The sequence below is a fragment of the Capra hircus genome, chromosome 10, assembly GCF_001704415.2.
Source record: "Capra hircus breed San Clemente chromosome 10, ASM170441v1, whole genome shotgun sequence".
Classification (NCBI taxonomy): domain Eukaryota; kingdom Metazoa; phylum Chordata; class Mammalia; order Artiodactyla; family Bovidae; genus Capra; species Capra hircus.
This window is the reverse complement of record NC_030817.1, coordinates 76,771,966-76,912,088: the sequence shown is the minus strand read 5'-3', so window position 1 is coordinate 76,912,088 and position 140,123 is coordinate 76,771,966. Positions and strand designations below refer to the sequence as shown.

Sequence of the window (140,123 nt, the reverse complement as noted above, 5' to 3'; positions counted from 1 at the left end):
AAGTTGGGGGAAACCACGTCATCTCAGCTGTCAAGTGGAAATAACAGTGAGTGGTGATAATTTCCACAAGGGTCAAGCGAGAAAGTGAGTAAGAGATCTTTGTAAAACACAAGTCGAAGGGGAGGCTGGGCTGTTAGGAAGAGAGACCTGTGCTAGGGTTCCAGGGCTATGTCTGGAGGTGAAGTAGATAAAACTAGTGTGAACTAGAGGCATGAGGGCCAGAAGAAATTTCACATTTACAGAGCCTAGTGACGGGGGCAGTAGTTCGCCTGGAAAGACAACTCAGGTTTGTGTGAGTGTGTAGCTCTGGTTGCCTATTATGGGGCTCTAGGAACTCTCATGTTGGTTCTGGGATGTTTGACCAAAAAGGGATGGTAATTCCTTCCTCTGAAGAAAGGCTGGAAGCTGGGGCAAGACAGCCTGAGGACAAGAAGTCTGAGAATGTTCCCAATAACCTGTGCCAACAATAAACACTTCTGCAGTCCTCTGCTGAAATCATTTGATCATCCTAATGCCCTCGTGAGGCAGGCCTTACTGTCACCCCCATTCTGTAGATGAGGACACGGGAATTCAGAGATGTTTCAAGGCTTGTCCAACATCTCTTAGCAGAGCACAACTCAAACTGAGCACCTTAGACTCCAATCCTGTGTTCTAACAATTTTTAAACAGGAGGAAAACAGCTAATAAGCAAGCAAGCAAACAGTAGAAGAAGTAGGGGATTAGGTTTTATGTGAAGCAGAGTGCCTGGAAGAGGGCTCCACCAGATACCCTGGTGGTTCAGACGGTAAAGCGTCTGCCTGCAATGCAGGAGACCTGGATTTGATCCCTGTGTCTGGAAGATCCCCCTGGAGAAAGAAATGGCAACCCACTCCAGTACTCTTGCCTGGAAAATTCCATGGATGGAGAAGCCTGGTAGGTTACAATCCATGGGATCGCCAAGAGTTGGACACGACGAGAAACTTCACTGGTTCACAGACCTGGATGCTGGAATGTGTGTGTGCGCTTAGTCACTCAAGAATACTGGGGTGGGTTGTCATACCCTCCTCCAGGAGATCTTTCCAACCCAGGGATCGAACCCAGGTCTCAAACCCAAGTCTCCTGCATTGCAGACAGATTCTTCACTGTCTGAGCCACCAGGGAAACCCAGATGCTGCAATGGAGGAAGCTAAATATGGAGAAATTTCAGAAAGACGGCCCTGCCCCTACCCTCCTTTGTCATTGACCCTGAGATGACCCTTCCCCTGAGGCCACATACAGTCCATGAGGTGATCACTCAGCACACACAGGAGTTATGAAGCAGCAATCAGATTTCAAAGCTCCCTTTACCCTACAAGGTAGGGTGGAGAGCAAATCTCTATGGAGCTCTTAACCCCAGGAGAAAAGAATTAAGGTTCAAAGAAGCAAGCCTTATCCCCGAATCTTTCTCATAAAGAGACTTCAGTTTCCAAGGCATTTAGCAGCTTCCATCATCCTCTCCTTCTAAGGTGGAGGGAGGTGGGACCTTTCCAGCCTCAGGTTTGGGGATGATATTGCCTAAGGGGTGGACAGAGCTGGTGTCAATGGACATTTGTTATTTCTGAGCTAAGGAGGTAGGCTCTCAGAATCAATAGATTCTTCCTACAGTCCCCGAGGGCGCCCGAGCATCTCACAATTTCTAAGGATCCTTGATCAAATATCAGCAAAGGGAAGGGGAGATCTGGCTTCTCTTCCTGGCTGGTGCTGAAATGCCACCTCCCTCTTGCTGAATCTCACACTGACCATGATCAACTTCCAAGGAGATGAGGAGGGAGGGAGGGTAATTCAAGCCAGATTAGGAGAACACCATCAACTGTAAGTATCAGTGGGAAAAAAAGTTGCTGGAGGCCAGGCCCTCAGGTGGAAAGAGGCATGGGGGAGGGGGTGCTGGCTCACCTGTTGCAGTCGGTGCAAGCGTTGCCGCTGCTCCTGCTGCTGCACGTGCAGATTGGAGAGGCGCACGAGCTGGTGAATGGCTTCATCTACCTCTTGATATAGTGCAGCTGGACCTGGGCCTTCCAGCCTGGGGAGGAAGAGGGGCAGAATTAACCACTGCCCTTGTCAAGCTCCCCTCCAACCCCATCGTATCCTTGCATTCCAATGTGAGGGGTGACACAGCATCCTAGGTCAGCAGAGGGGCCTGTATCTGAATCCTGACTCTTCCATTTGCTGACTGACCTTGGCCAAGACATTAAACATTTCTGATCCTTCAAATGTCCATTTATAACCACGACTAGCACCTGGGGATGTTATGAGGGTTGTAAATGGAGAAGCATGATATCCTGTCCAGATAACATGCTTAGTAAGAATCTTCTGGCAGCTAAGGTGAACTGGCAGTTCTCTGCTGTGTCTCCATCGTGCGCGTCCACCTGCCCCCGTGCACCCATTCCTCGTACTTGCTGCTGTGGGTGGTGCGCAGCTTCATCAGGATGGCTCCTCCGTCCCTCTGCAGCTCCGTCAGCCGGGGATCTGCCAGTACCTTCTGCAGGGGCTCAGGCATTCCTACTACCTCCTGGCGGGCAGGGAGAAATTGACAGGGTTCCACCAGAAGGCCCTCAGCTCAGCTCAGCCCCATCCCCACCTCCACCTCATGCCCTTTTGTCCCATCTCATTTCATACCTCTTCCTCTGGCTCTGCTGCTCTCTCTAGTTCCTCAATGGCTTGCCGTATAGAGCCCAGCACACCTCGGCACAGGCGACACAGCCTTGCCACTTGCTGAAACAAATACACGCGGATGGAGTCCAGGGACAGTCTAGGATAAGGGGCCTAAGCCTGAGGGTGGAGGTGGGGCAACCCTAGAGACTTTTACGAGGCAATGCTGGATTCAGTTAGTAAGTAGGTTGTTGCTTACTAACTATATGATTTTAGGCAGGTCCAGAAAATTCCCTGAACCTCAGTGTTCTCAACTGTAAAGACGTACCAGATTTAAAGGTTTAAAGAGATGAGCCTACATAAGCAGTTAGCGTAGGGCTGACACATTTTACAGCTTAGTAAACATGAATCTCCTTCCCCTCATCTGCACTACCTCTTCACACTATAAAACCCACCTCTCTGCCTATTCAGATGCACTACCACTTTGATCCGCTGCTTAGAGACCATGTTACAGACCCCCTTTAATACTCAGCTCAGACCATGTTCAGACCTCTTTTCTTGAAGACAGCATTCAGATTCATAAAATCAGAGATGTCCCAACTGGTGTAGTTTGTGGGCAAAAATCTTGAGGCTGGAATGTTGGTGCAGGGAGCAGGTACAGGAAGGCACCATCTCCAGAAGTAAGTGACTTGTTACAGGTCACATGGAACCAGAATCAGCCCCTCTGAGTCAGCTCTTTCTAGAACCCCAGTGACATTCTGCATGCTTCTCCCGTTGTTTCTACTTTATCTTCCACCAAAAATGATGTTATTTAAAGTCATGTTAAGAATCACAAAAAGAGAAGATTACAGGCCAATATCATTAATGAACACAGATGCAAAAACACTCAACAAAACATTAGTAAACCAAATCCAACAATACATTAAAAGGACCATGCATCATGATTAAGTGGGATTTATTCAAGATATGCAAGGATGGTTCAATATCTGCAAATTAATCAACATGAAACACCACATTAACAAAATGAAGGCTAGATATCACATGATCATCTTGATAGATGTGGAAAAACTTTTTCAGAGAATTCAATATCTACTTATGATAAAAAAACCACAACTCTCAATAAAGTGGGTAAAGAGGGAAACACCTCAACATCATAAAGGCCATTTATGACAAACCCACAACTAACGTCATACTCAATGATGAAAAGCTGAAAGCATTTCTTCTAAGATGAGGAACAAGATAGGGACATCCATTCACACCGGTTTTATTCAGCATAGTTTTGGAAGTCCTAGCCACAGCAATCAGAGAAGAAAAAGAAATAAAAAGGCATCCAAAATGAAAAGGAAGAAGTAAAATGGTCACTGTTTGCAGATGATATGATACTATGCATAGAAAATTCTAGAGAAGCCACCAAAACCTACTGTAACTCACCAATGAATTCAATAAAATTGCTGGATACTGAATTAACATATAGAAATTGGTTGCATTTTTATACACTAACAATGAACTATCAGAAAGAGAAATGAAGAAAACAACTCCATTTATAATAATATCAAAACAAATAAAATGCCTAGGAAGAAACCTAACTAAGGAGGTAAAAGATTTGTACTTGATATAACACACTGATGAAAGAAGCTGAAGATGACACAAACAGATTGAAAGATATGCCATGCTCATGGATTGGTGGAATTAATATTATTAACATATCCACACTTCCCAAGATAATCTACAGATGAAGGCAATCCCTATCAAAATATCAATGGCATTTTTCACAGAACCAGAACAAATAATCCTAAAATTTATATGAAAATACAAAAGACTCTGGATAGCCAAAACAATCTTGAGAAAGAAGAACAAAGTTGCAGGTAGCATGCTCCCTGATTTCAAACTGTAGCTACAAAGTTACAGTAATCAAAATAGTATGATACTGGCACAGAAATAGACACACAGATCAATGGAACAGAATGGAGAACCCAGAAATGAATCTACACACATATGGCCAATTAATCTATGACAAAGGAGGCAAGAATGTACAATGGAAAAAGACTGTCTCTGCAATAAATGGTGCGTTGGGAGTACTGGACAGCTACCTGCAAAAGCATCAAACTGGACTACTCTTTCACACCATGCACAAGATAAATTCTAAATCAATTAAACACTTGAATGTAAATCCTGAAATAACAAAACTTCTAGAAGAAAATATAAGCAATATGCTTCCTGACATCTTAGTATTATTTTTTTTGGATACATTTCTTTAGGGAAGGGAAACAAAGACAAAAATAAAAAAGCAAGCAACCCAATTAAAAAACAGGCAGAGGATCTGAATAAACATTTTTCCAAAGAAGACATACAGACATTGTTTCATGGCCAACAGGCATATCAAACAATGCTCAACATTATTAATAAACAGCAATGTGCAAATCAAAACCATCATGAGATATCACCTCACACCTGTCAGAATAAGTATAGGTGAGGATGTGCAGAAAAGGGAACCCTCACGCACTATTGGTGGGAATATAAACTGGTGTAGGCACTATGGACAACAGTATGGATGTTCCTCCAAATATTAAAAATAGAACTACCATACGATCCAGCAATTCCACTCCTGAGTATTTAATACAAAGAAAGTGAAAACAGTAATTAGAAAATATATATGCACCTCTATGGTAACTGCAGCATTATTACAATAGCCAAGATATGGAACCAATTTAAGTTCCCATCAGTAGATGAATGGTAACTTCATCTACTGATGGTAACTTCATCTACTGATGGGAAGATGTGGTACATACACACTCACACACACACACACTGGAATATTACTCAGCCATAAAAAGGATGAAATCTTGCCATTTGTGACAACAAGGATGGGCCTAGAGGGTATTATGCTAAGTGAAATAAGTCAGACAGAAAAATACAAGTACTTATATGTGGGATCTAAAAAACAAAACAAATGAACAAACATAACCAAAGAGAAGCAAAGTTATAGATACAGAGAACAAACAGGTGGTTGCCAAAGGGGAGGGGGTGGGGAGAGGAAAGAAATAGGTGGGGGAGATTAAGAAGTACAAACTTTCAGTTGCAAAGTAAATCAGCCACAGGTATGAAGTGTACAGTACGGGGAATATAGTCAATAATTATGTAATATCATTGTATGGTGACAGATGTTAATTAGACATCATGGTGATCATTTTGAAATGTATAGAAATATTGAGTTTACTCTTGTATACCAGGAACTAAAATAGTGTTGTTGGTCAATTATACTTCAAAAACAAATAAACTCATAGAAAAGAGATCAGATTTTTGTTTTTTTTTAAAGGGTGTAGATGAGGGGGAGGGGGAATTGGACAAAGACGATCAGGGCTACCCTGGTAGCTCAGCTGGTAAAGAATCTGCCTGCAAGGCTACCCTGGTAGCTCAGCTGGTAAAGAATCTGCCTGCAAGGCAAGAGAAGTGAAGTGAAGTGAAGTCGCTCACTCGTGTCCGACTCTTTGTGACCCCATGGACTGTAGCCTACCAGGCTCCTCTGTCCCTGGGATTCTCCAGGCAGGAATACTGGAGCGGGTTGCCATTTCCTTCTCCAGGAGATCTTCCCAACTCAGGGATCAAACCTGAGTCTCCCGTATTGCAGGCAGATGCTTTACCATCTGAGCCACCAGGGAAGTCGCAAGGCAAGAGACCCTGGTTCAATTCCTGGGTCAGAAAGATCCCCTGGAGAAGGGATAGACTACCCACTCCAGTATTCTCGGGCTTCCCTGGTGGCTCAGATGGTAAAGAATCCTCCTGCAACGTGGTAGACCTGGGTTGGGAAGATCTCCTGGAGAAGGGAAAGGCTACCCACTCCAGTATTCTGGCCTGGAGAACTCCATGGATTGTATAGTCCATGGGGTTGCAAAGAGTTGGACAGCTGAGCGATTTTCACTCACTCACTCAATCAAAAGGTAAAACTTCCAGTTACAAGATGTGAAGGGTACTAGGGAAGTGATGTACAACACAATATAATAATACTGCTGTATGTTAAATATGGAACTTGTTAAGAGTAAATCCTAAGAGTTTTCATCACAAGGAAAACAATTTTCCTATTTCTTTAATTTTGTATCTATATGAGACGATGAATATTCACTAGTGTGGTAATCACTTCATGACTGTATGTAAATCACTGTGTTGTACACCTCAAACTTGTTCACTGCTGAATGTCAACTATGTCTCAAAACTAGAAGGAACAAAAGAATTTATTTAACATATTCCTCCCATCTTCTCAGCAGCCCAGGGCACATGCATAATCTTTTGCTCATAAATACTTATTGAATTTGCTAATAAACACGTGTTGAATTGTGAACCATAACGACTTATTGAACTAAATGGACTCTTTCCCAGCCCCTTGGTCAAGACTCAGATTTGCCATTTTTTCCTAGAAATGTCCTCTGCTGGGTCACTCCTGGTTCCCAGTGTCCTGGGTGAGGGAGAGGAAGCTTACCTGGTGTGTCTCTACCCAGTGACTAGGAGAGGGCTCCCTGTGACCTCCCAAGTCCCACTGCAGCTCCTCAGGCTTGGCCACTCTTTTCAGATCGCCCTCTGATAGCAACTCAGCACCCTGTAGACACATGAAGACAGGGGGTTTTGGGCCTGGGCACCTAGGGATTCAGGGATTGATCAGGGGCTCCAACTAGCCTCTTCTCTCTCCATCACTGATGGGAACTAGGTGGGAATGAGGAGCTCAAACCTGAAGTCCATGGAGTTCAGCTGGAGGCTCATCAAGAGTGAGAAGCAAGAGCCGCTGAATGAGGGGCGGGTCTCCCGAGTCCTGAAGGCAGCGAAGAATAACCCTAAATTACAGGCGACTAGGTGGCCTGGAGTGACCACTAGGGAAGAGTTAGGGCCCAGAATAAGTAATCATCCCAAGGGATTGGTTACCTGAAGGTGACTCAGGACAGGAATGAGAGCTGGAGGCAGTGGGGGTGCCTTGCGAAGATCCAGCAGGACAGATAGCCCCGATATCTGTAGATCAGGTCTGTGGGGGCAGAAGAGCCAAGGAAAGAGAGAGAGAGAGTGTTTGTGTGTGTGTGTGTGTGTGTGTGTGTGTGTGTCACTCATCCTCAGGAGAAGTTAGATTCTAGCAATGGGAAATGGATCAAACAAAGCCTGGGATGTGTGTCCAAGCGATAGTGATGACTAGCAATTAGGAGCCTATACTCATACAACTACTGGGTCATGGGATCAGAGTTTAAAAAGTTAGGAATTCTGTGCTCCAGAAGGATATGAATTCAATGCCAGCACCCAGCCTAATAGGTTCTGGGACTCAAGAAATAGTTGTTGGATGAATGAATCAACATTTTTATAATCTAGGTAGCATCTTAGGAGACTAAAAGTCAGCAGGGTTGATTTTGAGGATTGATGAAGACATTCTGCAAGTCAGGGGTCAGGAAGGTCAGACATCAATGACTTGAACAATCTGAGGGCTGTAGGTATCCTAGCGGTCAGTGTCCTGTGGACAGAAGAGGACAGGGTCCTTATGACCCAGGAGGTTACTGTGCAGGGTGTGAGCCTGGGCCTCAGTTACCTGAGAAGTGAGTGAAGGTAATGAAGAGCAGTGCTCAGCACGTCTTGTGAGGGTGGGGGCTCCTCGGGAGGGCACGGTGGGGTAATGGTCAGCAGAGCTCGCCCACTCTGGTCCACCCCTCCTGAGGACACAAAATGGCCAGGCTGTCCTGGCTGGGGGCAGGCCTTGGCTACCTCCCGGCTACCCCGCTTCCCTCTGCAGCCCACCCTGGAGGCTTTTCCTGGAGGCTTTTTCAACCCCTTCCCTTCAGCCACTGCTGCCCACTGACCAGTCAGGACGAGGAATCCAGATGCCATTAAATCCCAAGCTACACCAGGGTCATCAGAGATGGAGACTGGGGGGCCTTCTTCCGGAATGCTCTCCCCTTTCGCTTCTTGCACAGTCTCTGGGGGTGGTTTTAGGGGGTCGGAGAGGAGCCCTTCTGGATCGTTGGGTGCTGCAGACACAAGGCAGAGCTATGGGCCTGAAGTGAGGACGGGTCTGGCTGTTCCGCTCCCAGCCTCACCTCTGCTTTTCCCCCAGCCCCCTTCCCTAGGCCCCACCTGGCCCGGCCCTTGCCGACTGGCCTCAATATTGTCTCACCTGCTATGCACACCAGGCTTAGCCCCTCCTGTTCTCTTTCTCTGGTCCTTTCTTCTACAGGCCCGCAGACTTCTTGGGACCGTGGCTCTTTTTCGTCTGCTGGTTTGAGCTCCTCTCTTGGCTCAGGTTCTGGCTTCCCTGAGCCTTCATGTTCCTCCTTAACTGGGCTGCATCCTGGAAGCTCGTGTTCGTTTGGTGGGGGCAGGCTGACAAGGGCTTCCTGATGGCTGGTCTCTTCCTTGTCCCCAGGGCTCAGTGGGGCACTGTCCCCTCCTCGGTTAAGAGCCCCTCTGCCTGCAGCTCGCTTCTTTCTCCTGTTTCCTTTGCCTGTTCTCCGAGGGGTACCAGGCAGCCCTTCAGCTCCCTGGCCTGGTCCTGCTCCAACCTCGCCTGGCCTCAGAGGGCAAGACTCGGAGGCTTCTCCCAGTGCCTCTGCCAGGGGCTCAGATACCTCCAGGGCCGCTGCCTCTGGGAGAGCCTCAACCTCAGCTCCTGGGGGAGACCCAGGGGAGGCTCCAGTGCTGCTCCCCTCACCAGGTGGCCGGGCACCATCCTGGTCCCGAGGCCCCAGACCCTTCTGGTTCATCCACGCCCGGTGTCTCCGATGCCGGCCCTTCCCTCCAGCACCCTTGCGTGTGGGTACTGTCCGGGTCCGAGAGAGGCCGGAGGAGCCTTCAGCATCCATGGGGCTCCCCCTCACAGGCAGTGTCACCTCCAGCAGCTCCACATACTCGCCCTCAGGTCCTTCAGCGGGGGCATTGTGCCCATCCCCGGGACTCCGGGTGCCCAAGGCTTCCTCGGGGAGTGGAGGGCTGGGGAGCCCCGGGGGGCCCGAGGGCAGTTCTGGGGGTAGTGTGCTTGGCCGATGTCCAACCATGAGGCCTCCTTTGTGCACAAATCGAGGGCAGATGAGCTCCGCCCAGGGCAGTCGCTGAATCCCAGAGGGCGCAGACAGAAGGCAGGTGCTGAGGCGACCTGTTGGCCTGTCCTTATTGATGCCTTGTAGCCACTCAGGTGTGAACAGGTATGCACAAGCCTCATTAGGCACCAGCAGCTCCTGCACTCGCCCACCCCCTGGGGCCAGGCACTTGAGCGCCAGGCGGGGTGCTTGGGCTGCTGAGGGTACCACTTGCAGGTAGAAGTCTCCTGGGCGCAGCAGCTGCCAGGGGAGGGCGGCCAGCTGCACCACTACCTGCTCATGCAGGCAGAGGGGCCAGCCCTCGTGGAAGAAGAGGAAACCGCTGTACTGGGCCTGGGGAGATAGGGGGCAGGCTGTGCTCAGGCCTCTGCTGATGAAGCCACCTGCTGCTGCTGCTGCTGCTAAGTTGCTTCAGTCGTGTCCAACTCTGTGCGACCCCATAGATGGCAGCCCACCAGGCTCCCCCATCCCTGGGATTCTCCAGGCAAGAATACTGGAGTGGGTTGCCATTTCCTTCTCCAGTGCATGAAAGTGAAAAGGGAAAGTGAAGTTGCTCAGTCGTGTCTGACTCTTAGCGACCCCATGGACTGCAGCCTACCAGGCTCCTCCACCCATGGGATTTTCCAGGCAAGAGTACTGGAGTGGGGTGCCATTGCCTTCTCCGGATGAAGCCAGCAGGAGGGGCTAGTTAGAATGGGACTAGCCTAGGCAGGAGTGGCTTTATGCCTGTTGGGTTAAGACTCAAAGGGTGCACGAGGAGATATCTTGCTGTGTGCATGTGAGAGAGGAAAGATTGGGACTGATCGGTTTTCTGGTGGTAGGAAGCTTCTCGAGGAAGCTGGTTCCACGAGTAGGAGGAGAAGAACTGAGTCATTATAAAGATGTGGTCAGCAGATGCTATTGTTTTGGAGGAGTTGGAGACTCTTAGGAGGTCTTTAGAGCTGTAGAAGTGACTTTGTTGAGTCATTCTTGGGGGAGTCAGTATCTTGCAAAAATTGATATGAGGAGGGAAATGTCTGGAACTTGGTCTGGAGGGTCAGCGTCTTTGGGAGTTGATGTTTCTCAGGGGTCAATATTTGGGAAGATGAGTGTCTATGTGTTAGTATCTGAGTGGTGAGTGTCTCTGGGGGCATCAGTATTGGGGAAGCAGTGTCTCCGGGTGGGGGGAGATTAATTTGACTGGTGTCTGGGGTGAGGCAGCAGATCTTAGGGGAGACAGAACAGGAACGTGTTCACTTACACAGGCTTCCTGCTGGATCTTGGCAAGCAGGTGCTTGGCAGGCACCAGGAAGTCCAGTGTGTATCTCAGCGCATCCTCCCGGTAAGTCCTCTCCACCACCTGGAACACTTGGCCCAACAGTGTGGGGGCTGTTGCCTCGAAAGGTGGGTAAAGGGCCGCTAGAGTACTCTGTACACAGTCCTCTACTGGCTCAGGCTCCTGGGAGAGACAAGATCAGACAGTGGATCCCTAGCACCCAAGCATGGTTCCTTAAAGGTTGGCGTTGTCCCCCAGGGGCCCCATCATGTACAAAGAGTATGTACAGAGACGGCATTCAGGAAATGGTGGCTGAATGAGATGGGAGTGGGGCTGGGCCAATCAGAGTGCACTCCGAGACCTTGGTTTTGGAGATCTGGGGAGACTTTTCTGTGAATGTCTTTTATCAGGGCTGAAGCTGGTTCTTGTACATTGGGATAATTGCATAGTCCCTCTTCCTCAAGAAGAGATGGGTCCCTGGGCCATCAGGGAAGTCACAGGTGGCTGAGAGTTCTGCAGGGTGGAGCCTTTTGACACAGCCATTCTACTAGTCCCTTCCCACAGGGCCTATCAACCAGGGTCGTGTTGTGAAGTTGCTCAGTCATGTCCGACTCTTTGTGACCCCATGGACTATAGCCCACCAGGCTCCTCCATCCATGGAATTTTCTAGGCAAGAGTACTGGAGTGGGTTGCCATTTCCTTCTCCAGGGGATCTTCCCGACCCAGGGATTGAGCCTAGGTCTCTTGCATTGCAGGCAGAGGCTTTACCATCTGAGCCACCAGGGAATCACTACCAACCAGAGTCCGACCAGAGACCTCCTTCTTAAGTAGAGGTGCCATCACCCATGAGCAATCATATGCTAATGGTCATTGGGTGGGAAGAAGAAGGACTGAAGGGCTATCTGTCTTGAGTCTTTCTAGCACCCCTCATCCTCTCCAGTGGCTCTCAAGGAATCACTCATTCCCAGAGTATGCTGGGTTAGGTTACAAAGACTTGGGTGGGGACACCTGGAAGAGGGAAAAGTCACAAAAGGAACATGTAGGAAAGGGAGGAGGAGGCCTTGCTGGTATGTATTAGAGCTGAAATATTTTCTGATTTCTGTAAGGCCTGTCTCACAACCTCCATCCTGGGCCACTCTCAAAAGTTCTCAGCCCTGTTTCCTCTAGACTCACCTCCCTAAGTGAATCAGTTGGTTATCTTTCTCCATCTCAGAACCTAAACAGCCACCCCCCAGGCTATTCCTTTACAAACGTACTTCTCCTTCAAGGTGGCTTTGAAATTCCTTTTATCAGATTTCTTTGCTGTAACTGGGCAAGGGTGATGCTCGAATTGAAGTGTTTACTTAGTTCTCTGCTCCGCATTGCCTTCCCCACCCCCTACTCCGCCGGCTCTGCCCTGAGGATAAAACTGCATACTTTACATTGAGTCTTTCCAGCCTGTTACAAGCCTGTCCCGACAATCAGAGAAGCGAGGCAGCCACTCCAGAGACCGACAGTCAGTGCGTCAGCACCGAGACCCGGCCCCAAGGAGTGTGGGCGAGCAGACAGACCCCCCAGTGTTCCGGGGACCCTGCCAGCTCCGGGAGCGTGGGTGGGGGAGGGTGGGGATGGGCGGGGTGAGGCAGAGTGGGCTGTCCCCTCGGAGGCCTGGAAGGGGGAGCTAGAGCTGGAGCGGCGAGGCAGCTGCAACCCATTAGGGGCGGTGAGCTCATGGCTGAGTGAGAGTCTCAGCCACAGGAAACAGCAGCGGCAGGAGGGGAGGAGGGGTCTGGGGTGGGAAAGGGCGGGCAGGAGCTCAGGGACCCGGCCTCCAGCCGGCCCGGACCAAAGAGGAGAGCAGACTGAGTCAGCTCTCCCTGGCCCAGTTCCTCTTTCTTCTTGTTCCAGTCTCCCTGCCAGGGGCTGCCCTTCCTTCTGTAGAGGAACAACCCCGGTGGTGCTCCTACCCCTCCTCCACTCCCTGCTGTGAGCGCCCCATGGCAGGGCCTCTCCCCCTCCTCCACATCGTGCTGTGAGCGCCCCTATGGCCGTGCACCCCCTCATCCCTCCGCAGTGGGCGCTCTCCCTGGCAGTGCCCACACCTGCAATGACTCTTTAGAGAGTACTTTTGGAGTGAAAGTTCATAGGACCATGTCCACTCCTATAGGCACGGCCGTCCCCTAGCAGCGCCCTCCTGCTTCCTGTGTCCTCGAGTTGCTGCTGCCAGGGTCCCCAGCCCGCTGCAGCGGGAATGCTCCGAGACAGTGCTTCGCTTCCCAGCAGCGGGAGCTCCAGGGCACTCCCCCCCCCCCCCCCCGCATCGCATCTCCGGTCGGCTCTGGCATCGTTACGCCCCCTGGCACTGTGGGCCCCCTCCCCACTCTGTCCACTACTCTGAGGCAGCATCTCTTTCTCCACGGGAATTTCCCTTTTTGACGAGGTCCCGGGCCCCAATCCAGCCGCAGCTGTGGCCGGTCCCCCAGGGCCGGATGGGTGGGCCCGGGGTGGGGCCCGGGATGGAAAATGGTGGTTCCAGGCAGGTCATTTCTCATGACCCGAGGCCAGGCCCCCCTCCAGGGCCGCTGCAGCACGAACCCGCAGGGGTCTCCCGCGGGTAAGGAGTTGGGACCGGGAGGGGGTGGGAAGATCCTGCAAAGGAAAGCACAAGTCAGGACAGAGGAGGGCGAGGGGAGGTATGTGGATTAGGGGGAGAGACCTAAGGGAGGTTGGGGGAGGGCGCGAAGAAGAGGGGAAGAAAGGAGTGAGGGCAATACCCAGTGGGGTCAGAGTCAGTGGGGCAGACAGGCAGATCAAAGAAAAGAAGGGGGGGATGGGAGGAAGGAGAGTCCCAGGAGCGCTCAAGAGTTCCAAGCTGGAGCAGGAGATACCCAGCTGGGGGCTGGCGATCCGCAGAGGACGGCGCGAAAGCGGAGGGGACACCGGGTGGCGACGCGGGACTCACCATGGCTCGGCTCGCGGCCGCGTCCGACGCTCGGGCCGGCGGGCGGGGCCGGGCGCGCCGCCGCCTCCCTCCCGCCGCTCGCGTCTCGCCGGGTCTGGCTAGGGGACAGCTCCGGCCGCGGTGGCGGCTCGGCCCGCTCGGGCTCCCAGGCCGCGGGGCCCCACCAGGGAGGGTCGAGACGGCCGCCCCTCCTCGCCCCGCCCTGCAGTGCCCGCCTCTGCCTCCGCGTCCGACCCCCTGCTGGGACGCCCGCTCCCGCGCCGGGCCTCTGGCCGCTCCCCTCCACGCCCCCAGCCGATCTGCCCGGCTCTCCCGCAACCCTGTTCCTCCTCCGCCCCACCCTCCAGCCGGTCTCCCCGACCCTGACCCTCGGAGGCCCGTCCCGCCGAAGATGCCCTTTTCCCGCCTCCGCCTAGCTCCCTAGGCGATCAGTTTAGTCTCCGCAAGGGACAGTCCAGACACTGGGGCGTGCGTGAATTCCCTGGGGTCCCCAGCCTAGGACTGGGTCATTTGGTGGCCGGAAGCCTCCTGAGTCTAACTCGCCTGGGAACCTCTTCTCCCCTCGGTTGCCAGACTTTGGCAGCACTGGCAGCACCTGGAGCTCAGAAGAGAACCCCCCACCCCCACCCCGCCCAACACACACACACACACACACACACACGCACACACAGCCCCCCCGCCCCGCCCCGCCCAGCCCCTGCTAGCTTCCCTCGGAGCTGGGGGCAGGAAAATCAGGGGATTCCTCCCACTCTCCAGGGGCTTGCCTGCCCTCCTCCTTCCCCTCCCATCCCCTCCGGCCTCGAGCCTTCGGGCTCCGACAATGGACTCCTCTGTGAGGTCTGGGGAGGGCGGGGGCGGGGGGGGAATTAGCGAGCGGAGAAGGCTTGGGGAGGAGGATTGGACGTCGAGGCTGAATGCGCTCAGAGTCCCGGGATCAGGATCCTCCTGCCGAGACGGACGTTTTCTGAGTTCTTTCCTCGCTGCCCCTTGCCCTCTGAATCCCTCATCCTCTCCCTTAGCTAGCCGAGGCAAGGCACCAGACCCCGTTCAGCAGCCCCACCTCCGGATTCCAGACCCTTCCTTCTTTGGGGGTGGCGAAACGGAGTCTCCTGGGGCCGCTAGAGCTCTTGGTGGCGGGGATGGCAATCTGACGCAGTAGACAAAGGGGGTAGGCTAGTTAAGAAAGTTCTAGTCTCACCCATCCTCCACCTCGTCTGGATGGCAAATGAAGCCCTGGCGAGGGTCCCCCAGGAGGCTCAGAAGAGGCTTAGGCATAGCAAGGAGATGCTTTGCCCCTCCTTTGAGCAGGCACCTGGAAGCCGTGTAGGGGTGGGCAGGGGCACTTCTAAAGAGTGGGCATTTGAGAAGCTAGGAGAGCCAAATAGACCCCAGAGACGGACGTGAATGCAGGTACCACTGCGACTGGGGAGGGGGTGACGTTTGGGAAACGTCCTGCCTGGGATGCGGCTCCGACGAAGCAAGGAGACTGGAGCCTGAGGGCAGTCTTTGGAACTGAGGCAGGCGGAAGGGTGGGGATGCAGGGGGCGTCGCCTAGGTGATGGGCTCTTCTCTCACCTCCTCTGAACGCTAATCTCCGCCCTTTTCTCCTCTCTGCCGGGTCTGGAAAAGAGAGAAAATACTCATTCTTTTGGAGGCAAGAAAATCCCTCTGCTCCATAGCTTAAAAAAAAAAAAAAAAAATCTAGGGCAGCAAACCTCAGTGCCCATCTTCCCAGCACAGTCAGAGGCAGGGAGCTGGAGCTCTTGTCCGTCAATGGGTTATGAGCCCTCTAGACATCCAGCCTCCCCGGGCCTCCTTATAATTAGTGCCGAGAACTGGGAGAGTGAGATTTTGCTACCCCCTGGTGTCCACTCTGTAAATGCGACCCAGTGGCTGGTTACAGAGGCCAGAATTTAGGAGATTTTCTTAGGGGGTTTATTATGAACCTTATTCATTTGTTTCAAACCCAGCTCACCCATTCCCAGTGTTGACAGAGTCTGAACTTTTCCTCATTAGATCTTAACATTCTTTATACTCAAACAAATTGGGGAACAGTTGGTAGAATCCGAGTTTCTCACAAAGCTGGCTCTGGTAGTCTGTGAGCTCCTGGGGGAAAAAAAAACGAGTGGATATTTTTCCCCCATGGGAAAAAGGGAGTTATTGAAAGTTTTTGAGCCTATGGGTGAGGGGTTTTGGATGAAGGCTCTGAAATCAAGTTATTCCCTTCCAGGAGTTTTAATCTGTGCTAAATTAGAAAGGTTTATTTAAGTAAATAAGGAGACAGATATGCATATAGTGGTTAAATGCCACTTTCTCCAAGGATGCAGGCTCTTACCTAATACCTGTGCATCTGTGTGAAAGTGTGTGTGTTGATGTGAACGTTTTGGGGAGACTGTGAAGTAGTAAGATTAAAATGGAGGAAATAGAGACTGGCAATAGACCAGACCTAGAAACTCTCTCCAGCATTCACTAAAAGTTCTCACTATATTTCACCAATTTCAGATTCTTTGGAGTGTAACAAACTCACATTTTACAGATGAAATTCTGGCTTATTTGAAATTTAAAAACAAGCTGTAAACTATACAGTGAGCGGAGAAGCCAGAATTTGAACCCCAGCAGCCTGACAACAGAGCCTTCATTCTCAACCACTGTCATAGGGTTTCATCCAAGCTGTCAAGCAAGAGTCCATATAGGAAGTGCTTTGAACACTACACCTTTTCCACCACCTAACCATCATGTTAGGTTGACATGTTAGATTAGGACAGGGAAGCGTGGCGTGCTGCAAAGTCCATGGGGTTGCAGAGTCAGACACGACTGAGCAACTGAACTGAACTGAACCATCATGTTAAAAAGGGTTAACTTTGGGACTTCCCTGGTGGTCCAGTGGTTAAGATTCCACACTTCCAATGAAGAGGGCCTGGGTTTGGTCCCTGATCAGGAAACTAGATTCCATGTGCTGCAACTAAGACCTGGTACACACAGACACATTTTTTTAAAAAGGATATTAAAAAGTGTTAACTTTATTTTTGTAGCAACCAGTGCTGGGAAGAGTTTCTAAAAGTGATAAATATATCACTGTGGCCAGGCATTGAAACCATTTCCCCCACTAGTCTTGTTCTAGAATAAATAATAGTTAAAATAATTGCCAGGAAATTTCCAGTATGGTTCTTTTGGGAAGTACTGTTATGCAAACATGAGAGATGGTGAAAGAAACATTTGTGTCTGTAATGTTTATTACCTGGCTTGTGTGTACCAAGAGATGTAATGGCCATTCTACATAGGGTTGGGACTTTAGGCTGTTCAAAATTTGTCCACTTAGAGACTAGAAGGGACTAGGGCTCTGCTTGAGCTGTATACCTCAAGGTAAGGGGGAACTAGTGAAGGACCACAAAGAGGAATTTGGGGGACAGGGAGGGACAGACTTGAGAGAACATATTCTTGTTACTCGTGCTTTCCAAGGAAACTGGGAGCCGAACCTTAGGTATTTCAGGATAAGAAATCTGTGTAGTATATATGTGCTGATTCTATTTTTTGTTTAATTTCCCCTTAGGTTTGGTTTTATTTTTTTTACTAATATTCCTTTAAACATTTATAGCTTGTCTGCTTTGAACGAGGTGACACCAAAGCCCACACCACCACCATCTTGCCTATACTAATGCATTAAGTTCCATCCTGGTCTTCCTGCTCCACTCTCGCCACCTAAGAAGCTGTTCTCTGCACCCTCACCAGCGTGATCTTCTAAAAACCCTGATCATTATCCATTCATCTGCCATTGGACATCTAGGTTGCTTCCATGTCCTGGCTATGGTAAATAATGCTGCAATGAACATTGGGCACATGTGTCTTTTTAAATTGTGGTTTTCTCAGGGTATACAGGAGATAAAGGAGCTTCCCTGGTGGCTCAGTTGGTAAAGAATCCACTTGCAATGCAGGAGACTGCCTGCAATGCAGGAGACCTGGGTTTGATCCCTGGGTCAGGAAGATCCCCTGGAGAAGGAAATGACAACCCACTCCAGTATTCTTGCCTGGGAAATACTATGGACAGGCGATTGGAAGGCTACAGTCCATAGGGTCATGAGAACTGGACATGACTTAGCGACTAAACTGCCACCACCATGGATCAAAGAAGTTGTGGTTCACATATATAATGGAATATTACTAAGTCATAACAAATTTGAGCCTATTGTAGTGAGGTGGATGAACCTAGAACCTATTATACAGAGTGAAGTAAGTCAGAAAGAGAAAAACACATATTGTATATTAAAGTGTATGTATGGAATCTAGAAAAGTATTACTGATGAACCTGTCTGTGCGGATGAAATGGGGATGCACATGTAGATGATGGACCTGTGGACACAGCTGGGGAAGGACGAATTGAGAAAGTAGCCCTGACATATAAACACTATCATGTGTAAAACGGATAGTTGGTGGGAAGCTGATGTATAACACAAGAGCCTAGCCTGGTGCTCTGTAGTGACCTAGAGAGGTGGGATGGGAGGATGGAGGGAGAGAGGCTCAAGAAAGAGGGGATATACATATATAATTACGGCTGATCTTCATTGATGTACAGAAATCAACACAACATTGTAAAGCAATTATCCTTCAGTTAAAAAAAAATACTCCAATCAGATCCCATCAACCTCTTCTAATGGCCTCCTCTTTGTATCACGACTGCTTTTCTCCTCTGTCCAGCCTCATCTCTTACCACTCCACTGATGTGGGAAGCCACTGTGAGCCTCCAGTCATGGCAGCCTTTCTGTTCTTCACACAGGCCTTGCTTATTCCTAATTTGGAATATTCCTTCTCCCTGGAGGCTTCTTTTCACAGTTCTAGGTTCTGGCTCTCATCCTTCGATCCTAACTAAAATGTTGTATTCTCAAATGTCTCCCTGGTCTCTCATCTGTTGTCCCTCCAAATAATGTATGTTTTCCTCCCAGCATTTGTCTCTGTCTGATTAGTTCTTTGATTATTTCCTGTTTCTCAATAGACCCACCTCTACCACCACATATCATTCAAAATTAAGCTTCATGAAAAGTCAAGGATCTTATCTCTTTTCTCACTGCTGTATCCTAGCTAGTATCCAAAAGATGTCACCAAACTAGGTGAAGACTGTAAAGTGAGAGTCACTCGGTCGTGTCCGACTCTTTGCAACCCCATGGATTATACAGTCTGTGGAATTCTCCAGGCCAGAATACTGGAGTGGGTAGCTGTTCCCTTCTCCAGGGGATCTTCCCAACCCAGGGATTGAACCCAGGTCTCCTGCATTGCAGGCAGATTCTTTACCAGCTGAGCCACCAGAGAAACCCAAGAACACTGGAGTGGGTAGCCTAGCCCTTCTCCAACAGACCTTCCCAACCCAGGAACTGAACCAGGGTCTCCTGAATTGCAGGCAGATTCTTTACCAGCTGATCTACCAGGGAAGCTCCGAAGACTGTAAAGAGAGCAGAAATCCCCACATAATAGGAATGGCAGTGGGAACAGGTGAGAGATAGAAACCAGGAACAAGTGAGTAGGCCAAGGCAGGGAGTCCACTGCTTAGCTTTCGTTTCTTCCTGAAGAAAAGATATGTGAATGTCTGTGCTCGTCGCTGTATTACTTACAATAGCCAAGACACAGAAACTGCTCGACTACCTGTTGATAGATGGACAAAGGAAATATGGTATATGTGTGTGTGTGTGTGTATGTGTGTGTGTGTGTGTGTGTGTGTGTGTACTTAGGTGCTCAGTTGTGTCCATCTCTTTGCAACCCCATGGACTGTAGTCTGCCAGGCTTCTTTGTCTATGGGGATTCTCCAGGCAAGAATACTGGAGTGGGTTGCTGTGGGTTGCTTCCCAACCCAGGGATTGAACCAGGTTTCCCACATTGCAGGTGGATTCTTTACCATCTGAGCCACCAGGGAAGGGCATTGTGCTCAGTAAAATAAGTACGAGAAAGACGTCATGTGATTTCTCTTTAAAAAAAATCTTGTAGATACAGAGTATAGACTGCTGGTTGCCTTGCAAGAGGTGGGTTGGTACCTGGGTGAAATGGATGAAGGGGATCAAAAGATACAAACTTACAAAATAAGTCATGAGTATGCAATGTACATTATTGGTGACATCATCTCACACACTAGTAAAGTAATGCTCAAAAGTCTCCAAGCCAGGCTTCAGCAATACGTGAACCATGAACTTCCAGATGTTCAAGCCAGTTTTAGAAAAGGCAGAGGAACCAGAGATCAAATTGTCAACATGCTCTGGATCATCAAAAGAGCAAGAGAGTTCCAGAAAAACATCTATTTCTGCTTTATTGACTATGCCAAAGCCTTTGACTGTGTGGATCACAATAAACTGTGGAAAATTCTCAAAGAGATGGGAATACCAGACCACCTGACCTGCCTGTTGAGAAACCTATATGCAGGTCAGGAACCAACAGTTAGAACTGGACATGGAACAACAGACTGGTTCCAAATAGGAAAAGGAGTACATCAAGGTTGCATATTGTCACCCTGTTTATTTAACTTACATGCAGAGTACGTCATGAGAAACGCTGGGCTGGAGGAAGCACAAGCTGGAATCAAGATTGCTGGGAGAAATATCAATAACCTCAGATATGCAGATGACACCATCCTTATGGCAGAAAGTGAAGGAGAACTAAAGAGCCTCTTGATGAAAGTGAAAGATGAGAGTAGAAAAGCTGCCTTAAAGCTCAACATTCAGAAAATTAAGATCGTGGTGTCCGGTTCCATCACTTCATGGCAAATAGATGGGGAAACTGGCTGACTTTATTTTTTTTGGGCTCTAAAAATCACTGCAGATGGTGATTGCAGCCATGAAATTAAAAGACGCTTACTCCTTGGAAGGAAAGCTATGACCAACCTAGACAGCATATTACAAAGCAGAGACATTACTTTGCCAACAAGGGTCCTCTAGTCAAGGCTGTAGTTTTTCCAATAGTCATGTATGGATGTGAGAATTGGACTATAAAGAAAGCTGAGCACTGAAGAATTGATGCTTTTGAACTGTGGTGTTGGAGAAGACTCTTGAGAGTCCCTTGGATTATAAGGAGATCCAACCAGTCCATCCTAAAGGAGATCAGTCATGGGTGTTCATTGAAGGACTGATGTTGAAGCTGAAACTCCAATACTTTGGCCACCTGATGCAAAGAGCTGACTCATTTGAAAAGACCCTGATGCTGGGAAAGATTGAGGGCAGGAGAAGGGGATGACAGAGGATGAGATGGTTGGATGGCATCACCAACTCAATGGACATGAGTTTGGGTAGACTCTGGGAGTTGGTGATGGACAGCGAGGCCTGGTGTGCTGCGGTTCATGGGGTCATGCGGTTCATGGGGACATGACTGAATAACTGAACTGAACTGAAGTAATACTGTAATTACTGATGACAATAATTTATAACACTGTGTTACATATTTGCAAGTTGACTAGAGAGTAGTTCTTAAAAGTTCTCATCACAAGAAAAAGATTTTGTGTAACTATGTATAGTGACAGATGTTGAATTATTCTGGTAATCATTTTGCAGCACATACAAATGTTGAACTATTGTGTCCTATACCTGAAGCTGGTATGATGTTATATCCAATTATACTTTAATTAGAAAAAACGACACACGTGGAATGTCTCCTGAGTCAGGCGTAGTTCACTGGGCCAGATGAATTTGAAGGAGGCGCTGGTTTGGAGACAGAGTTCTGGAAAGGCTCCAAATTCACTTAGGGACTTTATTGGTATACAAAAACAGGTACTCTTTTACTTAGTTGTAGTCCATTTGAAAATACAGTTTTGTTTTTTTTTTTTCCCCTTTGGTTGAGGGCGTGGTACATGGCATGCAGGATCTTAGTTCCCTGACAAAGGATCAAACCCATGCCCCCTGCATTGGAAGGCAGATTCTTAACCACTGAACCAGCAGGGAAGTCCCAATGTTCTCTTTTCTTCATTTATCGTTCCCCACACAAATTTCTATGCATCAAAATAATTTTTGTATATTTGTCTCCAGCTAAAGTGATGACTTGATGCTTCAATTAATACATTATAAATAGCTGCCCCATCATTTGTTTAGTCATTCTCAATTTGGGGCAATTTGTATTATTTCTACAATTTCTTTTTTTTTTGCCACACAAAGACAAATATAAACAGGTTGCACAAATTTACTCCTTCTCACTTTGAGCAATTTCCATTTAGCATATTTTACCAACTGAAAATTATTGGGTCAAACTTTAGAAGCCATTTTACAGCTCGTGTTATTGTCTGTTGAGGCAATTTTGGAGGGTAGGGGGCACAAAACACTGAAAATATTTACGAAGTTGAGCGTGATAAGGAATTGGATTTACTCTGAATGGCTCAAAGTGATAGGGCATCAGCAAATTGCTGCAGTGACAGAGACATAGATTAGGTTCTCTATAGGAGAATTTTTAATATTTAGAGCTGCCAGAAAATGGGACAGGCTGTCTCGACAGGTAGTAAATTCCCCCTCTCTGGAAATTTTGAAGCATAATGAGAAAGTTTTAAAATAACTTGTTTTATAAGCTTTCCAGAGTTGTGATTTGTATATTTCCCTAGCCCCATTCCTTTGCTCTGAGTGTTCAATGAACATTTAGTAAGACTTCAGTGTGCCAGGTATATCCAGTGGCAGCTGGAGTGCTCATTGGCAGACTCCCAGCTGAGCCTCCAGGGGCAGGCAACCTGGGAATTATAGCACCATGAAATCATATCTCCCAACCCCTTAGTCTTTAGAACTGCTAAGCCGGTGGGCACAAATTTGTCTCCAGTTCCTTGACATCTTGTGTTCTATGCTCATCTTCTCCTTCCACGTCTTTGCCTCTATTCCACCTATTCTTAAGATCTTTGTTACAAACCTTTCAATACACTATGCCGTGCATCCAACAGCTCCCAAGCCGTGGGTCTAACACACACACACACTGCTATACATATCAATAAAATACATAACCAACAAGGACCTACTTAACAGCACAGCAAACTCTACTCAATACTGTGTAATAATTTATATGGGAAAAGAAGCTGGAAAAGAATGAATATATGTACATGTATTACTGAATCACTCTGCTGAACACCTGGAACTAACACAATGTTGTAAATCAACTATACTCCAATAAAATTAAAAAAAAAAAAAGCCCAAGCCAAATGCACCCAGTACCCAAGTGACTGATTCCAAGTAATTGTTACATTATATTGTTGTTTTTAGTTAGTTGGTTAATTAATTAATTAATTTGGCTGCATCAGTTCTTAGTCGCAGCACACGGGCTCTCCAGGCGTGATGCATGGGCTCAGTAGTTGCAGCTTGCAGCAGGCTTAGTTACTACTTGGCATGTGGGATCTTAGTTCCCAGACTAGGGATAGAACCTGTGTACCTTGCATTGCAAGGTGAATTCTTAACCACTAGACCACTAGGGAAGTCCCAACATTTCTTGTTTTTTATTTCTACTAAAAAATATTTGTACTTCACCCCAGGCATTCTGGTCCCCAGAGAATCTGTAACTGGTGGAATACAGCACTCCTAATCCCACTAACATAACTTCTCCTCCTCACCATGAACACATGTGTTTACACACACACACACACATTTCCAGGCAAGCAGCCTGATTTATTGAAGGAAACATTTGCTTAACAATCTGTTGTTTTTAAAAAGCCATCTTACTTGGAAATATGTAGTCTCAAAATTCCAAATTTGGCCAGGGCGGAAAAATCCCTATTGAGGATGGAGACTCAGCTATATAGTCTCTGAGTTTTACTTTTACGTATTCAGCTGAATTTGTCTGCCACCGCTGCAGTGGCCTCAGGGAAGCCCTGCTCCCCTTTCTCAGTTCCTCTAGAATGCAGAGTGACCCATCTGGAGGCGGAACAATGGAGAGAAAGGAGGGCGCTGAGGAGACAGTTTTGGAGTCAGTCTCTGCCAGCTCTGTGCCTTGAGCCCGGCCTCTGCTATTCCATCAGCAGAGCCATTCTCCCTTCTAAAGGCTTTAGTAAAACGAGAAAACACGGGAAGAGCAGGATATATAATCACCCAATCTGCTCTGTACTGGGTAGATGAAAGCAGTCCAGAAAATGGACCAGTCTTGCTGTGTCGGTGTGAATTTTTTAAATGTCCTTTTTGTGCCAGAAAAAAACATGTAGAGGGCTACTTTGGCTTTTTGAAATTTTGTCCCCTGTGTTAAAGATGCAAATCAGAAGCTCAGTTCTTCCTTAAGTTTTTATGTTCAACTTGCAAACAAGTATATTTTAATAATCACTTTAAATGATTGTACTTAATGAACTGTTTGGTACCATTTATAAATGTAGTTAATGACTCCTTTAAACACTTAAAAGTATACTTTATAAGTTTAACATATTCCATGTCCTTACAAAGTGATTTGGTTACCTGAGCTAACCAACCACACATTCCTAAATACCTAAAAAAATTCTTAGAAATCTGACAATTTATGAATATAGCGATTAAATTCCTAAGTTTTTTAAATGTCCCCAAACTAGTTTTAAAGGGAAATTCTATACATAAAAAGGATGTGTACATATATATATATAACTGAGTTACTTTGCTGTACAGTGGAGATCAGCACAACACTGTAAATCAACTACACTTTAGTAAAAAAAAAAAACTGGGGACTTCTCTGGTGGACCAGTGGTTAAGAATTCACTTTCCAATGCAGAAGCCTGTGTGCCACAACTACTGAGCCTGCGCTCTCTGGAGCTCGCACACCTAGAGGAGCCTTCACACTGGAACAAAGATCCGGCACGCCACAACCAAAGACCCAATGCAACCAAATAAATAAATAAACATAAAATTGTTTTTTTAACTTGAAGAAAAAAATAAAGGAAAATTCTATTTCAAACCACAGATCTAAATTAATTACATGTTTAAAATAGCAAGACCAATTTGTTACTGTAACAAGCTAGATTCTCTTAAACACTGTAAATACTTAAAATACGAAATACACAGGAAGTCTTTAATACAGACACACTAACGCCATGTACTTGATTTGCGTAAATATTTCTATTCTTACAATTTTATGGATAGTAAAGCAAACTTACCGACCAGGAAATAATTATGTCATCCTAAATATCTGGGGAGTGCCTTTCCGAGTTGACTTTTTGGAAATCTGGTCTCAGAGAATGTAACCAGCAGAGATTTGGTCCCAAGGCTTTTGAGTGGCCCTTCTCAGGCCCCCAACTGCCCCAGTGGGCCCTGTATTCTGTCATTAGTCTCTGAATGGGCCAGGTTCATGATCCATGGCCCCTGGATTCAAGTTACACTGCATCTAATTCTTCAACCTACACACGGAAGTCAGAAACTCCTACCCAAGCTGCTACATTACTTGTTTGGATATAATTAGTCTATTTAAAGATCCATTCTATTCTGAATTTGTTCAACACTCTTGCCAGCTTCTGGAGCCACAGCTCTTACATATATACAGTGGTTTGATTTCTCCTGGTGTTGCCTGACTCTAATTACAGACCTAATGTTATGTCAGAGACATGTGTCAGGAATATTAGCATTTAACAGAGAACAGAGAATCTAACCTATAGGTTAGGAGGAATGAAACCCTGGGGGAGGTGGGAGAGAAATGTTACAGAATCCACTTGATTCATTATACTCTTCTATTGCTGCTTTTTTTTTTCTTAACCTTTTGGCCTCACCCCTCGGCATGTAGGGTTCCACCACCAGGGATTGAACCTGCATCTCCTGCATTGGGAGGTGGAGTCTTAACCAGTGGACCACCGGGGAAGTTCCTACTCTGTTACTGTTCGATAGAGTCCTAAAGGTATTATTTTTTCTTCCCTCTGTAGCTAGACAGCAAATCCTTGATTGCAACCACTTAAGTGTATTTGCTTAGCTTCAAATCACAACCGCCTCCAAAATCATTATGTCTGTTGGACCAATTTTAGGAACTTAGTGATATTTGGAAAAAAGAAAATCCAAGAACTTGTGCGCCCTCTTAAGGTAATACCTGGGATTACCTGGGTGGTCTCAGGTGGCGCTAGTGGTAAGAACCCAAATGCCAAGCAGATTTAAGAGAGAGATGTGGGTTTGATCCCTAAGTGGGGAAGATATTCTGGAGAAGGAAATGGCAACGCACTCCAGTATTCTTGCCTGGGAAATCCCCTGGACAGTGGAACCTGGGAAACTGGAGGGCTATAGTCCATTGGGGTCGCAAAGAGTCTGACATGACTGAGACAAGTTAGCAGGCAAGCATGGGATAGATGAGGAGTTACTGGCGACCCCAGCAAACAGAAAACGAATGTGTAGACACCGGTGTCTCTTAGATTAAGACTTTGACTGACTGGCTCTGATGTTTCCCCTCACCAAGGCTGAGAGATGCCAGGAGGAGGGGCAAGTTTGGCAGCCAGGCAGATCTGAGCCCAGCTCTGAGTGTTTTTTATAATGATGTCTGCAAGGTGCTGAGATGAGATGTGCCTGGAACTTGGGAGACAGGGCCGGAGAGATGCTTTTGGGAGCAGATAAGTGGCAGTTGAAGCTATGGGACTGTATCAAGTCATTCAAGAGGGTTCAGTGTGAGAGGAAAAGAGAGCTAAGAATAGGAGCCTGAGAAACACCATCATTTAAGGTGCAGACAGAGGAAGCGAAGCCTGCCCACAACACCCGGGCAAAGACAGAGGAGTAGAAGGATGTTGTTTTCCTCTCATTTCGGTATATCTTCCTTGGTCAGAAGCACAGGGTGGGTGCAATAGTGGTGGCAATGGGCAGAGTGTGATGTGGGAAGGCTGTCTGGGTGCTGTGGGGAAAGCTATATTTGGGTAAGATAGTGTGGGTGTGGTAGGTAGCAAGGAGCTCTGCTTTAGATCTCTTTCTAGGTAGCAGGGATGGGGGCTGGGAGTCAGAATTTTTGGATTTTCTGCTTTTCTTACCACTTCATGTTTCGGCAATCATGCTTTCCTTATTATGAGCTCTAGTTGGTGTAGAAAAGTCTCTTTCCAAGTGTGGAAAGGAAGCGGTATGCACGAGGCAGAATCAGCAGAGGAAAGGACGGTGTCGCCTTACTGTTGAGTGTGTGTGTTGTGTGCACACGTGCACATGTGTGAGTACGTGCCCATGTATATGTATATATGTATGGGCATGTATGTCTTATGCTGGTGTTTAATTTATATGTGTATATGTATATAGTATTTTCCTCTGTGTATCTATCATAAGTATAGAAATTGAAAGGCAGCATTGAGAAACTTTTATCTCAATCTGATGCACCACTTTTATGTTCACTGAATTTGATTATAAAAAATTCGACCTTGTGTTTTCTATATCTGTATATTCTATTTCATTTTTCCAGTAATTCATTTTATTGTATTTTATGAAAGTGCTGATCTGTGGCTGATTTTGCGTACAAAACTGATCCTTCACCGCGGTTAATTAGAGAAGCACTAATTAGAACCAGATCAAGATTTTTAGAAGGTCCTGGTTCTGAAATTTCCAAGGGAGGGAAGTTCACTTCAAAGATCTGAGATTCCTGCTCTGGGTCATAACAGTGAGGCATGAGGTCAGGTCTTGAACATAAACAAGGGGTCCCACCTTAGGTCTGACTGCTGTCCTGGGGCTCAGCCTGCCCTTCCCTGCCATCCTCCCCTTCATGTGACGTGGGACCACCAGGCAGTTTTTAAGGGGGCGGAAGGCAGAGCCCCCCAGACTGACTGCTCCTTCCAGCCTGAGCCTGCTCAGGGTGCTGCCGTCTCTTCTGCCTGCAGGGTACATGATGCTGAAGCTTCACGGAGATAAAGAGGGGTTTCCAAACCTCCATGCTTCCCCTGGACAGTAATGCACACACTCAATCAGGAAAAGAAGGGTTTTTCATTGTAACAAAGTCAGACACATTCCTTTGCCCAGTACAGTGAACAGGGCACAGACTCTCCTGGCCTCCTTCCTTGAATGATCTCCCCTGGGGTTCCCTCTGAATGGTCCAACCACAGCTCTACCAAGGTCCTGACTTGACTTTGCATTTGTAATTTTGTGTTCGTCTTCTTTAAGATGGTCTCTAAAATCGCATGTGCCATAAGCCCCACAAAACCTGGGTCCACCCATGCCAACAGCCTTAGTGCCTGAAGAGCCACAGGGCATCCACACTCAGAAAACAACGTAAGGCCACCAACTGAAGCAGCAGTGAAGGGTTAAGGAGAATCACCTCTCTTCCCTCATCATTTGGAGCATCCACAAAACCCCGTAAGGAATTAAGAGTATGTGAAGTTGGCTGCGTGGGAGAGAAGTGGTATTTGCAAAAAGGGTGAGGATTAGTGAAGAACTCAAGGGAGAAAAGGCAGCAGCAGTGTCAGGAGTTTGCAGAGCTTGGGGTGAGGGGAACACTTGGCCTTAGACAACATTATCCAAAAGCACAGGACCAGCTGGTACCTCAGGTCATCCTTCTGTTGTGGCAGGTCCCAGGCTACGATGAAGAATGCCTCCAGTTGCTTCTCCTTGTTCCTGCAGTCTGGACACCTTCCTGAGAGGAGCTCACACGTAGTCAGGGATATAGGCTTTTGGTTCTGGTGGCAGTTTTTATGACCATTCTTGCAGGCTATGTTGGGGGTCTGACAGGTGATGACCATGCAGTAGATGGATTCATGCAGAAAGGTGCTGAAGTCTTTGCAGTGCTTAGCGAACTTGTTGATTTTGTGTATTGCAGTGTTGCATCCTTGAGGTCTGGGTTGCACATGCTGAGTTTCAAACCACTGAGCTGGGGTCATGTTCCCAGGCTTGGCGCTGACTGGTCCTTGGCCACCCACAGCCCCAGCAGCAGGAGCAGCAGCAGAGGGCAGAATCCTGCTCTGGCTGGCGCCATTGCTCCCAGGGGGCACAGGGACACAGAAGAGATGGGAGGTGGGTGACTAGGTCACCATGGGGGTGCCCTGCTAGCCCTTCTAAAAATTTCATACTGTAAATCAATTATTGCAGGGTTCCTACAGCCTCTGATATTTAAAAACACTACTGGCATTTAATTGTTCAGTCCCAGCAGATACATTTTATTTAATGATACATTTTATGCCCCCCAATAAATACATATACAGTTTTTCCTTCATAAGAGTTTTATGAGGTATGAACTCTTTCTTTCTTTTTAAAAAAAATTTTTTTTAATAAGCAAGCAAACTGAAGCTCAGAAAAGTTAAGGAAATTGCCCATCATCACACAGCTAGGGAGTGTTCCAGGCTTTGAATCGATGCTTCTCAGCTTCCAAAGCTCCTATTCTTTCCACATTCCCATGTTCCTGGTTTGAAACTCTGAGAAATCAGACCACAAAAGGAAACCAGTCTTAGAAGAAAGTAGGTCAAGGGTCCATACCTTGCTCTTCCAGGCTGGCTCAGACATTCCTGAAAATCAATATTAAGGTTGTGGTGTCAGACTAATTCCTCTCTGCTCTGTGGTCCAGTTTCTCACTGAAGCTAGAAAAATAGTCACTCTCAGTGTTCCAGCCAGCCAAGCAGGATTCTGTGAACTGGGTTCTTTCTGGGACTGACATATCGCCCTAAGTGGAGAAAGTTTTGGAGTGACAGAATTCAGAGCAGAAGAGTTTCCTCAAGATCATCTCAATCAACTCTGCTTTACAGAAGAAAGAACTGGAGGGCCTGAAAGAGCAAGTGCCCTTCCCAAGGCCACCAACTGAGTGTCAGAGCTGGGATAACTTTCAGCCCATCCCTTTGGTCTAGTACCAGGCTGAAAAGGGAAGGAGAACGTGTTTCCCATAGAGACAGGGCCGAGGGAGTGTGTCTGTTTGTGGTTTAAGTGAAACATGACCATTGCCTTTGATAATTCTCTTCTAATCCTCCTGATGACATTTAAGAGAAAGTATCCTATTAGGACAAGAAGGTAAAGCCTTTGTTTCTACCCACTTTTCAGTACAGACAACAGATCTCAGGCTGAGCCTTCAACTGAAAACAGTATCTGGATAGAACTTAAACATTTTTTTTTTTGGCTGCACTGGGTTTGTTTCAGCATGCAGGCTTCTTTTGTGGAGCAGTGGGCTTAGTTGCCCCATGGCATGTGGGATCTTAATTCCCTGACCAGGGATCGAACCCACATTCTCTGCTTGGAAGGCAGATTCTCAACCACTGGACCACCAGGGAAGATCACCAGAATTTTAAACGATTTGATGACATTCTTTATTTTTACTTCTATTTATCCAGTGACACTCTAGTATTCTTTGAAATATGATGTTACACAGTTTCATATTCAAAGAACTCTTTGAACTAAATGCATATAAATATAAATTTAGTAAATGATAATACTGGCAGTATTACAGCAATTATCAAGGGAGGGAGCAAATGATTGAAGTGGGGGATCTTGCTTTGGCTGTAGCCTCTCGGGTCTGTGCTGGCGTGTTGAGCCCTACCATGACTTCTGTGTGATTTCACTGCCTTTGAGATAAAAAGCTCTGCAAAGTGGCAAAAAACACTTAGACTCCTATGATCTGCATTGCCAGATGAGAAACACTGGAGATGTTTTCCTTTCTGTCTTCAAGGTGGAGCCTGGTTCATCAACCGAGCTCACCCTTCTCCTGCACTTCTCCCCACAAAGCTAACAAAACACTGCTTTTTGATCCCAGTAGAGCATTATCCAGCAAACAGTTGATTTGGGCCTCAGAGAGAAAATACATTGAGTTGTTCAAAAAGTTCATTTCGTTTGTTTTTTCCGTAAGATGTTACAGAAAATCTCTAACTAATTTTTTGGCTAACTCGATATAGATATTTCCCTTTTGCAGGCTGTCAGTTGAGCCTTTCCCACTGGGATGGTTGGATTGCCATGTGATTGTTCATTACCTGTTGCAGACCCAAGCCTCTGGGCTTTTTGTGTGAGAGGGTAGGGATGGTAGCAGGAGCCAAGGGTTGGCAGGAACGTTTCATGCCAACCAAGTGACTGACCATGGACTTCACAAGCTCTGAATCTAGTTAAGTTGCAAACATGCTTTCCTCAAGTAGGTACTGACCGTGCAACTGGCTAGTCCCACTCAGGGAGGTCTGAGGAAAGGGTTCCTTTAATTGTGTATTTCATCCTAGTTATTCATCAAAAGTCTTCCCAGTGGTCACAGTCTCAGGGCTGTTTTATCCATTAAGCACTAAAAGCCCAGCGCCTAGGGTCTGGGAGGTTTTCAAGGGCCTACAATATTTGAGACTAGGAAAAAAATATATTGGCTCCAATATAGGAAAAGTCAACTATAAAATCAAATTTAAAATATTTACTTACCTGCTACCACAGTAACATAAAGTTGATTTCACTTATTTTGGAATCTGGCACCCATAAGAAGTCTATTACTTTGGAAAACAGTTTCAGGTTAGATTTTTTTTTTTCCCGTCCTTTTACTGGAATTCTCAACACCACGATTGGAGAAGAAGTGCCAATCCCAAGTTACTTGGAGTCAAGTAATTTCAGAAGTAAAACTTTAAAAATCATTTCAGATACATTTCTGCAAGAATGATATTGAATGAGGAGCATACATTTTATATATTCAATGTGGCATGACGAAATGTTAAAATGCCTAGTGTGGTATGGGGGTATTAAACAGAGCCCTTGATGTTCTAGAGCTAGTTGCCTTGAGTGTATCATTTACTGCTTTCCTAAAGGCAGCCTGGATGATACACACTACATTGCTTTATTTATTTATTTTAAGTGTACGCTAACCACCATTCCGTGAAGATATAGCATGTGCTTGGCACAGTGCTAGGTATTCTGTTAAGGACTACAGCTATCATTTAAAAGTGCTTGTGGATTTCCCTGGTGGTCCAGTGGTTAACTCTGCACTTCCACTGCAGGTGGTTTGATCCCTGGTTGGGGAACTAAGATTCTGCATGCTGCAGTGTATGGCCAAATTTTTTTTTTAAAAAATGCTCACTGTGTGCCAAGGTCTTGTGCTTTATGTACAATTCAATTTGCAAAATAGTATGATGGGAAAACAGTGGAAACAGAGTCAGACTATTTTTTTGGGCTCCAAAATCACTGCAGATGGTGATTGCAGCCATGAAATTAAAAGATGCTTACTCCTTGGAAGGAAAGTTATGACCAACCTAGACAGCATATTCAAAAGCAGAGATATTACTTTGCCAACAAAGGTCCGTCTAGTCAAGGCTATGGTTTTTTCAGTAGTCATATATGGATGTGAGAGTTGGACTGTGAAGAAAGCTGAGTGCCGAAGAATTGATGCTTTTGAACTGCGGTGTTGGAGAAGACTCTTGAGAGTCCCTTGGGCTGCAAGGAGATCCAACCAGTCCATTCTAAAGGAGATCAGTCCTGGGATTTCTTTGGAAGGAATGATGCTAAAGCTGAAATTTCAATACTTTGGCTACCTCATGCAAAGAGTTGACTCATTGGAAAGGACTCTGATGCTGGGAGGGATTGAGGGCAGGAGGAGAAGGGGATGACAGAGGATGAGATGGCTGGATGGCATCACCAACTTGATGGACATGAGTTTGGGTGTCGGGAGTTGGTGATGTCCATCGCCAGGGAGGCCTGGCATGGTGCAATTCATGGGGTTGCAAAGAGTCAGACACGACTAAGTGACTGAACTGAACTGACTATGTGTTGCATGTTATTTTTTCCATTTTAGACAAAAGGAAACTGAGGCTTGGAGAGGCTAAGTTCACAGATGTGTTAAGTGGCAGGCCTAGGACAGAAAAGGAGGGAGGACTGGCTCCAGTGTTGTGTTGTTCCCTCCTCACCACGCTGCTCTTTTACTTTTATAAATGTGCTTTTTGAATCTATTATTTCCTGCATTTCCTGGTACCACTCATTTGGATGCTCAATCAGGTACTACCTTGTTCTATTATTTGACTCTTACAAGTGTATTCAGTCTTCCCAACTAGATGATGAACTTGTGGGAGAGAAATCAGGTCCTTTCAGGCTTCTCAGTCTCCACAGAGCTGGGCATGTAGCTAGCTCGGAGGGATACTTATTTCCTCTTATTTCCTTATTTTATTTTCTGTTGCATTGAGTCTTCTCTGCTGCGCGTGGGCTTCTCATCGCAGTGGCTTCTTTCGTTGCAGAGCACAGGCTCTCGGCCCACGGGCTTCAGTAGCTGCAATGCTTGTGGCACGTGGACTTAGTTTCTCTGTGGCATGTGGGATCTTCCTGGACCAGGTGTGGAACCCCTGTCCCCTGCATTGGCAGGCAGGTTCCTGTCCCAGTGCGGGAAGTCCCCACACTGCTTTCTGATAGTTACCTTATGGGCTGACAGTTACTGTGTGATTGATAGATTGTGACTTTATTTCTGCTTTTTTTTTTTTCCTCTTCCCTAAAGGTTCTCCCTCAACTATTATCCATCCTTCAGCGCTCAGCTTGGTCCCCCGAGCTTGTGCTTGAACCTTCCTGTACAGCTCTACTTGGGGTGACTCTTTGCTGAACACACCTCCTTCAGCATTAACTCCTGGTACCACTCACTTAGATGCTCAATCAGGTACGACCTTGTTCTGTTATTTGACTCTAATGTGTGTATCCAGGCTTCCCAACTAGACGGTGAACTCGTGGGCAGAAATCAGCTCCTTTCATGCTTCTCAATCTCCGTAAAGCCGGGATAGCTCAGAGGGATACTCAGTAACTGTGTGCTGAACTGAATTGCCATTCTTGTCCTCTTAGTCTCCTCATCATTTGTAGCCTAAAGAGTTTCAGTTGAGTAATTTCTAAAAAGCATAATAATTTCTAAATATTTTCTAAAAAGAATAATTTCTAAAAGACTCTGTGAAACAAGAGGAAGCATCAGAGGGCTAGTGGCCAGACTAGAATGTGAAAAGAGATCCTGCAGGAAGACCCCAAAGGTAGCTCCAAGAGGGCGAGTGGAGAGTAAGCACTGATCCTGTAGAGACCAGTTTTTTCAGCATAGCCTAGGAGGTGTGAAGAGCTGACTCATTTGAAAAGACCCTGATGGTGGGAATGAATGAAGGCGGGAGGAGAAGGGGAAGACGGAGGATAAGATGGTTGGATGGCATCACCAACTCAATGGACATGAGTTTGAGTAAGCTCCGGGAGGTGGGAGTTGGTGATGGACAAGGAGGCTTGGCATACTGCAGTCCATGTGGTCACAAAGAGTCGGACATAACTGAGCGACTGAACTAAACTGAACTGAGGAGGTGTGAGTGAGGGGGCCAGAAAAGTCTATCTGGGTTGCTGGCCTGAGATAGGCTTTGAGCTACAAATGCTACCTTCAGTTGGGTTGTCAGGCTTTACCCTGGAGGCAAGGGGCAGCCTGTTCAGGAAGAAGGGGGTTCTGGAAGAGCAGGACTGGTGTAGGAGTGGCCGGGACCACTGCAAATGGCTGTAAGTGGCTAAGTGGAGAGTGGGCTGTATGTACGTTTTCTGGTCCTCTGCTTGGATCTTGTGTGAGATTGCCCAGAACCGATTCCTGGCACCTCAGTAGAGGGCCTTGGTGGGATCTGTTCATAGAGGTCTCTGAGGACATGCTCAGCTTGAGTAACCAGCGGGAAGCTTCATTTGCTTGGCTAAGTTACTCCTGACTATGCGTGAGAGGAGCTGTTGCTGACTGTTTTCCATAGGTGCCAAGGATGAGGCAGGCTGGGGTGCAGATGCCCTGAGGTAAAATTCACCAAGAGGCAAGCTGAATGAAGGTATAACATTAACTTCAGGAGGCAGGTGGTTGCTGATAGTGTTCAGGTTCTCTGGGCACAGTATGGAAGATTCTCAGCTAACTTTCTGCCAAACGGCTCACACATCCATGCTTACCACGTGGGGCCAGGACAGGTGACTGGAAGCTGCACTTACTCCTGATGGTGGAAGTCCTGACCATGGATGCCCTGCAGATGGATGCCCTGACACCCCACAGCTCTGCTGTGAAACACTATTGCGCTTCTAATTCAGAAAGGAGACTGAGATTGTGAATATTCAGCTCCTCAATTATTTTGTAAATATATATATATAAAGATATCCTCAGGAGAGAGGGACGAGGGAGGAAAGAGAAAAATGCAAATAGAATGAAAGTCCAGGAAGCTGGGTAGATGCAAGCTCAGGCTGGAAAAACCCAGAGGGAAGCTAGAAGGATGAGAAGCCCGACCGTAGGGCTACCCAGCCCCCGACTCTCTGAATGTCTTCCTTGCTCTGCTTGCTGGGACTCATGGTCTTGGTACTGAGTCTACAGCCAGGCTAGATATAGGAGCTGGGTTGGTCTCAGGCTGAGGCAGGAACTTGCCAGAAACTTTGACAAGGGATCTCTCCAAGAAGGATTCTCCTCCAAGAGAATTGGAGGAGAAGACCCATGGCTATAAGATGTCCTGGATTCTGGTTTCTAAACTTTGAGCCTCAGAGTGCTATCACAGGAAATCTCTGTCCCCAGTGGCTCACCCACTTTCTTACCAGCTTCATTTTTCTTTACTGTGAAGCTCTTTGGGGCCTTTTCAGGGTGTCCAGTCCGCCATGGTCATGCTTCTTTGGGTGGGCTGTCTCCCTTTGTTCCTTTCTGTAGGATCTGTCCTCAAGCAGGAGAGGATGCGGTCTTCAGTCCAACAAGCCTGGGGGTCTGTGTTTCCCCTTGCATGTGTTTTGTGGCTTTTGACGTACTTCAAGCCTGTGTTCAGTATTCAGACCTCCCATGGGTGATGATGACAATGATAAAAACAGTCTGAGTGAACACTTACTGAGGGGGTCTAGGTCCCAGTTTCAAGTGCTGTTTGTTTATTTTCTCATTTTTAGGTTGGACACGACTCGGTGACTTCACTTTCACTTTTCAGTTTCATGCATTGGAGAAGCAAATGGCAACCCACTCCAGTGTTCTTGCCTGGAGGATCCCAGGGACGGCGGAGCCTGGTGGGCCACTGTCTATGAGGTCGCACACAGTCGGGTACGACTGAAGTGACTTAGCAGCAGCAGCAGCAACCTTCCTACTGCTCTGGCTCTGTGGTTATCATATCTTCCAGTTCTTATTTTTTCCCGATAAGACTTTTGTTTTTCATTCTCATTGTGATTCACACATAAAGAAATTTCTAAAAATTGTAAGCCTTGAGGGGAAGAATGAAAAACAAATCAGAACCAAATATGAGTCCCTTTTAAAGTATGAATAAACATTGGTAAATGGTATTTGGGCTATATTTAAAAATTTTTAAGTGACATTTTTAGAAAATGAGTGAAAGGGGGGCATTTACTCCCTATTACTCAAAAAAGTTCTGAATTTTGGCTTGTAGTTTTAAAATAGCAGCACAAATTTTTTTTTTCAATTCTATTTTCAAAATTAAGGAAAAAAAGGCATAAGTTAGTAATACTCTAAATAATACAGAACTGCAGCATGCAGTTAAAGAACAAGCCAAAATGAAACAGTTCTTTAAGAGAAATATCAGTCAGAGGCACAGTCCACAGAGAGCGAATTAAAGAAAACCTCATTAAGGCGAGTGTATCCTAGTCTAGGTTGAATGCAGATATGCACAAAGTGCACACAAAGCCATGAGATAAATGTCTTCTTTCCCAACTTTACCAAAACTATTTTGGAGGGGAAAGGAAGTAATTTGAAGCATTGTTTTTTACACAAAATAAAACAATGATAGGGTTTATTGAAACATTGAAATCAATTATTTAAAAAATAATTTTCAAATGTTTCTGCTTTGACATAATTTCAAATTTATATATGTTTTAGGAATAGTATACTGAGCTCCCCTATATACTTCACCCCAATTTCCTAAATTTGATGAACGTTTCTGAACTATTTGGGACTAAGTTACAGACCAAATGCTCCATTGCCCCTTCATACCAAAATGAACATTTCCTAATTACAAGTATGCCTGCCTACATAACCACAGCATAGGCATCAAAACCAGGAAATTAACATTGATTCATTATTATCACAAATTAAATTCTAAGATATAAAACATCTGTGCATGTGGCTATTTTATAAATATTAATTCAGTGAAAGAAAAAGGCTTTAGAGAAAGCTCATGCCTGCTAGACATGTCTTAGTGTTTAATTAATTCTCCTCTGCCATTACTAGCACTTCAGGGAAAAGCCTGAGAAACATTGCTCTGGGGGCTCTAGTTGACCATGAAAACCCAGCCCTGGATGTGCCAACCTTGAGGGTAGAAAATGATAACCCTTACCAAAGATAAAATATTTTAGATGTTTCAGGCCCATCTGTAGATCCACCCAATGGGATCTCTGTAATGCTTTCACCTTGGCCCCAAATAGCAAGTGAAGAGTAAAGACCTTTGTTCTTGCTGTGTGCCCTTATTTATGTCTCCAACAGGCATGGCCCAGGGATATGCTTGACGAGTTTACCATCAAGTTCTTGGGTGCTGTTTTGTTTTTTCCATCTCATTGATACAATGTAAGCATTCAGGTGAAGGGGATGTAGTCCACAGGTGAACAGCAGAAAGGCAAACACCTCAGGATCATGGACACTGAACAGTCTGTTTTGGATGAACATGCTTTGTCTCAATCTGGGAACCTGTCCATTTGCTGATTTGCCAGTCATGTATTGGGAGTTTGACCTTGGAAGATGTCTGAGATCCATTTGGGAGCCTTAACTGGAATAACACTGGAAATGTCATTGGACTGGTTCAGGAAACATGAGTTCTTACTTAAATCACAGGGTCTTAGGTTCCCTGGGTCTCATTTTTCTCATTTGCAAAATAGGGAGGGCGGTACTAGATGATCTCTGAGGTCACTGCATACAACATCTTATGACATCGTTTTATGAATATCAACTGAAAGAGCCTAAAGCTATGCAGATGTGAACGCCATGGCCCAAGCAGGAATTTGTACTGATTCACACCAGGTCAGTTTGTTTACTAGTTTATTTATTCATAATGAAAATATGGTTGGTTTACAATGTTGTATTAGCTTCAGGTGTACAGTTTTTGTTTTAAATGTGTAACTTCAACTAAATTTCCAGGTGAAGATCATAGAAAGTAACAATGGTGATATTTTCCCATGTAAACAATCCATCGGAAAGCAGTGGACCACCCTTGGTGGTAGTTTTGTGTAATGGAAGACAGACTAGCAAATGAAACTGAATCAGAGGGTAGGAAAAATACAAGACGTCTTCCATGATGGAATGAAGGGACAGTGAGCTTACCTAAGGACTAGTTTACATGACTCAGGAAGGGAAGCAGAAATGTAACTAGGAACTTCTCTCCATCATCTGCTGTGATAATTGAACCTTTGGAGAGGAGCTGGTAAGGAGGACACTCTCAATTTCTCCAAAGAAGACATACGGATGGCTAACAAACACATGAAAAGATGCTCAACATCACTCATTATTAGAGAAATGCAAATCAAAACCACAATGAGATACCACTTCACACCAGTCAGAATGTCTGCGATCCAAAAATCTGCAAGCAATAAATGCTGGAGAGGGTGTGGAGAAAAGGGAACCCTCCTACACTGTTGGTGGGAATGCAAACTAGTACAGCCACTATGGAGAACAGTGTGGAGATTCCTTAAAAAATTGCAAATAGAACTATCTTATGACCCAGCAATCCCACTGCTGGGCATACACACCGAGGAAACCAGAATTGAAAGAGACACATGTACCCCAATGTTCATCGCAGCACTGTTTATAATAGCCAGGACATGGAAACAACCTAGATGTCCATCAGCAGATGAATGGATAAGAAAGCTGTGGTACATATACACAATGGAGTATTACTCAGCCATTAAAAAGAATTCATTTGAATCAGTTCTGATGAGATGGATGAAACTGGAGCCGATTATACAGAGTGAAGTAAGCCAGAAAGAAAAACACCAATACAGTATACTAACACATATATATGGAATTTAGGAAGATAGCAAGGACGACCCTGTATGCAAGACAGGAAAAAGACACAGATGTGTATAATGGACTTTTGGACTCAGAGGGAGAGGGAGAGGGTGGGATGATTTGGGAGAATGGCATTCTAACATGTATACTATCATGTAAGAATTGAATCGCCAGTCTATGTCTGACGCAGGATACAGCAGGCTTGGGGCTGGTGCATGGGGATGACCCAGAGAGATGTTATGGGGAGGGAGGTGGGAGGGGGGTTCATGTTTGGGAACGCATGTAAGAATTAAAGATTTTAAAATTTAAAAAAATAAAAAACTAATTAAAAAAAAGAAAAGTTAGTGACCTTAATTCCTCTGCCTTGTTTCCACATCTTTGGATTCATGGATGGTAGAGATGAGAAAAACCCATTGCATAGTCTTAACAGAAATGCTCAATAGCTTTCTGTCCCCTCTAATTGAAAACATTGCTCCCACTTCACTCCAGAGAGAGCAGAGAAATTAATGCATATTGTCCTTTTTGTCTAATCTTGAACCTTACCTTATCTCCTCTTTGCTAGGAATTGTTTTGGACAAGAGGAGGCTGAGGAGGAGCTCGGCCTTCTTTGTTCAAGTCCTTTGTTCTTCTGTTACGGAAATCGGGCCTGCTCCATCAGAGATCTGGCCACTCAACATTTGACATCACAGTAATAAATATAAATGATTACATCTTTCAAACTTTTCCTGCACACCAGCCACTGTACTAAGTGCTTTGTGTATGTTATCACATTTAATCTGCATAATACTCTGAAGTAGATGACCTTTACACAGATGAGGAAATTCCAGTTTCTCTAAGTCAAGAGGACTTTCCATCATGGGCATATTTCCGTTATGGGTAGACATCTTTCCTTGCCTCTCCTCTTGTGAACTTCCTCTGAAGCCTCACTAGCAATGTTTTCTCATGTCCACATGGCTTCATGGATGTTCCCATGCTTACTGGCTTTGAAGTCCGCACAGGAAAACATCCTGGTAAGAGCTGTGACTGCTGTTTCTCTCTCTCCAGGTGGAATAGGGGGTAGAAGGAGGACTTTAGAACGAGGATCTGAAGTTGTCAAAGCTCTCTTGGAGGCCCAGTTGTGCAGTAGCACATGAGAAATGTGGTGAAATCGGGCAAGGTTCTTGCCAAGAAGGCTCTTCCCTGAGCATTGTTATCGGTTTGTTTTCTGCTGCTGTAGCTCTAAGGTCACCCCTTAGGGCCGTAGACACTATGAAGAGGGCCATCCGAATGGAGGTGAGGAAAAGTTTCCAGTCTCAAGGGCATTTCCTCTTCCTACACCATGCCCTTGAGATCAGGACCCTTCTCTCTGCTTTGACTCAGCTGGCCCTCTTCATAGTGTCTATGGGTCATTTTCTTAAGAGCGTGGTGCCTTTGGAGCAACTAGAATCATGTCAAAAATTCTCCTACATAGTCTACCTCAGATAGTCTCACTCCTAGAAAGTTAGCTCACACTAGCTCAAGTTCTTGGGTTATGTTCTTTATGGGATGCCATTTTTGCTCCTTAGACAGATCCAGGGTGAAACAATTTCCTTTAAAGCCATCTACCCAAGGCTGGGCAATACCTCCCTGGACACCCTCCTCCCCTCTCCATGCTGCCACCCCCCGGAACAGAAATCTCACAACAAATCAGTCTTCATTTCCCATTTTTCAGCCTTCAAGTAAGAATGTGTCAAGATGCAGCCTTGGTAATTGGTGCAAACCTGTTATTCGTTTTGGACCTTAGCTTTGGCCTTTGAAAGTCTGAATAGCCCAGTGCTTATTTCAGCATAATTCCTGGCATCCCTGAACTTGGCTGTGATCAAGATCATGTGAAGAAATGGGTGACTGTCAAATCTAATCAGTTAATGCATTAGTGTGAAAACAAGTCAGGTCATTTGGGTTCATTGTTAATATTAGAATAATCTCTTTCAAATGTTGGTGAGCACCCTGAATGTAACTGGAAGTGAAATTTTCCTTATGAACTTTAAAATTTGAAATTCTACCAGTCAGTGGAAATACAAATACATGATTATTATTTTAAGAAAAATGTAATGGTTGATTGTAAAAGCTTATACTTGGCTTCCCCTATAGCTCAGAGGTAAAGAATGCCTGCAGTGCAGGAGATGCAGGAGACGATGGTTTGATCCCTGGGTAGGGATGACCCCCTGGAGAAGGCAGGCAACCCACTCCAATATTCTTGCCTGAAGAATCCTATGCACAGAGGAGCCTGGCGGGCTACAGTCCAAAGGATCACAAAGAGTTGAACACAACTGAGCAACTGAGCATGAGCACAAGCACAAAAGCTTATACTACATATAAAATTCATTAAGAATTTTCAGTTAAAAATAGTTTATTTATATTTTATTTTAAAATTTTCATTTGTTGACAGTTATATAAATAGTAGAAGAGAATGGATTACCTGGATAACTTTAGAAAAAAAGCTTATATACCTTTTGAGCCAAAAATATTTACAACATTTCAATAAAGAGTACAATTCAGTTCAGTCGCTCAGTCATATCCAACTCTTTGCGATCTCATGGACTGCAGCATGCCAGGCTTCCCTGTCCATTACCAACCCCCAGAGCTTGCTCAAACTCATGTCCATTGAGTCATTGATGCCATCCAACCATCTCATCCTCTGTCATCCACTTCTACCGCCTTCAATCTTTCCCAGCATCAAGGTCTTTTCAAATGAGTCAGTTCTTCTCATCAGGTGGCCAAAGTATTGGAGTTTCAGCTTCAGCATCAGTCCTTCCAATGAACATTCAGGACTGATTTCCTTTAGGATGGCCTGGTTTGATCTCCTTGCAGGCCAAGGACTCTCAAGAGTCTTCTCCAACACCACAGTTCAAAAGCATCAATTCTTCGGCGCTCAGCTTTCTTTATAGTCCAACTCTCACATCCATACATGACTACTGGAAAAACCATAGCTTTGACTAGATGGACCTTTGTTGGCAAAGTAATGTCTCTGCTTTTTAATGTGCTGTCTAGGTTGGTCATAGCTTTTCTTCCAAGGAGCATCTTTTAATTTCATAGATGCAGTCACCATCTGCAGTGATTTTGGAGTCCCTCAAAATAAAGTCTGTCACTATTCCCATTATTTCCCCATCTATTTGCCATGAAGTGATGGGACTGAATGCCATGATCTTAGTTTTCAGGATGGTGAGTTTTAAGCCTACTTTTTCTACTCTCTCCTTTCACTTTCATCAAGAGGCTCTTTAGTTCTTTATTTTATGCCGTAAGGGTGGTGTCATCTGCATATCTGAGGTTATTGATATTTCTCCTGGCAATCTTGATTCCGGTTTGTGCTTTATTCAGCCCAGCATTTCGCATGATGTACTTTGCATATAAGTTTAATAAGCAGGGTGACAATATACAACCTTGACATACTCCTTTCCCAATTTGGAATCAGTCTGTTGTTCCATGTCCAATTCTAATTGTTGCTTCTTGACCTGCATACAGATTTGTCAGAGGCAGGTCAGGTGGTCTGGTATTTCTATCTCTTTAAGAATTTTCCACAGTTTATTGGGATCCACACAGTCAAAGGCTTTGGCGTAATCAATAAAGCAGAAGTAAATGTTTTTCTGGAACTCTTTTCCTTTTTTGATGACCCAACAGGTGTTGGCAATTTGATCCCTGGTTCCTCTGGCTCTTCTAAATCCAGCTTGAACAATGGAAGTTCACAGTTCACGTATTGTTGAAGCCTGCTTGGATAATTTTAAGCATTACTTTGCTAGCATGTGAGATGAATGCAATTGTGTGGTAGTTTGAACATTCTTTGGCATTGCCTTTCTTTGGCATTGGAATGAAAACTGACCTTTTCCAGTCCTGTGGCCACTGCTGAGTTTTCCAAATTTTCTGGCATACTGAGTGCAGCACTTTAATAGCATTATCTTTTAGGATTTGAAAGAGTTCAATTGGAATTCCATCACCTCCACTTGCTTTGTAGTGATGTTTCCTAAGGCCCACTTGACTTCACATTCCAGGATGTCTGACTCTAGGTGAGTAATCACACCATTGTGGTTATCTGGGTAGTGAAGATCTTTTTTGTACAGTTCTTTTGTGTATTCTTGCCATCTCTTCTTAATATCTTCTGCTTCTGTTAGGTGCATACCATTTCTGTCCTTTATTGAGCCCATCTTTGCATGAAATGTTCCTTTGGTATCTCTAATTTTCTTGAAGCAATCTCTAGTCTTTCCCATTCTGCTTTTTTCTATTTCTTTGCATTGATCTTTGAGGAAGGCTTTCTTATCTCTCCTTGCTATTCTTTGGAACTCTACATTCAAGTGGCTATATCTTTCCTTTTCTCCTTTGCCTTTTGCTTCTCTTCTATTCTCAGCTACTTGTAATGCTTCCACAGACAACCATTTTGCCTCTTTGCATTTCTTTTTCTTGGGGATGGTCTTGATCACTGCCTCCTGTACAATGTCACGAACCTCTGTCCGTAGTTCTTCAGGCACTCTATCAGATTTAATCCCTTGAATCTATTTGTCACTTCCACTGTATAATTGTAAGGGATTTGATTTAGGTCATACCTGAATGGTCTACTGGTTATCCCTACTTTCTCCAATTTAAGTCTGAATTTGGCAATAAGGAGTTCATGATCTGAGCCACAGTCAGCTCCCAGTCTTGTTTTTGCTGACTGTATAGAGCTTCTAGCCATCTTTGGCTGCAAAGAAAATAATCAATCTGATTTTGGTATTGACTATCTGGTGATGTCCATGTGTAGAGTCTTCTCTTGTGTTGCTGGAACAGGGTTTTTACTATGACCAGTGCATTCTCTTGGCAAAACTCTGTCAGCCTTTGCCCTGCTTCATTCCGTACTCCAAGGCCAAACTTGCCTGTTACTCTTGACTTCCTACTTTTGCATTCCAGTCCCCTTTAATGAAAATGTTGTTAGTTATAGAAGGTCTTGTAGGTCTTCATAGAACCATTTAACTTCAGCTTCTTCAGTGTTACTGGTTGGGGCATAGACTTGGATTACTGTGATATTGAATGGTTTGCCTTGGAAATGAACAGAGATCATTCTGTTGTTTTTGAGATTGCACCCAAGTACTGCAGTTTGGACTCTTTTGTTGACTATGAGGGCTACTCCATTTCTTCTAAGGGATTCTTGCCCACAGTAGTAGATATAATGGTCATCTGAGTTAAATTTGCCCATTCCTGTCCATTTTAGTTCACTGATTCCTAAAATGTCAATGTTCACTCTTGCCATCCTGTTTGACCACTTCCATTTGCCTTGATTCATGGACCTAACATTCCAGGTTCCTATGCAATATTGCTCTACAGCATTGGACTTTACTTCCATCACCAGTCACATCCACAGCTGGGTGTTGTTTTTGCTTTGGCTCCATCTCTTCATTCTTTCTGGAGTGATTTCTCCACTCTTCTCCAGCAGCATGCTGGGCACCCACTGACCTGGGGATAATGGCGACCTCCTTCAAAAGGTCCTGTGTCTGCACTGCTGCGCTCAGTGCCCCCGACTCTGCAGCAGCCACGGCCGACCCACGCTGCCGCCGGAGACTCCTGGACACTCACAGGCAAGTCTGCATCAGTCTCTTGTGGGGTCATTCCTCCTTTCTCCTGGGTCCTGGTGCACACAGGGTTTTGTTTGTGCCCTCCAAGAGTCTGTTTCCCCAGTCCTGTGTAAGTTCTGGTGGCTCATGGGGTTAATGATGACCTCCTCCAAGAGAGCTTATGCCACACTCTGGTGTGGGTAAATAGTACAACTACTATTTAATTTAACAAATAGTACAAAGTGGGATGATAGAAATGGATTAGATCATGATTCTGTGATTTTATTATAGTATTTGTGAATTGATATATTAGCATATCTCATGTTAAATAAGCTAATCTTTAAAAACTATATTTTTGGGGCAGATTTTAAAATTGAGGTATAATTTCCATGCGGTAAAGTACACAGATCATAAATGTGCAACTCAGTAAATTTTCACAGAGTAAGCATATCCAGAGCAGGAATCAAACATTTCCAGCTTGCTTCCTATACCTTCCCAGTTAGTACTCCCTAAGACTACCACTATTCTGACCACTATCATCATAGATTGCTTTAGAATTATGTTCAATTTTTAGCTACTGTTGAGATTATGAGTCCTTCAAGAAAAAAATTATATTTGTAAATTCTTTTTATTTTGAGAGAATACATTAATTTTTAGCCACTTAAAAAGTTTATGAGGAAGATGTCTTCCAAAACCATAATATCCATAGGAAAAATCATCAATAAAGAGTATAAAAAGAGTTGTTAAAAAAGAAAAAAGTGAAAAGAAAAAAATCAGCTACCCGTCAGTCTTGGTTATCCATATACCTCAGATGAAAATCATCAAAAGTGATAAATGTATAGCACAGTGACCATAGATATATAGACTTTACATCCAGTCATTTGGCTATAAAGTATACTTATTGCCCCTCTACTTTTAAGGCTCATCCATGTATTGGCCCCACACTTGGCTTGAAGTGTTCAATGTTTTGCTCCCCATTCTTTTTGTCATCCCTTCCCTCACCATCTCAAACCATCCAGTCTATCTAGCCAAAGGTGGATATGATAGGGTTACTGCTACTTACCTGCTACTAGCTATTATTATTGACTCCCTACCAGTGCCTGGGGTTGACTGAGACTTCAAGAATGTCATTTCTAAGTCTTCTTGAAATCCTATTGGGTAGGTGGTATTACTCCAATATATATGGAAAAGTGAAAGTGAAAGTGAAGTCGCTCAGTTGTGTCCGACTCTTTGTGACCCTGTGGGCTGTAGCCCACCAAGCTCCTCTGTCCATGGGATTCTCCAGGCAAGAGTACTGGAGTGGGTTGCCATTTCCTTCTCCAGGGGATCTTCCCAACCCAGGGATTGAATCCAGGTTTCCCGCATTGTGTGGCAGATGCTTTAACCTCTGAGCCACCAGGGAAGCTCTGAAATATATATGGAAACACAGTTGCAAAGAGGTGTGGTGTTTTTGAGGACATGTAGTCACAAAGGACTGAGCCAAGATTTATACCCAACTGTATCTGGCTCCAAAGCTTACCTGACTCTGGTAAGGCATAAAGGAACACTGGAGTGTTGGGGAGGGACAGGTAGGCAGTAGACTCCGCAGCTGGGAAGGGAAGGTCTAACAAGGTAGTCTTCAGGTGCTCAGCTAGGGTGGGCATGGGCATAGTGAAGTTTGGGACTGAGATTAAGGGAGAGAGAAGGGGCTGGTGATGGTCAGGGCTGCAGGCAATGCCGTGTGGGGGCTATGAGTGGGAGGCTATGAGGACTGAGCCGACAGAAACCCACAGTTTCTCCAGTTCTGCTCACCAGGAAGGGAGAACTGGTGTCTGCAGCCCTTGGGGGACAGGGAGGTGGCATTTCCACATCTCAACCCCTCTGGCCTGGGCGGACAGCCAGAGCGGAGAGCCAGGGAAGCACCAAGGCAAGAGAGATCATTATCGGGAGGAAGGAAGCTCTGGCAGCTCCCACTGGCTTGTTTGTGACAAGCGGGCACTGGGCCACGGAAGGCCCTTGAGGTCAAGGGAAATGTGATCCTGGAACAACGGGATGAAGCTGGGACACTCCCCTGACACTGTGCCTTCAGGGCTAAGCGATCAGGCCAGCAGAGCTGGGCGCAGGGCCCAGGACGGAAGAGTGGTGGGCTGGAGAAGGGGGAGGGCAGAGCGGCGGGGTGGGGGTGGGGTGGAGAGAAGAGAGAGGATTGCGATCCTTGGAACACCCCATCAGCAGTCCCTTGGCTAGAGAGGTAATGACCTTTACTGCAGCCGACGTGGTGTAACTGGCTCTTCAGAGCTCTCCAACATTGCCTCATGGGTGAACTCTCACCCAGTGCCCCTCTGGTCCCTGCAGAGGTCTCCATTTCTGGCCAGTGATAGAATAGAAAGTGCACTGCCTAAAGAGTCGGGAGACCCAGTTTCAAGTCCAAATTCTGCTACTAACCACCCTGACAAGCTCTTTAATTAATAAAGCCATCTGAAACCTCAATTTCCTCATCCCGAAAGAAGTAAGTAATCCCTGTCGAGTCTGTCTCACAAGGGATGCACGTGGGCACACCGTGAAGAGCCTGAAATGCCGTGTCATTGTGATGAGCTGTGGCCTCCTTCTCTTCCCTCCTGGCTGCCTCCCTGCACACAGGCCACCTCACTACCACATCAGGGCTGGGGAAGAGGCCCAGTTTAGGAACAGGAGTAACTCTTTCCTAAATCCCATACATTCTCTTTCCAGTCCTTTCTTCCTCGTGCCATGCTGCCATAAGAAGATGGGGCACGGGAGAGAGGTATGAGGCACAGACCAAGGAACCCACACCCCTAAACTTTTTGCAGATAAACTTCTGAAAAAACAGCAATAAAAAGTAGAGAGATCACCACCTCTTCTAGAGCTTAGCCTGCTAAGGTATCACCTCAACTCTCCAGGCCCCTATCTTTTCAGAGGAGCTTGATCCAGGAAGGGTCTCAAGAGATGTCAGAAGAGAAACTTCTGGGTGGAGGAGTGGTCCAGAGGCCTGGAGAGGGAATTAGCTCAAGCACAAGGAAGGCTGGAAAACTAAAGGACTTTGTCCAAGTGGACTGGAACCAGCTTGAATTTCCCAGAGTCCCCTTTCTTGGGAGGGTTACAGGCCACGATGTAAGAAGTGACCCGTTTCTTCTCCTTGTACTTGCAGTCTGGGTACCTCCTTGAGGTGAGCTTACACTCAGTCAGGGATACAGGCTTTTGGCTTCGGTGGCAGTTATTCTCACGATTCTTGCAGGCTGTGTTGGGAGTCTGACAAGCGGTGGCCACATTGGAGAAGGACTCATGCAGGAAGGTGTTGAGGTCTTTGCATCGTTTGGAGAACTTGTTGATTTTGCGCATCGCAGCGTTGCAGCCTTGAGGACTGGGCTGCACGTGCTGAGTTTTAAACCACTGAGCTGGGGTCATGTTCCCGGGCCTGGCACTGACTGGGTCCTCAGCCACCCACAGCCCCAGCAGCAGGAGCAGCAGCAGAGGGCAGAATCCTCCTCTGGCTGGGGCCATCTCTCTTAGGGGGCACAGTTAGAAGGGAGGAGTGGGGTCTCTGGGGATGGAGAGCAGGAGGTGGAAATTAGCCCTCCTGAACCTGCTCCTTCCAGCTGATCGCCGTCTCCCTCCCCCTCTGTCTCCTTCCCCCCTCTGCCCGTGTCTTTCTCCTCCTCTCCTCTCTATGATCCCTTCCCATAATCCTAGGGCTCTGTCCCCCTTGTCGTGTGTCCCTATCTTTCATTCATTCATTGTCCCACAAGTCTCCTACTCCTTGCTCCATCTCCTCTCCCTCACATCCATCCTTCTGTGTCCCTGTTTGTATCCTTCTCTCTGTGTTTTGTACCCTCCATGACTCCATCCCCATCCTCCATAGCCTCATTTTGTGCCCCCAGCCCCTAGCATCTCTCTCCTCTCTCCCCTTTGTGTCCTCATCCATCCACATTGAGTCCCTCCTTTGTCCATCTTGTCACTCACCTGAGGGTACTCTTATCTGGCCAGAGCCCATCCCTTCCCTGTCCTCTCTCCTCACCCACGTTCTACTGTGGCCTCACCTCGTCACTGAGTCTTCCTGTTGCAACGCTGGCTCAGTGGACACAGCTTCCTTCTGCTGGTCTTCAGATCTCTGAGGGCCTCCTCTCCCACCGTGAACTCCTTAAGAGCTGGCCTGGCCTGTGGTGCTTTTATTTGGGTGTGGGCTGGGAAGCAGCCCTGGATCAGGAAATGAATCAGGTTCATGCCTTTCCACTTACATATTCCAAGTGAGTAAGTGGAGCTAGTACACCTGCCTAAACATCTTTAGCAATGAGGAAGTCTGAATCGGCATACTCAAAGAGTAGATCTGGCCTCTAGCCACAAGATTGTAATGACTCTGATAAAACACTTGACCCAGGTGTCTACCCCAAATGAGAGCTGTCATTTATCCTCTCCTATATACACCCCTGGTTCTGATTCTGGGAAGAGCCCATGGCTGTGGTGGTAAGGGTTGCTTTTTTTCTGATCTGAGATACAGATGGAATAGTCTAGAAGGTTCCTTTGCATGACGTCCTGTCATCAGGACTTTTTGCTAATCTTTTGGTGGAGACAGGGAAGTGGACCAATCAACACAGCCACTATTCCCAGCACCATTCCAACTCAACCATCCTACAGTGATTCATCCTTCTGGGTCCCTCCTGTTCCAGGGTCAAGCAAGGTCACCTGGCTTTACCTGGAGATGATGCCCAACACCTCTCATCCCTCACTCTTTCCCTCACTGCTTTATTAAAAATTTCAGCCCTTAGTGTCCAAATTTGAGAATGCTGCTGGTGGGGATGCTGCTCCACAGCTAACTAGACCTTCCTCTGCCTGCGCTCCCTGTTACTTGCGGCAGTTACAGCTGTGCGGAAAGCTGGAGTCCATGCCGCTCCTGTGGCTCCAGTGAGCTTGGTACGTGAGACTCAGAAGAACCGAGATACCAAGAAAGAGAAGCATCACCACAGGTGGATGGGAAGGCCTAGAAAACGGACATGAACAGTGTTCTTCTTCCCAGGATTTACTTGTAAGCAGTAAGTGATCTCAGAATAGTGGATTCAGGTTTGTTCACGTAGTCAGTATTTACTGAGCATCTACTATGGGCCAAGGAGCTTGGGATATACCAGTGAATAAAAGTCAAAATCCCTACCTTTGGAATGCTTACATTTCATTGAGGGAAGAGAATATTTACATAACATTGGAGGAAGGACAGTAAAAAAAATACATATTTTGTGCAAAGTGATCATTGCTAAAGAAAAAAGAAAAAATGGAGATTGGTAGGCAGTGATTTTTAAACTGGGTCTTTGAAGTAGGTGACTGGAAAAACACTTTAAGGTGAGGAAGTGAACTTATGCTTGTCTGGGGAAGAAGGCTCCAAAAGAGAGGGATTCAGTTCAGTTCAGTCACTCAGTCACGTCCACCTCTTTGTGATTCCATGGACTGCAGCATGCCAGGCTTCCTGGTCCATTGCTGAAACTCATGTCCATTGAGTTGGTGATGCCATCCAACCATCTCATCTTCTGTAGACCCCTTCTCCCGCCTTCAATTTTTCCCAGCATCAGGGTCTTTTCCAGTGAGTCAGTCACATCAGGTGGCCAAAGTATTGGAGTTTCAGCTTCAGCTTCATCAGTCCTTCCATTGAATATTCAGGAGTGATTTCCTTTAGGATTAACTGGTTGGATCTCCTTGCAGTCCCAGGGACTCTCAAGAGTCTTCTCCAACATCACAGTTCAAAAGCATCAATTCTTCGGTGCTCAGCTTTTTTTGTAGTCCAACTCTCACATCTATACATGACTACTGGAAAAATCATAGCTTTGACTAGATGGACCTTTGTTGGCAAATTGATGTCTCTGCTTTTTAATATGCTGTCTAGGTTGGTCACGGATTTTCTTCCAAGGAGCAAGCGTCTTTTAATTTCATGGCTGCAGTCACCAGCTGCAGCAATTTTGGAGCCCAAGAAAATAAAGTCTGTCACTGTTTCCATTGTTTCTCCATCTATTTGCCATGAAGTGATAGGACTGGAAGCCATGATCTCAGTTTTTTGCTTATTGAACTTTTTCACTCTCCTCTTTCACTTTCATTAAGAGGCTCTTTAGTTCCTCTTCACTTTCTGCCATAAGGATGGTGTCATCTGCATATCTGAGGTTATTGATATTTCTCCCGGCAATCTTGATTCCAGCTTGTGTTTCTTCCAGTCCAGCGTTTCTCATGATGTACTCTGCATAGAAGTTAAATAAGCAGGGTGCAATATACAGTCTTGATGTACTCCTTTCTGTATTTGGAGCTAGTCTGTTGTTCCATATCCAGTTCTAACTGTTGCTTCTTGACCTGAATACAGATTTGTCAGGAGGCAGGTCAAGTGGTCTGGTATTCCTATCTCTTTAAGAATTTTCCAGTTTGTTGTGATCCACACAGTCAAAGGCTTTGGCATAATCAATAAAGCTGGAAATCTCTAGCTTTTTCAAAGATCCAGCGGATGTTGGTAATTTGATCTCTGGTTCCTCTGCCTTTTCTAAAACCAGCTTGAACATCTGGAAGTTCACGGTTCACGTATTGCTGAAGCCTGGCTTGGAGAATTCTGAGCATTACTTTGTTAGCGTGTAAGATGAGTACAATGGTGTGGTCATTTGCACATTCTTTGGCATTGCCTTTCTTTGGCATTGGAATGAAAACTGACCTTTTTCAGTCCTGTGGCCACTGCTGAGTTTTCCAAATTTGCTGACATATTGAGTGCATCCCGTTAACAGCATTATCTTTTAGGATTTGAAATAGCTCAACTGGAATTCCATCACCTCCACTAGCCTTGTTCATTGTGATGCTGTCCCCTCTCCAGTATGAAAAAGCAGAGGGGACAGCACTGCAAAGGCCCTATAGCAGATGGATGCCTGGGGGGTTGGAGGAACAGTAAAGAGCCCAGTGTGGCTGGAGTGGGTGAGTGATAGGGTCAGAAGGGTCCAGAGGCCAGATCATGGAAGCCTCAGAGACCATTAGAAGGACTGTGGTGGAGGGCTGAAAAAGAGGAAAAAAAAGAAAGGACTGTGGTGGCTCAGTGGTAAAGAGTCGCCTGCCAATGCAGGAAACACAGGAAGCACAGTTTTGATTCCTGGGCTGGGAAGATCCCCTAGAATAGGAAATGGCAACCTGCTCCAGTGTTCTTGCTTGGAAGTTTGCATGAACAGAAGAGCCTGGCAGATTACAGTCCATGGGGTTGCAAAGAGTTGAACATGCCTGAGCAACTGAGCATGCACACACAGGTTTTGCTGTGTACACAGCGGGGAGCCTAGGAGGGTTCTAAGCAGAGGAATAAAGAGTTTCCAGGTGGCCTAGTGGCTAGGAGTCCAGACTTTCATTGCCATGGCCTGAGTTCAATCCCTGGTCAGGAAGCAGATCCTGCAAGCTGCATAGTAAAAAACAAAACAACAACAAAAAAAACACCGAAAAACGCAGAGGAGTAGATCTATCTGTTTAAAGATTCCCTGGCTGTTGTGTGTATGTGACTGCAGAGAAGCCACATGAACCATCCAGGTCGTGCAAACCTGAGTCATACAGTTTGTGTTCTGGTCCAGAAGTTAGGATTTTGAGTCAGGGAGGTGGGGTGTATGTTTTGAGGTTGGGGACGTCATTTTAGTAGCTGGAGAGCACAGCTATGGGTCAGGATGGAGAATCTCTGGAAGAAAAAATGATGCTGGAGTGAGAAACACCACTAGGTGGCGGCAGAGAACCAGGAGCAGGTTAGCACAGGCCTCTGACTCCCCTGGTTGCCCCTTGGTGAGGTCTTGGCGGTCGGTGCTAACAGCATTCACTGCTTTGTTCAGGTGCCTGATTCTTTGTAGTTTGAACTTATGGGTAGAGAATTGTGCCTATGCTGCTGTAGGAATGCAAGGGTTAAGGCAGAATGTGGACAGAAGGCACATCAGCCCAGGCCAGTCCTGCCCTGGTCTGGAGGCTGGGATTAGAGAGGGGGTGGAAAGGCCAAGAGCTCATTTGGATTCCTCGCCTGCCGGACTCCTCCTCACTTCTTATTATTCTAGAGTGAGATGATTCCAAACCACAGCTTGCACTGCCCTCTGCTCTTGTGTTTTCCTGTTAACATAATTATCCAGTGTGCTCTTCAACTTCATCGTGTGGGGTTCTAAAAAAAGTCTACCTTAGTGTTCTGTGAAAGTAAATACGGCCACGCTGTCTCAGGTCAAAGGGAAGAGGGAGTCAACGTTTAGATTTGCCCGTGAAAACTGAACAGTTAAGCTGACTGTTTACACAGTTCAGGCTGAAACCCTTACTTTGCCTCCACTGTTTGGATAAGGCAGGTGATTTCGTTTATTTATTCACTGAAACTGTACAGTTTCCAAGATCTGCTTCACTTTGCACTCGGTAGGATAATTTTGCCATGTTTCCTTCACTGCATTCACAGGGCGAGAAAGGATGGAGGAAGGGGAATAAGGTTAGGGAGAACAAAAGGAGTCAGGCATCAGGCCAAGGACTGGTTGGGAAGGCTGGCAGAAGGGAGAAAAGACAAATTAAAGAGGGGAGAGAAGACAAAATGGTGGGAGAGGAGGTGAGGGGGAAGCAAGCCTCTACGCAGGGCTGCGAGGTAGCCTCCTTCTCCTTCTAGTGTCATCGTCTCTGCTCTTGGCCTAACCTTTCCCTGGGCCACTGCTGTGTGTGTGTGGTGTATGGTGCATGCGTGTGTGTTTAAAGTTGCTGGGGCTGGTGTTGTAAAAATCCCAACAGTGCCAGGTGGACCTCTGCCTGTCTTCCCCTCAGGACAACAGCTGCTACTTCCTCTAGCCCTTGTTGGAAGGGGTAGAGGGGGGCTGGGAGAGAGGAGGCCGAACCTGGATTGGTGCCCACCCTTCAGAGCCCAGGCGCTCTCTCTTCTGGAGTTCTACACAGCCTCTGGAGACCCATGGAAAGCCCATGAGCCTTTCCTTTCAAGCAGGGGCAGATCCAAGTTCTGTTATTCTGTGTTGCTCCTAGGATAAATAAAGGTAATGGACTCATTTTTGCAGACGAGGAAAGTGAAACAAATAGCAAGTTGGGGTCAGATGTGGGATTCGCTTTGGGTCTTTGAATTCCCATGACCTCTCCTGGAACAGCTGGGATCTGTAGGAGGCAGCAGTGACAGAAGGTTGGAATCCTTGGCTCCTTTAGACCAGCCAGGATGTAGGGGTGGGGAACCTGGTCTGGGCTTGAGAGGCCTCACCAGGTCACTCTGTCCCGTAAGCCATTGACAGTTCCTCATTTGTCTATGGAATACGTTAAAAATTCCTTAGCTTGATGCCCAAGGTCTGCCACAATCTGGCAAACCTGCCTTTCTGACTTCGTCTCCGACTTTTCTCCCACTGAGTGCCTCAGTCTCAGCCAGGCTGGGTTTTTTTCTTTCCTCAAACATGCCTTTCATAATTCTCCCCACCCCCTCTTTTTTTTTTTTTTTTCATGCTTTGAGGCTGCAACTATCTCACTTTTTTCCTCCTTCAGTATATTTTATTGAAGTACAGTTGACTTACAATGTTTCAGGTGCACAGTAAGGTAATTCCGTTATACACATACATTATTTTCAGATTATTTTCCACTATAGGTTATTACAAGATACTGACTATAGCTCCCCGTGCTATACAGTAAAACTTTGTTGCTTGATGTGTATCTATTTCTTTTAATTAGAAATCTAGTATTCTATTCATACTAAGTCAAACAAGTGGAATCAAAATGTCATAAATTTTGGGGAAAAAATTCATACATTTTCTAAAATATATATTATACATGCTATTTATATTTTAAAAAATTTTATTTTGTATTGGAATATAACCGATTAACAACATTGTGATACTTTCAGGCGAACAGCAAAGGGACTCAGACATACATATACTTATATCCATTCTCTCCCAAACTCCCGTTGCATCCAGGTTTCTACATAACATTGAGCAGGGTTCCATGTGCTATACAGTAGGCTCATAATTCTCTTTATCTCCACTTAATTGTTCCTCGAGACCCATTCAAAGGTTTCAATTTCCCTCCAAAAAGCTTTCTTTGGCCTTCCTAATTCAGAGGGATCTCTCTCGTCTTTAAATTCCTACATTTACTGTCGTCAAAATGCATAATTTTCTGCCTTAAATCACTGGTTATTTCTTCATATATATTTGTTTGCCTCCAGTTTTGACTGTCAATTCCCAGAAGACAAGTACCATCTGTTATACTATTCCCACAGGATACAGCACAGTTAGTGACCCTAAAGAATTTAAATTCTAGGTTAGAAGGCATTTGTCCTGCCCTTGAGTGATCCCATTCCCAGGTGGTATCACCTGAATGATCCCAGTCCCAGTTGAGGAACTGACAGTGCAGCTGCTGAACTCTAACCCTGGGGTGAAGGTCAAACTATGACAAGGAGGTTGAAGTGGCTGAAACAATCCTCTGAGTTCAAGGACAACCCAGGACAGTTTGCTATTTAAACCATTTGATTTGGAAAGGGCGAAGGTAAAGCCACCGAGATTGTAGTGAGCTTGCTTAGGGCTCCCCCTCAATCATAGGGAATCATCTTTGCCCTTGTCAGTCTCGCCAGTGGTTCTAGAATCCTACCCCTGGGGAGGGGAGGAGGGAGAGAATGTGTACATGGCTGTATGCAGAGAGTCAGTTTCAGGGGAAAAATAACAAAAGTTATTTCAGTTATTTCAGTGATGAACTGTCAGTAGTCCTCTGGCTGGCAGAAGAACCAGCACCATCACAAGCAAAGTCAAACAACAAAAAATCTCTAAGTTTTAGATATTTAATCTTTCTCAATATGTAAGGTATAAGTAAGTTTGCTCTTGTTAGGAAATCTGATTCTGTCATTAGACCAGAAGTTTTCAACCTCAGCACAAGCTCCATTTTCATCTGGGTGCGCCTTTGTTGTGGAAGCTGTCTTGTGCAATGAAAGACGTTGAGCAGCATCTCTGGCCTCTACCCACTAGATGCCAGTAGCGCCTCCCAGTTGTGACAACCAAAAAAGGCTCCAGATGTGATTAACTGCTCCCCCTTGAGAGCCACTGAATTAGACAGGTGGCCTCAAGCAAGCTGCTGTCCATCTCTAAAAGTTAGTTTCTTCATCTCTAGGATGATTATTGTATAAGTAAAGTCCAGTATAACAGGGCAACAATTTCACAAATCTCAGGCGTCAGGAGCAGATGAAACCATGACAAGGATGTCAGAATGGATGAAGCAATACTACGGATCAGGATGGGATTTTAAAGACCAAACCACAAGGATTGAAGATTGAAACTTAAAGGCCAATCATACACTCAGCACTTTTTCTGGTCCCATGATCATGACTTTGTAACATGTGTTCATCTGTGTGTTGTTCCTACTGAATTGTAAATTTAATCTGGACTGGAACTGTCTCATTTACTTTTCTATTTCCCCCAATATTTGTTGTAGTGCTTTTCAGGTAGTATTTAACAATTTTAAAATACTTTCAAGCAATTAGCATGGGGCATGACTAATAGAAGGCTTGGTGAAGACCAATTTAAGTCAGGCATTACAGAGGGCTCTAGATTGGCAGTGGGGATGTGGGGAGGTCACTTGGCTCATTCGGGGAATATAAGACTTGCCAATGTTGAGTGAGCTGGGAATAAAAAGTAAGTTGGTATAGGAGCATAACTAGTTATCTATTTATATATTGTTCAATGACTAAAAGGCATTTCCATACTGACTGTCTCATTTTATTCTCACAGCCTCATGAGGAAAGGAAGGCATCAACCCCATTGTCTAGAAGAGGAAACAGAAGCTCAGTAGGTTAACCTGAGATCATGTCCTAGATTTTTATGGTGTGTTGTTCCATTTCGGTAATTGTGCAAGTGGAGGTCAGTGATGAAGGGGGAGTAGCAAATGAAGGAAGTGGAAGACCAAGAAGCATGAAAAGCCCCTTTCTCTTCCAAGGGAAGCTGCAGACTTGAGCAAATAAGGAAGAGGTAGCATGGTCTGAGGCTGGGGCCACACAATGCTAGCTTCCTCAAAACAAAGACTTGAGTCAGCCAGGCTCTGGCACCACCCTTCATGGGCTCCCACAGAGTGTTGGCTGATAGACCAGCCTGAAGGATACAGATGAACCACCTGCCTGTGCGGGCTTTCCCCTCACCTGCCTAGCTGTGCACATTTCCCTAAGGAGATGCTCCAAACAGAGGCTTCTTAAACATGACCTCTGGGTTGACCTCCACATGAACTGGCTCAGAAGAACTGAGGGTGGGGGTGAGAGTGGGAGGAGAGAGCAGCATTCTGGGTAGAGGAGATAACATGAACAAGACGCGGTGGAAGCAGGCAGGGATGGAGACGCAGCTGGAGACAGGGTGGGGCCACGTCAGGGAGGTCTTCTGTCTCATGAGATGGAGAGTCCTCTTGTGGTTGGAGAGTGTGTTGTGTCCAAGAGAAGGGAGATCCTGAGCAGGAGAAGGAATAGGAATGGAAGAGACAAGTTCGAGGAAAATCTTAGTCAAGAGATTGTCAGGGCTACGTGACTGATGGACTCGAGCTCATACCAGTGCCAGGCCCTGGGCTAAGAGCTCCTGATATACATCTTCATGAATCCTAATACTGCTTCAAGGTATGGAATATTATCCTCACTGACAGATGAAGAAACTGAAACTTATACTGGTTTAGTGAACTAAGCCTGGAAGCATCAGAGCCAGGATTCAATTCCTGGTCTGTTTGGCTCAACACAAACCAGGCTCTTAACCATCTTGTAGTACTGCCTCCAAATGGACGGAATTAGGGAGAGGGTAAGGTGGAGGATCACTGTCAGATTTCTTGCAGAGGTAACTGAGGAAACAGACAAGGCAGGAGGGAAAGCAAGTTGGAGGAGGATGGGTTTGGTTTTGGAGTCTGCCTTGTGTTGTCGGAAAGAGCAAGCCTGGACTTTGCCGGTGGTGCGGTGAGTAAGCATCCTCCTGCCAATGCAGGACCGACCGGTTCGGTCCCTGGTGCAGGAAGATTCCACATGGCTTGGGGCAACTAAGTCCTTGTGCTACAACTACTGAGCCTGTGCTCTAGAGCCTGTGCTCTAGAGCCCGTGAGCCGCAACTTCTAAAGCCTGTATGCCCACGCTCTGCAACAAGAGAAGCCACTGTGAAGAGAAGCCTGTGCGTCCTGACCAGAGAGTAGCCCCTGCTTTTTGCAAGTAGGGAAAGCCTGTGCACAACAATGAAGACCCACACAGCCATAAATGAATAAAGAAAAGAAAATTTCTTTAAAGTAGAAAGAGCAAGGTTAAGGGGCTGTGAATGAGGAACACCCATGCATCTCCCCGTGCCCCCTACCCCTTGTGAATCACACACCGGCCTTGGAACACTCAGGGTTCTGTTCTGACTCCCTTTTCCTGCTCTCCAGGGAGAGAATGGTAAGCTGTCCCAAGACACAACCTGGACAACAGGTGCTGGAGGCAAGGCCCAGAGGCCTGTGGAAGTCCAGGACTGTGAAGGGGCAGGGGTTGATGAAAAAGATTTAGTAGCCTGGCCTTTGTTTTTTTTTAAACAGCAAGAATCTGATCTATTGGGCACTGGCCCACACCGCCTCAAGCCCAGGCTACGCTGTCTACTCCCACCTGACAAGTTTGAGCCTTCGGGGTCAGCCCTCTTAGGTTTCCAGGAGTGCCCTGACGCTAAAGGGCCTGAGGCTACAAGGTCAGCATGATCACCACTGGAGTGCAGCTGGTGACGGAGACGGTGAGGGGTCCACAGAATGGTCTTTGGTTCTCAGCCCTGCACCCAGGAGGCAGGGAGGCTCCCTTGTATATGTGGCCCCAGGGCCCCCAGGAGTGGGACAAGAGAGTAGGAGACCCCCTGTTCTCTGAGGGTCAGGAGTAAGCAGCACCTTGCTTCTCAGAAACATGCCAGAGCTTTCTTTATCACCTTTCCACGGGAGCAGGGCCTGTGAACCAGAAAAGACATCAAAGGAAGCCTAAGAACCAGGGGATTTCTGGCACAGAGGCTGGAACTTAGTGTTCTGATGACACCAGGGAGGAGGAGAGCAGAAGGTAAATGGCTCTTTCCTCCTCCTCATCCAGCCCCCGCAGCCGAGGGGCTCCTCAAACCCAGGGGACATGCCCTCCTCCCACACCAGTCTTTATCCACCAACCTTTCTAGCCTCTTCTCTCACCTGTTGGCTGTCCTTGGCCTCAGGCAGGAGGACTCCGCCTCTGTCCTGCTGCCTTCCAGCTCCCGTCCCTCCTCAGCTGCGGTCAGGGAAGTGCTGCGGAGCCTGTCACTTCTGGACCCTCCGCATTTTTACCAGAAGGACTAACCGGGCCAGTGTCATCAGGAAGAGCCTCTTACCCAAGGACCAGTTGGACCTCTTATTTTGTAAGTGTCACAGCTGCCAGATGGATGGGGTGAAGCTGAGATTCTAAGGTAGACCCAGGGTCAGGGGGAATGGTTAGAGTTGGCCGACCAGCGGGGTGAGCTTGGGCAAATGTCTCCTCTGTCTGATGCATGAGGACTTGGGCTGGATGATCTCTGAGGGACAGTTGGGCCTTGAAGGCATAGGGGAGGGCACACTGGGGAGGCTGGGGGCACAATGGAGGCTCTGGGCAGGGACAGCCAGCCACCCAGGCCCACCTCTGTCTCCAACCACCTTAACTCTGTCAGCAGGAAGAATGGCACCACTTGTGGCCCAGCTCCTCTTCCTCCAGGTTGTTCTAGGGACAGCTTTGGTTGAAAACATCAAGACTCAGCTTGCCATCAAGAACTTCCGTACCTTACACGTTGACTATCCCAAGGTTACCTACGCCAAAGGTTTCCAAGGTTACTGCAATGGTCTGATGTCCTATGTTCGGGGCAGGCAAGAAAGCTGGTATTGCCCAAAGACCCATTATGTCTTACATGCCCCTTGGACAACCATCTGGAAGTTCTGCAAGTACAGTGAGAGCTTCTGTGAGAATTACAATGAATACTGCACGCTCACCCAGGACTCCGTCCCGCTCACAATTTGCTCCCTGTACTACAGACAGCCGCCCACCAGCTGCCGCTACAACAGCACCCTGACCAACCAAAGGCTCTATCTGCTCTGCTCTGAAAAGTATGATGGTGAGCCCATAGATATCATTGGCCTCTACTAGGAAGGGAGGCCTTTGGTCTGAAACCACCCCTGCAACTCCCCGCCCACGGCCGCTGCTGCACACTAGCCTGTCCCCACTCCCAAAGCTCAGATTCCTGGTACAAGGCTTCCTCTCCGGCTTCACAGGCAGGCAGAGTCCCGTCCCAAGAGACCAGGGGGGCAGGAAGTATGTCCAGACTTTTGGTCACCATGCAAAGTTGTGCTGTCTTCTCGGCCTTTTCTGTGTTGCTTCCCTCCCCCCACCACCCCACCTCCATTCTCGCTCTCCCACAGACCGTTTTACCCACCCAAGAAGCTGACTGTGTCCAGTTGGCAGCGACTGTCCATCTACTGGGCCAGATCCTGAATCCTGGCCGGAGTCCCAGAGCCTCAGCTCACACCATGGCACCGGTTCTGAGTCTCAAATCCTCTCCCTGCCACCTTTCCCTTCTCGGTCTTCCCCATCTCCCTCCACTCGTTCACCTGTACAGTGGCCATCTCTAGCTGTAGGACCCTCCCTGAGAGTCTTGGACTCATATTAGCTTCATTTCTCCAAGACATCCCCCTCAGCTCTCAGTCTCTCCCCCACACTTCCAACCTCTTTAGTCCGCCTGTATTCTTTCTCTGACCTCTTTTCCTTCCATCCTTCTTGCCTTGGACCACTGGAGTTTTAAATTATCTTCTCTGACCTGTTCTCCCAGAGATTCCTGCGTACTTTTCCTTCCCGAAGCTCCTTCTGATATCCCCCCAAATCCAGGATCTGCCTCTGACAAGGCAGGGATGAAGTGGGCTCAGCTGTGGTCACAGAAGGTTTTAAAACCATATTTGAATTATGTAAGATACAACCATTGGATAAAACTGGGAGAAGGGTACATGGGATCTCTGTACTTTTTTTTACATCTGCCTGTGAGTCTAATCATTGCCAAATAAAAAGATAAAAAGCACATCTGAATTAGTTCTGATTTCATTACTTTTTCTGCAATGCATCAGAACTCCTACTCTCAGAGTCCTGGAGGTCACCCACCTCTGGCCATCTTCCTGGGCCACCCTTTGGCGGTAGGGTCAGTAGGATCTTCTGTTCCATGTCTACCATGATGGAGGTGGGTGGGGTAAAACTCAGCTCTGGACTGGGTTGAAAATGAAGTCTCCTTACCCTTGTTGTGTTGTGTGCTCAGTCATATCTGACTCTTGCAACCCCATGGACTGTAGCCCACCAGGCTCCTCTGTCTATGGAATTTTCCAGGCAAGTATATTGGAGTGGGTTGTCATTTCCTACTCCAGGGGATCTTCCTGACCCAGGGATAGAACTCACGTCTCCTGCACATCTGCATTGCAGGCACATTCTCGAGCCACCGGGGAAACCCTTAGCTCTAGAATAAGCTCATAACAGGAGCTAGGCTGAGTAGATCCTTGATCCTTGGCCACCAGATCCCTGGTGTCTATTTCTTCCCCAACAAAACATGGACTGCAACAGACGAGGAAGGTGGAGGGACAGGGAACGGTCTCATTGCTAGTATTCGGGCCTTACTATGTCAAATCGGGAATTGCTACTCCCCTTTGGGATGCTGGGGGGGATGGATACTGGTAATGTGTGAGCACAGCTAGCAAATACTTTTGCCTCCACAGTTAGTTTCTCTCTTATCTCCAAATATATTCCTCAGCCATGGTCTTAGAAGCAGCTGTTGAAGGGGATGCTACCCAGTGATGAGGAGGCCAAGTAGAATGAAGGACGTGCTTCTGGGAAGTCCTACCCTTGGGTTCCTCGGCTCTTCTGTTTCTGCACCAAGGGTCCCTCATCCTTCCGCGGGTGGAAGACAGAGCTCGTGAACTGCTTGCTGCACACACAGATGTTTATTGTCCCCCCACCCCAAGCTCCCTGGTGTTCAACATGCAGGGTCAAGGGCCAACAGGCGAAGATGAGGCTGCTCCCTAGTTGCTGCCCTTCTTATCATACGTGCCAGCACCCTTGTAGCCACTCACATAGCCTGAGTTGTCAGTCACGTCTTCCCGTCCAGCGATGCCTTTCCCCTTGCCGCTCTCGTCAAAGCGCTCCTTGTGGGTGCCCGTGTACTTGCTGGTATCCGTCAGCCGGCTCACCCCGCCCACTGTTGTCGCTTTCTGTGGGCCAGAGGGTGAGGGGCCTGAGCCTGCTCCCTTCCTTCCCCTCCACCGTCACAGCCCTTCTCTAGCAACGGCCTTCGAGTTTTATTAGTTGTCCGAGCTCATGTTCAACCCCTGGCATGGTGTTGCTGCCTGCTTAGGGCTCAGGTGCAGATGAGAGGAGGAGCTGTGATAAGAGCCATCCACTCGTGAGAAAGGAATCTGGGGCATGGGAATGAGTAGGGAGGTGTGTGTGTGGACTTTTCTGCTTCCAGAGAAGCTATTTTGACTAGGCTGCAGCAAGAGGACTTCAACCCCGGACCTAAAACACAAGTTCTGTCCTGCGGTGCTGTGCTTAGTCGCTCAGTCTTGTCCAACTCTTTGTGACCCCACGGACTGTAGCCCTCTAGGCTCCTCTGTCCATGGGGATTCTCCAGGCAAGAATACTGGAGTGGGTTGCCATGCCCTCCTCTATGGGATCTTTCCAACCCAGGGATCGAACCCAGGTCTCCAGCACTGCAAGCAAATTCTTTACTATCTGAGCCATCAGGGAAGCCCCTCTGTCCTGCTGGGAAGGCCCTATTTGAAACCCACAGTAGAAAGAGATTTTAGTAGAGAGGGGATAAATAGGGAACAGAAAGGTGGGTGCAAGGCAAGAAGTCGGATATTAGACCTTACATAACCAACTCGAGGGACATGAGTTTGAGTGAACTCCGGGAGTTGGTAATGGACAGGGAGGCCTGGTGTGCTGTGATTCATGGGGTCTCAAAGAGTCGGACTGAGCGACTGAATTGAACTGAAGAGTGCGAAGAGGGTAGGGAGCAGGTACCACGTGCTCTGTGCTCAATGTCCCCCCAAAGCCACCTGGCCCTGGTGGCCTGGCCCAGATCCTGGATACTTGGGAATGAGTCTAAGTTTCACTATTAAAATAGGTGTGAAAAGAAAAATAAGTAAATAAATAAAATCGCTGTGGACCTTGGCTAAGTCACTTCTTCTCACAGTTTCCTCACTTCTGAAATGACTCGATGATGTCTAAATTAGTCTGTTTCAGTACCAACAGTGCCCATCTCCCCGCTGCTATTGAAAAGGGTTGGGGACATCGGTGCAGAGGAGAGGAGATGAGAGCAGGGACTCAGGAAGCAGCGTCAGGGTTAGGAATGAAGTCTGTCACTCACAGTAACACCAGTGGTAGCTGGGTCCTTGCCCTCCATGAGCTTATAAATGTTCTCCAGGGCTTCATCCGGGCTTTTCCCCTTGAATCGCTTCTGGCCCAGTTCCTTCATTGCTTCCTGGAACTGTTGGAATGTGATGGTTCGGGCATTCTTGGCCCTGGTCAGTAAGACAGAAATCCAGGAACTGGGGAACATGAAGTCATCACTTTCCAAGGTCCAGCCCTCCTCTTACTCAGACAGGGCCTCTACAGACTGAATGTCTTGAGTTCAGGGACTAGCAGAGCCAGGCACCCAGTAGGTGCTCAGGAGACCCGCTACAAATGCTCTACTGCAGAAACCCTGCCACATCCCTGACCTTGCTTGTTCTACTCATCACTCCCACTCCTGTCCTTGGTCCCTTACTTGACTTTGCTGAAAACGATGTCCACGTCAGTGGAGGTGACCGTCTTGCCATCCATGATGCCGCAGTCTTTGCACAGCTTGGAGAAGTTCTTGTTGTTCATTTCAGCGCCACTGCTTGAGGATTCTCCAAAGACAGCAAACCGCTGGAACGCTCTTTCTGCTTCTGATGCCATGGTCAACTGGAGGTGGGGGAGGACAGTAAGGGGGGAGGCTTGGGGGTGAGGGAGGAGGGGAGGGGAGGACTGAAGAGTAAGAATGACGAAGGTTACAGTAAAATCAGCATCAGCAACAGGAGCAAACACACCCGGCCAACCTACTGTTCTCAGTACGAGGGATACTAGTGTGGATCCTACACACCGAATAATTGCCACTGCCAACCACTTCCCCACCACTTCTGTGTACCTGAGAGTGCCTGGATGGTGTCTGACCCTAACCAGCCTCTGTAGGTAAGTGTGTGCAGATCTGTGGGAGCCGGCTGGCTGAGGAGCCGGGGGTGTGGGGGGGAGGTGGGGGGGAGGTGGTGGTGGGGAGGTGGTGGGGGGGTGGGAGGGGGGAGGTGGTGGTGGGGGCAGTGGGGAGGGGAGACAGGAGAGGACAGAGAAGTTTCTGTGACCTCAGCGGTGTTTATGTGACATCATTTTCAGCCCCTGTTACAGCTCTAATCTTGGGGGAGGGGTCTTAGGTCCCTACCTCGCATGCTGCATTGAACATGTTACCAACCTCCTGATCTCTGCAAGTGACCAAGCTTCCCTCACTGGCTCAGCACTGCTTGAACCAGTCCTCTGGTCCTAGTTAAACTGTCTTATGCTCTGTCCCTCAACAAAAGTTGAGGAAAGCTCAGGGAAGGAGTTAAGGGAAAGAGGTTGACATCAGTCCAGCACTGTCCTTTCTTCGTCTCCTGGCCGGGTTAATGACACACATGGAGAATCCCACTGGCTTTGGCAGACCAGGCTCAATAGGAACTTGAAATGGCTTCCAGTTTGGGCCCCACACGGAAAGAGCATGGGCCTTGGAGGGTCACACAGCTGGGGTGAGGGTGAGCCTCAGACTCTCAAAATCTTCCAGATAATTTTAATTTTCTATGCAGGTCAGGGATATTTTTTCTTTTTTTCCCATGCCACATGTCTTCTGGAATCTTAGTTCACTGACTAGGGATTGAACCTGGGCCCTCAGCAGTGAAGGCTCTGAGTAACTGCTGGACCACTAGGGAATGCCCTCCCCTCTCTTTTTAAAGTAATGCTGTAATTTTATTCAGTTTTCACTACATGTGTGGTGTCTTCTTTCAGAAGGGGTTTCTCTCTGGCCTTTTCTCTGGCTGGACACCATTTAGAGGAATGAACTTCATGGCTCCTAAAATAGAGCCACTAGGTTGGTGACTTCCCTCCCCATCCCTTCTAATCAGTCACCAATTTCTGTAATTTCCCTTGTCTTATAAATCCACTCCTTCCTTTCCATTCCTATTACTCCCACTCTTTATTCAAGTCCCTGTCATCTCATATCTAGTTGATTATTCTGGCTTCTAAATGACCTCTTTCCTAAGTCAAATGCCTTAGCCTCAACCACTCCACAACCCATCTCTTCTTAACCCTCCACTCCCAATCAGATTATTTTCACAAAACAATTACTTATCCATTGCTCCTGATCAAGAACACTCTGGATCTTCAAAATTTTTTGAAGAGTCCACCCTTTTTACCTGTCATTCAATTCATTACCTTCACACTTGGCTCCAATTCACCTTACCAGATGTCATGTTTCATCAGTATTTGTGGCCATAATGACCTAATCACTCTATGCTGCAGAGGCTACCTGAAGCCTGGTAGAGACAGAATAACTTTGGAGAGGATTGAATCCAGGGATTTAAGTCCTAGATAAATCATTTGCTAGTGAGTGGCCTTGAGCAAGAGACTAAACACCTCTGAGCTTTAATTTCTTCACCTGTACAGTGAGGACAATAATATTTATCTTACAGTGTTTTGGGGGGGGTACTATGTGAGAATTACCTTCCACACAGTAGCTACTATGGAGTTCATCAAAGTAACTTGTTTATTTCTGTCCCTAAACTTTCCCTTATGGTCTCTCTGCCTTGATAGAATGCCCGTCCTTCTCATGCAAGTACTGTACTGTACTTCTCATAGGATGCTTTACCCTAAGAACAAAACCCTTTCCTTCTCTGAATTATACTAAGATAATGGTTCTTAGCCTGTGGGCTGCAGCCTCTTTGGGCAAGGGTTTCTGAGTTATTGAGGGCCTGTGGAACCTATATATATATATATATATATATATATATATACACATACATACATACACAGAAGACTGGTCATTGAGTAAATAATAAACTTTGCACATGTAGGTGCATACATGCATAGATGTTACAATTATCAGAAGACTGAACAAACTTACCTGAAAGTACTTGCTGAATTCACAGTTGGTCTCCATCAGGGGATTCTAAAATCATCATTTGGGAATAGAAGTCTCTGATCTCCCACTTGAAAAGGATGGGAAACTCTTACTATAGGACTTATTGTGTAAATAATTAATCTTATATTACATCATTCTGAACGTTTTCTATCTCTGTATCTTCTCTCAACTACTGGATCCTAAGCTCTAGAGAGGTATGCCTAGACGCACACTTCTTTGAATTCCATCTATACAGTGGCTTGTGCAGAGCAGGTCCTTCTTGTTGCCAACTGGAAGGTATAGTTTGAAGCTGCTTCTTGGCCCAAGAGAAGGAAGTTAGGGAAAATGTTCTTGTTGGGCCACTGACACTGGACCAGGCTGAGACCTGCCCTGATAAGGAGGGACCCCATCTTAGAGCAGAAGCAGCCTCTTACTGCCTGTGGCAGGTTGAGACCCCGAGCCTAGGAAGCAAACAGATCCCAGTGGAAATTTCCCGACTCCTGCCTGCCCTACGCCCCTGCGTAGGCCCCTTATCAGGTTCCCCCTGAGTCATCCTGACCCAGAGACGAATTTAGATGCTGGAACCTCCAGGTCCTTCCCTCCCCCACTCCAAGTAAGACATACTTTAGATACATCAGAAGAGGCAGCAAGCAGAATTTCTCACTGTAGGCTCTCTTCTCCCCCAGTTCCAGCTGGGCTGGGAGAGCTCTCTTCTGTCCTATGCATTTTTATCTATGGTCCCAATTCCAGCAGGCATTTCCTTGTCCAGGAGAGTGTTAAACTGGCAGCCAGAGGGGAGAGGGGACTAGGCAAGGAGCCAGGGGTGCCCAGCTTCTGTGTCAGTTTCTGGGTAAATGGTTATGAAGGGAGTGGGGAAGGGAATGGAGGAAAACTTGGGTGCCCCAAATTGGGGGGCCTAGAGGGAATCCTTTAGGTTTGGGGTTGTTAAAAGCTGGATTTGATTAGTCGGGATCTACTCTGGGTCACCTCCTCCCTCTTGGCCCCTCCTTTCCAATAGACCCTGCCAAGTGGGGATGAAAGGGGCATTGATGTTCCTTGGATGGGAGGGGGTGGTGAGGGTGATTGTGGGGGGTGGTTCCCAGGCAGGAGGGGGAAGGCAATTTAGGGGTCTTGGGGGGGCAGTCTGAGCTGGTGTTGCAGTTGGCAGCTCCAGTTCCATTGGCCATTGTTCCCAACTGGCCTGGTGCCCAGCCCCCGAAATGGCAACTCAGGAACCCAGCTGAAGGAGGATAGGGTGGGGACCTCTGGGGGAAGGGAACCTGGAAAGGGCACAGGTGGGGAGAAATCCAGTCTGTGTCCTTTTGTGTAAGACAACTTTGAATCCCTTTAGCCTCATAACTATCCCATTCTGAGTGACTTTTCCCCAAGGGGCACAGGGAGGTGGGGCATATAGGTGGGGAGAGAGCAGGGTGAGTGAGGGATCCAGGCCGTCACACCCACCTAGGCCCTGAGAGACGCAGCAGCCCCTGAGAAACCATTGCCTGGGCTGGGCCAAGCGGGCCTCCTTCTCTGGGCCAGAATAGAAGGGGTTAGCACTGAAGCCACAGGGTCTCTTGGGTCCCAGCCCGGGACACCGCGTCCTCCCTAACCCCCCAGCCCACTTCCACAGAGTTAGCTCCACCCCTGTGCCTGTTTACCCAAGAGTCAGCACCCCTGGGGGTCCTGGCCCCTCCTCCGCCCCTCCTTGGGGCCTTGACCCGGGAGTCTCCGTTGGCCATCCTCTCCCCCCCTCCCGCGATCTCCCTCTATTTATAGCGGCCCCCCGCATCCCCCCCCTCCCTCCCCGCCTTGTTTTCCAACTTCTCAGGGAGCAACCCGGAGAGCAGTCGCCGGGACACTGCAGAGAGAGGAGGTACCAGGACCCTGGGCGCCCCGAAATTGTTAACTCCCGCGCCCTCGACGCCCCCACCCCCTAGTCGGTGCAGGCACACTTCCCCTGTCCGCGGTCGAGACCCTCGCCTCCTCAGCAGCGGTCCTTCTTTAGCCTAGCCCTGTTTCCCGGCGGGTGGAGTCAAAACCGTGGGGTGCCAGCAGCCTGGCTCCGTCTCCCTTTTACCCGTTCCCACCTTGGAGTCGGGGCGCAGGAAGAGCCTGAGTGCTACAGGCAGGGCCAGATCACGGGTGGGGGCGGCGCTGAGAGCGGGCGCGGGGGTCCCCCACGGGACTAAGGGACCCCCCGCGCCCGCAGCCGCCCGGTTGCCGGGGGCGGGGGGCGGTGGTGAATGTTGTGGGTAGCGCGGGCCGGAGCCTGGAAGCGCCCAGCAGTTGGCTTTCTTCAGAGTTCCCCTCGGGCCCCCAGCGCTGCCCCTCCCGGAGCTGGGGAGGCTCCGGGCGGGGTGAAGGGGGGCGTGTTTACCAGGGGTCTGGGGCGGATCTGCGGGGAGCTGGCGGCCCGTGGGCGGGCCGGGGCGGGCCGGGGGCGGGTCTGCGGGGAGCCCAAGCCGGGGCGGGCCGGGGAGTCAAAGGCAAGTGAAGGTGGAAGCGGCCGCGGCGGCAGCAGGTAGGGGGAAGGGCGGGAGTGGGGCCGCGGGGCCAGGCTGGCACCGGGGTGTACCGGGAGGCGCTTGGATCCCAACCCCTCGGAGTGCACGGCTCGTGGGCAGGAGCCGGCCCGCAGGGCCGCGAGGCCGCGGCGCACAGAGGCGGAGGCTCCGCGGGCTGCAGGGCGTGTTTGGGGCGTGCACGAAGTTGAGTCCGGGGTCCAGGGCTCTCCGCGCCAGCCGTGCGAATTGTCAGCCTCCACGCGGATAGCAGCGAGGGGACTCGGAGGGATAGGTTCCGGAGGCTGGGCCCAGTCAGTCCCATCTGTCCTCCCCATCCCTTCCCAGCTGGCTCTCTGCCCTTGTGGGTCGTCGCGGCACGCTGGGGAGAGAATGTGGGAACGCCCCCCACACACTCCTTCTCCACTTTCGGGACCCACACCGAGACTGGGTGGAGGAGAGAAGCGAAAGCAAGAGGCTTAAAAAAAATTTTTTTTTTAATGGTGGAAGAAACGGTCGTGCCCTGCCACCCCATCTCACTCGAGAGCTGTCAAAAATCTTGGGGATCCCTTAGTCCCCACTTTAATTTGCAAATAAATTGAGCGCAAAAGTAGTGACAGACGGAGCCAAGGTCACAGTGGGAGCAGCAGAGCCTGGGGTAGAATCCAGAGGTTCTGACACAAGACACGCTCTTTCCTCCACATCAGCACTTCCTTCTCTCCTCTCCCCGCCCCGCCCCCGGCCCCCGGCCCCCCGCCCCCCTTCCCCAAGCCCGGACTGATACCTGCTGTGTTGCCCGGCAGACCGGCAGACCCCTCCAGCCTGTATTGATTCTAGCTGAAGCCTGGAGAAGACTTGTTCACTGGACTCGTGGGTACAGCTTGGGAGGGTTAGTGACCTGGCAGGGATTGGTGACCCAGATAGTCCAGGTCTTGGCTTAGGTTTTCTGTCTCTAAAAGACCCAGGATCTGTCTCCCATGTCATTCACCTCATTGCCTTGTTTTCTCAGACCCCAGAGCCAGGAGGAGTGAGAACCCTGACCCCTAACCCTACTTCATCCAGCCAATAGGAGCCAAGTAAGTGACCCCACCTCCAGGCTGCTGGCCCTTGACTCTGCTGGTCTGCACAGGTGCTCTGCTCCTCACTGGCCCCAAAGGTTGAATACATGTTACTTTATTCGAAGTCAGGAGTCTTGGGAGGAAGGGAGGCATTGGGTCTGTTGGACACAGATGTCCCTTGTCCTTCTTTTCTGGTTTCCCCCTCCCCCTCTTGGTCATGTTACTCAGGTCATTTTTAGCCCCTTTCTCTTTGCGCTGCTGACCTTGGCGCTTTAGTCGAAGGTCACAGTCAGTGGTGAACTCTCGATACCCATCCCTTGGTATCTTTAGAGCACCCAGTCACTGAGCCACGAGTTTCACCCCCTACCTAACTAGGAGTGTGGGGTGGCCCCTAAATATAGCCTGGGAAACCCGAGCTGCCTGCTGCCCCACCCTGATATTTCCATCCAGGATAGGGGAGGGGGTACGGAAGTGAGGTGTCGGTGTTGAGGGGTGTTGGGATGGCCGGGCTGAAAGGAAGTGGTGTCCTGAGTCCTCTTCCCCAAGCCCTCTTTCCCAGCTGCCTGGCCCTGCAGCCGGGCGTGCCGGACCGCCTCTCTCTGGGTCCTGGAGTAGTCTTCAGCTCCTGGGGCCCTCCGCACCCAGCACTGTCCATTGTTGAGAGAGGAAGCCAGGGGTTGGAGGAGGCGTGCAGTGTGGGGGCAGCCTCCTCAGTCTCTGTGTTTCCTCACCCTGCCAGGTCACCATGGCAGAGCTGCGGGAAGTGCAGATCACGGAGGAGAAGCCGCTGTTGCCAGGGCAGACACCCGAGGTGGCCAAGGTTATCAGAGACCCCTGACTCCCAGGCCGGAATCCCAGACCTCCAAGCATAGCCCTCACTTCTTCCCTTCCCAGACTCATTATCACTCACACCCCACTGAGCTCTCCACATCTCCCCATGTTCTCTCTCCCCAAACACCACGACTGAGAGTCCAGGCTTCTTTCCTGTCACTATGCTAACCTTCATCCTCTCCATGTCTCTTTTTCGTCAATCTCTTTCTGTCATTGGTCTCCGTTGGCCCCTTTACCTGTCTTCCTTTCATCTGTGTCTGTCTCTCTGTGTGCCTCTGCTGTGTGTTTCTGTGTGTATCTGTCTGTGTGTATCTCTCCAGGAGGCTGAGTTAGCTGCCCGAATCCTCCTGGACCAGGGACAGGTAACAGCTTGGGGCAGCCCAGGTGGGAGGAGGGGCTCTTCTCGCCCCAGGAAGGAGGGGCCCTGCCTGGTTTTCTTCTCTCTGCTTCTTCTCCTTCTATTCCAGTCCTTTCCTGTCCCCATCTCCCTGCTTTCCTCCCGTCTCCTTCTTTTCTCAGAGTTCCCTGATGCTCTTCGATCTTCCATTATTCTTTCCCACCCCCTAAATCATCTTCCAGTGTCATTTGTACCTAAATTCTTGCTGATCCTGCTTCTACTTTTTGGCTCCAGTTTCCTCTCTTTGCCCCACCCCTTCAACCCCCCGACTGTTAGGGAGGTTCCTCTCGTGCCTCTTTTCCTCAGCCTAACTCCTGCCTGATGGTGACCTGTTTCCCTGCAGACTCACTCTGTGGAGACACCTTATGGCTCTGTCACTTTTACTGTCTATGGCACCCCCAAACCCAAACGGCCAGCGATACTCACCTACCATGATGTGGGACTCAACTGTAAGGACCTTCACTTCCTCTCCCATTTCTTTCTGGGAAGAGGCTGGAGGGGCAGGGGGAGGGGAAGGGCCAGTATGGGAAGGGAGCCATGTGGCATGTCAAAGGGGAAGTCCTCTCCTAGTCTGAATGTGGCATGAAAGAAAGAGGGTGGATTCTGACCTGGGGACATTTTCCCCGTCTGACTCTACTGTTGGGGTGATGGGGATTCTCTTTAGATAAATCCTGCTTCCAGCCGCTGTTTCAATTTGCGGATATGCAGGAAATCATTCAGAACTTCGTGCGGGTTCATGTGGATGCCCCTGGCATGGAAGAGGGGGCTCCCGTGTTCCCTTTGGGGTGAGAATTAGCTCCTTCCCTCCTCATCAGGCTGTGAGGCACATGGCAGGTATGGAGTAGGTTGGATCAGGGAGGAGGAAGGGGAGGGCAAATGGTGACCCTGGGAGAGAATGAGTAGCACACGGAGGCGGGGGCCATGGGGGCAGGTTGGTGTTTTCCTTAATCTTCTTTCCTCCCCAGGTATCAGTACCCATCTCTGGACCAGCTTGCAGACATGATCCCTTGCATCCTGCAGTACTTAAAGTGAGAGGCCTGGGGACCCCTCCGAGCCAGAGTTCTCTTTTCAGCACAAGGTGGCCCTTAGAACTCCTGAGCGAGTTCTGTCCGGACTAGATATTGTCTATTCCAGTTGAGAGGAAGCGGGTGGCTTTGGAAAGCTGACTTGAGTCAGCAGAGTAGCTCTAAGGGAGGAGGAGAAGAGAAGGGAGCTGTGTGCCTGGCCCTGCCTCAGGCTGAGGAGGGTCTTCTCTGATCTGGAAGCTAGAGAAGAAGAGGAGGGGGCGACATAGTCCCTGAGGAACCAGACAAGCCTGTCCTTCCCTCCCCCTCCCTGTGCCTCCTCCAGAGGCAGAGGGGGTGAGAGAAGGAAAAGAAAGCCAGGTGTGGCCTCTTCGGGGCATACTTAGTGCTGATGACACCTGGGCTCTGTCCTTGACTTGGCTTTTCCTGGGCATCAGGGCCCTGGGCAGCTGTGGTTCACCTCTTGGGCTCTTTCTCCTGATACTTCCTGTTGTTCACCAAACTTGTATCTTTTTTTAATATCTTGCTTTAAGTTCCCCCCTTCCCAGTTCCTCTAGAGGAACCAGGAACTAAAACAGAACTAGTTGAACTAGCTCCTGAAAGTTGAGAATGGACAAAGAGTTACATAGGAAACAGTGTTTAGTTGGTTGGCGTGTGGGTGTTTCTTTTCAAGATACTCACTCTCTGGGAGAGAGCTGGGAAAAGACTAGTGTCCATTTTTTAGCTTCTTAGCACCTTCTTTTTCAGCATCCCCCCAAAGGAAGGTCCCTTTCTGTCCTTTGTGCCCATGGCCTTAGGAAGGAGGAGTTTGGAGAGTCAAAGTTTTGGATACCCGGACCCATTAGACCTACATTTATCTTTCACAGTTTCTCCACAATAATTGGAATTGGTGTTGGAGCTGGGGCCTACGTCCTGTCGCGATACGCTGTAAGAAATTAAAAAAATAAACCAGATAAGCAAAAGGCGGGTCCAAGGCCCAGGCAGTCTTTACTAGTGTGTGCTTGGGGGGAGGCTGTGAGTACGAGGGTGGGAAGCAGGCCCCATGGAGCCTGGAGTGGGCAGAGCTCAGTGGGGAGGGGATAAGTCATGCCTGCCTCTGACTTCCCTCTGCTGCCCCTTAGCTTACCCACCCTGATACCGTCGAGGGTCTTGTCCTCATCAACATTGATCCCAATGCCAAAGGCTGGATGGATTGGGCAGCCCACAAGGTTTGGAGGGGCCTGTGCACTGAGATCTTGGGGGGCATCCCCTTGTGTGGGTCCATTTAGGCTCTAACAACATAACTGGCTGGCCTGTGAGCTTCAGGGATGGGGGAAGGAGCAGGAAAGAAACTTGGGTCTCTACTCCTTATAATGTCCTGAGCTGTCTCACCTGCCCTGTCCTCATAGCTAACAGGCCTCACCTCTTCCATTTCGGAGATGATCCTTGGACATCTTTTCAGCCAGGTAAATGGTTGTGGAAGATGGAAGCAGAGGGAATCAGCAGGGACTGGAATGTGTGGGGTGATTTCCTTACTTGGGACTGATTTGGGGAGGAAACAATGTTTGCCTCTTTGCATCTCATAACTGTTTTTGAGTTCTCTTCCCAGCCCTATTTCTTCTCCCTCTATTTTCCTTCAGGAAGAGCTGTCCGGAAATTCTGAGTTGATACAAAAGTATAGAAATATCATTGCACATGCTCCCAACCTGGATAACATTGAACTGTACTGGAACAGCTACAACAAGTGAGTGGGCATGGAAGAGAATTGTAGAAGCGGGAATGGGGGTCATGGGAGGCGCAGAGGGCCAAGGGGAGGGGAAGCAGGCTGTGCGAGGTGGGCGGATTGTTGGGCAGTAGGGGGCAGCTTCAGGACAGATGGGGAGAATTCTGAGAAGCCGGCCCCCTCTCTCTTGTTACTTCCTTAGACTTTTGGATTCCCTGAAGTAAGATGATCTCCGGTCCTCGTGCCCTTCGTCCCCTTCAGTGCCCTCTGACCAGGGACCTTGGGCACAGTGACCATAGGGCTCATGCTTGAGGCCTGTCTGCCACCTTCTCCTTCAGTTCTCACTTGTAATCACCAATATTCAACTCTAATTTAGGGGAGGAAGATTGCTTCCTCATGGGGAAGCTGTCTTACATATGTGTGGGTACCACTGCTTGCCTAAAGTTTCTACTCTTCTTTTAAACCCTCTTTAGTCGCAGAGACCTGAACTTTGTGCGTGGAGGCGATACCACCCTCAAGTAAGACTTTAAGGGATAAAGCTTTCCCTCTCTCCCTGGATCTTCCCCTACTAGCTGCTTACATCCTTTAGAAGGAGAGTCTTTTGCCAGGGAATTTTCTTGTCACCTCCTCCCCTATCCTGTTTAGCAAACCACCACCCTCTAGGTCTTACCCCTTTGAACTCTGTTGGTGGGGTCAGCGGGGTTCAGAAGGTTGTTTTCTCTTTGGAGCCAACTGCTCTTCTGGGAGGAGGCGGAGGAGGGAGTGCCAGGGGCTCACCACCTGCTCCCCAACACTGTGCCTCTAGGTGCCCTGTGATGCTGGTGGTAGGAGACCAAGCACCCCACGAAGATGCAGTGGTCAGTAGGGAGTCTTGGGGTGGGTGAAGGAGGGTGGCAGTCAGAGGGCTAGCTTGCCAAGAAGCAAGCTCTGTTTGGGGACGGGGAGAGTAACTTTGGGGCATAAGAGGTTGATTCCTTACAAGAAGGAAATGGGCAGAGGCTTGATAAGAAAGGAACTTGGAGGACTCTTCTAGTGCTCCAGTGGTTAAAACTGCATGCTCCCAATGCGGGGGGCATGGGTTTGATCCCTGGTCGTGGAACTAAGATTCCATATGTTGTGGGTATGGGCGAAATAAAATTTAAAAAAAAAAAAAAAGAATTGGATCTGGGCCCCTGGGTCCTTTGGTTGGGAGGGGCCACTGGGAGTGTGACTTCATTCATTCAACCTCCTCCCTACTCCAGGTGGAATGTAACTCAAAACTGGACCCCACCCAGACTTCTTTCCTCAAGGTCAGTAACCCTATTCCACATTCAGCCTGACTCTTGGCCCCTGGTCCAGAGCCATAGATCTTCTCCAGATTCAGCTGCTAGGCTGGCTTCCAGGGTCCTACATGGGAGCAAGTGGGTGGGCGGAGTAAAAGAAACAGAAAACACCCCATCGGCCTGGAGTGGGAAGCCTAGGGAAGAGGGCCGTCTTGTACCTCTTGGCATGGCTCATTGGTTTATACGTTTATCACTTTTTCTGGATGACTCTCTCCTGAACAGATGGCTGACTCTGGGGGGCAACCCCAGCTGACTCAGGTGAGCGCCCCTGCCATTTGTGGGGTGGGATATTAGTAGCCCTGAGCTATACCCTTCGCTACACACCCCATCTCCAACCTGCCATGGCTATGGGCTCCAGCTCAGTTTCTAACCTCACTTTGCTGTCTCCCTTTCCTCATTTTACTTTCACAGCCAGGCAAGCTGACCGAGGCCTTCAAGTACTTCCTGCAGGGCATGGGCTATAGTGAGTATAGGGATCAGAGGCTGTCATGAAGACAAGAGGTTGTGGCATAGGAGGAGGGAGGGCCACGGGGGGCAGGAACCACTTCAGGCTAATTCTTGGATTTACCACTGTCTGTCAAATCAAGCTCCTCGACCCCTGGCCCCATGTGTAACTCCCGTCTCCACCAAGCACCCCACTCTGAGTTGCCTGCTTCTCTCGCCGCCTCCGCTCTGACTGCTGGCTTCCCCTTCCGTCTCCGCAGTGGCCTCATCCTGCATGACTCGCCTGTCCCGGTCTCGCACGGCCTCCCTGACCAGCGCAGCGTCCATTGATGGCAACCGGTCCCGCTCTCGCACCCTGTCCCAGAGCAGCGAGTCTGGGACTCTCTCTTCAGGGCCCCCGGGGCACACTATGGAGGTCTCCTGTTGAGTGACCCTTGTTGCCCGGGTGTGGGACCCAGCCCTCACCTCCCCCAGTACTAACCTGGGAGGCACACAGGGCACTGGGCCCAAGTGAGCACAGGAAGCTGGGCAGATCATGTGGAGAGATGACCTTGATCTTTGATTGCTACCCTAACCTTGACCTCTAACCTGTGATTTCCCTCAGCTCCTGGGAGAGATGTCCTAATATCTCTTAGGGACCCAGACCCCTAAATGATCCCTCTCCTTCATCTTGGTGTTAAGGCGGAGGAGGCATGCATCCCTGCTCCCTAATCTGGGTGTCTGTAGCTAAGGGACGAGAGGTTGTAGAAGCTGTCTGCGGTGACTCCCCCAGACTCTCCCTCCTTATCCCAGATTGCAAGGGTAAGGGGCTCCGGGCTGGGGCTCCTCTCACCAAAGCTGACATGGTGTCGCATTAATCCTTCACCTCTGAAGGGTGTGGGCCTAAGTGAATGTGTGACGGGGAGAACTGCTGGTGGGTTAGTGGTCCTCAGGGCATGCCAGAGACGTTCAGTGTGGAAATGGAAGTTGGAATGGGAGGTGGTGGGCGGTGAACAGGTGTGACGGAAGGGCTGGAGCTGGGCAGTAAGTAGGAAGGGGACTGGGGCCACTGGCTGCTCTAACTTTGGTAGCTATCTAGACAGCGTGTGTCTAGAGGGGGGGGGGGGGGGGGAGCCAAGCTGGGCATGGCTGCTTGGGGCTTGGCATGGGGGTGGGAAGGGCTGCCTTGGGGCTCTGACCACAGTGTGTTATATGTGGGGGGTACCCTCCTGTCTCCCACAACTTCTGCTGTAACAATAAACTATAGAGGAATCTGAGCTCCATTATTCTTCTGGGTCTGAATATGCCTGCCTCGTGCCCCTTTTCTGCCTTTCCCTGCTCAGCCCTTACATTTCTCTCCTCAAGGTGACAGAACCACAGGAGAGGGCTTGTACAGCAAAAGTGTTAGTCATGCAGTTGTGTCCGACTCTTTGTGGACCCCATGGACTGTGTGTAGCCCTCCAGGCTCCTCTGTCTATGAAATTCTCCAGGCAAGGATACTGGAGTGGGTTGCCATGCGCTCTTCCAGGGGATCTTCCTGACACAGGGATTGAACCCCAGACTCCTGTATTGTAGGCAGATTCTTTACTGTGTAAGCCACCAGGGAAGCCTCTGTATAGCATAGACACACTATAAAGTGTGACCTCATGGTCACTGGTCCCTACTCCAATAGCATGGTATTGCCCTTGATATTGATAGGATATCCCAGTTGGGGGCCAGAGGAGGGACTCACATCTTAAGAGACTTCCTTATCAGTGGACTGGCCCACTGAGAAATGCCATAGGGTTTTAGAGACATCACCAACATCATGATTTAAAGAAGGAAGCATAGAAAACTGACACAAGTGTCCAAGGACATCTTTTGACTCATTTTCTGGCAGGTTCCTCCCTAGGGTTCTGTAGATTTCATTTTTGATTGATCAATACAGTCAGACCAGGCCTCATGCAGTTGCTAGCGAGGTTGATCCCAATCTGAAGACTCCTTCAGGACCGTTACAGCAAAAGAGAGGACTTCCTCTCAGGAATTTCTCCTCTTCTGTGAATCAGGGAGTTAATTAGACTATGCACGTGGTTCTCTGAGAAGCTTTTCAAGTAAGAACAATGATCAAGAGGACTTCCGATAGTCTGTGGCTGTTGCAGGCTGATTCTTATGCTCTTGGGTCACAAGAAGTAAAAATGAGAAGGCACCATATAGCGATACTGGCAAGAGGATTGTAGATGGATTGTTACAAGGTCATTTGTTAGGTTACTTCATATAATAGAAATGCCATAGGCAATTGCACTTTCCTCAGTGGAACTGAGCTAAGGACTAATGTAGCTTGAGATCTGGTGCTGACACATTGGCATCAGAGTGGAAAGTGGAATGTATGCTTGAATCTTAAGCATTTCCTCACTGTCTCACACAGGGTGAAATCTATCTTCAATGCAGTAGGCCAGGATCAGAAGGGGGAAGTATTAGGTGACTAGCAGAGATACAGACCCTGGAGAAGGGAATGGTAACCCACTCCAGTATTCTTGCCTGGAGAATCCCATGGACAGAGAAGCCTGGCAGGCTGCAGTCCATTGGGTTGCAAAGAGTCGGACGTGATGGAAGTGACTTAGCACGCGTGCACGCACACAGAAATACAGAAGTTACAGAGCTGGCTATGGATGGTGAGGGTGTTGACCAACCACACACAGGGTAGACAGCAAGCAGGGCTTAAATGCCATGCTAAAGAAACAAAACGGCATAACTGGAACATTGGACCAACCAGCTCCTAGATAAACATGCAGATAAGGCAGAGAACTTACAACCTTGACCAGCAATACCTGCCGTTGTTCATTATGGAAGGGAAGGCCAGTCTTCTCAGTACATTTACCTACAAAGATAACAGTTATCAGGGTATTCTTCAGAAGAGGGAGTAAATTACATTTGTGTATACATATCAGAGAGTGTGTATCTGCCATGGAGGTGGGTGTGAATGGGTGGTGACTGTATCTCTCTCTGCTACAGATGTGTCTGCATCTTTAGGAAACCCAAGAATTAAGTAGAGGGAGAGATGCTGTCTGCTGGGAGCAAGGGAGAGGGGCTTTGCTGTCCTTGACTGACCTCTCTGCTTTGTTGGTCCTGTACACTCCAGGCTAGCCCATGGGGATGCAGTGCCCCCCTGTGGTTGGCATGGTTCTTCCCAACTTTCCTCAGCTCCCAGGTCCCTTCCAAAGTTTCCCATCAGTTCAGTTCAGTTCAGTTCAGTTGCTCAGTCGTGTCCGACTCTTTGTGACCCCATGAATCGCAGCACGCCAGGCCTCCCTGTCCATCACCAACTCCCGGAGTTCACTCAGACTCACATCCATCGAGTCCGTGATGCCATCCAGCCATCTCATCGTCTGTCGTCCCCTTCTCCTCCTGCCCCCAATCCCTCCCAGCATCAGAGTCTTTTCCAATAAGTCAACTCTTCGCATGAGGTGGCCAAAGTACTGGAGTTTCAGCTTCAGCATCATTCCTTCAAAGAAATCCCAGGGCTGATCTCCTTCAGAATGGACTGGTTGGATCTCCTTACAATCCAAGGGACTCTCAAGAGTCTTCTCCAACACCACAGTTCAAAAGCATCAATTCTTCGGTGCTCGGCCTTCTTCACAGTCCAACTCTCACATCCATACATGACCACTGGAAAAACCATAGCCTTGACTAGATGGACCTTAGTTGGCAAAGTAATGTCTCTGCTTTCTAATATGCTATCTAGGTTGGTCATAACTTTTCTTCCAAGGAGTAAGCGTCTCCCATAGCTCTTTGTGATTCTAGTGGTAGCTCTGGAGGGAAGGCCTGATACCATGGTCAGCAGTGGTCTGTGGCTCTTCCCATTCTCAAGATCAGAGCTTAGAGGAGAGGTGAGGGGACTTGATAGATGTCAAACCACAAACTACCGCTCTTTTGTCTTGGCTTCAGGCTTAGGACTCTTGTTTCTCTCTTCCTCTTGTTCTCAAGGAATGTTTCCCTGACTTTAGGAACCGAAGCCCAAGACAGCTAAGCAAGGGTGCCATGGGAAGGAGATTAAAACTAGAACACAGTGATGAGAGCCCTTAAAAATTCCGGAACTACTAAAGACATATGAAAGGGTGATTCTCTGAAGGAACACACAAAGCAGTGAACCTGCAGCGGGAGGATAGCCGTTAAGCTTTAGAGAGCAGTCCTCTAACAGGGAACAGCCAGAGTGGGAGACACCACCTTTCTACAGAGATTTTAGGACTAAAGTGGAAAGTGTGAGTCAATTCTGACCACAGGCCAGGGGTGTGGTTAGGGTAAACAGTGCCCAGAGCAATGTAAGTCACTACATAACCTTCTTTTCTCACCAACATTAGAATTTTCCTCCAACTGGATAAATATACAGCAAAAATAGAATGCTTCTTTCCTGTTTTTTCACTTTCAATGAATCTAAAGAAAGTAACTCAGGGACTTTCCTGGTGGTACAGTGGATAAAAGTCTGCCTGCCAATGCAGGGAAACATGGGTTCAATCCCTGGTCTGGGAAGATCCTACTTGCTGTGAAGCAACTAAGCTCGTATGCCACAAGTACTGAGTCCGTAGAGCCCAGGAGCTGAAACCGCTGAAGCCCACGTACCACAGCTCTTGCAGTCAGTGAGTTTAGGGCCTGAGAGCCACAACTACTAAGCCTCTGTGCTGCAGCTGCTGAAGCCCACGAGTCTAGAGCCTGTGCTCCGCAACAAGAGAAGCCACTGCAATGAGAACCCCGTGCACCGCAACTAGAGGGTCGCCCCTGCACTCTCCGCCAGAGAGTCAGAGAAAGCCCTCACACAGCAGTGAAGACCCTGCACAGTCAAACAAGTAAATCTGTCTGTTAGCTGCTCAGTCGTGTCCGGCTCTTCGCGACCCCATAGACTGCAGCCCTCCAGGCTCCTGTGTCCATGGGATTTCCTAGGCAAGGATACTGGAGTGGGTTGCCAGTTCCTTTTCCAGGGGATCTCCCCGACCCCGGGATTGAACCTGGGTCTCCTGCACTGCAGGCAGACTCTTCACCATCTGAGCCACCAGAGAAGGCCAAATAAAGAAATAAAGTTACCACCTCCACTCCCAGTCTGTGGAGATTATTAAAGATGCCAGTTGTCAATTATTTTCTTTTTTTCAGTTTTTGTTGTTACTTTTTTAATATAATTTTATTTATTTAAACATTAATTATTTAAATGAAGTTATATAAAAAAAGTAACTCACAACCAAAACTGAAATAAAAAAGGACATAATTGACAACTGTTTTTAAGCATCTGCACAGACTGGGGGTGGGGGTGGGTGTCACCCGTGTCTATACCCCCTTTTGCTTCACCTTTGCTGGTAACTATGGGCTTCTTCCTCAAGTTGGGGGCTGGGGCGGGGGGGGGGAATGTGAGGGTATTTGGCTGATTGGCGCACTCATGTTACCAACACACCCCAATTAGCTGTTTCTTACTCTATCACCCAGAGCCAGGAGCAAGGGACTGTTTCCTTTGTCAAGACATTGGAAAACTGTCCTTCAGGGGAGGGGTGAAATGGCATGAACTGCCTCATGAGAATTAGTTCAGAGCGCTTTGGTTTTTGTTCCTGGGTGTATCTTGTTCACATGTGTTGTTCTCTGACTGGCCTCCCACCTGACTCTGAGGTATTCACTGAATAATGTTCAGTATGCTGTTCCCCATCTCCGTTTTTTCATACAACAGCAATATCTAAACCCAACCCTTAGCTCATAAGCAAAGGAAAGGTGGGGAGCTCCCAAGGATTACTTCAAAGGATTATTTACTTTTTAAATTTGTAATTAATTTATTTCTTGGCCACTCCATGAGACTTGTGGAATCTGTTCCCTGAGCAGGGATTGAACCTGGGCTTTGGCAGTGAAAGTAACCACTAGATCACCAGGGAACTCTCCCAAAGAATCATTTATTGGTACAAAAATGGAAAGCTGGCTCAAAGTAGGAAGAAAGTTGGAGGTTTCATTCTTTTGTTTCAGATTTTTTTTTTCCTGTTTAAATATGTAAAAAATAGATGGCGTGGAGAAGACGGTTGAGGAAGAGACACAGAAAGAAAACTTGAGAAGATTTGAAAACTATTTGTATAAATCCTCTTGTGATTATTCCAACTAGTTTCTCCTCTTATTCACTCTTCCAACCTGTATAACTTCCCTCTGATTTTTATATTTCAACTCTCATGACTCTAATTTTCTTTGGTTACAATCTATCTTTCAAGGCTGTGTGAATCAGGGTTCACCCTTGAATCTGGCTTCTAGTCACCAGGCCCCGGTTAACTTGGCTCTCCCTCCTGTCCTATGGTTCTTATTCCATTCTTTCTCATTTCTAGCTCATTCAGAAATCACACTCATCTTCTGCTCCCTTAGAGCCTTTTCTGGCTCCTTGCTGGGGATTCAGAACTTTTGAAAATGATCAAGATTGTTCCTTTTCTTCATCACAGTGTTCTCTCCATGTGGTATTCCCTAGCTCTATTCCAGCTCTTGATACAATATGGTTCAAACTAAAGATGGTTCCTGGTTGGTAAGAATCTTGAGAAAGGAAAAGGAAATGGACTTTGGAAGGATGGCTGAAAGCGGAGGAGGAGAAAGGAAATCTAAAGGCCCGTGGGTTGGGAGGAAGCAAAAAAATGCATGACCCACTCACGCTTGAAATCTCCAGCCTCTGCTCATTGTCGTCAAATGCTGATAGCATCAGTGACCCAGAAACGTATGGAGAGCCCTAGAGTCTAACGTACTCCTCCTCAAGCCTCCTTTCTGTAGTCATACAAATCCTCAGGACCAGAAATAGCTAACTTCCATATAATCGTGTCCCTTCCAAAGTCCTGGCAAGATCACTGGAGTCGAAGGCAGCAGAGAATTGATGTTGGGTGGAATGTCTTCTGTTTGCCCTTCCAGAGTTCTTTAGGACCTGTGCCTCACAAGGCTGACCTATGTGCAATCACCCATAGACATTTTCGTCCTTGGTTTCTGTTTGGGTATGGCCAGCAGGAGACACTGGCTGCAGGCCACAGAGGAGAAGGAGAGTGAGGATATTCCTCTGACTTCCTCCTGGTCCCTGCAGTTTGGCTGTATCCCTGTACCAAGGCCACAGCTCTTATTGGACAGCCCTCTAGTTTCTGGTTGCTACTCCCTCTGTTCAGCCCAGGTAACAGCATTGTTATTACTCAGCCCCAAGCAATTGCACCATCCCTTGTTGCTCTGTCTAAACCCTGCCCACACCTTTCTATATACTCCCTTTGTTAAGCTTGCCTTACTTATCCAATATGCTCTCTGCTTTCTTATGAAACCCTGACGTGGAAGATGGGGAGGGAAAGGTAAGGTAGGAGAAGAAAAGCTACATCTTGAGTTTTTCTTAGAATCACAAAAACATGGGTTTGAAGCCTAGTTAGCTGCCAAGGTATTTAACTTTTCTAGTACTTTCCTTGACTTACCATAGGGATAATATTTACCTGGTAGAGTTGGGAAGGTGAGATAATATATGTGAAAGCAATAGAACAGTGCCAGATGCTCAGCATAGAAATTCTATCATTACTACATTGGAGTGTACTCCATGTGAGTGCAATTAATACCGAAGGGAAAACAAAATAGGATGATGCTTCAGGGAAATTATTTCCCTTGTCAGACATTTTTATTTAGCTTTGCCCGAGGCTTGCCTTCTCACTGATCCCTGTGAGTGTAAGCTGGGTTGGTGTGGAGTTTTGTGTATCTTAATTTACGGGAAAGGGAATGGGATGGACAGGAGACAGACTGAGACAAGAATGAAACTCAGGAGACCTTGTCTGTGTTAAGTCCAGTTAAATACCAAAAATATGAGAAGGAGCAAACTGGTGAGCAGTTGAGCGCACAGGGCATACCTTCTCTTTCCCTATTTCCCCACTAAGTCTGATATATTCCTCCATCCCATGGGTCAGCGGCTGGGCAACGGTCATTTGCTCCCCCTCGGTTTTAGATAATGTATATGTCCTTAGCAGCTCTTAAGAGAAACAACACATTGTAAGAGTTACTCAAACTGAGAGGCAAATGGTCTAGAAAGGAGGGGCTGCAGCCATCGTGGCAGGTAAGGCAGGGAGAAAGAAAGTCATCAAGTCACAGTTTGAGCCCAGTAATCACCCCGGACATCTATCTGGCATCTTTCTCTCTCTCCAAATACACTGCTTCTTAATCCCTCAGCATGAGGCTGCTGGAAGGAGAAAGAGACTCCAAGAAGAGCAAGAGTGTCCCTGAAGCCACATGGGGCTCAGCATGAAACAGGAAGCATATGGAAATAGCCTCCATTTAGCTCTATCTCAAGAGTCTGTTGGATACTTTGTGGGAGACTGATAACAGGCACTGGGAGTAGGGTGGGTGTGGATAGCATAGGAGAAAAATCTAGATCCCTAAACCTCTTCTCTCTGAATGTGGGAGCTCTGGCTCAGTTTCTCAAATCTGTGCGTAAGGAGGCTTCCCAGGTGGTGCCGGTGGTAAACCACACTCCTGCCAATGCAGGAGATGTAAGAGATGCAGGTTCAATCCCTGTGCTGGGAAGATCCCCTGGAGGAGGGCATGGCAAGCTACTCCTGTATTCTTGCCTGAAGAAACCCCATGGACAGAGGAGCCTGGCGGGCTATGGTCCATAGGGTTGCAAAGAGTTGGACATGACTGAAGCGACTCACACACACACACACACACACACACACACACACACACACACACACACACACAAAGACATGCATACGTGCATAACGTGGTAGTGAGTTGCTGGAATTTCAGCAATGTTCCCATAACTGGAGGGGCTCGGCCTGCAGCTGACAGAATGAATGACTGGGGGCCCAATTCCAGAAAACAAGACCGTGTCCCACACTCACCCTTCCCGCCTGCCACTCCACCAGCTCCTGACCAGGCACCTCCTAGGCAACCCAGAGAAATGAAGCACAGCACAGCTGAAGGGGAAGGACAAAATGACATTTTATTACACATAACAGCACAAACGGGACAAGAGTCAAATCCTCTCATTTATAAGTACTCAACCAAAACAACTTTTTCTCAGTCCTGTATGAGAAATGGCATCTCACGTGGTGAAAAGTTGGGGTCCAGGTTATAGCACAATGCCTAGTAAATGTCACTGTGTCTCAGGAAAGAAATGTCAGAGGGCGAAGTCATTTGAGCAGCTTCTTCTGGGAGTAGGGAGGTCATCTTGGGTCCATCAGAAAAGTCAGGAATCTCTCAGGCCCACAAGGCAATGACAGCCATAAACGCAAAACCAGCAGCTACACAGCTCCACTTAGCCAGAGGGGCTTCAGGACTTGCAAGTTCCCGGGGCAGAATTTCCAGGAAGGTGACATACAGGAATGTGCCAGCTGCCATGCCTTCTAACACAGCCTGTGCCAAACCTTGCCCAGCTTCAGAGTCTCCTTGAGGCACGGCCAGCCCTATGGCTAGGCCCAGGGGGGACATGAGAGCTAAAGACAGAATGGAGAGCACGGCCCAACGTGACTCAGTGCCTACCTGCACCAGCCGCAGTCCTACGCCAAACACCACGATCCCCTTGTGAGCCAGGACAGCAAGACAGAGCTGCACAGTCGATGCGACTGTGAGCTGCAGCCCCACAGCTAGACCTTCAAACACGGAGTGAAAGGAGAGTGAGAGCAAGAGGATGAGGGCTCGAAAGGGACCCCGTGAGGGTGAGGGTAGAAGTCCGTGGCTGTGAGGTTCAAGCTCATGAGCTGTACCCAGTTCCTGCTCCTGCACTTTGGGTGTTTCAGCAGTCCCAGGACAGCACTGCAATGCCAGTGACTCCAAAAGGAAGACAAGGAAGAAGCCCAGAGAGATGATGAGCTCTCCGTAGGGATACTCCATCTGGTGGGAACAGAAAGCTGTTGTGAGATGGCAAAGTGTGCTGCGCTTGTGCTCAGTCATACCTAACTGTTTGCGATCCTCTGGACCGTAGCCCGCCAGGTTCCATGGGATTTTCCAGGCAAAGATACCGTAGTGGGCTGCCATTTCCTTCTCCAGGGGTTCTTCCCCACCCAGGGATCGAACTCGAGTCTCCTGTGTTGATGGTGGTTTCTTTACTGCTGAGCTCTGGGGGAAGTAAGGAAGGGAAGAAATTGCACAGGATTGGGACTGGGCTGACAGAGAAGGCAATGGCACCCCACTCCAGTACTCGTGCCTGGAAAATCTCATGGATGGAGGAGCCTGGAAGGCTGCAGTCCATGGGGTCACAAAGAGTCGGACACGACTGAGCGACTTCCCTTTCACTTTTCACTTTCATGCATTGGAGAAGGAAATGGCAACCCACTCCAGTGTTCTTGCCTGGAGAATCCCAGGGATGGGGGAGCCTGGTGGGCTGCCGTCTATGGGGTCACACAGAGTCGGACACAACTGAAGTGACTTAGCAGCAGTAGCAGCAGCAGGGACTGGGCTGAAGAGAATGGGAAGTGTGGTAACAGAACATAAAAAGGGGAACGAAGCCAAGAGGAGACATGGACGTTTGACCACAAGAAAACCTGAGGAAATAAGGGAAAGAAAATCAATAGGGTTAGAAATACAGGGAAATGATATGAAGCATATCAAAGGGTCCAGAGAAAGAATGGAAGGTTAAACAAGAATTCTCTCTGGGTTTCATAAGCCCAGAAGGATTGAGTGGCTCCACCTTTCCTTGCCAACAACAATGTTAGAGCTGAGGGGAAGGAGGAATTCTTAGAATTCCATACATAAATCCTCAAGGTCTGGGCATGAAAGCAATCTCTGGTTCTCCTTACTGTCCAGGTAAGGGATGGTGGGAGACACTTACATAAGCTGAATCAGCATCATCATCAGAATGCACCTCACTCTTTGTCCTGTTCTAGGGAGAAAAGAGCACAAATTAGATGAGGGAAAGCAGCTCAGCATCCTGTTCTGTGCCGTTGGCTCTACCACTTTCCTTCAAGGCCAATCTGACCTGTTTCCATCACTCCACACAAGAGCCATCATTTTCCTCATCATTCCTTCTGTCCTTGACCTTGTCACTTTCCCCCCTTTCTTCTCCTCATTCTGTTCATCATTCTGGCCTCACGGCCTTGGAGGTCTGATGCTCACCTGTATCATCAAGTTCTGGATCTCTGACTTAATCCCCTCCAAGGCTTCAGCAGTCATGTGCATGAACCCCGCTCCCAGGAAAACACCAGCAGATGTGCAGCCCAGGAAACTGAGGATCCGGCGGTGACAACCTAATTAAAAGCAGGAGTTACAATCCAGCTGGCAAAGAGGAGATAAGAAGAAGGTGACCAAGGAGCCACGGGCAGCACTCAATGTCCCAAGACTGGGGATGATGAGAGAATCAGAGCAAGATATCAGGACAGGGTGACAAGGCTGAAGTCAGACTTAGGTTATGGGGACAAAGATGTGACAGGGCTATACCTGTGGCTGTAGCAGTCTGGAACCACTTGAAGCAGATGGGAATAAGGCCACACACCAGAGTGAGCACCAGCAGGGCAAATAGGCAGCCAATTTTTGCTCCTAGTAGTGGTTCCATCCTTGTGGTACAGGGTTCGTAGAGGCCTCAGAAAGACAAGTGGAGTTATATATAGTCTTTGGAGCAGGAGGGGTGTCTCAGGTGGTCAGAGATGGAATGTTCACTCTCCTGAGTTCCAGGAGGCTATCAGGAATCCTCTTTCTGGTCTATGTTGCCTCTTCTTGTGTAGCCTTACATAGGAAGCTTGCCCAGCCCGTTTCTCACTCTTCCCTTACATGCAGGCCCCTCCCCTGGCTGACGCCTTCCTGAATTTAGAAACCAGAAACTCCAGACTCTCTGCCAGGCATGGCCTGGTGCAGTGTCTTCTCCTCCTCTTCAATGCTGTGACTAATCTTGGGGCTGTCGAGTCAGTTCTGGCCTGGGGCCGTTCTAATCCATTGTGTCTATAGTAGCTCTCCCTAGCTGTTTTGTCCTGGGGACAATCTGATCTTGCCTCACTCAGGACATTTGATCTAAGCCTTTCATACCCTGTCTACTCCGCCTCAAGTCCTTTAGGTTGCTCTGTTGATACCTGAACTGCATCCTTTCAAAGGGGATTTGGGGCCACTTGGGATAAGAAGGGGAGAAGGAAATGGCACTCCACTCCAGTACTCTTGCCTGGAAAATCCCATGGACAGAGGAGCCTGGTAGGCTGCAGTCCATGGGGTCGCTGAGAGTCAGACACGACTGAGCGACTTCACTTTCACTTTTTCCTTTCATGCATTGGGGAAGGAAATGGCAACCCACTCCAGCGTTCTTGCCTGGAGAATCCCAGGGACAGGGGAGCCTGGTGGGCTGCTGTCTACGGGGTCGCACAGAGTCGGACACGACTGAAGCGACTCAGCAGCAGCAGGAATAAGGAGGTGGGGCTGGCAAGTAGAGTTGCCACCACTCTGTGACAACTAGTAGAGGAGGGGGACTCCCCTATCCTGTCACTCCAGAGAAATAGCTCCAGGCATGGAAATGTCTAGAAGGAAGTTGAGATTTCTAGTATTACAATAGTGATGCTGTTACAACTTTGACTATGCCTGTTTCCTGATATAAATTATAGAAAAGGGACTGAGAGTTTTAAGGTGAAGAAAGTTGCTCTAGTTCTGAAACAGCAAGGCCTAGGGGAAAACAGAAATGAACCAAGTATACTGAAGGCTCCTGCTTGGACATGTGAAGATGGAGATGGAACATTGAGGCCTGAGGGGAACCGACTCTTGAGGCAAATATGTATGAGGTTAACTCGGAGGGAGTTGAGAAAGTTGAAAGGGAAGAAGGCAGAAAAAAAATAGAAGCCAAGCAGCTGTTGATTACCCTGTTCAGGTGGCCTGTGTAACAATCCTGAGACCTGTTGAGCCAGTTCTCAGGAAGCTGGGGGTGACTTTCCCCGTCCCCTCATTATCTGGTGGAAGCAGCAGGATTCTTCCAGGAGATGATGAGCTGGAGACTTGTGTGGGGACCACTGAAAATCTGAGGATTCTCTTCATTATAGGATAGGCCATGACAACAGACCTCTATACCTTTTAAGAAATCACCAGATTCATTTCCATTCTTTGAAAACTTTTTATTCTTATTAAAGCTTCAAGAGAACACAGGTATATAGGGGTACTGTTGCTGAAACTCGTCTCTATTCACCAGAGTGAACAGAAACATAAAGACAGAGTTTTGGGTGAAGTGTAAAAGAGTAGTTTTTTTATTGTGCCAGGCAAACGAGGCCACTGAAGGTTAATGTCCTACAGACTGTGCCCTCCCTCGAAAGAGAATAGCAAGGGGTCTTATAGTTTGAGGGTGGAAACCAGGACCATAGATAAGGATCAGGGTAGATCAAGCTTGCATTCTTCACTTCTGGAAATTTTCAAAATTGTCAAAGCTGGTGTTAGGTGGTCCTTGAGATGATCACACCAGGGATGACCTTCTTTCTGGAATGAATGATGCTCACAAGGGAAGGGAGTTTTAGGGAGTATTTTCTTGGAGAAGTAAACACCAGGTGCACAGTACAATTCTAGCTAGAAGGCAATCATTTGAGAAGTGCAATTAAGAAAGAAAAGCAGCTGTGAGAGTGTTGCGGTCTTTTACAGACTAGGACCTGGGGACTGGAGTTGACGAAAAGAAAGAGAGAAAGAGAGAGAAAGAGCAATATCCCTCGGGCTACGTGGAAAACCTATGAAGCCCATACACAGGACTTGTACCACTCACGAAGGCACAGGGCATCCTCTCAAGGAGGTCTTGAAAGCTCGGGCGAGAAAGTGAGCTCAGTAGGTTTCCACGCTCTGAAGAAGCAGCCGGAGATAGAAAGAAGGACGTGGGGGACCCAAGTCTCTAGTGGAACAAGGGTATTTTATTAGCATGCTTATATATCTTCAGTAAAATGATTACTCAGCCGTTATAAAGAATGAAATTCCACCAGTTGCAACTAAATGGATAGTCTAATAAGTACAAGGTCGCTGAAGGGAGTCAGTGAAGGGAGTCACTTGAAGGGAATCCAAGCAGGTGCTCTTTCTCATGATCTCAGTCCTGAGAACTGCATGCAGCTCTACTCATTCCTGTATCCCAGGAACTGATAAGGAACAGAGAGTCCTTGAGACACAGCACACAAAGGAAGAAAATACAACATATTGGATCCCTTAAAGTTGACCGTCCCCTGACAATTCCCCCTTTTTTTTTCATAATTGGAGGCGACTGTAGATACTTTAGTGAAAAAGGCCCTGACCAAACGAGTTTGTTTAGTTTGAACAATTTTAGTTGAAAGGCATCTGTATACTACAAATATAACCATCAGGATAATTATCAGCGTCATAGCTCCAGATCCAATAGTATGTATAATGCTTTGAAATCATCCTCGAGGGTCTAGCCCAGATAATTAATCAGCTAGCTGTTCAGCTAAGATTTCCAGATTTTTGGAAGAGGGTAGACTCTTAGAGAAAGTTTCAAAGATTTCTTTCTGTAATAATTGTACATTTAAGAAAGCATTATCATGTAAGTCTTGCAAATGAAATTTGATTTGTTCCCATTGTAGGCACTATAGTTGAACGGAATGGGGGTAATACAAAATTGAGTAGAATTCCAGTTACATTTTAGTATAGCTTATTTTTGCAAATCTATTAATTGATCTCCAACCTATTGGATGGCTATTTTTATTTCTTGTATTTCATCTTGAATTTCCTCATTTATCTGAGTCTGAGTGGTCCACATAGTACGAGCATCTTTGGTCCAATTTTGAATAAAGCTGTGTGTTTGAATTGAGGTTTGTAAAGCAATGCCTGAGACAGCGGCAGTAGTGCAAACGGCTATTAATCCCTAAATGCCAAGAATTAACCATCTAGTGACTCGTTTAGATCGTCGAAGTGATTTAGTAAGTAGCTGGGAGGCAAATCCTGCTATGGGACCTTCTTCCCAGGGTCATTGGAGATCTATTGGCAACCATGGATGAAGAATCAAAAGGGATTCATTTTTCAAAGAGACAGAGGAATTAAAACAAGTATACAATTTGCAATCTATAGAAGTCACAGAATGTAAAGTCTTATTAAACTGCAAGTTCCCTATAGCTATAACAAAAGGAAGGGGAACACAAGCTTATATGAAATATGAATAATTATAACGAAGGGAATATTTACTATGCCTATGACTGGTCCGCATAAAATATCCATTCCAAGTTCCAAGTTCTTTGGTGCTTGTGGCAAGTTTCCAGATGTCCCATTGTTCAGGCCCAATCCGTTTACTGAGGATGATTCGAGGTTGAGGGGTGCCATTCCACCGTTAAGCCAGCCAAGAAGTCCTTTGTTAATACTATGAAGTCAATCAGAGTATTAGTAACCTTTTATGCTACTTGAGTGGTATAATCATATACAGTGCTGTTAATATCATCTGAGCAGTTAGACAACTACATACCATGGGGTCCCCAGTAATCAATGCTGTAATTGGCCACAAACATTAATTTTCCTGATTTAGCCTGACATTTGTCCCAATGAACAGGAGTATGTTTAAAGTATTTATATGTAAACTCTTTGCATAATGATTTTTGTCCTTTCCCTAGAGTTTCAGTAGTGTTGACATGGTTCTCATAGAAAGAAAGGGCAGTAAACAGTCCAAGCAATGTCCAAAAGTTCTTCTTTGGAGGCAGAACAAAAGCCCATGTTTGTCGGCTAACGTTAATGCATAATTCTGTTGGACTCATGCATATAGGAAGGACTTCATACCCTAGAGAAATATTAATTAGTCTTCCTTTTTTCTCAGGATGAGAGGGCCCCTCCAAGCTCCACGGAGGAGGCATATGTACTGAGTCATTGGTGGATACAATTGGTCCTTTATCTGTCCATTTTATAACCTGCAGTAAAGGGGGCTTGGGTATATAGGCCCAGTAAGTATGATTAATTAATTCAGCTTGAGCAGGGGAAGCAAAAGCAAGCAAAGCAAGCTTAGCAACAAAAATATTTTCTGGATTCTGAGGCATTTCCTGTTGATAAACCAGATTTTCAGCTTGATTAGTAAGGGTTTTTATTTGTCCCCAAGTAGGGAGATCATCGGAGATGGCGATGGCACCCCACTCCAGTACTCTTGCCTGGAAAATCCCATGGACAGAGGAGCCTGGTAGGCTGCAGTCCATGGGGTCGCGAAGAGTTGGACATGACTGAGCAACTTCACTTTCACTTTTCACTTTCACGCAGTGGAGAAGGAAATGGCAACCCACTCCAGTGTTCTTGCCTGGAGAATCTCAGGGACGGGGGAGCCTCGTGGGCTGCCATCTATGGGGTCACACAGAATTGGACATGACTGAAACAACTTAGCAGCAGGGAGATCATGAGGTCGATGATGTCAAGGGCGGTGCTTCTTGGAGAGTTTTAGAGCCGCCATGGCTTGTACTGGAATTTCTTCCTCCTGGAGGTTTTGTCTTTTTGTCTTTATTTTGAACACCGGAGGCTCCCTTGGGGTGGATTTTCCAAAGAGGAAGCCAACTGAGTTTGTTGGATCCATCTGGAGAAATACAAGCATACCCCTTTCCCTGTAAGATTAATTTCCCAGTAAGATTAATTTCCCAGATTTCCATTGTTTAGTCAGCCCATCTTGATACCAAATGGGCAGAGGAAGAGAGGTATCCTGTAATCCTTCAAAATGTTTTTCTGCTCTTGTTAAGATATCTCCCTGTGGTAAGTTTAAAAAATTTACTAGAGCTAATCAATGAATATAGTAAAGTTGCAGGATATAAAATCAACACACAGAAATCCCTTGCATTCCTATACACTAATAATGAGAAAATAGAGAAATCAAGGAAACAATTCCATTCACCATTGCAATGAAAAGAATAAAATACTTAGGAATATATCTGCCTAAAGAAACTAAAGACCTATATATAGAAAACTATAAAACATTGGTGAAAGAAATCAAAGAGAACACTAATAGATGGAGAAATATACCATGTTCATGGATTGGAAGAATCAATATACTGTAAATGAGTATACTACCCAAAGCATCTATAGATTCAATGCAATCCCTATCGAGCTACCAGCGGTATTTTTCACAGAGCTAGAACAAATAATTTCACAATTTGTATGGGAATACAAAAAACCTCGAATAGCCAAAGCAACTGGAACTGGAGGAATCAACCTGCCTGACTTCAGGCTCTACTACAAAGCCACAGTCATCAAGACAGTATGGTACTGGCACAAAGACAGAAATATAGATCAATGGAACAAAATAGAAACCCCAGAAATGAATCCATGCACCTATGGGACACCTTATCTTTGACAAAGGAGGCAAGAATATACCATGGAGAAAAGACAATCTCTTTAACAAGTGGTGCTGGGAAAACTGGTCAACCACTTGTAAAAGAATGAAACTAGAACATTTTCTAACACCACACACAAAAATAAACTCAAAATGGATTAAAGATCTGAACGTAAGACCAGAAACTATAAAACTCTTAGAGGAGAACATAGGGAAACACTCTCTGACATAAATCACAGCAGGATCCTCTATGACCCACCTCCAGAATATTGGAAATAAAAGCAAAAATAAATAAATGGGACCTAATTAAAATTAAAAGCTTCTGCACAACAAAGGAAACTATAAGCAAGGTGAAAAGACAGCCTTCAGAATGGGAGAAAATAATAGCAAATGAAGCAACTGACAAACAACTAATCTCAAAAATATACAAGCAACTTATGCAGCTCAATTCCAGAGAAATAAACGACCCAATCAAAAAATGGGCCAAAGAACTAAACAGACATTTCTCCAAAGAAGACATACAGATGGCTAACAAACACATGAAAAGATGCTCAACATCACTCATTATTAGAGAAATGCAAATCAAAACCACAATGAGGTACCATTTCAAGCCAGTCAGAATGGCTGCTATCCAAAAGTCTACAAGCAATAAATGCTGGAGAGGGTGTGGAGAAAAGGGAACCCTCTTACACTGTTGGTGGGGATGCAAACCAGCACAGCCACTATGGAGAACAGTGTGGAGATTCCTTAAAAGACTGGAAATAGAACTGCCTTATGACCCAGCAATCCCACTGCTGGGCATACACACCGAGGAAACCAGAATGGAAAGAGACACGTGTACCCCAATGTTCATCGCAGCACTGTTTATAATAGCCAGGACATGGAAACAACCTAGATGTCCATCAGCAGATGAATGAATAAGAAAGCTGTGGTACATATACACAATGGAGTATTACTCAGCCATTAAAAAGAATACATTTGAATCAGTTCTAATGAGGTGGATGAAACTGGAGCCTATTATACAGAGTGAAGTAAGCCAGAAAGAAAAACACCAATACAGTATACCAACGCATATATATGGAATTTAGAAAGATGGTAACAATAACCCTCTATGCAAGACAGCAAGAGACACAGATATATAGAACAGTATTTTGGACTCTGTGGGAGAGGGAGAGGGTGGGATGATTTGGGAGAATGGCATTGAAACATGTATAATATCATATAAGAAATGAATCGCCAGTCCAGGTTCAATGCAGGATACAGGATGCTTGGGGCTGGTGCACTGGGATGACCCAGAGGGATGGTACGGGGAGGGGGGATCAGGATGGGGAACACGTGTATACCCGTGGCAGATTCATGTCAATGTATGGCAAAACCAATAAGATATTGTAAAGTAATTAGCCTCCAATTAAAATAAATTTAAATTAAAAATAAATAAATAAAAATTTCAAACAAATAAAGCTGTATTAACAATAGTTATAGGTTTAAATAGTATCTTACATTGAAGTCTAGTAAAGTCTGCTTTGGATAAGGAAGATAGACGTGTTCCTGTGTATTCCCCATTTAAAAATTTTTTAATTTGTAGTTTCAGTGTGTGATGTGCTCGTTCAACTATGCCTTGTGCTTGTGGATTATAAGGAATACCTGTAATGTGCTTAATAGAAAATGATTGTAAAACTTGTTTGATTTGCCTAGAAATATAGGCAGGGCCATTGTCTGTTTTTATAGAACTCAGAATTCCCATTACTGCAAAACAAGCTAATAGGTGAGTTATAACGTGCTGTGTAGCCTCACCTTGAAGAGGTGTGGCCTATATAAAAGAATTATTTGTGTTGATATAGACATGTAGGAAAGAAGATGGAGAAAGTTCAGGGCAATGAGTTACATCCATTTGCCATAATACATTGGGTTGTAATCCTCGAGGATTGTCACCCTGTGTAATGAGTCGAAGATGTAAGGGTTTACAAGTAGAGCAATTATTAATGATTTCTTTAGCTTGTCGGTATGGAATTTTCAAAATTTGGTGCAAGGAGCCAGCGTTATTGTGTAATAGAGCATGTTGTTCCTCGGAAGTAGCAAAAGAAATGTTTATCAGCTTGTTGATTACCATGAATCATAGTGCCGGGAAGGTAGGAATGTGTTTGAATACGTAAAATATAAATGGGAGAAGTGCAGTTTCTAATAATAGATTGTAGTTCGAAAAAAAGTTGTTGAATAATAGGTTGATTGGAGTTTATAGTGGAGGTTTCTATATTTTTTAATACAAAAGCTGAATATAAGGAGTCAGAGACTATTATTAATGGGGTAAGGATGTAGCTGAATAACTTGAATAAGAGCATATAATTCATTTTGTTGAGCAGAATGAAAGTTAGTACAAAAAGTTTTATGTTGAGAGACCAGAATGAAGCTTTGGCGTTTTTAGTCCCATCTATATAGAAAATATCAGCTTGAGGTATACATTGCGAGCTGATAATGCGAGAGATAAATTCAGTATTTTTGAAGAAATTCCAGAGCTTGTTAGAAGGATAATGAAATGAAAATTTCGCCAGAATATTCCAGAAAAGCTCTTTGGAAATCGGTAGAAGTTTGTAATGTGTTCTCAAATTGAGATTTATTAATGGGTATTACAATTTTATGAGGATCAGAGCCAATTAGAGTTTTGGTTCTATTTCTTCCATTGATAATGATTAGAGCGATTAAATCAAGGTAGGGGGTAAGTGACTTTATTTCTCTAAAATGGGTACAGATCCATTCTATTGGGTGTTCTTGTTGGGCAAAAAGTCCCGCGGGAGAATGGAGAGGGGAGTATAAATAATTCAAGAGGTAAATCAAGTCTAATGCAAGTAAGAAACTGTTTTTGCAGCTTATTTTGCACCAGAGTTCCTTTCATGCCTCTTGAGAAAGTGAACAGTTCAGTTCAATTCAGTCGTTCAGTCGTGTCCGACTCTTTGCGACCCCATGAATTGCGGCACGCCAGGCCTCCCTGTCCATCACCAACTCCCGGAGTTCACTCAGACCCACGTCCATCGAGTCCATGATGCCATCCAGCCATCTCATCCTCTATCGTCCCCTTCTCCTCCTGCCCCCAATCCCTCCCAGCATCAGAGTTTTTTCCAATGAGTCAACTCTTCGCATGAGGTGGCCAAAGTACTGGAGTTTCAGCTTTAGCAACATTCCTTCCAAAGAAATCCCACGGCTGATCTCCTTCAGAATGGACTGGTTGGATCTCCTTACAATCCAAGGGACTCTCAAGAGTCTTCTCCAACACCACAGTTCAAAAGCATCAATTCTTCAGTGCTCAGCTTTCTTCACAGTCCAACTCTCACATCCATGCATGACCACAGGAAAAACCATAGCCTTGACTAGACGGACATTAGTCAGCAAAGTAATGTCTCTGCTTTTGAATATGCTATCTAGGTTGGTCATAACTTTTCTTCCAAGGAGTAAGCGTCTTTTAATTTCATGGCTGCAGTCACCAACTGTAGTGATTTTGGAGCCCCCCCAAATAAAGTCTGACACTGTTTCCATTGTTTCCCCATCTATACAAGGGTTATTTAAATCAGGATCTCCTTTCAAAGTATTAAATAGATTAGTCAGTTGATAATTAGCAATGCCTAAAGGAGTACATCAAGGCTGTTATTTAACTTCTATGCAGAGTACATCATGAGAAACGTTGGACTGGAAGAAGCACAAGCTGGAATCAAGATTGCCAGGAGAAATATCAATAACCTCAGATATGCAGATGACACCACCTTTATGGTAGAAAGTGAAGAGGAACTAAAGAGCCTTTTGATGAAAGTGAAAGAGGAGAGTGCAAAAGTTGGCTGAAAGCTCAACATTCCGAAAACTAAGATCATAGCATCTGGTCCCATCACTTCATGGCAAACACATGGGGAAACAGTGGAAACAGTGGCTGACTTTATTTTTTGGGGCTCCAAAATCACTGCAGATGGTGATTGCAGCCATGAAATTAAAAGACACTTACTCCTTGGAAGGAAAGTTATGACCAACCTAGATAGCATATTCAAAAGCAGAGACATTACCTTGCCAACAAAGGTCCACCTTGTCAAGGTTATGGTTTTTCCTGTGGTCATGCATGGATGTGAGAGTTGGACTGTGAAGAAAGCTGAGCGCCGAAGAATTGATGCTTTTGAACTGTGGTGTTGGAGAAGACTCTTGAGAGTCCCTTGGATTGTAAGGAGATCCAACCAGTCCATTCTGAAGGAGATCAGCCGTGGGATTTCTTTGGAAGGAATGTTGCTAAAGCTGAAACTCCAGTACTTTGGCCACCTCATGCGAAGAGTTGACTCATTGGAAAAAGACTCTGACGCTGGGAGGGATTGGGGACAGGAGGAAAAGGGGACGACACAAGATGAGATGGCTGGATGGTATCACCGACTTGATGGACGTGGGTTTGGGTGAACTCCGGGAGTTGGTGATGGACAGGGAGGCCTGGTGTGCTGCAATTCATGGGGTCACAAAGAGTCAGACACGACTGAGCATCTGAACTGAATTGAAAGAGGGTCTAATCTAATTTATATCACCTAAAAGTTTTTGAAAATCATTCAAGGTTGAGAATTTATCAGTGTGAATCTGTTTTAGTTGGGGAGTAATATGTTGTCTATTAATAACATTATTGTAAGTAATGGTAACGTGTAGAGGTTGGAATTTTTTCAGGGGCAATGATTAATCCAGAGTCTTTCAAGCATTGTTGAGCAGTATCAAACATGTGATGAGTTTCCAAAACAGATGGAGCTGAAAACAATACATCATCCATATAATGAATAACAAGAAATTTAGGAAATTGTCTTCTTATAGGTTCAGGACTTTGGCTACATAGTATTGGCACATGGTGGGAGAATTCATCATCCCTTGAGGCAATACAGTCCATTGATATCGTTTATGAGGCCTGGTGTGATTAGGATAAGGAAGAGAAAGTAAATCTCTCTCGGTCTAGAGGGCATAAAGGGATAGTAAAAAAGCAATCCTGTAAATCTGTAATAATAATATGCCAGTTTAGAGGAATAGTGGAAGATGATGGAATTCCTGGTTGTAATGCACCCACAGGTTTCATAGATGCATTAACTTTTCTAAGGTCTGTTAAGAGACGCCATTTGTTAGATTTCTTTCTTATAACAAAAATGAGAGAGTTCCAAGGGGAATAAGATTCCTTGATATGTTTTAATTTCAATCTGTCCAAATAGGCTCATCATTCTTCCAAGTTATTTTAATAATTGCACTGTTTGTTAAATGAGCAGTGGCCCCTAGGAAAAATGTGGAATATATATTTGTGCTTGCCATTGTATAAGTAAATCTCTATTAAATTAAGGGCTACATCTATCACATAAGGTTGTAACGTTGCTGGTTGGCCTTCTGGTCCCTCACAAGGATAAATTTGAGTATTTTGATACAGACTTCTTGTTATTTTGGCTTGAGAAACTCCTGTAATTTGGCAAGAAATTCTCTGTATAGGCCAAGATTTGGGCCATAAATGTTTGGAAATAACAGTAATATCGGATCTAGTATCAAGACCAGAAAATCTTTTGCCATTAATTTTGGTATTTATATTTGGTCATACATATTCAGGTATTATTGATGTCCATAAGGATTGCTTTTGATCTGTATTGCCAAGTCCACCTGTCTGTATGCCGTTAGAGGTGTTATAGAATTCTAAACTAAAAGAAGTAGTTGGGCAATTTTGTCCCCCTTTTTGAATTGCCATAGTATCTGAGATGACATCATAATTTGAATTTCTCCCTTATAACCTAAATCAATTATTCCAGGGTGAACAGTAATTCTTTTAGAAGTCAAACTAGATTTGCCAAGTAAAAGGTCGAAGGTTTGTGGGGGTAGAAAGGGTATCTGCCTCATTAGTTTAAGTGGGACCTTATATATTTCTCAACTAGCTGCTGAGAATAGATGAAAAGAATACCTCAACATTGTAAGAGTTCTATTAGGCCCTTTCCCAAGACATATATCCTGAGATAACTTTGGCACAAGATTAGCCAGGGAGAACAGGTTCCAGACAAAGTCTCTGGGCAAGATATATTGTTGCTGTGTAATAAGGGGTACAAGTCTTGAGATATAGGTTCCTAGGAAAGATTTGTTATAATTAAAATCATTAACATAGGGCCTAGGAAAAGCATTTCCATGAGTAAGACATTGTGCTGTGTAATCATTAGCTCTGGACCTAAAGAAAGGTCAGTTCTCCAGCAAGATACATTGTTGCACAAGGCTTAAGGAAAGCATGAGTGGGAATGTTTGCCTCTTCCTTACAGAGTCCTGGATCGTTTGCCTAAGCTTTAACTCTTTCATTTTGTCCTGCTTTTAGGAGAATATGGTTGCCAGGGAAAGGGGTGAAGAAAGTGTTCTGTAACTTCTTCCTGCTGGGAAGGGGTACAGACCCTAAAATTTTGAGGCAATATATTCTCCTTGTCCTCATATGGAGGGTCTCTGATCCAGGGGCCCCAAGGCACTGGCAACTGCAGGAGCATGAACAATCATTTGTAACTTAAATGCCTAAGCCACTTAGATACAAAGTTCATTATACAGTTACTGATATAAAAAGCAAACAGCAAGAATAAGATGACTACAATTATAGTCAAGATAGTTTTCCATCAAGGAGGGCTTTGTATTTGAGCTTCTATCGCATCAAATTACCTTGTATTGGTTAACATTTCAAAAGTAATTTGGTTTTGGACAGTGCCAGCTTGAGCATTAGAATTGGCATCATCTTGGGCCATATCCTGAAACCACATTGTCCACTGAAAATATTCTCCTGGTTTAAGAAGAGCCCTTATCAAAAGCTGCCAATCAAGGAACAAAACTTCCAATAGAAGACGCCATAGCCTTTAAAAGTTCTTTAGTAAAAGGTTAATGAAGGCCATACATAGTTACAGCCTTTTTCATTTGTTGCATGTGAGAAAAATCAATGCCTTCATATTGAGGTATTATTTGCCCCTGGGCATTATTAACATTTCTTAACACAGAAAAAGCAGAAAAACCACTGGCCTCAGAGACTCAAGACTGCAAAGTCAGCAACGCAGAGAGCCTCTGTCGTGAAGGAGAATGAGTAGTTTTTTCTCATAAATACGAGTGTGTGCTAAAGGCTTATCATTATTATCCAAAAAAGCATTATCAGTTTTAGTGTCAAAGAGAGCCACACTATCAGTTTTAGTGTCAAAGAGAGCCACACTATCAGCTTTAGTGTCAAAGAGAGCCTCAAAAAAGTCATTGTTGGTCATTTTGTCCTTAAATTGAAGGGACTTTCGGTTTTGTGCCTATTGAGAGAGGAGGAGCACTTGGGGCCGCCAGAACAGGGCTAGTAGGAAAATTCTGAAATATTTTATGTTCTAATTGGGCCTTCTGAAAAGTTTCATCATCTAATTCATATTCATGTAACAAGTGTTCTGCCTGTTGTCGAATATCAGGAGGGCTAGAATTATCTTGAAATGGCAGAATCACAGCTTTAATGAGTCCACAGGGGCCAGAAATCTATTGGAATATTTTTTCCCCGTTTAGTGGCTTGTTCCAACATTCTCTTTGACCCGGTGCCAAATTTCTAAATCAAAACTGCCTTCATCAGGGAACCAGGGATTATGTTCAACCACTGTTTGAAGGCATGCCTCTATGCATTGACACAAAACCAAAAGCCTTTGAACCTTAAATAATGAAGTAGAAAAATGGTGGGGCTTTCCAGACATTTGTCCCATAACTCCGCACTTACCGACCTCTGTAGGTCCCAGTCACTCCATCCTGTTTGCCAAGGGTGAATACCATGTCCATGTTTCGGGTGCCATTTGTTGCGGTCTTTTACAGACCGGGACCTGGGCACTGGAGTTGACGAAAAGAAAGAGAGAAAGAGAGGGAAAGGGCAATATCCCTCGGGCTACGTGGAAAACCAATAAAGCCCATACACAGGACTTGTACCACTCACGAAGGCACAGCGTGTCCTCTTAAGGAGGTCTTTAAAGCTCGGGTGAGAAAGTGAGTTCATTAGGTTTCCACGCTCTGAAGAAGTAGCTGGAGACAGAAAGAAGGATGTGGGGGACCCAAGTCTCTAGTGGAGCAAGGGTATTTTATTAGCATGCGTATAAGAAATGCATGCTTATATATCTTCAGTAAAATGATTACTCAGCTGTTAAAAAGAATGAAATTCCACCAGTTGCAACAAAATGGATAGTCTAACAAGTACAAGGTCACTGAAGGGAGTCACTGAAGGGAATCACTGAAGGGAATCCAATCAGGTGCTCTTTCCCATGATCTGAGACAGAGAAGTCCTGAGACAGAGAAGGCGATGGCACCCCACTCCAGTACTCTTGCCTGGAAAATCCCATGGATGGTGTAGCCTTGTAGGCTGCGGTCCATGGGGTCGTGAAGAGTCAGACATGACTGAGCAACTTCACTTTCACTTTCATGCACTGGAGAAGGAAATGGCAACCCACTCCAGTGTTCTTGCCTGGAGAATCCCAGGGATGGGGGAGCCTGGTGGGCTGCCGTCTATGGGGTCACACAGAGTTGGACATGACTGAAGTGACTCAGCAGCAGCAGTCCTGAGAACTGCATGCAGCTCTACTTGTTCCTATATCCCAGGAACTGATAAGGAACAGAGTCCTTGACAAATGGCACACAAAGGAAGAAATTGCAACATATCGGATCCCTTAAAGTTGAATGTCCCCTGACACGAGAGGATGGCCAAGTAAGCTCAAAGAATATGGTCTACTATAATGGAGAATATTTGAACTAGTTTTTTTTTTTTTTTTTTTTTTTTGCCGTAACAGTAATAGCACTCCCATCCTGGACACCAGGTAGCTTCAGCTTCAGCCGTCAAGATAGAAGAAAACACTTGTCACACATCCGTTGTCAACTCTCAGGCGCATCTTGAGCAGGAGATGGAGGAAGTTCTGATGGTGTGATCACAGGTAAAAGGTCTCCCCAGGAACTGACCCGGGCACAGCGATACAAATCCCTACAGAAAAGAGAGGGTCAACGTGGGCTGCAGGCTCTCCTGCCTCCCACTAACTCTGGTCACACCCTCCACACCTGCCATGTCTGCGGGCCGTGATCACAGCGTGCTGCATATGCCCATCTGGACAGCACAGGTGGCAATGCACGTGGCGTGGCCGTTTAAGAACAGGCTGAGTGATTCGGGGCCAGCGATTGGCCTCCTCTGGAGATCCTCGGGCAAGGATTACCAAGGAGAACTTTTCTTCTTTTGGCTTCTTGTTCTAAGACAAGGACACAGAGATGGCTTGCGGGAAAAGATGAGGGAAAACAAATTTCTTCAAACCTCATTCCTGTGACTCTTCTCATATTCTATAAGTTTTATACATTCAGACCCTAAAACCTCCAAGCATTCTCTGGAATTTCCCAAATCCTCCCATCTCTGAATCTTTTTCACTGTGCTTTCCCAGGCTATTTTCTCCCTACCACAGTATTCTCAGAGTACATACCCAGCTGAAGGGGATGGGATGGTAGGCCTGGGAAAAGCTACAGGCCAGGGGCTTAGAGGCTGTCAACTGGGGACATGGAAGTTCATGCGGACACTGTGAACACAAAGACATGAGGTAAGACAAGAGAACCACAGATCATAAAACCTAGAAACTACGACTAATAGAGTCAAGAAGGGCTAGGGATAAAGGAGCACAGAGCAGATGAAAGGGCAAGCCAGGGGAATCACTGAGGAATCAAGAGTAGAGGATGGTGGCTAGCCCTCTTTTCCTGGCTAGCCCTGAGTTCAGATCTTTGCTTGCAGGGAAAGGCAGAAGTAATACTCACTGGGGCAAAGACAAAACCAGGTCGAGGGTCCAAAGGTGACTTTTCTTTTCTCTGAAATCAAGGGAAATGAAAAAAATTTTAGGCTGGGCTGAGGGGTCTGTTCTAACTCAATCTCTGCACTCAATAAATTGAGGATTCCTCTAACATTCAATTCTGGTAATTATTAACTATGTTCTGAATTAAGCTGGCTGTTTCTCTAATACTCCAAACAAAGAACTTTCTCTTTGCAGCAAGAGAAAGGCAGAAACTTGGCACATAGTATGGTGTTCTCCCTTGTCAGTAACCTTCACTCTCAAAAAAAAATCCCATTTCAAGACAATGAAATTTGCGATTATATACTGGTTCATACGGTCCTAAACAGATAAGGTTCTTAGTTCAGAAGTGCCCTGGATCAGGGGCTGGCAAAAAAGAAAATTTTTTTTAAAGGTCCAGAGACTAGGCAAAAATCTGTTTCCTACTGCTATCTGTATGGTGAAAATAGCCATAGGTAACAGACCTATAGCCACAGACACATGGTTATAGATGCACAAATAAGCACTGCTCATATAAAAACAGGTGGCATGTTTATATAAGCACTGCTCATATAAAAACAGGTATGGATCTGATCCATAGGCTGGAGTTTGCCAACTACTACCCTATATCATGACTTCATGTGCTTACTATCTCCAGAGTCATCCTTATTACTATATGCCAGTCCTTTCAGTTTTCAAGGGAGTGCCAAGAACTGGTGAGAATAAGTGGGGAAAGGAGGGTAAGGTGAAAGAAGGAAAAAGAACCTTACATTAAGGACCAGGTCCCTGGCGTCCATGAGAAGGGAGTGCCCAGCTTTTGTTCCATTCTCTACCAATACCTGATTACAAAAGGGAAAGTAAGAAGCCTTGAATTACATGAAAACATGAATGTCAGTAGCTCTGTAAGAGCATTCCCAAACAGAATAGGGATTCTAAATGAAACGAGTATTACATATATGATGCAGATGGAGACCTGAAAAGAGGGACAAAGGGATCTATGTAGGATGAAAATGGTTAAAAACGAAGACAAGCTCCAATGGGGACAAGGAAAGGCATGAAACAGACCCATGAAGCTGCTTAAAAACTTGAAGGGAAAAAGGGGCTTCCACTTACCAGAAAACGACCTGTCTTGCGCCATAAGGTTTGGACCACGTCAGTGCGGTCGGCCTTGCTGGGCAGTTCACTGAGAGAAAAGGCTGCTACCACCACATCGAATTGCACCTGGTGCACAAGACGAGGAAAACGACCGACCTTGACATCTCCGTCTTTTAAAGAGTACAACAAAGGTCTATCCCACTAAATTTCTTCTGCTTTCTTTTACTTTCTAACATTCAATGCTAGGTTGTAAAGCCAGGGCCACAGTTTTTCATCTGCATACTCCACATCTGGCATACTTTAAACATTGCCACTTGCCTTGGGTGATACAGGTAGAAACTGTCTGAAAAAGACACTTGGAACACAAGGCATCCCAGATCCTGAACCACCTGTGGAGGAAAGGAGAGATGAGGCAAATATGACTGTAGGTATAAACTGAAGGGACAAAATGCTAGCTGAGGATGAGATGCAACAGAGTAGACAACTAACAAAAAGGGCAGGGGGAATATTGGGTCATTTGTCCTGTTATTCTTACCCTACCCATCCATAGTCCAACAGAGGCCTCTAGCATCTTCAACAGGGTCACTGCATCAGACCCATCTTTAACTTTCCGGCCTCTCCTCTACTCCCCAATAAAAGACCCTTTCTGGTACTCCTTTGCTTTGCAAATGCCTTCAACTTTGGAAAAGCCCTTCCTTACATTTTGTGCTCACCTTTCAGCAGCTTTTCTGCCAATTCCAACATGGCAGCTGAGCTGTCCACGCACATATACTCACGTAGGCTCTGACCCCAAATACTATGAGCAGCCCTAAAGTGGCAAAAAATAAATCTTCAGTTCTTACGACAAAGTTATCCCTACAAGAGACCCCTCTGTCCCTAACCCAACTTTGGGGAAACAGAGCGCTATGTTAAAATAGTTGGAAAAACTAGCAATCTTATTTTCTTGTTTCATCTACAACTGTTAAGAAGTCTCAGAAACTACATGAACACACACACACAAATCTTGCTGACATGTAAATCCCTGTCCGAGATCAAATTCCTTTCCTTTTTTATCCTTCTAAATGTGGGTTTTTTCACTTGACATTTCTTTAAGTTCTGACCCTAATTTATATACCTTCTCATGCCTTGTTTAATCTGAGGAAGAAACACATCAGTTCCAATTTTCCTCTTCTTCCTTTGGTTCTCCAGTGTCTTGATATTGACGTGGCATAAGCTAGCTCTAACTCTCTAGAGTTGGAACTGACAGAGACAGAGAAAGATACTCACCAGGTGACAGAGCCAGTACCCGAGCCAAAGTCCATCAAGGTTTGTGGCTGGAACTCTGGAAGGCGAGCTTGGATCTGAAGAAATATTCAATACCCCACAGTGGGGAAGACAGACACTTATTTAGGGTCTTGGTAAACATGAATTAGGGGACCGCAACAGAGGAAATGAGCCGTGAATGTCCAGATTCAGTGTAACTGCCTTATAGAATAGAAAGCTCTTAGAACAGTGATTTTAAACCTTTTTTTGGGTCAAAAATTCCTTTCAGAGGATAAAGAGAACCTCTTGAAAAAAAATGCACATGTAATGTCCCAAGAATCTTGCCCTAGATTACTTTATGAAAAAGGGAACTGATAGTAAAGTTTCTGGTTGGAAGTTGAGGGAATTTCACCTCATGGAAAGCTCTGGAAACTGCTGCAAAGCCACCATCCAGTCTTGCTGCCATATACACCAGGCTCAGTCCCTCATTGTAGCTGCCAGAAAAATCAGACATACCACTGGGAATTAATCTCTATCCTGCAGCTACCCTCCAGACTTTTAGGAAATGAAATCTTTGCAAAGGGCTCTTCCAGCTCAACCCTTTCACTGATCAACACAGACAAGTCTTAGGGAGGCTTATAAACCAGATTGCCTTTTCACACACTAAATGGTGTAACTGTATTTCCCCAACTCTCCTTCTCAAAAGCCAAACTTTTCCTTTTTCTGCAGCCCCTCTAGTCTCCCTTACCTCAGTTCTTGCCAGTGATAGGTAGTTCTGCGCAAGGCACGCAGGACTTCTTCATGATGTTTCTCTGTCTGACATGAGTCTGGGGTAAGAACAAGGACTGGAAGTAAGGACCTAGGAAGAACAGGGCTCAGATACAATATCTGAATTTACTGCCTGCCATTCCCTACCAATTCCCACATGGAAAATGCTTAAGAGAGAAGCCAAACTAGAGAAGAGTTTCAGGTAAGAATAATAATGACCACCACCACCACCATAGTATATCAGATAATATATAGCCTCTAACAGCAGTTCATTGAATTCAACCAACTCTATCTCACAGGTTTTATTCTGTACTAAAAGCAAGTGTAATAAAAAGTTAAGGGATAGGATAAAGACAGTACTTTGTAGATTTCTTCACTTCCCCCCAATTTAATAATGTGATGTCTCCAAAGTCCCTATAGGAAGGAAAGGGGCTTGAAAAACTTGTCTTACAATTGTGTTCAGTTCAGTACTGTTTTACCTACGGAGTGCCTACTACGAACCAGGTACTACAAGAAGTCAGGGAATACAAAATGAACAAAAGGCAGGCCTCTTAATAGGAAGGAACTCACAATCATGAAAACAACTTGACAAACTAATTTTCCTTTCCCTGTAGTACTGGAGAGGGACTTTATTTTACCTGAACAAAAACTTAAGACGGTCTTAATCCAGTGGACTTGGGGAAAAAAACCAAAGATCTAAATTTCTACAGTAGACTGAAGCACTCATTGATCTTTACTAAAGCCCTGAATTCAGTAGGCAATCTCTGAAATTACTTATCTTTTAGAAAGGCAACATTATGAATAACTACTCTGGTTAGAAAGTCAAATAAGAAATTGCAGTATCTATTTAAGAGGCTGCAGAATTATTACTAGCTCTTCATTTCCCTCTGCTCTTTCTATTTGGCTTACTCTTTATTTTTGAAAAGACCTACCTGCGTTTTCCAGGATTTTTTTCTCAAGAAGAACAGCCCGTCTTTGTAGCTCCTCTGGCTCTACAGGTAAATGCCGGCTCCAGAGATAATTGGTTAGGGCCTGCACCTGTTTCTCCATATTGGGCATCGAGCTCTCTATGGACCAAAGATGCAAAGAGGAATCACTTGTACGCAGGGTCCAATCTTCGCTTCTTGAGCTTCCATTTCCCATCTTTACTCACCTAGCAGCAGTAACTGCGCGGCTTCAGCCAATCCTTGCGGCAGCCGCACGCATGACAGCTGCAGGATGCCAGGGTGCCGACGATGGGGCCTCTTCCCCAGGAAATCGGACTTGTTATCCACGTGGGATACGCCGGGCACGAGGGCAGCAAGCGCCTGCAGAAAAAGGAAAGCTAATGGGGGGCAGAGAGGATGGCTGCGGGAGGCTAAAGGAGGAGCTGCCGAAAGCGCACCTCCTCGGAGAGGAGCTGTTCTTGAGGTCCAAAGCTTCTTTTGAAAGCAGGGAAAATAGGTACTCACTCGGAACTGGGGCGCTATTCCAAAGCTGCGGCGCCATCTGCCTATTGTCAGCAGATACCGCGACCCTCTAACGGTCGCCATGGCGCCAGCGGTGAACCGGAACCGGAAATTTAGGTGCAGTGTCTGTCACTCTCACTAGCTGCAGCGAACATCCTGCGGGAACATTGGCGCCGGGCAGTAACAGCCAATGCGGAGAGCGAGTGCTTGCTAGTAGCGAATAAACAATCGATCTGTAAATCGCCTTGGAGGCCGTTTGTGCACCTCAATTCCAGCGTAGCTAGCCGGAAGCTAGGTGACTTCCACGCTGCGTTGTGATTTGTCTCCGGCCTCCAGAAATCGGAGGGGCGGGGTTAGGTAGGTATGGGCTGGCCCTATGCTGGGTTCCCCAGAAACGCGTCACAGGACGGCAAAGAATTTGTGTTTGTATTAACTACCAGTGTTCTTTGTTTTACCTTCTGGAGAACACTGAAGTCTTGGAGTTTTTACCTCCTGTGTGAAATGGAGTAAAGTATAGTCGCTCAGTAGTGTCCGACTCTTTGCGACCCCATGGACTGTAGCCTACCAGGCTCCTCCCTCCATGGGATTCTCCAGGCAAGAGTACTGGAGTGGGTTGCCATTTCCTTCTCCAGGAGATACTGCAGTAATGGGAAGATGAACAAGGGAAGCCAGATTTAGGCGACCAAATTGATGGAATAATAGATAATAGATTTAATGTTTCTTACTTGTTAGTTTCTCTTAATATTAAACCAGTACTTTTAAGCCAGGTAAATAGCTACCATGAGAACCTTATGTGACAGGTAGTGTGGCAAGCGCTGTTATATGGTACTACCTTATTTAGTCCCCATACTTCTAAAGGATAGATTTTGCACCCAAGAAAAGTGAAAGTTCAGGTGGCTAAAGATTCTGCTTGAGATCCAAGAGCTTGTTAGGTGAGAACAAGTTCTAAACCTTGGCAATCTAAGTCTGATCTTCACCTTTAAACATATGCTCTGCTGGTAGTATTGGTACATAGAATGCAAGTTAGCAAGTGCCAATTTGTCAAGGGCTGATGACAAATTGGTACTTTCTATCTGGGGGCTTCCCTGGTAGCTCAGTTGGTAAAGAATCTGCCTGCAATGCAGGAGACCTGGGCTCGATTCCTGGGTTGGGAAGATACCCTGGAGAAGGGAATGGCAACCCACTCCAGTATTCTTGCCTGGAGAATCCCATGGACAGAGAAGCCTGGGAGGCTACTGTCCATGGGGTTGCGAGAGTCAGACACAACTTAGCAACTAAACCACCACCGCCATCTACATCTATGAGGATTAAATGATGACCTGCTGTAGCTGCTGACCTGTAGCATCCTCTGAAAGGATTTCAGGGTGGAGATCAGGAATGAGGCACTTTGTGCTCTGGGAAAAACTGCCAGAAAAGTCCATATATTTTCAGGAGATTATTTTTATGAGCCCAATTTTTGCATTTTCTCGTATCTAGAAAAGCACCAACATCTTTCATGGTGATGTGTGCTCTTCATGACTAGCAGTAACCTTCACATGACTAGCAGCAACCTTTTGCAAAAATTTATGCTTGATTGCATGTATTCCCCCGCCTTCACCAAAATCACATATATACGGACCTTGCCTCGTGCCTCTTCAGAACAGTTTCTCAGAGCTCTCTGAAATGCTGTCTCCTGGCCTCTAAGTTCTCATTTTGCCCCCAAATAAAAGTTAATTCACAACTCATCACAGTCTGTGATGCAGGTCTGACCTCTGTGAAAGACGGAGGAAAAGAAAACAGGTTGGATAGGCACAGTTCTAAAAAGGTTCAGCCAGGCTAATGGAGAGTCTTTGAGCTCAAGATGGCTATCAGAGAAGTTGTGCTTCCTGAGAAATAGGCCTGACTTAGTATCTAAGCTACACTCAGTCATTGTCTGAGAGCAGCCCATAAGAAGTATAGCAGATTCACAGGCTGGCAGTTGGGGTCATCAGTTAATTATGATTACCACAGCAGGAGATCTGAGTAGTGCATTTTCACACTTGCCCTAGAACCACACAGATCTGCTTTGACAGATAGGTTCAAGAGACGATTCCTTCAAGCTTTGAATGGGACTCCGTTTTTGAAGAGAAATTTAGAAGAAGGAGAGGGAAAATATAGTAACTGTTACTACGGTTGATTTCAGGGCTGCAGCTATCCTCTCCTTCCTTTACATTCATTCTCATTCTCCCTTCTCTCAGCTGTCATAGTGGCTTGTCTGGTATTAGGACCCAAACTCTCTATCCTAAATGGTCCAAACCCTTCATAGTCATATCTTTCTCCAGCTGACATTGTAGTACATATAGACTCACAGTTACATGGGAATGCTGGGAAGCACCCAAGTAGATCACTTTGGTTCTGCATGAATTCTTCTCTGCTCTCATTGTGTAAAAAAGAGTCCTACCTCTTCCTTCTAGTTAGTGTTGCTTAGCCCTGACAGCAGAGAAGGCAATGGCACCCCACTCCAGTACTCTTGCCTGGAAAATCCCATGGATGGAGGAGCCTGGTGGGCTGCAATTCCATGGGGTCGCGAAGAGTAGGACACGACTGAGCGACTTCACTTTCACTTTTCACTTTCATGCATTGGAGAAGGAAATGGCAACCCACTCCAATGTTCTTGCCTGGAGAATCCCAGGGACGGGGGAGCCTGGTGGGTTGCTGTCTATGGGGTTGCACAGAGTCGGACACGACTGAATCGACTTAGCAGCAGCAGCAGCAGCAGCCCTGACAGTACGGTAACTCCTCATCTTCTGCTCCCTAGGCCTAAGAAATCCAAAGTGTCATGGCAGCAGCTATAGATTGTAGTTCAGGGAGACCCTTGATAAATCCCTTGTCAAGAGTGCATCATTTTTGGGGAGCTGAACCTTTGACTTGACAGAGCCCAGCATTACAGAGATGAAAGCATGAAATTTCCATGGGTCAGAAGGAGTGATGGTAAAGGAAACCATTCCTGCTTCTACTCCTTGGTTATCAGATCTATGTAATCATCCTATTGGGGTATCATTTAGAGTTTTCTGATTCAATACATAAACTGCATCCTGAAGGATGGTACCCCATCTTTTCAGAATGTTCCCTCCAAGCTGTTGTTTCAGCTGTGCCCTTAGAGAGTCAGCCTGTAGCTTTCCTCTCTCCTCCCCTCCCTTCCTCTTCCCTTCCCTTCCTTTTCCTTTCCTTCCCTTGTCAGCAGAGTTGGACAAAACTTAGCCACTGAGTTCAGTTCAGTCGCTCAGTCATGTCTGACTCTTTGCGACCCCATGAATTGCAGTACGCCAGGCCTCCCTTTCCATCACCAACTCCTGGAGTTCACCAAAACTCAGGTGCATCCGGTGATGCCATCCAGCCATCTCATCCTCTGTTATCCCCTTCTCCTCCTGCCCCCAATTCCTCCCAGCATCAGGGTTTTTTCAAATGAGTCAACTCTTCACATGAGGTGGCCAAAGTATTGGAGTTTCAGCCTCAGCATCAGTCCTTCCAATGAATACCCAAGACTGGTCTCCTTTAGGATGGACTGGTTGGATCTCCTTGCAGTCCAAGGGGCTCTCAAAAGTCTTCTCCAGAACAACAGCTCAAAAGCATCAATTCTTCGGCGCTCAGGTTTCTTCACAGTCCTACTCTTACATTCATACATGACCACAGGAAAAACCATAGCCTTGACTAGATGGACCTTTGTTGGCCAAGTAATGTCTCTGCTTTTCAATATGCTGTCTAGGTTGGTCATAACTTTCCTTCCAAGGAGTAAGTTTCTTTTAATTTTATGGCTGCAATCACCATCTGCAGTGATTTTGGAGCCCAAAAAAGTAAAGTCTGACACTGTTTCCACTGTTTCCCCATCTATTTGCCATGAAGTGATGGGACCAGATGCCATGATCTTAGTTTTCTGAATGTTGAGCTTTAAGCCAACTTTTTCACTCTCCTCTTTCACTTTCATCAAGAGGCTTTTTAGTTCCTCTTCACTTTCTGCCGTAAGAGTGGTGTTATCTGCATATCTGAGGTTATTGATATTTCTCCCGGCAATCTTGATTTCAGCTTGCAACCTAGCCACTGCTGCTGCTGCTGCTGCTAAGTCGCTTCAGTCATGTCCGACTCTGTGGGACCCCAGAGATGGCAGCCCACCAGGCTCCCCCGTCCCTGGGATTTTCCAGGCAAGAACACTGGAGTGGGTAACCTAGCCACTAAGCAATAACAAATACTGATGCTGATCAGGGCCCTATAGGACTCCTGGGTAGAAAGCCTTTCTGTGTCCCCCATTTCTTTGATTATAGGAAATAGCCTTCATTCAGCCTCCATGAACTTCCCTGAGTTCCAATGGCCAGAATCAGCAGTTCTAATTAGGGAAGGGAGAAGATGCAAGATAAGGGAGAAACAGTCAAGAGAAACAATAGTGCAGCCTTGGGGCAGGGTCCTGGTTCCCTATCAGAGGATACACACAATATCTTTGAGTTGTTTTGCAGATACTGAAACCCCCTCCCAGAGGAAGAAGTTAACTATCAACAATGGTATGCTGCCCAGATGAGAAGCATGTAGACCTCAGACCAGTTGGAACTAGAAGGCTGATGATGTTGACTCATCCTTACCTCACTACCAACCCATTAGAGGAATGCAAACCTGTCACTGCCTTGATCCTTATCACCTACTTGACTGTAAGACTTCTCCCTATTCCCCAGGGAGGAGAGCACAGTGTTTGAGGTGCTAACCTACTGTGGTCCTTCTTTGCCTGGCAGGGAAATAAAGCCACTCTATCTTTTTTCTCTATAACTCTATCTCTATATTTCTGTTTGACATCCGTGCACGGAGAGCCAAGATTTTGGCATCAATACCAATTAATGCTTCACATTAGTCCTTTGTTTTCCTTTAGAAGTAAGTGATACTGTTGAAATAACTTCAAAAGAAATTAAGAGAGTTCTTATGAACTATGGTTAAAAATAGAATGTGATAGTTTAGCTACTTCTCCTTGGTTATAACCCTCCGTATCTTTGATTTTACTTATCAAGCCTGTAGAGCCACCTGATGATGACTGCACTAACTTTTCATCTTATGATATATGACTTGTGTCTTCCCTAGATTTGATAAATTATTTATCCTCACACAATTCACTGATGCAGGCCACATAGGAGGTCTCAAGCCATAGTCTTGATGCCAAAGGCAGTGTCCTTCTTCCTCTTGCACTGTCCCTGGTTATGATGGTAATGAAAGTGGGATCTCACTGCAGTATTTAATTGCCTCAATAGAAGGATTTTCTTTTCTTAGTTAAAATATGCCCTGCTGAATTAGTTTGAGAAATATCCAAGATGTGTGGGTAAACTGAGTGAAACTCTATGGGGCTCCTAGGCATGGAGACATTATCTGTCTCCCATTTCTTGTAGGCAAGATTCCAGCCCCATGTCTTCCTTGAGGTCCAAATGGCAGATTCAAACAATTGCTAACCAAAGGAGAAGCAGTCAAGAAACCCCCTGAAGCAATCAATATTAACAGGACCAGAGATGCTGGTCTCAAGATTAGGAGACTGACCATTTGAGACAAGATTAAGGGAGTGCAGGCTTGTTGTTGTTGTTGTTGTTGTTCAGTCGCCAAGTTGTGTCTCCTTGTGACACCATAGGCTGCAGTGCTCCAAGCTTCCCTGTCTTTCACCATCTCCCAGAGCTTGCTCAAACTCATGTCCATTGAGTCAGTGATGCCATCCAGCCCCCAAATCTCATACTCTGTTGCCCCTTTCTCCTGCCTTCAATCTTTCACAGCCTCAGGGTCTTTGCCAATGAGCTGGCTCTTTGCATCAGGTGGCTAAAAGTATTGGGCTTCAGCTTTAGGATCGGTCCTTCCAATGAATATTCAGGGTTGATTTCCTTTAGGATTGACTGGTTTGATCTTCTTGCTGTCCAAAGAACTCTCAAGAGTCTTCTCCAGCACCATAGTTTGAAAGCATCAATTCTTTGACACTCAGCCTTCTTTATGGTCCAACTCTCACATTCGTACATGATTCCTGGAAAAACCGTAGCTTTTACTAGGGGAAGTACACTGACTGAAACTGCCCATCCTGGCCAGGCACCATGGTAATCATTTGCATGAGTTGTTTTCTGACAGGAGGTCCTGGTAAGGAACATGGAACAAATAAGCCACCACTAACCAGAAGAGTTTGGGAAAGGTCAAAAGGAGACACCATGTGTCAGATCACCTCCCAGAATCCTTCTGGCTGGCATCCATCTTGGCTGAGTGATGCATGTGCCACCAGGAAGGACTCTGAGTCAGAATGATTGGTCAACGACAACCCAGAGACTAATCTCATTACCATAAAATGCGAAACTTTGAGCCCTGTGGCAGAGCAGGGGTTCCCTTACACTACTGCTCTCCACCTGGGCACCCCTTCCCAATAAAATCTCTTGCTTTGTTAGCACATGTGTCTCCTCAGACAATGTGTCTCCTCAGACAATTCATTTCTGAGTGTTAGACAAGAGCCAACTCTCGGACCCTGGAGGGATCCCCCTTTCTGCAACATATGGACCTTCTTCTTAACACACTGTTTAGGTTTGTCATAGCTTTCCTTCCAAGGAGTAAGTGTCTTTTAATTTCATAGCTGCAGTCACCATCCACAGTGAGTTTGGAGCCCAAGAAATTAAAATCTGTCACTGTTTCCACTTTTTCCCCTTCTATTTGCCATGAAGTAATGGGACCAGATGCCATGATCTTAGTTTTTTGAATGTTGAGTTTTAAGCCAGGTTTTTCACTCCCCTCTTTCACCCTCGTCAAGAGACTGTTTAGTTCCTCCTCACTTTCTGCCCTTATAGTGGTATCATCTGCATACCTGAGGGTGCTGATATTTCTCTTGGCAATCTTGATTCCAGCTTGTTCTTCAGGGAATTCCTTGGTGGTCCAGTGGTTAGGACTCTGTTCTCTCATTGCTGAGGGCCCAGGTTTGATACCTGGTTGGGGAACTAAGTTCCCACAAGCATGGCAAAAAATAGAAAACCCAGCTTGTTCTTCATCCAGCCCGGCATTTTGCATTTTGCATGCATTTTGCATACTCTGCATATAAGTTAAATTATCAGGAAGACAATATAGAGCCTTGACATAGTCCTTTTCCAATTTTGAACCAGGCCCTGCACACACTCTAATCTTGTCCGGGACCCAAGCCTTGATCCATTGCTATAAAACTTCTCATGAAATCCTTGGTTGGGACACATAGTTTTTGAGGGCAGGAACTCACTGTGTCTCCCTTTGCCTGGCAGAGCAATAAAGCTATTTTTTTCCACTTTAGAACTTTGAGATTTGATTTGGCACTGGTGTACAGAGAGGCTGAGCTTTCAGCATCATGGGGACAAAATTTCTAAAATGCAGGTGACTGTCTGATTTGCTCACCACTGTATGCACAGCACTTAGAATAGTGCTTGTTACATCAAAAGCACTCAGAAAGAAATGTCAGTTAAATAAGTATTAGTATTCTAAGAATGACTCTGCTGTCTTCATATAAGAAAGCTGAGCGCCAAAGAACTGATGCTTTTGAACTGTGGTGTTGGAGAAGGCTCTTGAGAGTTCCTTGGACTGCAAGGAGATCCAACCAGTCCATTCTAAAGGAGATCAGTCCTAGGCGTTCTTTGGAAGGAATGATGCTAAAGCTGAAACTCTAGTACTTTGGCCACCTCATGTGAAGAGTTGACTCATTGGAAAAGACGCTGATTCTGGGAGGGATTGGGGGCAGGAGGAGAAGGGGATGACAGAGGATGTCTGGACGGCATCATCGACTCGATGGACGTGAGTTTGAGTGAACTCCAGGAGTTGGTGATGGACAGGGAGGCCTGGTGTGCTGCAATTCAGGGGGTCACAAAGAGTCAGACATGACTGAGCGACTGAACTGAACTGAACTGAAGAATAAAAAGTTAACTAAAGCATCATTCTCTTGGTGTCCACCTGGTAATTTTTATTTTTTCAGTGGAATGACATGGATTATTATTGTCTGTACTCCTCTTTTGGGCTTCCCTGCTGGCCCAGTGGTAGAGAATACACTGGCCAATGCAGGAGATGCAGGTTTGATCCCTGGGTCGGGAAGATCTCCTGCACTAGGGCAGTGGAACCCACTCCAGTGTTTTTGCCTAGGAAATGGACATGGCAGTCCACTCCAGTGTTCTTGCCTATGGGCAGAGGATCCTGGCAGGCTACAGTCCATGGGGTCGCAAAAGAGTTGGACAGGACTTAGTGACTTATAGCAACAAAATATGTCCCTCTATTAGTGGTCTACTTTTCCTACTTAAGAATTTTCAGAATGCTTCTTTTGTTATGTTTTAGACATTCTTTTTAAAAGCAATGGTGGGAATTGCCTATGGTGAGAATCTATGAGGTCTACCTATTTCTAAAACCAGTTCCCTACCTCCTGCCAAAGAAATATCTCTTCTATCTTTGATTATTGATTCTGCGTCTTGTGCTTTATATTCATTTTTGGAATCTCAGTATGTTTTAATTCTCTAGGGATCTCTAGCATCATCTTTTTCTTCCCTGCTGTGGTTAAGAATGGTATCATTACCAACTGAATTAACACCTTGTTCTAATGTTTAGATATTTAGGTTTTTGGCATTTGACTGTGCTTTGAAAACTGTACTTTCTACAGCATGGAAAGGGGGAGTTATTAAAAAAATATGTATTCTAAAATAGAGTTTTGGGGCCCTTTCAGGTTAATAGGTCCTATTAATAGATTTGGGGACCAAGTTAGATATTGAACAAGTAGACAGGGTACATTTCTACTGGTTCAACTTCCGTGTTGCTGGAATATAATTTAAATGTGACTCTGGGCTCAGAGTGATTCTTGCCCCAGGGAGGGAAGGCAAGACCAAGAAAATTCTCTAACAGTGATAAAGATTCACTGGATTGACCAAATTGAGTTAGAATAGATTTCTTTACATCTCTCTTAATACTTTGAAGGATTCAGCAGGCCAAGAACTACAAGAAAGGATATGTGTTTTATTCTGAGTAATAAGATTGAGTATAAAGCCCATAGGCTTCAGGATTTCAAAGTACAGACAGTCCTGAGAGAACATATTTATGACACACCACATTCACTTTATTAATGCAGCATTTACATTTATTTCTGTCAATTAGCTAAATGGGGAGTAAGCGAATGTGTAGTATAGGAAAACAGGAACAGAGACACCAACCTAGAAACAATGTCTTCATCATGCCAGTGTTTTCATGCATTTCACTGCTGCCTAGTGACTGCTGCATATCAGTGACCTCCACCTGCAAGATTTTCTTCCTCACTTTTGCACAAGACTGAGTCCCTTCAAAGACTAGTGGTCATGGTCTGCAGGAAATCCGACTCAGCTCTCTCCATTAGAAGTAAAGGGATATTGGAGCTCGATTGCTCAATATTCAGAGATGGTGTGGCCTCCCAGGCTTATGTGCTAAAACTCATACCAGGGATTGAGGGTTAGTGCAGACAGCTGGGAACCTGACCCTAGATCCTCATCAGTTCTTCCACAAAAACTGGATGTTTGCATTACTTATTTCAGATATAAACACAATTTCTACTTTTAAAATTTTCTCTCAAAGGCAGATTTAAAAATAAGATTTACATACATATAGTTATGAGATTTAAAAATAACAATATGTTTATAATTTGACAAGGTGAAGTAAAAGCTCTTGGTCAAAACAATTCACTTCAGTAAGGGGTGAAGCATCCTTTTAAAAATACCTAAACAAATCGCTTCCCAGATGGCTCAGTTGTAAAGAATCTGCCTACTAACGCAGGAGACATGGGTTTGAGCCCTTGAGAAGATCCCCTGGAGGAGGGAATGGCAATCCACTCCAGTATTCTTGCCTGGGAAATCCCCTACAGAGAAGTCTGGTGGACTACAGTCCACAGGGTTGCAAAAATCAGACGTGATTGAGCGACTGAACACAAACAAGTCTCACAAATCACCATATGTGTCCAATATTAGTTGGCTGGCATCCATCTGATTTGTCCCATGTGCTTTAGAGTTATAAGCAGTCTCCTACTGTTACTCAATCTTTTCATCAACTGAGGACCACATCCTGGGCTGGGCAGATTCCTTCAAGGGAACTGAGTTCCTTTCCTGGTCATCAACCTAAAGGAAACCTTTATGTTTTTTTTTTTTTGTTTATAATTAAATATTCATTATTTTTTTTTGTCCATGACAGGTGGCATGTGGGGTCTATTTCCCCAACCAAAGATCAAACCTGTGTCCCCTACATTGCAAGGCAGATTCTTAACCACGGGAACACCATAAAAATCCATAAGAAGCCCTGGTATTTTTAAGCTGTAGCAAAACAGGCAAAGCTCTCCAACAAGCATCAGCCTTGACTGGCAATAGCTGTTGTTCATTAAGATAGATCTTCTCAGTACATTTACCTATAAAGATAATGCTGTTATTAGGGTGATCTTTGGAAGAGGGAGTACATACAGCTATGTGTACATATGTGGGGGTATTATAGGACCCTTTCCACCTTTTTGGACAGCAATACCACAGAAATGAGTAATTGCTTCCACAAGACTCTTAGGCAACTAACAAGGCCTTACTATATACCTCATGGAACTCTACTCAATACCTTGTAATAACTTTAAGGGAAAATAATCTGAAAAGAAATATATATATAGAGAGAGAGATTTGTATAACTGAATCACTGTGCTGTGCATCTGAAACTAACATGATATAATAAATCAACTATACTTCAATTAAAAAAAATAAATGAGTTATAAAGATGTAATGAACAACAACAAAAAAAGACTTTTAGATAAGCAAAAAATTTTATTGAAAGAGATAGCTTGTGTATAAAGGAGAAGATGAGGGGAAAAGTGTCAGTTCCCTGAGTAGAAGGGGCAAGTTGTTTTTGTAACAAAAGGGAGGAGGGTTTGTCTGGTGATTACCAGTAATCTCCAGAAATCATGAAACTTGTTTGATCTGCAGCAGGTGGCTCCAAGATAGCTATCAGGAATAGGAGTGCTTCTGTGAGCGAATAGAAGTACATGATAATTTTCTGTAAGAAAGCACCAGAACAGATAAGGTTAAAATTTATGATTGAGTTTCTTGTCTTGTGGCAACTAAGTATACTCATTAGTGTAACAGAAATAAAGGTAATCTTTTACTGCTGTGAGCCTGATTTTTGTCTCTGGAACTAAGGCCCCTAGAGCCTTTGTTTTCTTAGCTTCCCAAGACCATTCACAATCCTTTTCCAAAATGGCTGTACTTTTGTCTTCCTGTCTCTAGAGCATGTGTGTGTATCTGTTGTGGAGGTGGAGCGTGAATCTGTTTCTGTCATGGAGGTGGAGTGTGAATGGATGGTGACTATGTGTGTCTCTCTCCTACAGATGTCTCTGCATCTATAAGAAACCCAAGAGTTAGGTAGAGGGAGAGATGCTGTCTGCTGGGAGCAAGGGAGAGGGGCTTTGCTGTTCTTGACTCACCTCTCTGCTTTGTTGGTCTTGCACACTCCAGGGTATGCCATGGGGATGCAGTGGCCCCTGTGTTTGGCATTGCTCTTCCTAATTTTCCTTTCCAGTCCCTTCCTAAGTCAATCCTGAATCTGACTTCTCGTCACCATGCCCCAGCTAACTCAGCTGTCCCTCCTATCCTTTCTTATTCTGTTCTTCCTCATTTCTAGCTCATCTGGAAATCACATTCATCTGCTCTCTTAGAGGCCCTCCCTGGCTCCTTTCTGGGGATTCAGAGCTTTTGTAAATGAACAAGATTGTTCCTTTTCTTGACCCCAGTATTCTCTATATGCAGCATTCTCTGGCTCTGTTCTAGCTCTTGATACAATATGGTTGTATACAAGCCTGGTGTGCTGCAGTCCATGGGGTTGAAAAGAGTTGGACAAGACCAAGCAACTGAACTGAACTGAAAGGTGGTTCCAGTCCTGGTTGATAAGAATCTTGGGAAAGGAAAAGGAAATGATCTTTGGAAGGATGGCTGAAAGCAGAGGAAAAGGGCAATCTAAAGGCCCCTGGGATGGGAGGAAGCAAAAAAATGCATGACCCACCCATGCATGAACTCTCCAGTCTCTGTTAATTGTCATCAAGTGCTGATAGCATCAGTGACCCAGAAACATATGGAGAGCCCCAGAGTCTAATATACTCCTCCTCAGACTTTCTTACTGCTGCTAAGCAGCTTCAGTCGTGTCCGACTCTGTGCGATCCCAGAGATGGCAGCCCACCAGGCTCCCCCATCCCTGGGATTCTCCAGGCAAGAACACTGGAGTGGGCTGCCATTTCCTTCTCCAATGCATGAAAGTGAAGTTGCTCAGTCGTGTCCAACTCCTAGTGACCCCATGGACTGCAGCCTACAAGGCTCCTCCGTCCATGGGATTTTCCAGGCAAGAGTACTGGAGTGGGTTGCCATTGCCTTCTCTGAATTTTCTTACTATAGGCATATAAATCCTTCATACCAGAAATAGCTCTTTAACTTCCATATACTCATGTTCCTTCCTTCCAAAGTCCTGGCAAGAATACTGGAGTTGAAAACATCAGAGAATCAATGGAATGTGGAATGTCTTCTGTTTAAAGGAAGCAGGGCACAAAGATTGACCTTCTAAAGGCATAGCTGAAAAATTGTTTTTGCCTTCATTTCAGCAAAATCTCTGTCCACATTTTTACATAGTTTATGTCCTCTGGACAGCAATAGATGTCAAATTAGCCAGACTTTCTTGAATTATAGTTATTGGTTTTTTAAAGTGAATTTAATTGGAAAATATTTTGCTCTGTTAAGTCCATGAAGGTGAAGGTGAAGTCACTCAGTCGTGTCTGACTCTTTGTGACCCCGTGGACTGTAACCTACTAGGCTTCTCTGTCCATGGGATTCTCCAGGCAAGAATACTGGAGTGGATTGCCATTTCCTTCTCCAGGGGATCTTCCCAACCCAGGGATCGAACCCGGGTCTCCTGCATTGCAGGCAGGTGCTTTAACCTCTAGCAACTGGTATTATCAATACAGTTCTTAAAGTACTAGTTAGATTTGGAAATGAATTGCTGGTTTTACGTATCATGTTCTCACACTATAATGGGGTTGCATATGTTAAATTAACATTATTATATTGTATTAAGGATTATTTTATTATATAAAGTACTATATACCTTATATCACAACTTTGTTGCTATATCTTAAAGCAGTATCTAGATACACAGAGAATTATAAAGAATTAGTATCAAGTTCACACATGTTGTCCTAACCTACATGTATACAAATTTAAGAGTAATGACATTGTTGGCTATTGCAAACTGTGCCTCGGCTGCAATGAACAACTGTTAGGGATATTGTGTTAATTTTTGAGTACCTTCAGAACTATGTATTGAAACATGAAGGGAAAAAAGAAAATAGGTACTTGGTACTAGGATACGTCACGGTATAAAAATGTATTTCGAGGGTTACCCTTGTGGCTCAGTGGTAAAGAATCTGCCTGCTGATGCAGGAGATGTGGGTTCAGTCCTTGATCTGGGAAGATTCCACATGCTGTGGAGCAAATAAGTCCGTGTGCCACAAGTACTGAACCTGTGCTCCAGAGCCAGGGAACCACAACTACTGTGCCCACGTGCCCCACGAACTGAAGCCTGTGCGTCCTACAGACCATGCTCTGCAACAAGAGAAGCCACCACCACGAGAAGCCTGCACACTGCAACTAGAGAGTGGCCCCCACTTTCTGCAGCTAGAGAACAGTCTGCAGCAACGAAGACCCAACACAGCCAAAAATAAATAAATCTAATACTATTTTTAAATGTATTCCATTCATGCTCTCTGAGAGGAAGAATTTGACAAATTTGTCTTTTTTTTTTTTGTAGCCTATATGCTTCTGCTGCCTAGTCCTCCCTTGTACTTGGAAGCAATGTCTGGCAGAGGCACAATCTACAAGCAGTCTTGTCACTTAGACACAGTCACCTTTAAGGGTTTGCACAAGAGATGTGGGAAGTGTTTCCCCCTGTCTTAGAGCCATGTTAGTCCTGGAAGCAGAAGTTCAGAATGATTTTAGGTTGCAGAGGATCCCAAGTGACAGAGGCACCTCTGTATTCTATAGTAAACTTATTTATTTGTCTACATTAGTTACATATGGGATTTTCTTAAATGTGAGACCCAGGAAAGGGACTCCTCTTTCTTGGGCCAATGGGTAGTTCTGGCTGTACCCTCAGCACTTAGGCAAAGTCAGGTACATAGTCATAGCAGATTCCCAGTAAGTATCTGATCAAAAAATTTTTGAGTGAATTGGATGAGTTCCTGAAAGAGATGTGTTGCTGACTCTCTGGATCCTCTATAGTTGGTAATTTTTTTTTTTTTAAAGAAGCATTTCTTTAGAGTGAGGAGGAAGACAATGAGGACAGATCAGAGGGAGAATATTTTCAGGGAAGGAAAAGTTTAAAATTGTCAGCCAAGAAGAGACTAGTTTAGAAATGTTCTCTAAACAAAATACAGATGAACTCTTGGAGTTGACTTTGTATGGGCATAAGGACGGTAGTTTCTACTTGAGCCATGAAGGCGGGGCCCAGAGTTCAGACTGAAAGAATGCTGTTTCTTTAGAGATCAAGGGATAAACAGTTCTGGCCTAAACTGGTGGCTCAGATGGTGACTGTAGCCACAAAATTAAAAGATGCTTGCTTCTTGGAATAAAAGCTATGATGAACCTAGACAGCATATTAAAATGCAGAGACATTACTTTGCCAAGAAAGGTCCATATAGTCAAAGCTATGGTTTTTCCGGTAGTCATGTATGGATGCAAGAGTTGGACTATAAAGAAAGCGGAACGTCAAAGAATTGATGCTTTTGAACTGTGGTGTTAGAGAAGACTCTTGAGAGTCCCTTGGACTGCAAGGAGATCAAACCAGTCAATCCTAAAGTAAATCAACCCTGAATATTTATTAGAGGAACTGATGCTGAAACTGAAGCTCCAACACTTTGGCCACCTGATGCAAAGAGCTGACTCATTAGAAAAGACCATGATGCTGGGAAAAATTGAAGACAGGAGATGAAGGGGACAGCAGAAGATGAGATGGTTGGATGGCATCACCAACTCAATGAACATGAGTTTGGGCGAGCTCCGGGAGATGGTGAAGGATGGGGAAGCTTGGCGTCCTGCAGTTCGTGGGATCACAGAGTTGGGCAGGACTAAGTAAACTGGTGGGTCAGATAGTAAAGAATCCACCTGCAATGCAGAAGACATGGGTTCGATCCCTTAGTCAGGAAGATGCCCTGGAAAAGGAAATGGCAACCCACTCCAGTAATCTTGCCTGGGAAATCCCATGGACAGAGGAGCCTGGCGGGCTACAGTCCCTCGGGTGGCAAAAGAGTCAGATATGACTTGGTGACTAAACAAAAGCAAAATGGAGACTGGCAGTATGTGTGAACTTTGAAATGAACTGGAGCAGGCTTCAAAGTCTGAATGGTGGGTGAGACTGTTCCATGCCAAATTCCTTAATGCTTGCTATCATGGACTGTGAAAAATCATTGTCACCATGGCAGAAACATTCTTTCCCTAACCATCTATCAGAGGAAATGGGAGAGGCCATCTTCAGGGAGGTATAGGGAGGGAATAAAATCTCAGACGACATTTTTTTGGAGAAAAAGACTGTCCTTGAAATTTACATGACAACAACCTAAACAGCTGATTGTAAATCTGGCTACGAAGTTTTCAGGGTGGGTATGCCCTTGACCTGTTCTCTGGCAGTATTACCTGCTTCGTGCTCTTGCTTTCCCTCTCCATCTAGAGGTTTAAGAGAAGACGTTCTAGAGAACAGACTTTGCAAATTTCAAGGGACAGACAGGATGGATCTTTTTCTTGTGCTTTTCCAGAAATTTTAGGCATCTGCTGAAAACTGTCAGACTATATTTCTTTCTTTTTTTTAACATTTAAAAATATATTATATTATTATATAATTATTATATTATATATAAATAAATATATTGTTTATTTATTTATAGTTGCGCTGGGTCTTTGTTGCTGCTTGAGGGCTTCTTGCAGTGGCTTCTCTAATTGCAGAGCACAGGTTCTAGGCTCACCAGCTTCAGTAGTTGCAGCATGTGAGCTTAGTTGCTCCGAGGCATGTGAAATCTTCCTGGACCAGAGATTGAACCCATGTCTCGTGCATTGACAAGTGGATTCTTACTGACTGTATCATCAGGGAAGTCCCAGACTGTATTTCTTATCTGTAGCTTCTCAGTTCAGTTCACATGAGTCCCTCAGTCATGTCTGACTCTTTGCAGCCCCATGGACCACAGTACGCCAGGCTTCCCTGTTCATCACCAACTCCCAGAGCTTACTCAAACTCATGTCCATAGAGTTGGTGATGTCATCCAACCATCTCATCCTCTGTTGTCCCCTTCTCCTCCCACCTTCTATCTTTCCCAGCATCAGGGTCTTTTCCAGTGAGTCAGTTCTTCGCATCAGGTGGCCAAAGTATTGGAGTTTCAGCTTCAGCATCAGTCCTTCCAATGAATATTCAGGACTGATTTCCTTTAGGATGGACTAGTTGGATCTCCTTGCAGTCCAAGGGACTCTCAAGAGTCTTCTCCAATACCACAGTTCAAAAGCATCAATTCTTCTGTTTAGCTTTCTTTATAGTCCAACTCTCACATCCATACATGACTACCGGAAATAACAATAGCTTTGACTAGACGGACCTTTGTTGGCAAAACAATGTCTCTGCTTTTTAATATGCTGTCTAGGTTGGTCATAGCTTTTCTTCCAAGGATCAAGCGTCTTTTAATTTCATGGCTGCAGTTACCATCTGTAGTGATTTTGGAGACCCCCAAAATAAAGTCTGTCACTGTTTCCATTGTTTCCCTATCTATTTGCCATGACCATGAACCAGATGCCATGATCTTAGTTTTCCAAATGTTTAGTTTTAAACCAATTTTTTCACTCTCCTCTTTCACTTTCATCAAGAGGCTTTTTAGTTCTTTGCTTTCTGCCATAAGTGTGGTGTCATCTGCTTATCTGAGGCTATTGATATTTCTCCTGGCAATCTTGATTCCAGCTTGTGCTTCATCCAGCCTGGCATTTTGCATGATGTACTCTATATACAAGTTAAATAAGCAGGGTGACAATATACAGCCTTGACTTACTCCTTTCCCAATTTGGAATCAGTCTGTTGTTCCATGTCCAGTTCTAACTGTTGCTTCTTGACCTGCATACAGATTTCTCAGGAGGCAGGTCAGGTGGTCTGGTATTCCCATCTCTTTAAGAATTTTCCAGTTTGTTGTGATCCACACAGTCAAAGGCGTTGATGTAGTCAATAAAGCAGAAGTAGGTGTTTTCCTGGTATTCTCTTGCTTTTTTGATGATGCAACTCCTACCAAGAAAATAAAGTCTGTAATGTGGAGAATCTTAACTGCCCTGGGCCTTGTAACAGACTTAGGTTGTAAACTACCCTCTGAGGCCCATTGATATGGATCTATGGAAGTTAGGAAACAAATCCTTTATTCATTTATAAGATTGGGCCAGTGATTCCTTGCTCAAGGGGAGAAAGAAATTGGCTGTAGCTTTGGTAAGTTGTCAGAGAAAGTGATTACTAAGATATAAAGAGACAGTTCACAATAGAAGGTCACGGTTAGTCAGATAAACATTGGGGAAACTAACTTCACTAGTAAAGAAAAGCATGTTAAAACAATAGAATAGGGACTTCCCTGGCAGTTCAGTGGTTAAGACTCTGTACTTCCACTGCAGTGGGGATGGGTTCCATCTCTGGTAGGGAAACTAAGATCCCCTCATGCCTGACAGTGTGTCCAAAAAGCAAAAACAAAAACAAACCAAAAAACCCCTCAAAATTGGGATGATTTTTTCCTTATAAACCAGCAAAGTTGCAGTGAAACTTATATTCCATAGCAGATGGCATTATAAATAGGTGTTAATTTTTTGGAGGGCAGTTTGCAATATGCTGCTGCTAAGTCACTTCAGTCGTGTTCGACTCTGTGCAACCCCATAGGCGGCAGCCCACCAGGCTCCCCCGTCCCTGGGATTCTCCAGGCAAGAACACTGGAGTGGGTTGCCATTTCCTTCTCCAATGCAGGAAAGTTAAAAGCAAAAGTGAAGTCGCTCAGTCGTGTCCGACTCCTAGCGACGCCATGGACTGCAGCCCACCAGGCTCCTCAATCCATGGGATTTTCCAGGCAAGAGTACTGGAGTGGGGTGCTGTTGCAATATACCAGGAGCCAAAAGGAGTGTTTTGGGTCCTTTGATGCATTGATCCCAATTTTGTTATTCTATAAACATTTATAGAGTCCTTGTATGATAACATTCAAGACAGAAACATCAGAGATTAGTGTTGAATATTGTGCTCTTCTCCGTCTGCAGTGTGGGAGACCTGGGTTCAATCCCTGGCTTGGGAAGACCCCCTGAAGAAGGGAAAGGCTACCCACTCCAATATTCTGGCCTGGAGAATTCCATGGACTATCCATGGGGTCGCAAAGAGTCGGACACGACTGAAAGACTTTCACTTCACATTGTGGCCTTCAGGAATTGTCAGTCTGCTGGGAAAAAAAAAAACAACAGTAATCCAATCATAATAATATAAGCGTGAATGGGGGAAGACATGAGCCCAACCACAGGTCTGGGAAGTGTATGGCAAGGGACTGGAAAGTTTTCCTGCTGAAGATGTCACCACACTGAATCTGGGAGGATAAATAATTACCCCAGAAAATCATGTGTTCCAGGCAGAGCCAGACTAGGACCTGGAGCTGGCTGTCCCTGATTCAACATGACTAGAGGGTAGGCCTAGAAAGGATTTCAGGAAGTTATGTAACCATTCTCAAGGCTGACATTAGAAAAAATGTTTACACTTGACTTTCCCTTGACTCTGGTTTTTATTTTCTTTCCCTTGACTCTGGTTTTTATTTTCTACCTAGAGGTACACATTCAACCCTTCAGTTCTCTGGGATAGACAGAGGCAAATAGGCCACATTGGCTACAAATTCCCCTGTAGTAGCAGCTGGCAAGCATGAACTGCATTCCCTGGGTCCCTTCAGCATAATGCAGGACTTCAGTGATCCTTAAGTCCCTAATAGGAAGCAGAGGCGACTTCTTAAGTAGGAAAGCTGGAGCCACAGGGCACAAGACAGGCAAAACTCACATGATCCTTTCCCTTCCCATGGCAGTTTAATCTGGCACAAGGCTCCAGATGCCTTGGTAGAGCAGAGTCAGGCCACAGTATAGGAGGAAATAATGGAAATATAGGCTAATTGTCTCTGGAGAAGGACAGACTTATTTCTGCTCACCAGCATTGCCAAGAGTGAGATGTGTGTGTTAGTTCCTCAGTTGTGTTGGACTCTTTGCCAACCCTATGGACTGTAGCCCACCAGGATCCTCTGTCCATGGAATTCTCTAGGCAAGAATGCTGGAGTGGGTTGTCATTTCCCTTCTCTGGGAGATCTTCCCAACCCAGGGATTGAACTTCGGTCTCCTGCATTGCAGGCAGATTCTTTACTGTCTGAGCCACCAGGGAAGTGGACAAGGGTGAGATGGGAGACCTTTTAGAAGAGCCAGAGGTCAACAGACATGACTGAAAGTCTGAGAATTATAACCTAAAGGAAAAGTTAAAGGCTTGGAGAGGGTAAAGTTTTGCAATACTAGAAAGAGTCAACATATAGTTTGTTTTTATGTTCCACCTCCTCCAAAACAAGAACAAGCTGAATAGGGTCATAATTGCAGGTCCCAAAGGCATGCAGACCTATGAGAAAGTACTCTCAAGCAGTGACCGTGTAGATGCCCGAGCAGAAATCTGGGAGACCAAGAAAGAGCTCTACGAATAGGAGAAGCCCTGTCATCACCCCATCACACTGTAAATGGCTAGATGGCTGAGATGCCTGTTTTAGGGACTCAAGCACTTTCCTTTCGCTTAGCTGGTGGCTCCATTTCATTTGGTAAAGATTTACTTAGCAAGAGCTATGCAACATGTATCATAAGTGAAAGTGTATCCTTTATTTCAATTTTCCAGATGAGGGATAACGATTCTTGTCTATAGGCCTGAGGCAGATCAGAATGGGGTCTGAACCACAGGAGAAGCCCTGAATCTAAGAATGAGGCCAATCAGGGCTGAGTGGTCAGGTTGAAAGAATCAGCTAATAGAAAAGCAGACTTGGCTGAGTGAAGGGATGACCCAGCAACCAGGCTGCAGTGCGTTAAGGCTGATGAGGCACTTGGAGAGGTGACCCGGAGTGCGGACTGTGAAAACGAGTCTCAGAACCCAAGCTCTGGCCCTCATGGTGAAACGAGAAGAGTACTAGGGCTTTTCTTCAGGGAGCCTGGGAGGGCATTCGAGGGAGCAGGACTGCCGGTATAGTCAACATCAGTTCTTTTCCTCAGATCTCAGCTCTTCCTCTTGATACTTTCCATCCTCAGGCCCTCTTCCTTCCCTTCCAGCTATCTCTGAGAGCCTCTTCCTCACTGGGAGTCTATGAATATTCTTTTCTCTAGACCCATTGATTTCCTGGCTTCAAATTAGAGAGCCCCAGAGCTATTTAGGGGAGAGGACAGTCGGTCTAGAGGCTGGCTTGTTGCTCAGACTGGGTTGCATTTGGCCAAAGGATTTATGCTCCCTAGTTAGGCTCTCTTCCTCTTTACCACTGCCCTTCCAGATGACATGAACAATCAGACTCCTTTCCCATATAACCTGTGGCAACAAAGAGGCTCAGGGAGAGGAGAATGATTATCTGGGGAGCCCAGAAACTACCCTCCAGTCCATGCCTGGGTCTGATTTCCCCAAAGACCCCCGGCCTCCTGCTGTATAGTGTCCGCATATATTGCATGAGGTCCTATTTGAGTGTCAAGACTGAAAGTCTCAACTTTCATCTCTGGAAGATAATGGGACAGTGCTCTTTCCTCAACCCCAATGCACCCAGTTCCTCCCCACACCCCCACCCCCCAGTGATATAACAATACACCTTGGAAGGAGAGCCCTTCAACACCTCTCCAGCCACAGATTCCTCAACCTTAACTGCGAGAACCTCAGCCCGGGGCCAAGTAGAGGGGGCTGCACACATGAGATCAAGACTGGAGGGGAGGACTCTTGCTCAAGGGGTGGTAACAGCTGTGACCCTTCTGTGGTCCTGGGGAGAAGAGTGGGCAAGGGAGGGAGGTAGAAATAAGTCTAAGTGAGCATGAGAGGAAGTGGAAACTGCTCAGGTCTTCTTAGTTTGCAGCATGAGGCAGGTTTCTATTGGTGGGGAGCTTTATTGAATGTGAAGGGTTCATCATTATTCTAGGCTGTCTCTCACTTTTTAGCTGACTTTTGGCAGGTCACAAACGTCAGAGAGTCATTTATCTCTTTATAAAATGGGGTTGTAAAAATGCTTGCTTTAACTCATAAGGTGGTGGTAAGGATCAGATGGGGTGAAATGTTTTGTAATCCCTGCAGCACTTCACAATGTAAGTTATGGCAATTACTGAAGAGGGGTTAGGTGAGGATCATAGATCCTTTGGGATAAGATGGGACCTCTGCACCAGGTCTAGAGGGAGGGGGGAACTTGGCCCTATACGTGTGTGACAGCTCCCCCCACCTCAGTTCCTTGAAGAAATCTAGACTCCAGCACTATGATCAGAAATGTGCTGGGCCACAGACTTCCCTGGTGGTGCAGTGGTTAAGACTCCTGCGATTCGACTGCAGGGGTTGCTGGTTGGATCCCTGGTGGAGGAACTAAGATCCCATGTGGCCAAAAAGTTAGGGGGAAAAAAGCTGGGCCAGATGGCAATACAGGAAGGGGAAGCCCCAGAGAAGAAAAGAAAGGAGATGGGTCAAGTAGAAGAGGGTGTGGCCAAGTGAGTGAGCTGATGCAGAAGAGGAAGTGTCAGAAAATTCCCTTGAGAGTTGTGAGAACTTGTAGCACTACATTTCTTAACTAGAAGGGCAGACACCTTGTCTCTGGAAAGAGACTAATCGTCACAGTGTGTCCTTCACGGAAAACATAGCTATCACATGGACCCTTCTCCAGGTCTCTGCTGCTACATCAGACTGTTTTCTCCCAGATTCCCCAGCATCCACAGGAGCACCCCAGGTCCAGGATCCCATGTGGGTCCAGTTAGTAGCACCATGTGATGATGCGGCACAGGGGAACGGTCTCTAGGGTCTGCAAGTCCCTCAATACCTTCTTTCACCAGAGCTTGCAAGGGATGAAGCCTACCAGGTGCCTGAAGGAATAACCGGTACGTCCACCTCTGAAAACTCATCACCCAGTACATGGTCTCTCTGGGGTCCTGGCCCTCTGACTCTCCTTAGAGGTCTAGGATCTGGTCCTGGTATATCTGAATGGCCTGTATGCTGAACCAGTAGAGTCATCAGTCATCAGCTGGCCTCCCAGGTCACCAGGTCCTCATGGACGCCCTGAGGATCTCAGCACACCAGCGACTTAATTGGGGTGCCTTCGGTGGTGCTCCCTCTGGTTAGACTCCTTCCCCGAATTTGCACCTCTCACTGACCCGGCCCACCGTCTCTCTCACTCTCAGGGCGCCTCGTGTGACAGGGAGTGGGGTGAGGAGACGTGGATGCACGACGGGAGAAGGGTTATGCTGTCTCGGGCAGGCGTGATTGCCCTTCCTGCCAGATGAGCGCAGGGGCCCCGTGACATCCTAGGCAGACACCTGCTTCTTTCCCAGCTTTTCCTTGGTACTCCTTTCACCTGGGGAATCTTCGCAGGTTAGCAGCGCATGGGGGTGGGAGTGAGGCAGCATCTACTTCCGGAAGCCCCAGGGTGATGCTGAGTGATGGAGCTCTTTTGTTCACGAACGGTTCTTATAAATCTGTGATCCTGGCTGGGAGCCTTTCTTCTGGCGGCTCCACCCTCTTTTCCCGCTGAGGCGCCTCTCACTGCACAAGCCGGCAGGGAGTCCTACGTTGCTCGCTCCCCGCGAGTCAGCGCAATAGAGCAAATTTACCCTTTGGCTCTGCTTAGCAAGGCTGAGACCGGCGTTATCCTTTAATAGCCTTTTTGAGCTCGAAGGGGAACGACAGATAAATAGACCCATAGTATTTAAATATCTTAAAACAGCTCAGTTGCCAAACTACAAGATTTTCATCCTTCCGCAGCGACCTGGCTCCAAGCTCTGCCTCATTCTACCTCCTGCTGTGGCCTAGTCACAGTTTTTCAAAACAAAGAAAGGCAGCAACAGACACAACTATTGAGCATCTCTTGTTACCGTGTGCCTCTAGCAGTAGAGAGAAGATGGAAGAGGACCAGGGGAGGGGGAAGAGAGCTCAGGAGAGCGCTTCTCTTTTCTGCTCGGAGAGCAAGGGTTCTCCACGAGGGTCTGTCTCTATCGTTCGTGTCTCTGTCTCTGCTAGTGCGGCGCATATGGTAAAAATAAAAACTCAAGCGGCTTCTCTTGTGGCTTCAGTGGTAAAAAATTCACCTGCCAATGCAGGTTACACAGATTGATATCTGGTCCAGGAAGATCCTACATGTTATGGAGCAACTTAAGCCCCTGGGTCACAACTACTGAGCTTGTGCTACAAATGTTGAGCTTGTGCTCTAGAGCCTGAGACTGGCAACTAAGGATCCAGCAGTTGGAAACCGCTCAAGCTGAGTCCTCTAGAACCCCTGCTCTGCAACAGGAGAAGCCCCTGCAATGAGAAGCCACACACTACACCTAGAGAGTAGCCCTGACTCATTGCAACTAGAGAAAAGCCTGCACAGCAATGAAGACTCAGCACAGCCAAAAATAAATACATAAATTATATATATATATATATATATATACTCAAACTTAGTGTTGTGTATCCACTGGAAAAAATATCTTCCTCTAATATTTGTCTTTTAGGCACTAGTTTCTTTTCTAAAAGCAAGAAGTATTCAGTTTCTTTGTATCCTTTCACAGTCTATACATAACACATACACTTATATACTTATGTAAGTTTACTGGTGTGTATAAAAAAGTTGGCTTAAAGCTCAACATTCAGAAAACTAAGATCATGGCATCTGGTCCCATCACTTCATGGCAAATAGATGGGGAAATAGCGGAAACAGTGTCAGACTTTATTTTTTGGGGCTCCAAAATCACTGCAGATGGTGATCACAGCCATGAAATTAAAAGACACTTACTCCTTGGAAGGAAAGTTATGACCAACCTAGATAGCATATTCAAAAGCAGAGACATTACTTTGCCAACAAAGGTCTGTCTAGTCAAGGCTATAGTTTTTCCAGTAGTCATGTATGGATGTGAGAGTTGGACTGTGAAGAAGGCTGAGCGCCAAAGAATTGATGTGTTTGAACTGTGGTGTTGGAGAAGACTCTTGAGAGTCCCTTGGACTGCAAGGAGATCCAACCAGTCCATTCTGAAGGAGATCAGTCCTGGGATTTCTTTGGAAGGAATGATGCTAAAGCTGAAACTCCAGTACTTTGGCCACCTCATGCAAAGAGTTGACTCATTGGAAAAGACTCTGATGCTGGGAGGGATTGGGGGCAGGAGGAGAAGGGGACGACAGAGGATGAGATGGCTGGATGGCATCACCTACTCGATGGACATGAGTTTGAGTGAACTCTGGGAGTTGGTGATGGACAGGGAGGCCTGGCATGCTGCAATTCATGGAGTCGCAAAGAGCTGGACATGGCTGAGCGACTGAACTGAACTGAACCGATAGAGGTTTGTGTGATTTTCCTTCATTGACACCACACATAGCAGTATCCTTTACCGTGTTCTGCACCTTATTTTTAAATTATTAACTATGTTTTGGCAAAGAATATACCTCACTCTTGTTTATGGCTGCATGGTATTCTGATCTATGGCTATTTAATCATAGAAACAATCGAACAGCTTGTTCCAGTCTTTAACTGCTATCAATAAGATGGAATGTATATCCTGGAACAAAAGTGCCACAACAAGTTGTTTGTATTTAGCTGTTGACAAGTTCAGTCCCATACATGAAGGTTCCCAGAATCTGAGCACTGATGCTCCTGTACATTGTGGGGTGGGGGAAAGCTGTGAGTTGGCAATGCCAAGTCTAGGTGCATCTGGCGTCACTGGCCCCAAGGAAGCCTGGGAGACTATCATTCTTCAGAGCATAACAAGCCCAGGGAATGTTTCCTTGTATTGAGAGCCCAGTAACATATCTGCATATGGAAGTCAGCATTATTATTTGAAAGTTCTGGTCCTTTAATACTGGAGAAAGCACATGCTTGTTTATATGTGTTAGATAAATTAGATACAAGTAAGAACAGCTAATTTAATTTCATATGTAGAAAATTTTAGAGCAAATTGCAAGCTCTCATTTTCAAGCAACTTCTGCAGGGTAAGCACTTTACTTAAATTGACTCATTTAACCCTCAGGAGAACCCACAAGATAAATAGTATTATTCTCACTTTAAAGATGATCAAACAGAAGCCCACACACTTAACAGTGGCAGAACCAGGAATGTCTTCCTCAAAAGTCAAGTGTTTCCATTTATTTCGGGCTGCCTCTTAGAGGGAGCTGGGGTGCACAGTATATTAGGGTATCTTCTTTGGCAAAAAACTTTGTTAAAGAGAGAAAGCTGGTTTCAGAAGAATATATATTAAAAAGAATCTGGCTGGGTAGACACTGCCAAGTATCTCTACAGATGTGACACAAGGGAGCAAAGGGCCCTCCAGCCCATGTAGTGTCACAGAGCAGTACTCAACTCTGCATGGATGGCTTGAATGGGTCTCTGACATCCACAGAACATGAATCTTATACATACAGGGGCTTCTCTAGAGGTGAAAAGGATTGGACACCCACCGGGAGTATCCCATTTCTCTTCTGAGAGCGTGGGACTTTGACATGGGCATGAGAGTGGCCATGGCAGTGAGGGGATGTAGACGTCTTCCTGCTATCAGCTCATGACTTTTTGAAGGAAATCTTAAAATTATCCCATATGTAGTCATCTGGGTCAGGGGCCTCCTTTGTTCAACAACTTATTTAGCAGTTTCTATTCCAGATTCAGGAGAGGAATCCCAGGAAGGAAACTTGCCTTCTAGAAATACCATCTCTAATATTTTGCCCTGCAACAGGAAATAACTCAAGAGAGAACTTTCTGGAAGGACCCGTCAGTGTTTTTGAGAAGTACCAGAAGTCAGCTTGGCAAACATAGCTATCCAGCCCGTAGCCTCATAGCCCAGGAGGCCGTCCAGAAAATGAAGAAGAAATGTGTGAAGAAAAGGAATAAAAAAGAGAAAAAATAGAGAGAGAAAGGTGTATAAGGAGAAAAGATATTTATGATATGAGAATTAGTTTTCATTTCTGAATTAGTGGAATCCTTTACTGACTGCATTAAATGTGCCAAGCCTTGTGTTAAGGGTGAAAACCAGGAGAGGAGTGGAATATGTCATGGGAGGTGCTGTCTTCTTTTTCTTGTACAATCTTGTTCCAAATTTGTATTTTGAACTCACTGAGGTGCCTCAGTTCAAGCTCCGAAAGTACAATGGAATCAGATATCAGTAAAATCTCCTAAGATTCTACTGGCCAGGTTAGACTTCCCCCACCCCTCTCCAACTTTTTAATCTGACTTCAGCCCACTACAGAGCCATGTCATATAAAAAGAGAGGAGAATTCCCTGGGGGTCCACTGGTTAGGATTCAGCACTTCCACTGCCAAGGCCCCTGGTTCAATCCCTGGTCAGGGAACTAAGATCCCACTGCTGCTGCTGCTAAGTCACTTCAGTCGTGTCAGACTCTGTGCAGTCCCATAGACGGCAGCTCACCAGGCTCCGCCGTCCCTGGGATTCTCCAGGCAAGAACACTGGAGTGGGTTAAGATCCCACAAATGTGTCCCCCCCCCCCCCAAAAAAAAACCTAATACTCAGGAGAAATAGAGTCAGGGAAGGCTGTTTGCAAAGGAGGAATCCAGGTTCCTTTTTATTTTTACTAATGTTCCTTGTTTTTAATTCACATAAGCTTTCTCCATCTCATCATTTCCTGATGCTAGAAACTTGTCTTTGAACTTCTTGCTGTTCAAAATTGTGCAGAGGTTAGTACAGTTTGTTAAGTGCTTCTTGAGCTCTTCCCTCTGTTTCATTTGTATTGGATTCATTAATTTTCAGTCTGAACCTGATTATTGCCCCTACTCTATGTCAGCCAACAATCTGAAAAAACACAGAAGACTTTCTATAAAAGAATACAATCTCGGTTTCTAGAATCTTGCATTTATTCACATTTGTGCTGTTTTCTGGTCTTCCCCAGTGGCTCAGCAGTAAATAATCCACCTCCAATGCAAGAGATGCAGGCTTGATCCCTGGGTTGAGAAGATCCTCTGGAGGAGGGACTCTGAAGCGACTGAGCATGCACGCACGGGCTGTTTTCTACACAGCTGTCATGTACATTCCCATACTTATATTTCATTATGTAAATTGGGAATTTTCTTTTTGTAAACCAGTCATTTATGGACAGTGCACTCTTCCTGAAACTGTGTTAACCACAGAGTATATCAAGATACATGAAATGGAGTCTAGATTCCCAAGTAACCTCTGGGAAGTAGAGAAACTGAATTTGTGATAGAAGTACAGTAATATCACTGGTGTAAGCATGATTTAATGGGAGTTCAGGAGGTGGAGGAAGTTACTTTCCCTGATGGGTCCAGGGAGGCTTCTAGGAGGAGGCTGGAAGCCTCTGTGCTGGGTCATGAGGATGAGCAGGAGTTTGCTGGGCATTAGGGTAAGGATGACATTCTGGACAAAGGAATTGGTGTGCAACAGTGCACAAAGGCAGGGAAGGCCTAAGTGCTGAGAGACATTAAGTCACTGGTCCAGCTTCTAGGTGAGAAAAATTGGAATCAGACTCTTAAACTGGCATAATATCATCTTTCAACAAAATGAATTCATGTAATTTTTCACTCCCTTTCTGTATTCTTATCTGCAAATGTGATCATGTTACCATTGATGTCCTTCTATAAATATGGACACAAATGTTGACCTGGATAGGACTGAAGGCCGAGCTATTAGCACTATGCTCTGTCATCTTGTTTTGTGGAACTCCTTAATTATTTTATCAAGTAGCTTTTTATATATATACTGGGTGTGAAATATTTTTATAGATGCGTGCATGTGTGCTGAGTTGCGTCAGTCATGTCTGGCTCTTTGTGACCTTATGGACCACAGCCCGCAGTCTCCACTGTCCTTGAGATTTTCCAGGCAAGAATACTGGAGTGGATTGCCATGCTCCCCTCCAGGGGATCTTCTTGATCTAGGAATTGAACCTGTGTCTCTTATGTCTACCTCCATTGGAAGGTAGGTTCTTTATCACTAGCACCACCTGGAAAGCCCTTTTTATAGGGGTTCAGCTCAGTTCAGTCGCTCAGTTATGTCCGACTCTTTGCAACCCCATGGACCACAGCAGGCCAGGCCTCCCTGTCCATCACCAACTCCTGGAGTTTACCCAAACTCATGTCCATTGAGTCAGTGATGCCATCCAACAATCTCATCCTCTGTCGTCCCCTTCTCCTCCTGCCCTCAGTCTTTCCCAGCATCAGGGTCTTTTCCAATGAGTCAGTTCTTCACATCAGGTGGCCAAAGTATTGGAGTTTCAGCCTCAGCATCAGTCCCTCCAATGAACATCCAGGACTGATCTCCTTTAGAATGGACTGGTTGGATCTCCTTGCAGTCCAAGGGACTCTCAAGTCTTCTCCAACACCATAGTTCAAAAGCATCAATTCTTCGGCACTCAGCTTTCTTTATAGTCTAAATCTCACATCTATACATGACTACTGGAAAAACCATAGCCTTGACTAGATGGACCTTTGTTGACAAAGTAATGTCTCTGTTTTTTAATATGCTGTCTAGGTTGGTCATAACTTTCCTTCTAAGGAGTAAATGTCTTTTAATTTCATGGCTGCAATCACCATCTGCAGTGATTTTGGAGCCCCCCAAAATAAAGTCAGCCACTGTTTTCCCATCTATTTGCCGTGAAGTGATGGGACTGGATGCCATGATCTTAGTTTCTGAATATTGAGCTTTAAGCTGGCTTTTTCACTCTCCTCTCTCACTTTCATCAAGAGGCTCTGTAGTTCTTCTTCACTTTCTGCCATAGGGTGGTGTCATCTGCATATCTGAGGTTATTGATATTTCTCCTGGCAATCTTGATTCCAGCTTGTGCTTCATCCAGCCCAGCATTTCTCATGATGTACTCTGCATAGAAGTTAAATAAGCAAGGTGATGGAGAAGGCAATGGCACTCCACTCCAGTACTCTTGTCTGGAAAATCTCATGGACAGAGGAGCCTGGTGGGCTGCAGTCCATGGGGTCACTAAGAGTCGGACATGACTGAGCGACTTCACTTTCACTTTTCACTTACATGCATTGGAGAAGGAAATGGCAACTCAATCCAGTGTGCTTTCCTGGAGAATCCCAGGGATGGTGGAGCCTGGTGGGCTGCTGTCTATGGGGTCGCACAGATTCGGACACAACTGAAGCGACTTAGCAGCAGCAAGCAGGGTGACAATATACAGCCTTGATGTACTCCTTTTCCTATTTGGAACCAGTCTGTTGTTCCATGTCCAGTTCTAACTTTTTGTAAGTTCTAGTTGTTTCCTGACTTTCATACAGATTTCTCAAGAGGCTGGTCAGGTGGTCTGGTATTCCCATCTCTTGAAGAATTTTCCACAGTTTACTGTGATCCATATAGTCAAAGGCTTTGGCATAGTCAATAAAGCAGAAAGAGATGTTTTTCTGGAACTCTCTTGCTTTTTCAATGATCCAGAGGATGTTGGCAATTTGATCTCTTGTTCCTCTGACTTTTCTAAAACCAGCTTTTATAGGTGAAGAGGGTATAAAAGTGAATTAAGAATAACATACCCCTTCTGCAATGATTTAGAATCTCAGCGGGCAGCAAGGCTATAGAAAGTGAAAGTCGCTCAGTCATGTCTGACTCTTTGCAACCCCATGGACTGTAAAGTCCATGGAATTCTCCAGGCCAGAATACTGGAGTAGGTAGCCTTTCCCTTCTCCAGGGGATCATCCCAACCCAGGGATTAAACCCAGATCTCCCGCATTGCAGGCAGATTCTTTACCAGCTGAGCCACAAGGGTACTCAAGTGTCTATAATATGAGGCAAACCCATATATTCCCGTTATAGGGGTCTGTCTGGTTCAAAAGCAGATCTGATTGGCTTAGTCAGTGGGTTTTGTTGTTGATGTTATTTTTTAATGTTTTAAATAATTTTTGGAGTCGATGATAACCTTTCCAAAGAGGGATTTTCGTATAGAAAATATGATCCTTGGCTTGCCTTAAAAGAGCCTCAAAGTGTGCCCATGTAACCATCAGCTAGAGCTGAGTAGAAACAGCCACTTCTAAAAAGCTCAAGAAGTCTTCCCTGGCTCCATTCCTCCCTCCTGACTCCCATCCTGTCTGTTCACTCAGGGATGATACCTATCCGACTCCTGCACACATTTGGGTTTATGAGCCATCAGACTTGTCAAGTGTCCCAAGAGGAGTCTGGCTGATACTCTGCCTGCTCCTCGACCATTCTTCTTTAGATTGTGTTCAGAGAACATCCCCAAACATATTTTCTGATAGTTTCTTCTATAGATTTTCTCTGCACATCTTAAACTGCCCTCCTTTTCCTTCAAATCAAACCCAAATGATTCAGTTGACAAGAAAGAGCTTGGGCTGAGGATTTGTTTATTTGAAAAGGGATTAATACAAACCCATAATTAAACTGGAATTCTCAGCATGATTTTTCTTTAGTATCAAAAGACTGCTAAATGTGAGCTCATTCTGTTATTTCATTAGCTTAATCGCCCCATCTGTGTTACAACAGCCACTGAATTAGCAGCCAATGTCATTATGCTATCATTTGTAGTTGAGGGACATTGTAAGATATAGTCTTGGGAAAAAGGTCTTTTGCATTGTGGTAAAAACAACTGTTGAGGGCTTTGGCCACAGGGTTTCTCAAAGCCATCTTGATTTTCAGTGCTTGAAATTTCTTCAGCCCTAAGGAGCTCTTGCATTGTGTGCCCTTAACCTGCTGATAGGGAGCTGCCAACTGTTAATACGTTCCTGGACACAGCTTCCTAATGCAGTGGCTGTTACGGGGGCAAAAATGACCACTGCTTGCTGGCAATGAAAGGACTGTGGTAATAACATTTTATAATTATGAACGCTGCTTGCAGTAGCTTTTCTTTTGAACAGAGTTAACTAAATATGACCAAGTCTTTGATTTGGGGGTTCATTTTTTCCTACTGTGCTTGGGTGTTTGGGTTTTTTATTCTTCTATGAAAGCATTTTTCCAGGCAGAATTTTTCTCTTCAACCTCAAGGTACAGCTGTTTGTAAAAATATGAAATGTGTACAATTGGCGAGAAGTGAGCTCACTGATGTCAAGGAGGACACAGATAAATATTTAAGGTGTTAATTGTTAGGGATTTATTTTAATGTGGCTTGGTTTCATTGAGTTAGACAAGGCTGTGGTCCTAGTGTGATTAGATTGACTAGTTTTCTGTGAGTATGGTTTCAGTGTGTCTGCCCTCTGATGCCCTCTTGCAACACCTACCATCTTACTTGGGTTTCTCTTACCTTGGGCGTGAGGTATCTCTTCACGGCTGCTCCAACAAAGCGCAGCTGCTGCTCCTTACCTTGGACGAGGGGTATCTCCTCACTGCCACCCTTCCTGGCCTTCAATGTGGGATAGCTCCTCTAGGCCCTCCTGTGCCGTGCAGCCACCGCTCCTTGGATGTCGGGTTGCTCCTCCTGGCTGCCGCCCCTGGCCTCGGGCGCGCGGTAGCTCCTCTCGGTCGCAGCCGCCCGCGTTTAGTGCGCCAGTCGCAGCCGCCCACGTGGCTGTGGTTTTGTAAGCTGGAATCAAGATTGAAGGGAGAAATATCAATAACCTCAGATATGCAGATGACACCACCCTTATGGTAGAAAGTGAAGAGGAACTAAAAAGCCTCTTGATGAAAGTGAAAGTGGAGAGTGAAAAAGTTGGCTTAAAGCTTAATATTCAGAAAACGAAGATCATGGCATCCGGTCCCATCACTTCATGGGAAATAGATGGGGAAACTGGAAACAGTGTCAGACTTTATTTTTTTGGGCTCCAGAATCACTGCAGGTGGTGACTGCAGCCATGAAATTAAAAGACGCTTACTCCTGGGAAGAAAAGTTATGACCAACCTAGAGAGCATATTCAAAAGCAGAGACATTACTTTGCCAACAAAGGTCTGTCTAGTCAAGGCTATGGTTTTTCCTGTGGTCATGTATGAATGTGAGAGTTGGACTGTGAAGAAGGCTGAGCGCCGAAGAATTGATGCTTTTGAACTGTGGTGTTGGAGAAGACTCTTGAGAGTCCCTTGGACTGCAAGGAGATCCAGTCCATTCTGAAGGAGATCAGCCCTGGGATTTCTTTGGAAGGAATGATGCTAAAGCTGAAACTCCAGTATTTTGGCCACCTCGTGTGAAGAGTTGACTCATTGGAAAAGACTCTGATGTTGGGAGGGATTGGGGGCAGGAGGAGAAGGGGACGACAGAGGATGAGATGGCTGGATGGCATCACTGACTTGATGGACGTGAGTCTGAGTGAACTCCGGGAGTTGGTGATGGACAGGGAGGCCTGGGGTGCTGTGATTCATGGGGTTGCAAACAGTCGGACACGACTGAGTGACTGAACTGAACTGAACTATTTTAATGTGATGAATAATCAGTGTGTCAAATCTGTGTTTTCATATGCATTATTGCTTAGAACAAAATTGTGTAAAAACTGAGTTGATAAAAGGGAAATGTTAATGAATCATACAGTTGGAATGGTGTTATCATGCAGGATATCTGATGTCTGGGAAAGCTTGAGATAAAGTCAGGCTTACCTGGGTCTATGTCCTAATTGTCTGGCTTCTCCGTTTGAGCTATTCCACTTGTTTCTCAATAATAGATGTTACTGCTGATAATTTTTAGCAGTTAAAGCTTTCCCTTTGATGTCATTCAGAAGAATTTGGGGGCTTTTAATTGTTAAGGTATGTTCTTCCTCCAAAGCCAGGATATTTTCCTGTGTGGGGTATCATCCCATGCTTCCTCTTGGTCTTATGTGAGAGGAACAAGCTTGTTTGTCTGTTAAAGTGCATGGCTTTTTAAAAACAGAGAACAATGTTTGACTCACAGCTCTGCCCCTCACCAACCATGAGACCTCAGCCAAGGAGCTTACCTTCCCTTATCTACAAGAGAAACAGTAAAATTCCTCCTGGATACTGTCCACAGACATCCTAGGTCTACCAGTGGGTCGTGCTGGGTCTTGAGTACAGGTGAGAAAACACTAGAAAGTGTAGGGAGTGTTACCTATTGGGCAGCCTTATTGGGAGGTTAATTCCAACTGCCATGTATGAAATGGGTACATCAAAGAGGTGGTGGCTTTATTATTAGTTTCAACATATTTTGCCTTTATTTTCAGCACACCATAAGTCATAAAAATTGTGAATGATGCAGAGATATTTTACACTGCATAGCACCCATCAAAGGTTCCTGTTAGGTTTAATGAGTTGCAGGCCTTTTGCTTTCCTATTAGACCAGAGACTGGTGAACCTCGCTGGAGATAGCCAAGAATGGAACTACTCTGCTAATATATGCTGACTGACAGCAAACTATTCCGGCCTTCAGTTGACTGGAAGAGGGCCACCCAGTTAGGGTGAGGAATCTGTTTTACTCAGTCTAGCAATTTTTAATTTTTTAATATTTATTTTTATTTATATGGCCATGCCAGGTCTTAGTTGGGGCACATGGGATTGTCAATCTTTGTTATGGCATGTGGGCTCTTTAGGTGAAGCGTGCAGACTCTTAGTTGCAGCATGTGGGATCTAGTTCCCTGACCAGTGATCAAACCTGGGCCCCCTGCACTGGGAGCACCAAGTCTTAGCCACTGGACCCCACGGAAGTCCCCCTAGTCTACCAGTTTAAATATTAATCTTATCCAAAACCACCATCACAGAAATACCCAGGATAGGGTTTGACTGAACATCTGGGCACCCCATGGACCAGTCAAGTTGACAGAAAATTAACCATCACATATACACACATGTATGTGTATTTATTATGATTTTATTTCAGGTAATTGACCTATTTCCTATTGATTTAGGCATAATCTTTCAAGAAAATAAACTTTACATAGTAGAAAAATTCAGAAATGAGGATTGCACTTTCTGTAGACTTTCCTCTCCACACATACACCCTTACTCCTATATCAGGAATTCAGAGAATTACAAGAGAACTTGTTTTGTTCCAAATCCTTCAGTTAACATCTGAGAACTAGAATCATGGAGTGATT

General features: G+C 46.0%; 8 protein-coding genes and 1 long non-coding RNA gene across 23 annotated transcripts in view; 3 read left to right on the top strand and 6 right to left on the bottom strand.

Moving 5' to 3' along the window:
• Window positions 1-15,615, bottom strand: part of ARHGEF40 (Rho guanine nucleotide exchange factor 40) — a 23,784-nt gene extending 8,169 nt beyond the window's left edge. Inside the window, exons 1-12 of one of the 3 annotated variants that reach the window (XM_018054534.1) lie at window positions 15,577-15,615; window positions 15,437-15,481; window positions 10,906-11,103; window positions 8,747-9,998; window positions 8,433-8,600; window positions 8,165-8,285; window positions 7,519-7,615; window positions 7,328-7,408; window positions 7,082-7,198; window positions 2,635-2,730; window positions 2,412-2,527; window positions 1,912-2,038 (exon numbers count right to left, since the gene is read on the bottom strand). In XM_018054534.1, coding sequence (XP_017910023.1) covers window positions 1,912-2,038; window positions 2,412-2,527; window positions 2,635-2,730; window positions 7,082-7,198; window positions 7,328-7,408; window positions 7,519-7,615; window positions 8,165-8,285; window positions 8,433-8,600; window positions 8,747-9,623 — 1,800 coding nt within the window. In that variant the 5' untranslated portion in view covers window positions 9,624-9,998; window positions 10,906-11,103; window positions 15,437-15,481; window positions 15,577-15,615. Of the gene's footprint in view, window positions 1-1,911; window positions 2,039-2,411; window positions 2,528-2,634; window positions 2,731-7,081; window positions 7,199-7,327; window positions 7,409-7,518; window positions 7,616-8,164; window positions 8,286-8,432; window positions 8,601-8,746; window positions 9,999-10,905; window positions 11,104-13,861; window positions 14,481-15,436; window positions 15,482-15,576 lie in introns of those variants that run through there. The other 2 variants (XM_018054533.1, XM_018054532.1) reach the window with 2 other exon arrangements.
• LOC106502529 lies at window positions 13,283-35,530 on the top strand. The gene is made up of 3 exons (XR_001296149.2): window positions 13,283-13,513; window positions 33,095-33,250; window positions 35,494-35,530. It is a non-coding gene; the product is annotated as an uncharacterized LOC106502529 (long non-coding RNA).
• Window positions 27,922-28,651, bottom strand: LOC102174212 (ribonuclease 7-like). The gene is given in 2 exon segments (XM_018054544.1): window positions 27,922-28,582; window positions 28,585-28,651. Coding segments are annotated over 2 exon segments (534 nt in total). The 3' UTR covers window positions 27,922-28,115.
• On the bottom strand, window positions 45,389-48,225 carry LOC102170238 (ribonuclease 7). The gene is made up of 2 exons (XM_005685375.3): window positions 48,114-48,225; window positions 45,389-47,617 (listed from the first exon to the last, which is right to left on the bottom strand). Exon 2 carries the CDS (start codon window positions 47,575-47,577, stop codon window positions 47,107-47,109), a length of 471 nt encoding a protein of 156 aa, XP_005685432.1. The 5' UTR covers window positions 47,578-47,617; window positions 48,114-48,225; the 3' UTR covers window positions 45,389-47,106.
• RNASE13 (ribonuclease A family member 13 (inactive)) lies at window positions 57,958-60,304 on the top strand. The gene is made up of 2 exons (XM_013966935.2): window positions 57,958-58,391; window positions 58,677-60,304. Exons 1-2 carry the CDS (start codon window positions 58,133-58,135, stop codon window positions 59,144-59,146), a joined length of 729 nt encoding a protein of 242 aa, XP_013822389.2. The 5' UTR covers window positions 57,958-58,132; the 3' UTR covers window positions 59,147-60,304.
• TPPP2 (tubulin polymerization promoting protein family member 2) lies at window positions 60,954-68,568 on the bottom strand. 6 transcript variants are annotated; one of them, XM_018054527.1, is made up of 5 exons: window positions 68,481-68,568; window positions 65,199-65,283; window positions 62,799-63,040; window positions 62,400-62,553; window positions 60,954-61,242 (listed from the first exon to the last, which is right to left on the bottom strand). In XM_018054527.1, the coding sequence occupies exons 2-5, from the start codon at window positions 65,232-65,234 to the stop codon at window positions 61,054-61,056; spliced, it is 621 nt and encodes a 206-aa protein (XP_017910016.1). In that variant the 5' UTR covers window positions 65,235-65,283; window positions 68,481-68,568; the 3' UTR covers window positions 60,954-61,053. The 6 variants fall into 6 exon arrangements, with proteins under 6 accessions (XP_017910016.1, XP_017910018.1, XP_017910015.1 ...); XM_018054529.1 differs by lacking the exons at window positions 65,199-65,283; window positions 68,481-68,568 and adding exons at window positions 66,657-66,725; window positions 67,283-67,584 and having other exon boundaries at window positions 62,799-62,977; XM_018054526.1 differs by lacking the exon at window positions 68,481-68,568 and adding an exon at window positions 67,283-67,584.
• Window positions 66,979-75,740, top strand: NDRG2 (NDRG family member 2). Of its 7 annotated transcripts, none has more exons than XM_018054519.1 (17): window positions 66,979-67,068; window positions 68,706-68,772; window positions 69,494-69,574; window positions 69,906-69,947; window positions 70,326-70,431; window positions 70,647-70,767; window positions 70,948-71,010; window positions 71,874-71,934; window positions 72,129-72,215; window positions 72,396-72,452; window positions 72,627-72,730; window positions 73,183-73,227; window positions 73,515-73,566; window positions 73,951-73,998; window positions 74,254-74,289; window positions 74,443-74,494; window positions 74,736-75,740. In XM_018054519.1, exons 3-17 carry the CDS (start codon window positions 69,500-69,502, stop codon window positions 74,900-74,902), a joined length of 1,116 nt encoding a protein of 371 aa, XP_017910008.1. In that variant the 5' UTR covers window positions 66,979-67,068; window positions 68,706-68,772; window positions 69,494-69,499; the 3' UTR covers window positions 74,903-75,740. The 7 variants fall into 7 exon arrangements, with proteins under 7 accessions (XP_017910008.1, XP_017910011.1, XP_017910007.1 ...); XM_018054518.1 differs by lacking the exon at window positions 66,979-67,068 and adding an exon at window positions 67,632-67,716; XM_018054522.1 differs by lacking the exon at window positions 69,906-69,947.
• SLC39A2 (solute carrier family 39 member 2) lies at window positions 83,632-86,521 on the bottom strand. 2 transcript variants are annotated; one of them, NM_001285772.1, is given in 4 exon segments: window positions 83,632-84,276; window positions 85,214-85,264; window positions 85,498-85,628; window positions 85,819-86,097. In NM_001285772.1, coding segments are annotated over 4 exon segments (930 nt in total). In that variant the 5' UTR covers window positions 85,934-86,097; the 3' UTR covers window positions 83,632-83,643.
• Window positions 99,680-106,074, bottom strand: METTL17 (methyltransferase like 17). The gene is made up of 14 exons (XM_005685386.3): window positions 105,966-106,074; window positions 105,668-105,821; window positions 105,447-105,581; window positions 104,495-104,573; window positions 104,159-104,240; window positions 103,771-103,844; window positions 103,218-103,312; window positions 102,823-102,893; window positions 102,523-102,630; window positions 102,180-102,248; window positions 101,399-101,449; window positions 101,074-101,166; window positions 100,664-100,848; window positions 99,680-100,589 (listed from the first exon to the last, which is right to left on the bottom strand). The coding sequence occupies exons 1-14, from the start codon at window positions 106,044-106,046 to the stop codon at window positions 100,484-100,486; spliced, it is 1,383 nt and encodes a 460-aa protein (XP_005685443.2). The 5' UTR covers window positions 106,047-106,074; the 3' UTR covers window positions 99,680-100,483.

Bases quoted from the DNA above. Each gene is read 5' to 3' on its own strand.
- LOC102170238 (XM_005685375.3), bottom strand. From the start codon at position 47,577: ATGGCCCCAGCCAGAGGAGGATTCTGCCCTCTGCTGCTGCTCCTGCTG.
- RNASE13 (XM_013966935.2), top strand. From the start codon at position 58,133: ATGCCCTCCTCCCACACCAGTCTTTATCCACCAACCTTTCTAGCCTCT. The intron at 58,392-58,676 runs GTAAGTGTCACA...TAACTCTGTCAG, and splicing joins CCAGTTGGACCTCTTATTTT to CAGGAAGAATGGCACCACTT.
- TPPP2 (XM_018054527.1), bottom strand. From the start codon at position 65,234: ATGGAGACCAACTGTGAATTCAGCAAGTACTTTCAG. The intron at 63,041-65,198 runs GTAAGTTTGTTC...CTTACTCTTCAG, and splicing joins AATTCAGCAAGTACTTTCAG to TCCTCCCCTCCCCTCCTCCC. The intron at 62,554-62,798 runs GTAAGGGACCAA...CTTACTGACCAG, and splicing joins ATCGTTTTCAGCAAAGTCAA to GGCCAAGAATGCCCGAACCA.
- NDRG2 (XM_018054519.1), top strand. From the start codon at position 69,500: ATGGCAGAGCTGCGGGAAGTGCAGATCACGGAGGAGAAGCCGCTGTTG. The intron at 71,935-72,128 runs GTAAGAAATTAA...GCTGCCCCTTAG, and splicing joins ACGTCCTGTCGCGATACGCT to CTTACCCACCCTGATACCGT. The intron at 72,731-73,182 runs GTGAGTGGGCAT...AACCCTCTTTAG, and splicing joins TACTGGAACAGCTACAACAA to TCGCAGAGACCTGAACTTTG.
- SLC39A2 (XM_005685384.3), bottom strand. From the start codon at position 85,933: ATGGAACCACTACTAGGAGCAAAAATTGGCTGCCTATTTGCCCTGCTG. The intron at 85,629-85,818 runs GTATAGCCCTGT...GCTTTTAATTAG, and splicing joins CCAGACTGCTACAGCCACAG to GTTGTCACCGCCGGATCCTC.
- METTL17 (XM_005685386.3), bottom strand. From the start codon at position 106,046: ATGGCGACCGTTAGAGGGTCGCGGTATCTGCTGACAATAGGCAGATGG. The intron at 102,631-102,822 runs GCAAGTGGCAAT...CTTGTGCACCAG, and splicing joins TTCTACCTGTATCACCCAAG to GTGCAATTCGATGTGGTGGT. The intron at 102,249-102,522 runs GTAAGTGGAAGC...TTTTGTAATCAG, and splicing joins GCAAGACAGGTCGTTTTCTG to GTATTGGTAGAGAATGGAAC.